General features: G+C 50.6%; 1 protein-coding gene, 3 long non-coding RNA genes and 1 pseudogene across 16 annotated transcripts, besides 1 other annotated feature; 4 read left to right on the top strand and 1 right to left on the bottom strand.

The window, feature by feature from the left end:
• Window positions 13012-16513: an enhancer, noted in NCBI's record as "VISTA enhancer mm751". NCBI's record gives its function as "enhancer in: forebrain[3/5] | limb[4/5] | branchial arch[5/5] | facial mesenchyme[5/5]" and the evidence as "EXISTENCE:transgenic organism evidence [ECO:0001131][PMID:17130149]".
• Window positions 14451-19484, top strand: Gm41591. Of its 3 annotated transcripts, none has more exons than XR_876855.2 (3): window positions 14451-14509; window positions 17171-17403; window positions 17934-18122. It is a non-coding gene; the product is annotated as a predicted gene, 41591 (long non-coding RNA). The 3 variants fall into 3 exon arrangements; XR_876856.1 differs by having other exon boundaries at window positions 17171-17228; window positions 17934-18098; XR_876854.1 differs by lacking the exons at window positions 14451-14509; window positions 17934-18122 and adding exons at window positions 16645-16664; window positions 19366-19484 and having other exon boundaries at window positions 17171-17228.
• Window positions 19485-27934: 8450 nt separating this feature from the next.
• Window positions 27935-54690, top strand: Gm29938. Of its 4 annotated transcripts, none has more exons than XR_385619.2 (4): window positions 48911-49754; window positions 50920-51080; window positions 52596-52689; window positions 53791-54690. It is a non-coding gene; the product is annotated as a predicted gene, 29938 (long non-coding RNA). The 4 variants fall into 4 exon arrangements; XR_385620.3 differs by adding an exon at window positions 51624-51693 and having other exon boundaries at window positions 52596-54690; XR_385618.4 differs by lacking the exon at window positions 48911-49754 and adding an exon at window positions 27935-28367 and having other exon boundaries at window positions 52596-54690.
• Window positions 68245-68723, bottom strand: Gm5228 (predicted gene 5228; annotated as a pseudogene).
• Window positions 77970-79335, top strand: Gm46601. The gene is made up of 3 exons (XR_003952247.1): window positions 77970-78055; window positions 78776-78890; window positions 78995-79335. It is a non-coding gene; the product is annotated as a predicted gene, 46601 (long non-coding RNA).
• An 841-nt stretch (window positions 79336-80176) lies between these two features.
• Foxp4 (forkhead box P4) lies at window positions 80177-137676 on the top strand. 8 transcript variants are annotated; one of them, NM_028767.2, is made up of 17 exons: window positions 80177-80603; window positions 100275-100513; window positions 116589-116684; window positions 123917-124039; window positions 124460-124546; window positions 126055-126202; window positions 126315-126525; window positions 126777-126881; window positions 127581-127668; window positions 128886-128969; window positions 129121-129289; window positions 129378-129454; window positions 130073-130174; window positions 133458-133579; window positions 135018-135084; window positions 135536-135705; window positions 136006-137676. In NM_028767.2, the coding sequence occupies exons 2-17, from the start codon at window positions 100292-100294 to the stop codon at window positions 136151-136153; spliced, it is 2019 nt and encodes a 672-aa protein (NP_083043.2). In that variant the 5' UTR covers window positions 80177-80603; window positions 100275-100291; the 3' UTR covers window positions 136154-137676. The 8 variants fall into 8 exon arrangements, with proteins under 8 accessions (NP_083043.2, NP_001104295.1, NP_001104294.1 ...); NM_001110825.1 differs by having other exon boundaries at window positions 126312-126525; NM_001110824.1 differs by having other exon boundaries at window positions 126312-126525; window positions 129085-129289.
• The last annotated feature ends 3639 nt before the right edge of the window (window positions 137677-141315 follow it).

Below are 141315 nucleotides of genomic sequence, written 5' to 3'. Positions count from 1 at the left end.
ACTCACTATCCAACTTCAACTCCCTCTTCCCAGCCCAGTCACATCCATTCAGAGGTTTCATCCTCGACTCTAGCCCTAAGCCTTTTGGCTCTGGGCCTTGTGGATAGAAGCCGGCATACACAGCCACTGTGATATCTGCGGCCTGCAGTTCCCAACAGCCCTTCCAAAGTCTCTCTTTGCTTGTTCAGAACCCGAAGTGGAAACTTCTAGTGTCTTTGGAAAGTTAGTTATGTCAAATAATGTCTTGATGGGGCACACAGGTGAAAGGATGTCTTGCTAAAGAGGACATGTGAAAGAACTCTGCATGATGGAGTATAAATATGACCCCATAGATAGTGGGAAGGAAGTATTATTTTGGTTTGCTCCACCTCACTACTCTTCGATAACAACCCACATGTATTGGTTTGCCTGACATGGTATTGTTGAGCTCCACTAGTGGCGACACCGCCATTGAGAGAAACTCACCAAAAAACTGCTCATAAGGTTCCTGCGGCTTCTGGTGGCTTCAGGGGCCTTGGGCCAGTTGGCAAGCCTTGCAGTTTTTTCAGGACTGAACTATATCTTCTGGTTCATGCGTGGTGTCTGCCTGCCTGCTGAGAGGATGGGTCTGCAGCTGCTGAGTCGTATTTGGTGTTTGCTACAGGTCTTAACTGTTGAAGGACTGCTAAACAGGTCCACTTCCCCCATGTCCTAATAACTTTTCTCTTCCACTACCTCTGCCGGGTGGTGGGCAAGAGGAGAGGTTGAACACTCATTAAAGTAGACTGAGAAAAACTTATGCCTACAAGGACCAGGCCATCAGAAGAGATAAACCCCTAGTGTGTGTGTGTGTGTGTGTGTGTGTGTGTGTGTGTGTGTCTGCCTGTCTGTGTATGTCTGTGCGTGTCTGTGCATGTGCATGCATGTACCCACACAGAAGGCAGAGGTCAGTTGGGAGTCAGGTCTCTCCCCACTATGTGGGTTCCAGGGATTGAACTCAGGTCCCCAGACCTGGTCAGGAGCTTTAATCTGCTGAATCATCATCTCACTCATCCTCCGACAAGACTTTAAACATTTATCAAGTGCCTACTTGGTGAAAAGCAGTTGACACCCACAATCATGTGAAACCCAGAATGAGTAGGGCACACTCTTGGCCTGGGCTATGTGGTCAATAGCATTCAGTCCTTGTAAGCATACAATGAGCCTCCATTTCTCCAAGACCCGGGGAGGACATCTGTATAGAGGACGTTCACTACCATGAGCTCTGGTTTGTTGTGGAAACCTCAGGTGCCAGGTCTCTGGCCAAGTGTCTGCAAGTTCATGTTGCTTGTGCCTTCATTGTGACCCTAGGAGTTGCAACTTCCTGTAAGTTTGCCATGGCTGGACCAAGAAAGAAGGCATATGCAAATTTCTACAGAAATTATGATTCTGAGAAGGATGAGAGAAGGAAGCTGGTACTGCTTAGAGAGCAACGTGATTCCAGGATGTAAAGGATGCTTCAGGTTGTGCTTCATGGACATTCATCACTGACCTGTGTTCCGATGAACCAGGAACAGGTCGTATAAGATGCAGTTCCTCTCAATAAATGATTAACAATTATATGGACAAAAAAAAAACAATAATGAGATATAGGCAGGGCTGTCACTTCTTTCCTGCCCCACAAGTAGGTTATGTCCTTTGTCCTTTTTCTTTCTTTCTTTCTTTTTTTCTTTTTTTTTTTTTTTTTGGACAAGAGTCTCACGTAATTCAGGTTAGCCTCAAACTCGATGGGTATCTGAAGATGACCTTGGTGAATATTCTGAGCATCCTCCTGCCTCCCAAGTGCTAAGATTACAGGTGTGCACCACCATGCCTGGCAGTCCTCACGTGTCTCTCTCTACTCTCAACTCATGTTGAGAGTCTCATGTGTCTCAAACTCAACTCCAACCCTAGGCTGGGGCTGAAGCTAAGTAAGCCTGAAGAATCCCACTCACTTGCAGGGAAGTTGGATGCCCTCCATAACTGCTCCACCTCCAATCATTCATTCACGGGTGGGGTAGGATTCCCAAAACTGAGACTCCTTGCTCAACAGAAGACTCTTAACCCACACACAGATGAAAGGCATTCAGTCCAGGTGTAAAAATTAACCCAGTCGGACCCTGAGCTTGGTGTCCCATGATGGGAAGAGGGGCAGGGCTGGGACGCTCAGCAGAGGAAGCTCACACTGGCATCCAGCAAGTCTTAACCTGATGAGGGAAGCGGAGCTTGAATTAGCTTTATTTCCTTTTGTTTTAATTATATTTATATACTTAGTCTTTTAGAGAGTGGGAGAGTGTGTGTCCCTACCACAGCACACTTGTAGAGATCAGAGGACAACTTTTGAAAACGGATTCTCTCCTATCGTGTGAATCCCTGGGGATCCAGTTCAGGTAGGCAGGCTTCGGAGCAAGTGCCTTTACCTGCCGGGCCATCTCACCAGCCGGGTGCTTTGTTTCTTTTGTCGCTGCGGAAGCTTGCCTGGCCCTCCTCCTTCCCCAGCTAGGAGAGGTTTGGCTGGCTGGTGTCGACCACGAAGGCAGAACACCTTCGGTATTCAGTAGAAGCCGAAAGGCAGGGGACAAATGCGCAGTTAGACAAGCCAATGAGAGTGAACAGTGACGTCGGGCAAACTGGTTTGACTGGATCCCAGTTACTGCAAATAGAGCTGGAGAGGGAGGTGGACAGAGCCTAGAGATGCCCTGGAGGCTGCATTAGTCAGCGCTTACACAGGCGCTGCTGTCAATCACTCAAGACTCCACCCTTATAACAGACCTCTGCTTCCTCACTTCCGGTCCTTGTATCAGCGGGGGTGGGGGGTAGCTTGGGGGAGTAGCTGGGGGGGGGGGGCAGAGACACAGCTCCACACTGTTACCCTCAGCAGCCCAAGGGGGTTCTCTTAACCCTTTAGGGCTTCAACTCAGACAAGCCCGAGATTCTTGGCTTTGACCCAGGAGTAGCCAGCATAAGGCAGACTTGGAGATTTTATTCAAAATAGAGAGACGGGCTGGAGACGTGGCGGTTAGGAGGAGCACTTGTTACTCTTACAGACGACCCAGGTTGGGTTCCAACACCCACGTGGAGGCTCACAACTCTAACCCCTGTTCCAGGGGGATGTTATGCGGCTCTGTAAACCCTATACATCGCATACATGGCACAAACATACACACATGCAGGGAAAACACCCACAGCACCTAAGATAAACAAGTAATTCTATAAAAAGAAACAGTAGAAAAGCACATGGAGAGGAAAAAAAATCAAAGAAGACTCCAAGAATATGGATGTAGGTTTCTCAAATAAGTCCGTCCCCTCCAACCCTTAGCCCCCAGGCAAGCCCTCCCCCTTTTAAAAACTCTTATCATCGTAGATTAAATTTCCTTGTCTCTATCCTTTTATGAATGGGACCACGAGATTGCGTCTTCCCCGTGCTTGCTTCTCTTTTGCAGCTGTTTTATTTCACTTGGTACAGTGTCTTGGAGAGTCTCCCAGCACGGAGGCCATTGCTTCCATTCCCAATGCAAACTTATTTTTACTGGGGTGAGCATTCCACTGTGTGAGTCGGCCACAGCTGATTCTTCCCCCTCCCCTCCCCTCCTCTCCCCTCTCCTCTCCCCTCCCCTCCCCTCCTCCTCCCTCCTCCCTTTCCTCCTCCTCCTCTTTTTTTTGAAGACCGGGTCTCACTCCATAGCCCTGGCTGCTATGGAGTTCTCTCTATAAAGCAGGCTGCCCTCAGACTCATAGAAATCTGCCTGCCTCTGCCTTCTGAGGGCTGGGCAGGACCCACCAAGCCCCCTATGTACGGGTCTCTCTCTCTCTTTTTTTGTAAAGTTTACTAGATTGGGGAGGAAGCACCATGGATAAAAGCGGGCACTGCTTTTGTGAGCACCTCAGCTTGACCTCCAGGCACCCTTGTTAGGCAGCTCACAGCCACCTGTAACTTCAGCTCCAGGGACACCTGGTGTCTTTGACTACCTAACTCACCTACATTCACACACACACACACACCCAATAAATAAATAAATAAATAAATAAATAAATAAAGACATTTATTAAAATTTAATTTTTTTTCTTTAATGCTGTTTTTTGTGGTGTTTGGTGTTTGGTTCTGGTTGGTTGGTTTGGTTTGGTTTTGATAGTCCTGGAAATTTAACCTAGATCCTCACATATTAATCTAGTAGGTCCTCACATATGAGCCTAGTAGGTCCTCACATATGCTAGATGAGCCCTTTACCACTGAGCTGTGCCCAGCCACATCTAATTTGTTTGCTTTTGTTTTAAGATGGGGGGTCTCATGTGCTCCTGCCTCTACCGCAGAAGCGCCAGGATTTGCAGGTGTGCATCTCTCAGCCTGATTTATGTAATACTAGGAGGAATGAAGCCAAGGGCTCAGTGCACACTAGATCAGTGGAGCCACATCCGCACATCCACAGCTTTGGTTCACGACTTTGAGTGGAGATAGGCTCCACCCATCCTTACCCTTGGGGGAATATCCCTAGTAGTGAAATCACTCGCTCGCAGGTTAGATGCCGTCCACCTGGTTAGAAGCTTACAGGGAGTGTTTGTGTGTTTCGCTGTCTTAAAATCATGTGCATCTGAAATCCTGCAGCCCCTGTTCCTGCCAGGGGTTGGTTGTTCACTTGTATAGCAGCTCTAGTGAGGCTACCTAGCCGGCAATTGTCCAAGCCCAGCCCCACCCCCTCCATTCGCTCCCTTACTGAGTTTCTACCACCACCCACCCATCCCTCACCCCTCTCCTGCCCCCTCCCCAATCATGTATCTCAGGCTGCCCTCAAGTTTACTGTGTAGTAGAGATAACCCTGGACTCTGGCCTCCTGCTTCTACCTCCCACACCCAGATTATGCAGTGAGGGCAGGAGGTGGTGGGGGGGCGGTCCACACCAGGATCCTACAAGCCAGGCAAAGACTCTACCAACTGAGTCACATCTGCAGCCCCTCCAATCCAGTTCTCCTAGATCCTGCTGCTTTCCTGTTTCCTGGACTGCACCTGGGGGGCTGCTGTTCCTAGCTCCCCCAACAGCAGCTTGCCAGTGGGAGACACTGACTGGAGAGTATTTCTAGCCCTTCTGGCCACAGCTGCTCTACACCCTAGTCCTCAGGTGACCGTGGTCCCTGAGTCCCACACAGCCACTTCCACACACACCCTTGTAACCACTTCTGGGATTTTGAATTTGTTCTTTCTTATACTTAGGACACACACCCCACCCCGCCCCCAACCCTGAGCTCTTCAACTTAGCTCAAGTGTCTCCTTCTCCACGAAGCCTCCCTCCCCTGAGGCCTCAATTTGAAATTAACCACCAGGCACGTGGTAACTCCCTTTCCTGCTCGCTCGCTCTCTCCTGTAGCAGTCACCATATTCCTTCATATTTTTCTATATTCATTTTACTTCTTCTCTCTCTCACTCCATCTGTGCCTGTGAGCATGTTTTATGCTTGTGACAGATGCTAAAGTGCAGAGCCCAACTCTCTCTCTATTTTTCTATTTCTCTCTCTCTCTCTCACACACACACACACACACACACACACACACACTGAAACACCCCCCTCCATTCACACACACTTACCTGAGCAGTCACATCTGACTTTTTACATGGGTTCTGGGATTTGAACTCAGATCCTCACAATCACACAATCACTCTCACCAGCTGAGCCACCTCTGCAGCCCTACCTATTGCTGTTCTAATCGCCTTTCTTGCCCCACCTGAATGGGGGTTCTAAATTTTTATTGAGCAAGGAAGAGTTTGTTTGTTTGCTTGCTTGCTTCCAATTTTTTGTGTTTGTCCTACCCCGCCCCCCCCCGCCCCTTTTTGAGACAGGGTCTCTCTGTGTAGCCCTGGCTGTCCTAGAGCTCTCTGTAGACCAGGCTGCCCTCAACTCAGAGATCTGCCTGCCTCTGCCAACTGAGCACTCGGTGTTGGACCAGAGGTTCTGGGACAAAGGCAACATGGCCTGGACCAAGAGGTTCCCGCCCTTCTCTTCTGACCAGGCGCCTTCACTCAGCACACTGGACAAAGCCAGCTCCTAGTTCTGGATTCCAAAGTTACCACTGGACCTAAGACCCCCACCTACAGGGCCCTAAACTCCCCAAATAAGGCTAGGACCCCATCCAGTACCTGACCTGATTCCTCTTTAGGAAGTCCCTACCCCAGGCCAGCCTTGTGAATTCACTGACCTCTTCCTGTGAGAGCTGCCCCAATAACCCTGACCCTTTTTACTCTAATTTCAACTCAATTCAATTTATTATATCACTGGAGAAGCCATTCAAGGGATTAAAGGCACACACCACTACCACCCAGGCTTTTGAGACAAGGTCTTAAGGAGCTCAGGCTGGCCTCCAATTTGCTATGCAGCTTAGGATGACCTTGAACTCCTAACTCACTCACGTTCCAAATTCGAGGATGGCAGGCATGCACCGCCAGGGCTCTGCAGTCTGTTTTGTGCGTTACTGCATCTTCACTGACCAGTGACCAGTGCAGAGCAGACAAACTCAGGTGAGTGGTTGTGGACAGTGTCTAAGCGCAGGCAGCCCCAAGTTCCCCTGAAGGATCCCACAGTTGGGATTCTATGAACCTTCTTGGTTCAGTGGCAGAGTCCTGACTGATCCTTGGGGGAAGCACTTCTGCCCTGGATTCAAACACCCCTCTTCTCAAAATCATGTCCCTGGAAGAGATGAGCCATGCACACATGTTCGGACCTCCCATGTTGAGTGAGCCACCCTGACCCCTACTCGGAGGCCCCAAAGCTGCTCCTGAATTCAGCTGTCAAAGTATACATTTGGACACAAAAGCCCTTCTTGATTAAAGTAGGTCTTTCATCAGGAGTGGGTGGGGTCAGAGGTCAAGATGGTGCTAGCCCGCATTTTAAAAATGAATCTTGACCCCTACCTCACAGGATATACAAACATAGACTCCAGATGGATTGTGTTCAATGGAACAATGAAGCAGTAACTTTTAAGATGAAACAGAGAAGATCTTTGAGGCTGTGGGTTTGGCAACAGCGTGTGTGTGTGTGTGTGTGTGTGTGTGTGTGTGTGTGTGTGTGTGTGTTCTGTTTATAAAGAAAACACGAAGAGTACTTACAGCACAGAACTGCTAAATTGGCCAACAGGAAAATTAAAACGTCTCTCCATCAAAAGATACTTACTATAAGGGAGGGAGAAGACAGTCTAGCAAGTGGAGAACAGAATTAGAATAGCACAAACCCAGCTAAGGACTCACGCCCAGGAGACAGATGATAGAATGACAAAGAGACAGGCAGATCCTATGTACAACAGAGCGTGGTAGGTGCACACCTTTAAGCCCAGCACTTGAGAGACAAAGGTAGGAATATCTCTGTGAGTTGGAGGCTAGCCTGGTCTACATAGTGAGCTCCAGGACAGCCAGGGATACATAGTAAAATGTCGAGAGAGAGAGAGAGAGAGAGAGAGAGAGAGAGAGAGAGAGAGAGAGAGAGAGAGAGAGAGAAAGAGAGAAAACCAACAGAAAAATGGACAGAATATGTAAATGAGCTGGAACATGGCTTAGAGAGAGGTGCAATGTTTGCCTGGTGTTGTTAGGCAAGGTCCTATAACAAGATGTAACTGATAGAATGAATTCACTTATTAAAGCGGATTTATTAGATTGGCTTACAGTGGCTGTCTCACACTGGAGGGACCAAGAGTCCAGTGGTCAAGTATTCGGTCCACAAGGTTGGATGTCTCTGAGGTCCCAATCCAGCACCGAAGCCCTGGAAGATTCCTGGAGCGTTTCTGGTCTTCAGGCTATGTTGGAATCCTTAAAAAGTAGTAGGTTCTAATAGCCATGAAGGCATACCACTGCATCAGAGTAGATGAGCATGTCAGCAAGGGTGAGGGTAAGCAAGTAAAAGGCAAAGCTTCCTTCTTCTATACCTTTTTATCCGGGCTGCCACCAGAAGGTGACATCCACGTTTAAAGTAGGTCTTCCTTCTTCAAATAATCTGATCAAGAAAATCTCTCAGGGCTGGAGAGATGGGGCTCAGCGGTTAAGAGCACTCTCACCTTTACAGAGAACCCCAGTTCAGATCCATAGTCTTCTGATCTCTGCAGGTACGAGGTACATAAGTGTTATACGTACATACAGGCAGGCAAAGCAGTCATACGCGTGAAAATAAAATGATCTAAAAAAAATCAAAAGATCAGACTAAAGCCCATTGTTTTGTACAATTAAAAATAAAACAATTGGGCTGGAGAGATGGCTCAGCAGGTAAGAGCACTAACTGCTCTTTTGAAGGTCCTGTGTTCAAATCCCAGCAGCCATATGGTGGCTCACAACCATCTGTAGTGAGATCTGACGCCCTCTTATGGAGTGTCTGAAGGCAGTTACAATGTAGTTACATATAATAAATAAATCTTAAAAAAATAAAAATAAAACAACTAAGACCAAAAAAATTTCATTTTAATTTTATTAGCTATTCAGAGAAATGTAAAAATTAAAACCATGTTGCAAAACCACCGTGAATACAGCCAGCCATGTGGTTGATGGAGGTGTAAAGTTCTGCTGCCCTTCTAAGGGGAGTATGCATTGGCTCAACAAATTAGTATGACCTGCTTATCATCAACTACCAAAGCCAAGCATATACATAACCCATGACCCAGAAACTCTATTGCTGGCAAATGTTCATGTCATGTGATATAGAAGAGCAAAAATCTTGAAAAAGTCAAGAGTGGGTCGCAGTCATGAACAAAGTGTGTTACACAGTGGGACACCAAGAAGGAATGGAGTGGCAGTTGACAGGGACAAGACAGCTCAGCCCCTAATGATGACAACAGTCAACAGAGCCTGATGACTAGAGTTAATCTCCAGAATCCAGGCCAAAGCCAGATGTGATGCTGCGCCCCTGGAATCCTAGGACTCCTGTGGCAAGACGAGAGGTGCACAGGAGACTTATACAGCGCGGGGCAGGAGCAGGAGAGACCTTGCCTGGTAAGGTGAGAAAACGACCCAGCTTCTGAAAACTTGTCCTCTGACCTCCACGTGTGTCCAATGTATGCACCCCCAACACACACACACATGTACACACACATGTGCACACACAATCACAATCATGTACACACACAATCACACACATATATACACTCACAATCACACATAATCAATGAATCAATACTTAAAGAAATGCTACTTCTTTGTGTAACAATATCAATGAATTTCACAAATGTACTTTTGAGGGATAAAAGCCAGTTTGCCAATTATATATGGATGGGAAGTTCAAAAGCCAGCAAGCCAAACTGATACTATTAGAAGCTAGGATTGTCTTCTGGGTACCTTCCTGGGGCAGTAGATAGTGGCTAACGGAGCAACATTCCAAAATGCTGCTCAGGATTCTGTTTCTTGACCAAGTATGATGGAGTAACCTGTAATCCCAGAATACAGAAGGTGAAGGCAGAAGGGTTGGGAGTTCAAGGCCAGCCTCACCTACTTAGAGAGTTTGAGACCAATCTGGGATACATTAGACCCTGACTCAAACAGACAAACAAAACAACAAAACAAATAAGCCGATTTCTATTTCTTCCTCAGAATGTTGTTTATACAGATGCGCTCAGTAGAGCATTAACTAGTCATATTGTACACTCAGATTGGAGTGTGTGTGTGTGTGTGTGTGTGTGTGTGTGTGTGTGTGTGTGTCTTTGGTAAGCAGGCCTTATCTAAAATGCTTGGAACAAGAGTAATTAAGAATTCAAGACAGACCAAAAAAAAAAAGAAAGCTGGGCGTGGTGGCGCACGCCTTTAATCCCAGCTCTCGGGAGGCAGAGGCAGGCGGATTTCTGAGTTCGAGGCCAGCTTGGTCTACAAAGTGAGTTCCAGGACAGCCAGGGCTACACACAGAGAAACCCTGTCTCGAAAAACCAAAAAAAAAAAAAAAAAAAGAATTCAAGACAGGCTGGAGAGCTGATCCCGTGTTGAGAGGACTGGCTAGAGCCTGGAAATGATGGCTCATGTTTTTAATCCCAGAACTGCAGAGGCAGGTGGATGTCTGTGAGTTTGAGGACAACCAGACTACATAGTAAGTTCCAGGTCAGCCAAGAGCCTGGGGTGGGGGGTGGGGAAGTTAGTTAGTGTTTGTTTGTTTGTTTAAGTTATAAGAACACAGGCTAGCTACTCTTATAGAGGACCTAGGTTCAGTTCCCAGCACCACCTGGCTGCTAACAACTGTCTATAACTCCAGTTCTAGGGGCTCCAAAGCCCTCTCCTGACCTTCATAGGCACCGGGTATGAATACGATGCATAGACATTCATGCAGGTAAGACAGTTATACACATACAATAAAATTTAAAAGTCAAGAAGACATAGGAAGGGGAAAAAAAAAAGAGAGAGAAGCAATGCTTTAGCCAAGTGTGATGGCCATTCGTGGGTGTTATCCAAAAGTGGAAGGCATCCCTGGGAGGAGGTTTGCTTAATTGGGTATATCCACTTCTAATCCGGACTTTGAGGTGGGAAGACACGCCTTTAATCCAGGCCACTCCTCCTCGCCAGTCACCTTGCTATAAAGTCATAGGCAACATCCCTCCACGGGCCGTGGTCCTCAACCTTCCTAATACTGCAACTCTTTAATACAGCGCGTCGTGTTACCGTGACCCTCAACCGTAAAATTATTTTCTTTGCTTCTTCATAACTGTAATTTTGCTAATGTTATGAATCTTAATGAAAATATCTCTGCTTTCCAATGGTTTTAGGCAACCCCTGTGAAAGGGTCATTTCACACACACACACACACACACACACACACACACACACACACACACACACATTCCAAGGTGTCTTTACTCACAGGTTGAGAACTGATGTTCCACGACCTCTGCATCAGCTCCTGCCTCCAGGTTCCTGTCCTGTTTGAGTTCCTGTCCTGTCTTCCTTCAATGAAAAAAAGACATTAGACCCTTGGATCTGGAGTTATAGATGATTGTGAGCTGCCATGTGGATACTGAAAACTAAACCTCAGTTCTCTGCAAAAGCAGCCAACCCTATTAACCACTAACACATACACAGTGCTTTTAAATGGATATGATGGATATGAGAGCAGGGGAGGGTTGGATATCTACTCCAGTTGATTGAGTGCTTGTATTAGCATTCACAAAGCCCTGAGTTTGATCCTCAGCACCTCACAAACTGGGCATGGTGGCATATAAGGTGTGGAGGCTCAGAAGCTCAAAGTAATTCATTTTGAGGTTTCCTAGGAGTTTAAAGTCAGTCTGGAATATATGAGACCCTATTTCATGATGGTCGGATGGATGGATGGATGGATGGATGGATGGATGGATGGATGGATAGATGGATGGACAGACTGATACATGGATGGATGGATGGATGGATGGATGGATGGATGGATGGATGGATAATGGATGGATGGATTGATGGATGGATGGGGATAGATGATGGATGGATAGATAGATAGATAGATAGATAGATAGATAGATAGATGAATGGGTGGGTGGGTGGGTGGGTGAATTGAAAGGGAAGAGAGGTAGGATGTGGGTGGATGGATGGATAGATGGACGGACAGACTGATAGATGGATGAATGGATGATGGATGGATGGATGCATGACAGATGGATGGATGGATGGATGGATGGATGGATGGATGGATGGGGATAGATGATGAATGGGTGGATAGATAGATAGATAGATAGATAGATAGATAGATAGATAGATAGATACATACATACATACATACATACATACATACATACATACATACGTGGGTGGGTAATTGAAAGGAAAGAGAGGTAGGATGTGGGTGGAGTGTTAGCCTGATTAAACTTGAACAATATTAGCAAGTGTCCCAGAATAGGTAAAGGACTAGAGATGTAGGCCTGAATTTGTCTTAGCTCTAAATGCTGTTCCCTACCCCTGTTGTTATACCTTCTCCTTCTGGTCCCTTCCCAGAGCCCTTCCCTCCATCTGTAGGCAGGGCCCCTTCCTGGGCTCCTCCCCTCAGAGCTCTCCTGTCCCCGATGTCACCCCTCTCTCTATAAGCCTCTCTCCAGGATCTTGCACACAGGAAGGGATAAGGAAGCATTTGGGGGGGGGGGAATCATCAGCTAAACACATTCATGTGAAGAAGGTCAGTTATTGAGCTTCAGAGACAGCCAAAGAGCAGACAAATACATTAGCCCCAAGGATTGACCTCAAGCAACCAAGGGACACTTAGGTCCCCCCACAGAGATGCTTGTGTCACCTGTGAGTAGCCATCAGTGCTGGGAACCAGTCCAACACATCAAATCAATGCCTGATGATGACCTTGCAGCCCTCCTTGCTCATCATGGTGACCCTAAGAGGTGACTGTCATCATCACTTCTACAGACAACCAAGCTGAGGCACCAAAAGTTTGTCATTTGTCCAGAGACCCAAAATGTCAAAGCCAAGCGAGGATTTGGACAGGGATTGGTGGCTCCCAAGTCTGTGTGATGACCACCCAGAATCCTGCCTTTCCATGACCCATGGGACCACACTTCCCGAGAGGGCTTTGGTGGTTTCAGAGGTCAGGGACTCCATCTGCTCAGAGGCTCAGAGTTCAAGGGGAACTCACTCCAGTCGCTAGCAAAGCATCTCTGAAGTTAGAGGCAGCAGGGAGGGCCACCTACAGTGTACAAGTGTGTATGTGTGGGTATCGGGGCTCACACTAGTGTGCAAGTAGGTGGATGGGCTGTGGGGCTGGAGCCAGGGGAGACAGTGTGCCTATTAGCAGAAAGTCATCAATCTAAAGGCTCCTCGCATGCTAGACGCACAGCAAATATTTGTCGAATTAAATTGGAATTCTAAAGCCAGTGCTCTATAAATGTGAGGCACTGCTTCGACAGTCACTTCCAAGTCATGGGCCCTTGGAAAAAAAGATGCCTGCCAGGACAGTGTTGGAGGCAGTCTTCCTTAGCTTCCTCTTGCCTCCAGATCAACCTTGGGTAGCAATGACTCCACTGAGTTCTCTCTCTCTCTCTCTCTCTCTCTCTCTCTCTCTCTGGGAAATAGTGCTCTTGAACTGGCTGAAGCCAGGTCTCCCAACCTATGGAGACAAAGTGTCAATCATAGCAGTAACTAAGAGGCAAGGAGCCCTCCAGACTGGCTACCTGTGTGCTAAGTACCTTGAGGTGACTAATCCCCAGCTCTTTCCACACATAGTGACAGGGGAGATGTCACTAAGTATCCAGAGGAGAAAAGACAGGGCCCAGAGGGACTGGCCTTGAAGGCATGCACTATGCACTTCAGTGCTAAGAATAACTAGAAAACCATCTCTCTGTTTCTATCTGTGTCTTTGTGTGTATGGGTGTGTGTGTGTGTGTGTGAAGGAGCATGTGTGTGCATATAGTGAACAAATGTACATGTGTATACATGCATGCAGAGGTCAGAAGTTGATGTTGGGTATCTCCTCTGTCATTCTCCACTTCATTTATTGAAGCAGGGTCCCTCGCAGAACCTAGACCTCAGCAATTTGTTCAGGTTAGATGACACGGGGATTCCCTTGTGTCCACTTCCCCAGCACTGGGATTAAAGATGCATACCACCAAGCCTGACTATTGAAAAAGAAAGAAAGAAAGAAAGAAAGAAAGAAAGAAAGAAAGAAAGAAAGAAAGAAAGAAAGAAAGGAAGGAAGGAAGGAAGGAAGGAAGGAAGGAAGGAAGGAGAAGAGAAGAGAAGAGAAGAGAAGAGAAGAGAAGAGAAGAGAAGAGAAGAGAAGAGAAGAGAAGAGAAGAGAAGAGAAGAGAAGAGAAGAGAAGAGAAAAGAAGGAAGCAAGGAAAGAAAGAAGGGAATCAACCAATCCATCAATTTTGTGGCAGGAGGCAGGGTGGCGGGGGCGGGGAGGTGTGCCCGTAGAGATCAGAGGACAACTTTCCCCAGTCCTCCCCTCCCATGATGGAACACAGGTCATCATGTTTACACAGCAAGCACGTTTACTCTCTGTGCCATCTCAATGGCCCAAATCTGGCTTTATACGGGTGCCAGCAGATCCCCAGGGCCACATCCCTGTCTCAAAGAGCAAAATGAGGAGCCAGTATGAGTATGAGGAGCCAGTCCCAGCTAGGCCTTCACTCCCCCCCCCCAGCCCCCCACATTCATACAAAAAAAGCCAGAGGTTAAGAGAGGCCCTCAGCCCCTTTCCTAGCCCTGTGGCCACTCCAGGGAAGGCCAGTCCGATGGACATGTAATGTTTGAGCCTGATCAGGCTACTGAGCGAGATCTGGGCCCCAAACTTGCCCCAACCCTTTGCCTGGCCCTGGTGGCCTTTGCAGGCAGTCAGTCAGTCCCCCTTCTGACTGCCACACCTATGACACGGTGCCTCCTCCCCGGAGGTCCAAAGCCTTAAAACTTAATAGTCTCTCAAATGCTGTAACACTAGAGGGGGCTTTTATGAACTCAACAGGGCTAATATTATGAGGGGGGCAGCCGCCACCTAAAGTGGGCCGCTCACAGTCAGGGGGCCCCCTCAAACACACTTCAGAGGCCTCAGAGGGTGACTCCACTCCCAGTTCCTCTGTGTCTGATGAGGTTATGATAGAGCAGTTTGTTGCAGACAAGGGCCTGGTGGGAGGCTGAGACCCTTGTACTCTGGCTCAGGGGAAACAGAGGAGCGGGTGGGGGAGGGGCCGGGGGAATCTTGGTGACTAATGAGCAGGCAATTGAAAGCTCTGTCGTGTCAATGGCGAGCAGATGGAGGAGGAGGGGAATTTCTGCTGCCTAGCTTGAGGTGTGGCACAGAAGGAGACAGAAGAGGGAGGGAACCGGCACCAGGTGGCGGGCCAGAGAGGAAGCTGCTGGGGCTTCAGGACAAACGCACTACCTTCCGTTCTGAAGTCCAAGCTACTCTATTGCTGCCTTACTTTTTCTTTCTCCAGCTCCTCCTGCTCCCCCCACCCCCGCTACACACACACCTCTTTTTTTGAGACAGGTTTTCACTACTTAGCCCTGGCTGGCCTGGAACTCACTATTGTAGATCAGGCTGGCCTCAAACTCAGAAGTCTGTCTGTGTCTGCCTGCAGATGTTGGATTGAAAGGTGTGCACCATCCTGCCTGGCATCTCCCTTCCTCCCCTTCTCTTCTTCAACCTCTTTCTCCTTCCTCAAATGCCGCCTGTCCTAGAAGACCAGAAACAGGCCCGGTGCCTGGGCTTCACTTGGTATAGGCAGAACTCCCAAATAAAATACAAGCAACAGGAAATTAAAGGTCATGGTTGGTTTGCCTACACACACACACACACACACACACACACACACACACACACATACACACACACACACTTATCCCAGACACATACATACACTTCCTACACACACAAACACACACATACACACACACACACACACACACACACACTTATCCCAGACACATACATATACTTCCTGCACACACAAACACACACACATACACACACACTTATCCCAGACACATACATACACTTCCTGCACACACAAACACACACATATACACACATACACACACACACACACACACACACAGGTGTACATGCTTACTTGTACTCTACGTAGACACGGAAACAATTCTACTTGCATTCATACTTTTTCAGATACACTGATCTGCAAACACAGGCACACACTCACACCTTCCCCAGACACACACGCACATGCAAGCCCGGGTGCATGAACACACACATATTTTCTTCATTACCTCCTCAAATACTGTCTTTTCTTTCGGTCTTGAGTTCAATGTTGTTTTTTGTCTCTTTTCCACCCTCCCCCCTCCACTTTCCCTCAATTTATTCCAGCTGTGAAAACCTTTTCCACATCTCCTCTGTCACCCCAGTAGATAGGTGAGTGGCAGGCAGAGGCGTCCACTCGGCAGCCACCGTTGGTAATGGATGCCAGATGTGGAGCTGGCCCCCAGCCCAGCTCAGCCCTGAGCTGGGGCTCCCGCCCCTGGCTCCTACAGCTGGGCAAGGGCTCTGGCCTGGGCCAGGATCAGCAGAGAGGACTCGGGGGACACAGGCAGGGAGGACCAGGAAGAGAGCCTATGGCGGGTATGAGGCTAGGTGCAGGCCACCAGGAACCCCTGAGCCAAGACTTAAAAGAATCTGACAGACTGGCTGGGCTGATCCAGTGTGCTAAGAATGTACCTGCCTTTCGATTCTTGTCGGCCATTTTATTTCCTGGGGAAAAAGTGTTTGCCACTGGTATTATTCATAAATACATATGTTTGGTAGAATACAAAAAGCCAATTATAACGTTCTAGAATTCTCCACGTTGTTCTGCCACAGATGATCATGAACCAATTAACACTAAGGGGACGTTCTGAGTGCTTTCTAAGCTTGCACATGATGAATTCCTTCGCTCTGGTAGTCATCACAGTGGTCTTCCGAGGTAGAGAAAGGAAATTCTCCCACTTAATAGATGGAACAAAAGAGACCAAGAGCATCTGCCTGTCTCATCCAGAGAGTGGGCGGTACCAGGAGCTGAGCCCAGGAAGGGTGAAGCCGCCACAAACCGCACTAAGCTATCAGAGGACAAATCTTGTGTGTATCTCTGTGTGGGGTGGGGGTGCGTGCAGGTGGCTCACGTTCAGATAGGAGCCTTGTTTTTGACACTGTGTACTTTTGGACTTTGGACTTTTGCTGTGTCTGTGTGTATACAATGTGGCGATGTGGTGGTGGGGGGGAGCTCACAGGGAGGACCTAGAGCATCTGTGTGAGGTCAGTTCTGCTCTTCCCTCTTTACTTGCCTGCAACTTTACCCACCTCGCCGCACCCCCTCCACCCTGGTTTTTCGAAAGATCATCTTTCCTTAGCATTGAGCACTTACTGGTTTGGTTCATCTGGACTGGCTGGCCCAGGAGGGCCCAAGAATCCTACTGAGTCTGCCTCCCTCCCTAGTCCTGAGGTTACAAGTGTGTAACCTTGTAACCATGCTTGGCTTTTTATTTGGGTGCTAGAGATCAACCTCCAGTCCTGGTGATTGGCAAGACCTTCGCAGACTGAGTCATCTCCCAACCACCAAAAGATGCTAAACTGTTAGAAGGATTCGGATTTCAAATCATGCACTAGTAATGCCAGCACTTGGGAAGCTGAGGCAGAAGGATTGCGAGTTTAAAGCTAGCCTTGGCTACATATAAGGTTCAAGGCCAGCCTGGGCTACATGAGATGCTGATAAATCTTAGAAAGGACCTGATCCAAAACTCTTACTTTCCTTTCTTTCGTAGTCAGTAAACAGATTGCTGTGCAAGCATGAGAACCGGAGTTGGAATGCTCGGCACCCAGGTAAAGAGCTCTGCAGTTCCAATGAAGACAATCGCAATACTGAGCAAGTAGAGACCGGTGAATCCTGGGAGATTTCTGGCTAGCCAGTCTGCCTAATTGAAGCTCTGGATTCAGGGAAAGACCTCTGCTCAAAAACAAACAAGCAAACAAGATGGGAACTGATTGAGACAGACAGGTGATATTGACCACCTGCCTCCACACAAATGTACACATAAGTGCACATACACACCACACACACACAAGTGTGAAACGTGCAGGGGGTGGTTGGGAATGTAGCTCCCCTCAGCCTGCTTAGCTCCAACAGTGGCCAGAACGTACCCTAGTGTATGACCAGTGGCACACAACAGGGCTTGCAGCAGAGGCCTGTGCCCCTCATCTCTGGATCACAAGTGCCTCTTGGAAGCCAAATGACACACACACACCCCACATCCATTGGGACACCTGACTCCCTTCTGGAGCTCACTAAAGACAAAAGCTGCTTCCTGTCTGGGTCTTGGTGACCCCCTTGAAATCCAGGCCTCTGCCTCCCAAATGCTTATTACGCTATTTGCAAATCCAGGGCTGAATCTTGGAGTGAGTTTAATAAAGCAAGAGACAGATGTCATCCATCACGGGCAGGTGGGCAGGACCGATAGGCACACCGTCTCCTGTACTTCTGGTCAACCAGTGACATACCCACACAGGCACCCCTCTGCTTTCCCATAGTTCCTGTCCTGGGTGCTCCCACTGTGTGGTCTCTCTTCAGCTCACGGTTCCCTGTCAGCAATCCCACTCTGTACAGAGAGAACAGCCAGGAGTCACGGACATCAGTGAGAGGCAGGGCTTTGACCCCAGGAAGATACTTGCGGGAGATGGAAGACATAACCTTAGCCACCGAGATAAATAACATTTAAAGCAATCGTTGATGTCACGGTGTTTTGCTTTGCTTTGCTTTGTTGTTTTGGGAGAAGGTTGGAGGTTGGGGGTAGGGTGGGGAGAGATCTCGTGTATCCTAAGCTAACCTCAAACTCACTGTGGAGCTGAGGAGGGCCTTTGGATTCTTCTGCCTCACTTCTTAAGTGCTGAGATCACAGGCATGTGCTGTCATGCCTGGTTTATGCAGTGCTTGGGAATCTAGCCCAGGCGTCTGTACTCACTAAGACACACTGAATGTTCTACCCAGGGAACCACTTTTCTGGTCTTTGCAATCAAAATCACAATCAGGGCCAGCTCACACAGGGTCCACCATACTGATTGCTCCAGTGACCATAGCCCCGAGTGATGCACTGGTAACCAACCACCTGTCACTCCGAGTCTGTCCCCAAGCCTATTCCTTCAACTGACCTCTTACATCCCTGGGGAAGAGAATCCAGCCTTCCACTTACTCAGGCTGAAGTGCTAGAACCATGCGTGAATTCGTTCATTCTCCCACTGCTACACCCAGATCTCAGGAAACCATGACAACGATTCTTTTAAAAATCAAACCTTGAGGGATGCTGAAGAGATGGCTCCGTGGTTCAGAGCACTGACTGCCCTCCCAGAGGTCCTGAGTTCGATTCTCAGCAACCGCATGGTGGCTCACAACCATCTGTCATGGAATCTGATGCCCTCTTCTGGTGTGTCTGAAGACAGCAACAGTGTACCTGAGTGTTATGCCCTGTCCTCTGGAGCAATGCTCTCCCTGCGTTATTTTCCTTATTGCTGAATAACAGTGCATTCCTGGGCTGGTGAGATGGCTCAGTGGGTAAGAGCACCCGACTGCTCTTCTGAAGGTCAGGAGTTCAAATCCCAGCAACCACATGGTGGCTCACAACCATCCGTAACAAGATCTGACTCCCTCTTCTGGAGTGTCTGAGGACAGCTACAGTGTACTTACATATAATAAATAAATAAGTAAATAAATAAAAAAAAAACAGTGCATTCCTTTAATGCCTTTAGAGGCAGATGCAGGAGGATAATCTGTAAATTCAAGGCCAGCCTGGTCGGTGTGGTAACTTCTAGACCAGCTAGAGTTATACAGTGAGACATTGTCAAAAAAAAGAAGAGGAGAAGGATGAAGAAGAGGAGGAGGAAGAGGAGGAAGAGAAAGAGGAGAAGAGAAGGAGGAGGAAGAGAAGAAAGAGGAGGAGGAGGACTAATCTATTACTATTGTTGACAGGTAGGATGGCCATGCTCACTGTGGTTCACATGTGGATGTGACAACAGAGGACAACTCTGTGGATCGATTTGGTCATTCCAGTTTTTATAGGTAAGTTCCAAGGATGGAACAAATCATCAGACGCCACAAGCACCTTTGCCCATGGAGCTTTCTTGTGTCCCCTTCCTCTGCTTTAAGGTAACCTCTTGTTGTCCATGATGGCCTGGAAGTCCCTATGAAGCCCAGACTAGCCTAAAGCTTGTGGGGTTCCTTGCTTCTGTTTTCCAGGAGCTCTCCTATTACTTTTACGCTTCTTTTTGTTGTTGTTGTTGTTGTTGTCATCATCGTTGTCGTTGCCTGAGTTTCTTGGTTTGAGATTTGTTTTGTTTTTTGTTTTTGTTTTTGTTTTGTTTTGTTTTGTTTTTTTGAGACAGGGTTTCTCTGTATAACCCTGGCTGTCCTGGAACTCACTCTGTAGACCAGACTGGCCTCGAACTCAGAAATCCACCTGCCTCTGCCTCCCAAGTACTGGGATTAAAGGCATGTGTCACCATGTCCGGCTGATTTGAGATTTTTGAGATTAGGGTCTCATGTCATCCAGGCTAGCTCTGAGCTCCTACTAATCCTCCTGCCTCTATCTCCTGAGAGCTAGGACTCTAAGACATGAACTACCATGCCTGCTTCCATGTCTTTGCTTCTTAGCATCCATTGGCCTCTGCCACTGGTATATTCATTTCTTATATTCAGCACTTGCCTTGGCGCTAAGATGTCCCCATTTCTCCTGGATCTGGCTGAAAGCTCCAAGGTAAAAAAGGGACTCATAGACAGACCTCACTGAGGGAGACCATTTGTGTGAAGTAAGCTGGCCATGGTAGGCATCGTTTTCTAACTCCCAGACTAGCAAACGCCACGTTGGTAGCTTGAAGTTCATGGTAGAGGACATATTGGCAGAATAGAGATTGACAAATGAGGTTTTCTTCCTAGAGAACCAGCCCACTACCGCTGCCCCAGCTCTCCACCGGCAGTACACACAGCCTCTGAAGGGGTCTAAAAATGACTTCTCCCCTAAAGAGTCTCACCCCTTCCCACTGGTGGAGCTGAGACTGCATGGCCTACAGATAAGGAAGGGACTCCGTGCAAAAAAAAAATGCTGGTGGTGAGCTCCAGCTAGCTGTCCAACCATAGCTGTAGCCCTCGCTGAATGGTCTATGAATGGAAGGGTGCTCAGACATAAAAGTATATGTGAAAAACAGTTCTTTCAGGTCCTCAGACTGTAAACAGCTCTTCTGTAACTCCCAATGGCCCCATGTACCTTTTCCGAATGTAAGGTTTGAAACCACCCTCAAGGGAGATGCTGTGGCTAGTCCCACTTTACAGATAGAAACACAAAGGTGAGATGTATCAAGTCCCCTATCTGAAGTCACGTGGTAGTGAAGTTGGGGTTTGCACCTAACAGCCCAGCTGTGTCACTATGGTGCCATTGACACATATGGGCATAGAGACGAGGGTAAAGACCTCACATGTGGAAATGGGTCTGGTTTCTTCTTCTCTACACTCAGCCATAAACAGTTACGAGTCTTTCACTGTCTCTATACCACAACCCGCCCTCAAATACTGTATTTAGTCAAGGGTGACCTTGAACTTACAATTCTTTGTACTTGTTACTTCTCTCTTGCTGTCATAACACCATGACTACAGTAACTTATAAAAGGAAGTTTGTCTGCCTTATAGTTCCACGGGGACAAGACTCCAAGATGGTGAGAAAGTTGGGCAGCAAGCCCCAGACATGTTGGCTGGGGCAGGAGACTGAGAGCTCACCTTTGACGCAAGCACAAAGCAGAGAGAACAAACTAAAAGTGGAACAGGCTTTTTGACACTCAAAGCCCACATCCAGTAATATACTTTCTCCAGTCAGGCCATACCTCCTGAACCTTCCACCATCAACTGGGGACTCTCTTTAAATCTGTGAGCCTGTGGGGGGCATTCTAACTCAGACACTGGCTCCCCATCACAGGGCTGGAATTATAAACCACGCCCAGATTTCGGCTCACTGGCGATGAGCCTAAGGTCTTCTACATACGGAGCTACGTGCCCACCCCACGAGGTCCTCTTTATATGTAACTCTCCATGGACCATGCATAGAGCCCAGGCCCCTGAGTGTCACCAATACAGCTGCTGTGCCTGTTGGACAGTGTCCTCAATAGAAGCCACTTTGCCAAGTAATATATAATTCCCTAAGGCATTTTCTCTTCTGTCTTCCCACCCCCAAACCCCTTTACACCCTAGTCCTCAAAACCACTCTGTCATTCCAGAGTCTTAGTCTACGGGGACAGGGCCAGAGTCGACAAAGCCAGAACCTGGAAGGTCAAGGCAGGCCCGGGAGCTTCTGTGTAACTTGACTTCAACCTTTCTTTTGTCCCCTGCTTCTTGTTGCAGGTCCCTCCACTGTCTTCTGCTCCCTGCGTCCTTTACTCCTGCCTGTGTGGGTCTCTTGGGTATCCCGCCCTTAAATCTTCTGTTCTCCTTGCTTCTGTCTGTGTCTGCTTTTGTCTCTCTCCTGATCCTTCTCTTCATTGGCAAGGGTGTGTGGGGTTTTGTTTTGTTTTGTCTCTGCTTTGTGGATGTTCCTGTGTCCCTGTATGCATCTTCTCTCACTTCCCAACATCCTGGGATGTGTGCATTGGGTATGTGTGTGTGTGTGTGTGTGTGTGTGTATGTTTGTGTGTTTGTGTATGTGTGTATTTGTATGTATGTGAGTTTGTGTGTATTGTGTTTGAGTGTATTATGTGTTTGGGTATATGCGTGTTTTGTGTATATGTATGTGTATGCGTGTGTTTGTGTGTGTATGTATGTGTTTGTGTATATGTATGTGTATGTGTGTGTGCACTGTGTGTGTATGTGTATATGCACTGTGTGTGTATGTGTATATATGTGTTTGTGTGTGTGTTTGTATGTATGTGTGTGTTTGTGTATATGTATGTGTATGTGTGTGTGCACTGTGTGTGTATGTGTATATATGTGTTTGTGTGTGTATTTGTATGTATGTGTGTGTTTGTGTATGTGTGTGTGTGTGTGTGTATGTGTGTGTGTGTGTGTATATGTATGTGTATGTGTGTGTGCACTGTGTGTGTATGTGTATATATGTGTTTGTGTGTGTATTTGTATGTATGTGTGTGTTTGTGTATGTGTGTTTGTGTGTGTGTGTGTGTGTGTGTGTGTGTGTGTGTGTGTGTGTGTGTGTTTGTGTGTGTGTGTGTCTTGGTCTCAGGTTCCACCTTGAAGTTCTTTCTGCCTCTGCCTCTGTCTGTCTGTCTGTCTGTCTGTCTGTCTACCTGAGGCTTCATGTGTCTGTCTTTAGGGTTCTCTCGGGGGTCTCTTCCTGGCAGCATTTGCTCAGTTCATCATGGCTGTTCTCTGGGGACCCCCACTTACCCCTCCCAAAGTTCACTGCCTTGTCAAACGGAGCTAATCTCCTGCGGGAGGAGAAAGCTTCATTCACACTGGGGCGGGTGGAGGGGTTAAGGGGGGGAGGGCAGAGGAGGAGGGGGAGGACCCAGGGCTGCAGCCTGAAAATACCCCAGCCTATAATACTGCTTTTGTTCTAGGCTGATGGGAGGGGTGGTGGGGGAATGAACGAAGGGGGATATTAAAGGAGCAGGTGAAAGACTTGTCTTCAGCAGCCATAGATAAGCGCTTACCCCTTCTAATCTGACTAAGGCCTATTATCTTCCCGCCACAGTCATTACTATTAATATTAAACACCCCCCCCCAACCCAGCTTAAAAAAACAACTTGAAAGCTCTGGCTCCCGCCTCCTTCCCAGACACCTCCCACAGTACTTGACCACCAACCCAGGCTCCCAGACCCCACAGCCCTTGAACTTCCCCATGACCTTCAGCCCCCAAAGCCTCCTTTTTGCTTTCCCCCAGACACTCTTCAGCTTTGATAATCAACTCCTTCTCCCTCTAGTGGACCCCCATCTTGGCTTTATTTCTGGAGACTTCTCTGTGATCCCAGTCCTCTTCTCTCCCCTAGAATGGGAGACGGAAAGTGGGAGGCTTGTTCTCCCTGATTGACAGCTATCAAAATTGACTGTGTATTTACATGGGTAAGTTTTCTAATCCTGTGAGCCTCAGTTTCTCACCTCTGAAATGGGAGGAAGACGTAGTCGCTACAGCTAAGAGCTGTTTTGAGGGTTATGCGAGTAAATGGATGTTCGGATTCGTTTTATACCCAACGCAGCGGTCTCAATCTGTTCATTGTATTTAATTTAGTTTTTAACTTTTTATTAATGTGTGTATGAGAGGCAGAGAGAGAACGGGGGTGGGAGGGCACTCATGGGCCTTGGCCCGGGTGTAGAAAAATGAGAAGACAGGCACATGGAGACACTCACCTTCCCATGAGTCCCAGGGATCAAGAACTATCAGGTTCTAGCGGCAAACAGCTCTACCCACTGAGCCATCCTGCTTGCCCCCAATTTAGACTTAGCCGGATCTCATTCTTTAGCCCTGGTTGTCCTGGAACTTAAAATTTAGGCCAGACTAGCCTGGAACTCACAGAGATCCACCTGCCTCTGCCTTCTGAGAGCTGAGATTAAAGGCATACGCCATCAGGCCTGACTTAGTTTTAGTTTTGAGACAGGGTCTTTACCCAGGTAGCTGAGTCTGGCTTTAAGGTTAGGATCTTCCTTCCTGAGACTTCTTAGTATCGACATTACAGCCACAGGTTGTCATCCCAGCTAAATCCTAACATCTTACATATCGTGTGTGTGTGTGTGTGTGTGTGTGTGTGTGTGTGTGTGTGTGTGTGTGTGTGCATATATAAATGTGTATGGTTCTGAGGATCAGTCGGAAAATTCCACATGGGCCAGGTAAGCCCTCGACCACTGAGCTATCCCCAACCTTGGTGTCTTATATCTCTGCTTAATGAGTTAACTTTACCTATATCTGCTTGGATGAGTTTATGTGCATCCCATGCATGCAGGATCATTCGGCAAAGAAAGAGGCGCTGTGTCATCTACTCTATATTACCCAGCTCCTGGTACACAGCAGACAAAAGAGGGATCAGGAGATGGAGAGGGTTGGGGTTTAGGAGGTTCACGTTATCTATGGGGTAGATGTCACCTTCTGCCATGACCTCCTGAGGTTCTCTTGCACAGGGCTTCGGGCTGGAAAGGACCTTGGGCACATGGGGAGACTATGCCCTGAGAACCCAGGCTGTGCATACTGTGCCCCATGAGCCCAGGCTGCAGTCAGACTGTCAGCGTGAATCCTGGAACTGTTACTAGCTGTGTGACTTCAGGCAATGTACACACCTTCTCTGAACTTCCATTTCTTCCTCTAAGAAATGGAAAAGGTGTGAAGAATGAATGCACACAAAGTGCTTGAACTCAGGGTTAGAGGAATGGCTCAGTAAAACCCTCCCGCTCCCCCCCCCCCAAGATTGGATTTTTCTGTGTAGCCCTGGTGTTCTGGAGCTCTCTATCTGTAGACCAGGCTGGCCTCGAACTCAGAAGTAAACATCACTTTTGTTCATCTCCGACCCATGGTGAGATCTGCCTGCCTCTACCTCCCAAACGGTGGGATTCAAGGCACGTGTCACCACTGCCTGGTGTGAAAACCTGTCTTAAAGAAAAAAGAAAAAAGAAAAATCAAAAAGGACTGAACAAACGAAGGAAGGAAAGGTGCCTAGCCTGTAAGTCCTGTCCTGGGATCTCTCCATCGTTCCTCACAAGTAAACATCACTTTTGTTCATCTCCGACCCAGGGTGAGAGACCTGTCAGGCAAAGAGGTCTTATAAGTAAAAGAGAGCCAAAGTGGAGTCAGCTGATCTGCCTGTGTCCATCCCCCCATCCCCTGAGTGGCAGGCACACTCTGTCCCCCTTACACACCATGAGCTAGAAAGGGGTCGGGGTCTGGGGGGTCATTCTTGCCTCTCACCGCATTGTGCAGAGATATACACAGAGGGTTAGGACAGACATAGCTGGCTGGCGGCTGGACTGGGGCCAGGATCTTGTCACCTACTTGGTGAGAGCCTCACCAAACACACCCCAGAAGCCGGATGCTCTCTGTTTTGTCCCCTACTGGCTGAACCATTTAGCACCCAACCCAGCAGCACCTCAGTCTCTGGTGGTCTACTTCAGAGCAGAAGGGGATCCAAGTCCAGATGGCAGTCACCTTCCACACAGCCTTTCTTTATGACTGCACCTTCCATATGTCTTGATATTTGTACAGCCCAGCTGGAGATGGGGCTGAGTAGGGAAACTCAGCATCTAGGAGTTCGAAGGTGAGTCCTGGGCACAATAGCCTATTCTGGCCCCAAGTCCCCTCCCCGCCCTCCACCACACACAGCACACAGCATCCTGTTTACCTGCCCCCAGGCCTCCTCTCCAGTGCCACTCCAAGCAGCCCCACGCATGCTGAGACATCGCCAAGCCCAGTCTTCAGGAGCAGGCTTGGTATCTGTGTGTATGTAGGAAGGCATCTTCCTTGAGGACACCCCTGGCCTTTGTTTTGCTGCCAAACTCTCTCTTCCAACGAGGTGCCCCATAGGTTCTCTAGCCGAGGCTGCCTGATTTAAAGGACACACTGGTAACAGTAGCAACCTCTAGGCACCCACGTGGGGCCTCTAGGAAGGGGTTCTGGAAGCTTCTGCAGTACAGATGCCGTTGTGAAGGAGGTGGGTGGCTGAGTATCAGCTGGCTGATAGAGAGGGCTTCCCTTCTTGTCCCCTTGCCTGAGTCTGGAGTGGGGACCGTGAGAATACAGAGCCCACTGCTCTCCTGGGACTGGAAACCCATATAAGGCACTCTCTCGGTCCAGCTGGGATGCCATTCTCTCGCTCTTCCAGAGGTCAGAGGTCAAAGGTCAGGCATCAGGAAGGCCTTTGGAGATAGACCCTCCTCTAAGAAAGCAGATGGAGTGGTCCAGCTTCTCGGGGGTTGGGTGTGTTTATGGACAAGCTGCCGTGGGGAAGTGCAGTGTACTGTCTGTCTGTCTGTCTGTCTACACAAGAAGGGGGGAGATGGAAGAGAAGAAAGAAGTGCCCTCTGAGAGAAAAGCTACAGATAGACGAATTAGGGGAGAACAGAAACCTCAAGGAGACATGAGGGGTTCCAGCAGGGACTGGTGTGGGGGGGACAGAGGCAGGGAGAGGCAGATGCATCTATCCCCCAGAAACTGCAGAGGAGTCTGTCCAACTTATCAGGATCCTATTCAAGGCCCAGAGGGGGAGTCCATCTTGGCCAAGGACACACAGCAAGTCACAGAATGGTGGCTTTGGGCCAGAAGACATTTCTTAGGGTTTTTTTGGTTGAGCTGTAAACATAGACTTTGGGGGAGGAGAGGTCCAGCATTATTTGTCTTCCAGAGATGTAGGAGCTGAAAGGACATCCATCGTGCCTGCTCAAGCCAGAAGCCAGGGGAAGGCCTACTGGTCACATACACAGTACTGTACCTAGTGTCACTTCAAGAAAGGTTTGACGGGCTTTGTAATTTTACCTACTCCCTCATCTCTATCTCTCTCTTTTTAAAAAAGTATTTATTTTATGTATATGAATACACTGTAGCTGTATTCAGAAGCACCAGAAAGAGAGCATCCACCTGGGCAGTGGTGGCGCATGCCTTTAATCCCAGCACTCGGGAGACAGAGGCAGGTGGATTTCTGAGTTCGAGGCCAGCCTGGTCTACAGAGTGAGTTCCAGGACAGCCAGGGCTACAGAGAAACCCTGTCTCGAAAACAAAAACAAAACAAAAACAAAAAAGAAAGAGGGCATCAGATCCTGTGGTTGCTGGGAATTGAACTCAGGATCTGGAAAAGCAGTCGGTGTTCTTAATCTCCAATTCCACCCCCCGCCCCCTCTCTTTTTTCCAAGACAGGATTTCTCTGTGTAGCCCTGGCTGTCCTGGAACTTACTCTGTAGACCAGATTGGCCTCGAACTCAGAAATCCACCTGCCTCTGCCTCCTGAGTGCTGGGATTAAAGGTGGGCGCCACCACTGTCTGGCCCTCTATCTATTTTTTATTTGTTTGTTTGTTTGTTTGTTTGTTTTTTGTTTGTTTTTCGAAACAGGGTTTCTCTGTATAGCCCTGGCTGTCCTGGAACTCACTTTGTAGACCAGGCTGGCCTCGAACTCAGAAATCCACCTGCCTCTGCCTCCCAAGTGCTGGGATTAAAGGTGTGCACCACCACGCCCGGCTTCTATCTCTTTTTTAAAAGCTGTATTTTTAGTTATGTGACTATGTATGTGGCTGTGCATTTGACTGCAGGTGCCCCCAGAGGCCAGAAGAGGGCGTCAGATCCCTTGGTGTTGCAGATAGTTGTGAGCTGCCCTGAGATGAGTACTGGGAACTGAACTGCAGTCTTCGGGAAAGCATCAAGAGCTGCTCGCGTGCCCAGTGTGCAGCACCCTCCCCAACCCCCAATAATTAAATATAAAAATAAATCTTAAAGGCCTGAGCCACCCTGCCCAGAAGGTACTGGTGTTCTGAGCGTGTATGACAGAGTCTGCCAGGACTCCGAGAGAGAGGCTGAGCTGGGCAGCTGGAGCTGGCACATGGTTGGTCTCTGTCTCCTCTCAGCAGGTGCAGGAAAGCAGAACCCAGCGCTCCATGCTCCCTGCAGGGGAGAAAGGTCACACCAAAAGTCTTTGTCTTGAGCTCCAAATCCAGAGTCCTTGTAGAGGCTGAAAGGCAGCGTGGAAGATCAGGAAAGAGCCAGGCGGCCTTAGGAAAGGTTACCGAGAAAGGAAGGAGGTCGGCCCTGCCTCTGGCACCAGCCCCACTGGGCCAGGGTCCCAGGGATTCACTGACTAATCCCCAAATGCTATGCTCACACTGGCTGGCACTCTCACAAGTTCCCATTGTCTCTCCAGCCGGCTGCAGGCCCAGGGCAGCCACGTCAAGATCTCCTGCCTCTCATTCACTTCCAGGGAACAGAGGCTCCCACCTCCAGGCACACGACGCCCCTCTGCCCTCTCCCAGCTGACCTAAGGGTCCAGCTGCCAGGTCAGCAGACACTGCCCAGGTAGGTGGCTGGCAACGCTTGGAAGAGGGACAAGCTAACCAGGCTGGCATTTTAGACAGGCTGCCTTGCCATCGCTCCACGGAGACTGCGCAGGAGAGGGGGCGTGGCCCGCAAGGAAGTGGGTGTCCGGTGCTGAGGGAAGGAACAGATCAAGGTCAGAGGCGAGGATTTCACTGACCTCAGTGGGCGGTAGTGAAGAGAATTCATAAAACGTTGTTCTTTAATGGTCTCTCTCTCTCTTTTTTTTTCCTTTCCCTCTGCGAAGGAGGGAGCTAACTCGGTCGGGGGCAGGGCAGGGCTGGGCTCTCCACAAGTGACACCGAATTCCCAGTCTGGACTGGGCGGGCGCTTGAAAGCAGCTAAATTAGCAAAACAGAAGTCAACCGTCGATTGCTTCTACGGAGGATTAAGTGTGATAAATGGAGGGTTTGTTCGCTCTCCGGTCCAGATGTTGTGTCTAAGTGAAGGGTTTTTATGGTTTTTTTTTTTTTTTCATTCTTGGCTCAGATCCCATATATATTTTGGATACTGCTGGGAGTATATAATATCACTGGAAAATGATGTGGTCTGGTAACCTTTTAAATAACATTTCCGCCCTCCTCTGTTTTCTAATAGTTTGTTTTTCTTTCCATGTTTGCCTTTTATTGGGGGAAATTTTTTTTTTTGGAAATTAATGAGGCTCAAGTTTGGAGACCAAAATATGAGAGGGATGTGGGTGGGGGATGGAAGGGTGTGGGCTGAGTCTGGGATGAAGCACTTTCCTCGTGTGTGTGTGTGTGTGTGTGTGTGTGTGTGTGTGTGTGTGTGTGTAAGCGATCTTGGCTTGCGCCCCCCATCCCCTTCCAATGCTCCCTCTCCTCGGTTGGGGCTGCGTGGTGGCACGCGCGGGCAGGGCGCCCGGGATTCCGCCTGCCCGGGCCGCGGGGCTGTGAGCCTCCTTCCTCCGGGAAGAACCTGCCATTCCCCCGGCGCAGCCCCTGCCCGGCGTGAGGGGGATGGGGGCGCCTCCTTCCTGAGTGAAACCTACGGAATCCGGCAGGAATTCGGGCCTCCCAGATTTAAGAAAACAAACAAAGGAAAGATTGTCAGAGAGGGGCCTCTGAGAGCCGCCCCGGCCGCCGCACTGCCCTCGGCGCTCGCCCCCTGGGCTGCCAGGGCCGCCAGCGGGGGCGGGATGCCGGGTTCCCGGCTCCCACGGGTGGTCTCCATTGGGCTTCCCTGCCTCAGGCCTCTAGCAAATCATCCCCTAGTCTCGGAACTAGTGGAATACCCTCTTCCCCAGCATATAGAAAAGGAGGCGTCCCGACTGTGTGGCTGCCTGCGGGAGGTGAACAAGAAGTCATTTGGGACATCCCTCTGCCTCAGAACAGTCTCACCAGCACGATGTCTAAGGTGTATTGGTGTTTCCAAGCTTGTGTTTGAGGTGAAATGTCCACATTTCAGGTTTGTGTGGGGACAAGGGCATCTCCTTCACCCAGCCAAGATAGGTTCACACTGTGCTGGCGGGCAGACTCAGTCCCAGACTCCGGAAAAATTAGAAAAGGTGAAAATGTGGGAAGAAGAGCCCATGGAATAGAGAGATGGACGTATATTAAGGTCCGCCGCTGGCCACCCGCCACGTTGCTGTCCATCAGTGCTCTTGGTGATGGTGGGTCAATCCGCCGGTTATAGTTGTCTCCAGCTCACAGTCTCTCTCCCTGTCTTCTGCCTCCAGGCAGGGAGGTTCTCCTCGTCTCCGTAGCTAAACCTTACCGAGGCCCGCTCTGACCCTTCCTGAATCTGCCCCTGTCTGTGTTCTTGATCTTCGAAACTCTGAGGTCAAAGTATGTGGGGCGTGTGTGTCTGTGTCTGCCTGCCTGCCTACCTGCCTGCCTGTGTGTCTGTCTGCCTATCTGTGTGTGTATTAGTGTCTCTGTGTCTATTTGTCTGTGTCTGTCTGTCTGCTGCCCGAGTCTCTCTCCCTCTACACTCCCCCCACACCCATTTTGATCAGTCTCCCCACTCCGCCCCCGCCCTAGGTAGCCCAGCGGGCCGGCGTCGTGCCAAGGCCGTCCCGGGCAGGGCCAAGCTGGCGCTGACAGAGCCTCGCGCCCGCGGCCCAATTAGCGCTCGGCGCGGGCGACGCGGCATCTGGAATTGCGCTGCGCTCACGGCCAAGGCCGATTGTTTAGTCTGCGCGGCGGGGCGGGCGGCCCGCGCGGTGGCCCCACATCTGGAGCCGCGGCCAGACGGGCCTGCTGGCGGCTGGCCGGGGTGCGTGTGCATTTTTAACTCTGGGATTTGCTGACAAGTTAAGAAGTCAGAAAGTCAGTGGCGGCGGCGGGAACTGGCGGGGCATGCAGAGAAGGGAGTGGCTGGGGCAGCTGGCCAGCCAGGGTGACTTTTTCTTCCGGGATTGCGTCCCTCCCCTGCCTTTATCTTCCCCTTCTTCTTCATTAATTAAGTGGCTGAATTATCCCCAAATCCCTACACTCCCAGCTGGCAGGAACTCCCTGGAGACCAGCATCTACATTGGGGTGGGGGAGAGCCCTGAGCACGCTGATCTCCCACGGTCTGGGGAAGCACACAGCAAAACAGCGAGGGCTTGGCCATCCGAGAAGTGGCTCTGCAGCTGGACAGCGAAAAGGACCAGAGGCCAACTCTCTCGACCCCTAACAGGACTCTTGGCGCAGCTGCGGGTCCTCCATGTGGAGGATCCAAACTTGAGGAGCGGTTCTCACGATGTCAGCGAGCTTTCCAAGCCTTGCGGACAGGCTTTTGAGTTTTCACTGACTCGTGGAGTAAATATCGGTCACACATTGCGTCAGGCTTAGGGGCCAGAGCTGCATGGCCGGGCATGTGCTTGTCCAGCGAAGTTGACATGTTTAGTAAAGATAAAAGATACTACGTAGAGAGACCGGAAGTCAACAAACTAAACTGTAGATGCCCGTGGAGTCCCAGGAGTGTAGCACAGTTGGTAGAGAGCTTGCCTAGCCTGCTGAAGCTCTCTGGGTTCAATCCTGCACTTGGGAGGTGGAAGGATCTGGGGTTCAAGGTCATCCTTCTTTAGTAAGTGTTAGGCCCTTCAAATACCGAGACCTTGTTACAAAGTGTTGGAAAAAAAAGAAACAAAGGAGCCAATTTCTTCCTTGGTTAGTATGGTGATCCCCGGGACAAGCTTCAGTTTGTACCAACTGGCTGGATCCTCATAATGTCCCAGTGAGGTGCTCCCATGTTCACTGAATTTAACTTTGACTTCAAAATCAGGGATCTTTTTATGTATTTGTGGCACGCATATATATATGCATAGGTGTGAGTGTGTGTGTGTGTGTGTGTGTGTGTGTGTGTGTAGGCCAGAGGGCAGAGCCCATGTCCTCCACTGTTGCTCTCCACTCTTTATGTTTTTACATTCTCAGTACATCTTCCTAGGAGGGCTTGACAGCTTCCAGGGAAAACTTGCCAGCTGGGGAGCCTGGAGATAGATAGATAGATAGATAGATAGATAGATAGATAGATAGATAGATATTTCAGATAGATAATTCACACACACACTCATATATATTATCATGAAAAATGGTCAGATGAGATGGCTCAGGGGGTGAAGATAACCTGAGTTCAATTCCAGGACCCAGAGTTAAGGCAGAAAGAAAGAACCCACTCTACAGAGTTATTCTCTGACCTCTATCTACATAACTGCTCTGGTATGTACGTACACACACACACCAATAATAATACTAATAAATACAAGTTTTTTTGTTTTTTTTTTTTAAAGAAGCAAAGCACTATTGAAATGCCAGTAACAGCGACTTCAGCTGAGACCTGGTGAATACCCATCTGCTGCTGGGAGGAAATTACAAACTCCCTGGATGCCAGTTACCCAAGGTTAGACAACTGGGGTGTTCTTCAAGTCCTTGAAGCTGATCCTCAGATTTCGGACTAGAGAGATGGCTCAGAGGGTAAAGTCCTTGCTGCACAAGTATGAAGATGTGAGTTTAGGTCCCCACACAACCGTTGGCATGGTGTACACACACACACACACACACACACACACACACACACACACACACACACACACCTAGAGCTCCAGAGCTGGGTTTAGGGCAGCCTGGAGGCAGGCAGATAGATCCCAGGGACTTGCTGGTTAGCCAATGTTGTGAAAACAGTGAGTGGTCAGTTCAGTATCAGAAAAAAAGTGAAGGTGGGGCTGCCCTTGCAGAGGACTCTGGCTCAGTTCCCAGCACCCACATGGTAGCTTACAGCCATCTGTAACTCCAGTTCCAGGGGATCTGATGCCCTCTTCTGACCTTCATTGGCACCTGGCATGGATGTGGTGCGCAGACACAGGTGCAAGCTGAACACCCATGCACACAAAATGCATAAATATTAAGAAAGAAAGAATGGAGAGCAATAGAGAAAGACATGGGTGTCTTGTACATATACACATGTAACCGTGCACGTACAAATGCGTGTTACACATTACTTTAAAAAGATCCCTGGTTTTGTAGTCAAAGCTGAATTCAGTGAACATGGGAGCACATCACTGGAAATGAGGGTCCAGCCAGCTACATAGAGATAGATAGATAGATAGATAGATAGATAGATAGATAGATAGATAGATAGATAGATAGATTTCATATAGATAGATAGGTATTTCATATATTTAATAATGGGCCTGTTTTCACTCGGTCATCCTTTAATCTTTACCATATCACAACACGATTGTTTTAAAGACTAAGTCTCGTATAGTGTAGGCTGTCTTCAGACTATGTAGTGAAGGATAACCTTGAACTACTGGTCTTCCTGCCTCTACTTTCCAAGTGCTGGGATGGCAGGTACACCCCACTATGTTGGGTTTATTCAGCACCATGACTTTCTGAATGCTAGGAAGGCACTCTACCAACTGACCTACATCCCAAACCCTGTAAAATATGACTTTTCTTTTCATTTCCACCCCTTAAAACCAAGCTGCTTCAGTACATGCAAGTTCAAGTTTGCTTTATTGTTTTAAGATGCTGTCTCTCAATGTAGCCCAGGCTGTCCTTGAGCTCCTCATCACCTGGCCTCAGCATCTCAAACGCTGGGATGGTGGTTAGATACTGAGAACTGGTACCCTCGAAACTCTTGGTATGAAGGTTTCCACCTTCTTTCTTTTTTTTTTTTTTGTTTTTTTTTGTTTTTGTTTTTTTTTAGATTTATTTATTATTTATTTATGAAAGTACACTGTAGCTGTCCTCAGACACCCCAGAAGAGGGAGTCAGATCTCATTACGGATGGTTGTGAGCCACCATGTGGTTGCTGGGATTTGAACTCCTGACCTTCGGAAGAGCAGTCGGGTGCTCTTACCCATTGAGCTATCTCACCAGCCCCTCCACCTTCTTTCATGTCAGGCTTGGCCTGGATCCTTCTTTCCTTCTTGTCTGTGTCTTTGTTCTTCATGGATATGGACCTCAGTGTCCACTCTTGGTCACTCCCAGGAAATGTGGCTACAGCTTGCCTTTGAGAACAAGGAGCATCTACTGTAGGCTGTGGGGGAGTCTCCTGGTGAGCCAGCCTGCTTTTCTGGTTGTATAGCAAAGCAAACTAACTTATCCACACAGACACACAGGTAGGATAAGGCCTACCTGACATGTTCAGCAGCTACCTCCCTTCTATACTGAAAAACCCTCATTTTTGAGTGTGTGTGTGTGTGTGTGTGTGTGTGTGTGTGTGGTGTTTGGAGCTCTAGATCATGCCTGTGTAGGCAGAGGCCAGAGGAGGAAGACCTGTGTCCCATTCTGTCAATCTTTGCTCTTCTCTCACTGAGCCTGGAGCTAGACTGGCGGGCAACAAGCTCCAGGGATACACCTGTGTCCCCCACAGCATCTGTGGTCACCTGTGTCCCCCACAGCATCTGTAGTCATCTGTCTCCCCCACAGCATCTGTGGTCACCTGTCTCCCCCACAGCATCTGTGGTCACCTGTCTCCCCCACAGCATCTGTGGTCACCTGTGTCCCCCACAGCATCTGTAGTCATCTGTCTCCCCCACAGCATCTGTGGTCACCTGTCTCCCCCACAGCATCTGTGGTCACCTGTTTCCTCCAACATCTGGGGTTACAGATACATAGAGCTACTCCCAGCCTTTTATATGTGTGCTGGAGATTGAACTCAGGGCTTCATGCTTTCAGGCAAATATTCTAACCCTATTAATCCCATCCTCAAGCCCCTGGATTCTAAAAACACTTAAAGCTTACTCATGGAACCCCTATGGACTATAAGACCTTCAGGTTAGAATCCTGTACCTAAGGCCAGGAATAGTGGACAGATCTGCAATCCTACCTACTGGAGATTGTGAAGTAAAAAGGGGTCAGCCTGGGCTACAAAGCAACTTCAAGGACATCCTGATTACAAGAGACCCTGTAACTGAGGTGGAACAGTTATTTTGTTTGGTTTGTTTGTTTGTTTTGAGTGGGGTTGTTTGTTTGTTTGTCTGTCTGTCTTGGGTTGGATAGGTTTGGTTTGTTGTTTGTTTGGCTGGTTTTTTATAATTTGTTTATTTGTTTGCTTGTTTTTGGTGTTTGGCTCTTCATGATGGGTTTTCTCTGTGTAGCCCTAGCTGTCCTGGAACTTGTTCTGTAGATCAGGCTGTCTCCAAACTCCAGGGATCTGTCTGCCTCTGCAGGATTAAAGGCCTGTACCATCACCACCTGGCAAGGGACCCTGATTTAATTAAAAAAAAAAAAAAGAAACAACAAACAAACAAACAAAAGACACAGTCTAAGCCTGCCGTGGTGGCACATGTCTTTAATCTCAGCATTTGGGAGGCAGAGGCAGGCAGATTTCTGAGTTCGAGGCCAGCCTGGTCTACAGAGTGAGTTCCAGGACAGCCAGGGCTATGCAGAGAAACCCTGTCTAGAAAAAAACAACAAACAAACAAACAAAGACATAGCCTAGGGTGGTGACACAGACCTTTAATACCAATACTCAGGAGGCAGAGGTGTGAATTTAAACCCAGCCTGGTCTACATAGTGAGTTCCAGGCCCGCAAGGGCTACATGGTGATACCCTGTCTTCAAAACAAAAACAGAATGTTAAGGGTTCCTGAGTTTTAAAATCCCTGGCTCTCCCCAGCTGCCCCATGTAAACTCTTAAGACTCCCGCTGGGGGAAAGGCCTGGCACTGAGAGGAGGCTACTTGGGCTGAACTGCTCTGGGGCTCAGGGACACACTCCTAAGCCAGCTGTGAGTGAACTGAAGCAGGCCTGAGGTGGCAGCACTGGGCGGGGTGCTGGCAGGCTCTGCCTAGTGCCCCCAGCTCACTGCTGCTCATAAACCAGATACTATATGATTTGTGTGTTAAAGGAGGTTTCGGTCAAGAGCTGAGAAAACCTGAACTCTCTCCCATGGTTCAGGGGGTTGTTTGTTTGTTTGTTTGGGGGTGAAGGTGGTTGAGTTGGGATTTCTCTGTATAGCCCTGACTGTCCAGAAACTCCCTCTGTAGACCAAACTCAGATCTGCCTCCCTCAACCTTCCAAGTGCTGGGGTTAAAGGTGTGCATCACACACTGCTGGGTCTTTGTATGTGTGTGTGTGTGTGTGTGTGTGTGTGTGTGTGTGTGTGAGTGTGTGTGTGTGTGTGTGTGTGTGTGTGTGTGAGAGAGAGAGAGAGAGAGAGAGACAGACAGACAGACAGATGGACAGACAGACAGACAGACAGACAGAGACAGAGAAGACTCACCATGTAGCCTATGCTGGCCTGGAACTAGCTGTGTGCAGACCAGGTTAGCTTCAGACTTATAGTCCTCTACCTTGGCCACATGGATGCTAGGACAACTAGCAGGGGGTTGCCATGCCCAGATGTTGGTGCTCGGCTTTACTTTTGCTGTGTGATCCCAGGCAACACACATAGCTACTCTGGGCCTCATCTTAGGCAGGATTTTTCATCACCTCTGCTTAGGTCACAGTCTTTTTGAGACAAGCTGGAATGAGCATCAAGTGTTGCTCACCTCAGGTGACTGGGGCAGAAAGCAGGCTCTCCTGGTAACTGAGGGTTTCTATTGTAAAACAGCAACTTGGCAAAGAAAGGGTTCATTTACCTTACATTTCCATGTCACAATCCATCATTGAAGGAAGTTGGGTCAGGACTCAAGGCACCTGGAGGCAGGAGCTGATGCAGAGGCCATGGAGGAGTGCTGCTTACTGGCTTGCTTCTTCTGGCTTACTCAGCCTGCTTTTTCTTATACAACCCACCGGGGACCTTCCTGCCTAGGAGTGGCACCGCCCACAGTGGGCTGCTTCCCCCCTCCCCACACACACATACTTCAATCTTTAATTAAGACAATACCCCACAGGCTTGACTATGGGCCAGTCTTCTGAAGGCATTTTTTCAACTGAGAGTCCCTCTTTCCAAATGACTCGAGCTTGGGTCCAATTGACACAAAACAACTGACCCAGACCTTCTCAAGCCTGAGCCAAATAGGAGAAGCCACATATACCATGGTGACACAAAGCTATAATCTGTGCCTCCGGAGGCTGAGGCAGGAAGATTGTTGCAAGTATGAGATTCTATTTAAAAGAAAAAAAATTCTAGGAGTCATGATATCCACATTCACAACACTGGGGAGGTTGGGACAGGTGGGTTTCTGTGAGTTTGTGACCATCCTGGTCTACATAATGAATTCCAGACCAGCCATGTATGCATAGTGAGACTCTTTCAAAAGGAAAAAGAAAAAAAAATCTCCTGCAATAAAATAAACAAATAAGACAACTGTACACATGTGGCTGGATCCGGTGGTAAAGCTTAGAGGTAGAAGGGTCAAAGGTTAAAGCAGACCTAGGCTGTATATATAGCAAGACGCTAGCTCAGAAACAGAACAGAACAAGACAAAATGGTTTGTCCCCCAGCCCTTTTAGGATGTCTTGTGTCCCTTGTGTATCTCATAACAACCACAAAAATAAAGGGTCAATCCAGGCAGTGGTGGCTGACGCCTTTAACCCCAGCACTCAGGATGCAGAAGCTGGAGTGAGTTCCAGGGCAGCCCAGGCTACACAAAGAAACAATGACGACGACGACAAATTACATTATTATTTAATCTATTGGCAGGCTGGAGAGAAGGCTCGGCAGTTAAGAGCACTTGCTGCTCTTCCCCAGTTCCCTGAGTGTTCAGTTCTCCGCACCCACTTTGGGCAGTTTACAACAGCCTGTAGCTCCGGCCTCCATAGGGACCTGCTTGCTCACACGTACACGCATCCACACAGAGACACATAGACTATATATATATATACACACACACACACACACATATATACACACATATATACACACACACATATATATATACATATATATATACATATATATATGCTCATTTCTCATATGTGCACTACACATGCCTTTGCTCACATGCACACACATGATGGCCGTGGAGCACACGTGAAGGTCAGAGGAAACCTGCAAGAGTCAGTTTTCTCCTACCATGCAGGTGCTGGGACACAAATTCAGGGAGTCAGGCTTGGCAACAAATCTTACGCCCCAGGCCTACCTTTTCCTTTCCTACAGATTGAGAATACAACATAGGCTCGCCTGCCCAGGTCTGGGTGGTGATGCCTAGCTGAGCCCAGACCTCTTCCCTGCCCAGTTCTGGTGTCCCAGCACCTGTGGGTCCCAGTGGCTGTTGTTATGGAATGGCACTCAGGGAGATCCATGAAGAGCAGCTGAGAAGGCTTCCTGGAGGAGGTGGGGTCCAGGGATGCTTCTGAGAGATGAAGGAAAAGGATGAGACGTTCCAGGCTGGATGAAGAACTTTGAAAAGAGCAGGAAATAGGTCTACCTGGCCAGAAGTGCATGTTTGGAGCTAAGCTGAGGCCTTACTCTGGAGCCTTGAATATCAGCTAGCTTGGGCACAGGGCTAGCATCTTGTCCCCTACGTCTGCACCCAGTGGACTGTATCAGAGAGAATTTGCCAGATCAGGGACAGAGGAGGCTGGGGACTGGCCAGCAGGGTTGTGCTCAGGTATAGGGGATGGGGGGGTGGGGGTTCCTCACCTAGCATGTTTCCCATTTCCTGGCTAAAAACTCTGGTCTCAGTCCTTCCTGCGTTCCAGCAGTAAACAGATGTATAAAGCAACCATTCCCATTTAAAGCTCTGCACGCTGGAGGGAGGAGTGCCTGCAGGCCAGCTGCGCCCTTGTTTGGCAATGTTTGTGCTTACAACAACCTGATAGACAGAGATTTATCACCGTTTTCATTAGCCGAGGTTGGTTTTGCTTTGCTGCAGGTTTACACCAGATTCCCCTTCTTCCCCTCACCCCCACATCCCTACACACTGTGGAGCTCCAGATTTATGGCAGGCGGGGGGGGGGGGGGGTCGGAGGGAAGGATGCAGGGAGGGGGCAGGGGGCAGGGAGGGAGGCTTGGTGCAAGGTGTGGGGCTTGGAGCAGGGTGGGAGGAAAATCAGGCATCTGAAGGGGGTGTGGCTAGGACTCCACCAGAGAAGGAGAGTCATTCGGTTGTGTGTGTGTGTGTGTGTGTGTGTGTGTGTGTGTGTGTGTGCGCTCGTGCGTGCGTGTGTGTGTGTGTGTGTGTGTGTGTGTGTGTGTGTACATGGGTCCTGGAGAGTGATACTTGAAGCACACACACACACCCCATACACACACAACCCGTACACACACACCCACAAGCACATGCCTCTCAACATCGTCCTTAGGAGCATAGATATTGGCAAGTTGTTGATTTAAAAAAAAAAAATATTTTTGTCTTCATTATCTTGAGGTGAAGTGGAGAAATTTCTTTATGGGATTGCAGATGCCTGAAGAGGCTAGAAGATGTCAGACTCCCCTGGAGCTGGAGTTCCAACCTATGAGCACACATAGCACCAGCCTCACCCCCGATGGAGCTGGGACTCGAACTCATGTCCTCTGCAAGGGCAGTGCAGGCTCTTAACTACTGAGCCGACATTCTAGTTCCCTGCTCCTTTAGTTTTTTGAAACAAGATTTCACTATGTAGCCCTGGCTGTACTGGAACTTGCTACACACACACACACACACACACACACACACACACACACACTGGTCTTGAACTGACTCTGCCTCCAGAAAGGCGGCATTTATTACTTTTTTGTGTGCTAAGGATCCAACCTAGAGTTTAGGACATCCTCAGCAAACATAGTAACGCTAAACTATGTCCCTCTTAGTTTTCTGGTTTGTTTTTGGTTGTTTAAAGGAAGGTCTTATGAAATGAAGGTACCTTAGTTACTGTTCTATTGCTGTGAAGAGACACCATGACCAAGGCAAATTTGGTAAATGAAAGCATTTACTGGTGGGCTGGCTTCCAGTTTCAGAGGGTTGCTCCATTATCAGGACAGGAGGCAGACAGGCACAGCACTAGAGCAGTAGCTGAGAGCTTTACATCCTGCATCCTGATCCCCAGGCAGAGAGAGAGCCACTAGGCCTGGTGTGGGCTTTTGAAACCTTAAACCCCATTCACAAGGCCACACCTCCTCCAACAAAGTCATAACACCTCCCAATCCTTCCCAAACAGTCCACCAACTGATGATTAAGCATTCAAATACATGAGCCTATGAGGGCCAGTCTCATTCAACCCATGACAGCAGGCTAGCCTAAAACTTGCTATGTAGCCAAGGCTGGTCTTGAACTTCTGATTCTTCTGACTTCATCCTCTAAGAGTTAGATGTAGGTATGTGTTGCTGTCTAGTTCTAGTCCTTACATTTTGAGATAAGGGTCTGTGATGTTGCTTGGGCTGGTCTCAAACTCAGAATCTTCCTGCTGCAGTCTCAAGATGCTAGGATTACCAGGCATGCTCGTTAGTTGACATCACCTGTAATCTCAGTATGCAGGAGCCTGGAGCAGGTTTACTACCCACTGCCCAGTGTTTGGACCCAGCCTGAGCAACATAATGGACCCTGTGACAAAGAAACAAAATAGGGTCGAGATGACACATTAGACGGGCCTCCATAGACTCATGTGTATGAATGCTTGGCCTATAGGGACTGGCACTATTAAGAGTTGTGACCTTGTTGGAGGAAGTGTGGCACTGTGGGGGCAGACTTTGAGGTCTTATATATGCTCAAGCTACACCCATGTGACACACAGTCTCCTTCTGCTGCTTGCAGATCAAGATGTAGCACTCTCAGCTCCTTCTCCAGCTCCGCCCCCAACTACACAGTGCTATGTTTCCCTCCATGATGATAATGGACTGAACCTCTGAAACTGTAAGCCAGCCCTAATTAAATGTTGTCCTTTATAAGAGTTGCTGTGGTCATAGTGTCTTTTCCCAGCAATAAAACCCTAAGGCAACTGGCAACATGAGTTTGATCCCCCAAACTCACGTGAGAAACACAAAGAGCTAAGTTTTTGAAGTTGCCCTCTGACTTCCACATGTGGGCCCATGGCATGTTAAGACATGCTCACACACACACACGCACGCACACACGCACACACACACACACACACATACACACACACACACATCCAAATAAATAAATAGGGCTGGTGTAGTGTAGTAGTTAGGTTTTAATCAACTTAACATAGGGACTAGGAATTGAACTCAGATGTGCAGGTTTGTGCCCACAAGTGCCTTCGCCTGCTGAGCCCTCACCTTGGTCCAAGATCCTTTGGTTCTGAGAGAGTCTCATGCAGCCCACCCTTCTGTCTGTCTTTCTGCCTGAGCCACCGAGTGCCAAGATGACAGGCTGCCCCGACCCTTAGCTTGGTTTACGTGCCTGTTCCAGGAGCCTTGGAGATGGCCCAGCTAATAAAGGCATTTTGCAGCCAAATACCCCAACCTGGGCTCCATCTCACAGACCCATATAGGGAAGGAAAGAACCGCATAGATAAACAAAATGTAATTTAAAAATTCAAACATCCCTTCCAAGGGGCCACTTTATGAGCTAGCAATAATCGATGCTTTCTAGAAGTCATGCGTGCCAGACCCTGTATCTCCCCAGCCAATGGAGTTATAAGCATCACGTTAATTGACAAGACACACCAGGAGCTGAACAACAGCAGATCCTCCAGAGCTACACTGGGCTTCCAACCCATACTGCCTTCTCCTGGGTTTGGGATCAGCTGCCTCCCCGATCCCAGGACACATCTTTTAAAGACCTCTGAACAATCCAGCCTTTCCCAGGGCATACAGAGTGCACATGTTACTGCCAGGCTGGGGTCTGTTTCTCCTTCTAGTCTGGTGGAAATTACCAGGGGCCCGGAGTAGGGTGATCAAACCTGAGAAGACATGATCCCAGCCTTCAGAAGTTTTCCATTCATCCCTGGATGGGGCAAAAGTACAAATGAGGGTTCACATTCCATATGTCTAAATATTTAAAAGTGATAAATCATATTAACAAACTTAAATAAAACGAGTTCTGTTCTACTAGGCTGTCGCCTGTTCCTTCTAAAGATCTGAGAGTTCTACCCAGGACTGGACAGGGAGAAGCCTCCTTTGAGCCTCAAGCACCTGTAGCCTTTGTTTTGTTTTGTGGCAAGGTATTGTGTAGCCCAGGCTAGCCTGTAACTTATTATATAGCCCAGGATGACCTTGGATCCTTGATCCTCCTCCCCTGACCTCCTGAGTTCTGGGATTACAAGCACCTTTGCCTGGCTTATGCAGTGTGGTGGATAGGAACAAGGAGGGAGGGCTTTGTATGTTCTAAGCATGTCAGTCTACCATCTGACTATTTGACTATTTTACTATTTTATTTACTATTTTACCAGTTGGTATTTACATCACCAATGTGTAAGCCCTCCTCCTTTAACAAGAGCTTCAGCTTCCACCCCCCTGCCGTTGTCCCTTGCCAACAGCCCACCCACTGATGGATGGATCTGATGGGACACATTAGCTACAACCTGGCCATCTCTCCAGATTTGGGCCACCAACAATTCTCACCTGGCCATCACAATAGCTTTCTAATTGCTTCCCCTCCTGTGCCTACCCCTAGGCTGGTCTATGTGAACATCAACGCCCTTTTTTAAAATGTGTTTTCAGCTGGTGAAATGGTTCAGTGGGTAAAGGCACTTACTGCCAAGGCTGATGGCCTGTGTTGGATCCCTACATGGCAGAAGGAGAGAACTTATTCCCAAACGTTGTCCTCTGACCTCCACACGCACCGTGTTCACCCCATGAGTGGCTACACCTATGCAGGCATGCATACAAGTAAATAATACACATAATACTAATAATGTTTTTAAAAGTGTTTGAGAGATGGCTCACAGTGAACAGCACGTACCGTTCCTGCAGAGTGGCTCACAGCTGCCTATAACTCCAGCTCCAGGGGATCCGACACCCTCTTCTGGCCTCTGAGAACACCTGTCCTCTCTTGCACATACCCTACCCAGACCCAGACACATACACATAATTTAAAAATAAAATAAGATCATTTAAATTAAAATCTGTTTGCTGCTGGGCATAGGACCACGCACCAGTAACCAAAGCACTTAGCAGGAAGAGGCAGGAAGATCCCAAGTTCAAGGCCAGCCTGGACTTCGTAGAGAGATCCTGTCTCAGAAAATCAAAGGCTACAGATCTAACTCAGTGGTAGGGCACTTGGCCTGGAGTGTTCAAAGGTGCCATGAATCCAATCTCCAAAACCATGAAACCTTCCGTAAAGCAGGGCTGTGTGTGTGCCTGGGTTGGTCAGGTGCCTGCCAAGCTTGCACAAAGACCTGGATTTGATCCCCACAACCGAATCAACTAGGTGAGGCGGTGCATAGACACAAACAAAAAGCAAAGCAAACCAAAACTAGGCAAGTTGTTGCACGCCTGTAAATCCCATAGGGCATTTGAGCCAGCCTGGAATATAGAAGCCCTGTCTGAGGCAAAACAAAACAACAAAAAATAATAAAATAAAATAAAAGCATGTCGCTCTATCATCCCTGCTCAGTATTTACCAGTGCCTCCATTCTACGGTCTAAAAAAAAAAAAAAAAAAAATTCCCTCCCACCCCTAACACCAGATGACAGGCTTCACCTTCACCCAGATACTCTGCCTTGGTTACTTTCTGATTCTCACCTCAGCCTTGGTAGTTGGAGACATGTCCGGTCTAACCACCCAAAAGATTCTGGGTTTGCATGGGAAGGGGTCTGAGGAAAGGTTAGAAAGTGGGTTTCCTGACGGGAGAGGTGGGGGAAGGACGGATGGATTATAGTGACTCCATCCACAGTGACCCCAGTGATGGTCATTAAGGAAGGTCTGAGGCATAGTTCCACCATGTGTCCTGGACCACCCTCCTTTCCCTGCCCACACGGGGCTTGACTCTAGGTCAGTTGGAGCCTCGAGTGGCTTTTAAGTCATTAAGCTGAGAGAGAGTTGAGCACTGCAGATGCAATTGTATCAACAGCCCTCGGAGTGTTGGGAGGCTCAGGGGACCAAAGGCTCAGCTCTCAGGTCCCCCAAATGAGAACCCCCTGGGGTGCCAGGCCCAGGCTCCTTCTTCGCTCCCATCTCTGCTGTCTGGCTGCTAGGTGCTGAGACCTGCTAGGGACTGAGACAGCCTTGGTCCCCAGGCTCCGAGGGCTCTGTGGCCCTCCTCTGTCTTTAAGTCACTCTTCTCTAAAGTCAGTATGCAATCTGTCCTTGTCCCCAGCATACCCTCACCACCTGTGTGGCAAAGTGTCTCCCCAACACCCCAGAAAGTAGGTCTTGCAAACAAGCTTGTGCTGACTCAAGGACTGGATGCTTGAGGGTGATGCTGGCCCCAGGTGAGCAGAAATGGAGAAAGTGTGGGGGAGGGGTGCTGAGGGGAGAGAGGAAGGACAACAGAGGGCATCGGACCCCATTACAGATGGTTGTGTCCCATTACAGATGGTTGTGAGCCACCATGTGGTTGCTGGGAATTGAACTCAGGACCTCTGGAAAAGCAGTCAGTGCTCTTAACCACTGAGCCATCTCTCCAGGTCCCTCCACACACATTGTTTTATTGCTACTGTTTTTTTCTTTTTAATTTCTATTATGTGTGTGGTATGCATACATGTATGTATGTATCTTCATGTGTTTATATGTGTGCATTATGTGCATTGTGTGTGCACGTATTTGCATGTGTGTGCATGTACGTGCATGTGTGTGTATGCAAGTGCATATGTGTGTATGTAAGTGCATGTGTGCATTATGTGCATTGTGTGAACGTATATGCATGTGTATGTATGTATGTGCATGTGTGTGCATGTGTGTTGAGGCTCAAGGTTGATGTGCAGAATCACTCCCTCGTCACCCTTCCGCCTTCTCATAGAGACAGGCTCTCTCAATCAAACCCAGAGCTCATCAGTATGGATTGTCTTCCTAACCAGTTTGCTCTGAGAATCCTGTTCCAACCTAAATAAATAAACCCAGCATTTAGCCGGACGGTGGTGGCACACACCTTTAATCCCAGCACTTGGGAGGCAGAGGCAGGCAGATTTCTGAGTTCGAGGCCAGCCTGGTCTACAAAGTGAGTTCCAGGACAGCCAGAGCTACACAGAGAAACCCTGTCTTGAAAAACCAAAAAAATAAAAAAATTAAAAATTAAAAAAAAATAAACCCAGCATTTATTTAGGTTTCTGGAGTGAGTGGGATTTTAACCAGTCCATTATCTCCCCAGCCCTTTGTTTCTTTTTATTTTTGTTTTTCAGAAAGGGTCCCACATAGCTGAGCTGACCTGGAACTTTCTATGCAGCTAGATGTCATCTTGAACTTCTGATCCTCCTGTCTCCACCTCCTAAGTGGTTAGGTCTATATGTGCATTCAGGGAAGGTCTCTCCCCGAACCGGAAGCTTACACATTGGTCTAGACTGGCTGGCCATGAGCTTCAGGAGCCTACCTGTCTGTAAATCCACCTCCCAGCGCTGGGATTACAGCCGTGGGCTATAGCACCAGTTTCTATATGGGTACTGGGGGCCCAAACTCAGGTCTTCATGCTTGTGAACCCTTCCTAGAGAAGCCTTGGCAGAAGCCCCTTTTTGCATCCTGTGATTCGCTCAACAATGTTCTTGGGCATTCCTGGGGGAGACTCCGTTCCCCTCCCCTTGACTTCTTGTACAGTCCCTGAGGAGACTGAGTTCAGACTGACTTTGTGGATAATGATGCTCTGAGTCAGGCCCCTGGCGTGGTGGTTGTGGTGGTTGTTGTTGTTGTTGTTAAGGCAGCAGTCCAGGTTAGACTTGAACTCATTAGGTAGTCCTGGCTCAATAATCTTGAACCCATGATCTTCCTGTTCTCTTAAATGCTGAGGTTACAAGTTCCCCGCTAGACCTGATGAATGCAGTGTTGAGACTTGAACCCCGGACTTCATGCATACAAGGCAAACACTATTAACTGAGCTTTGTCCCCAAGGCTGCACCTTCTCCAAGCCACTAGGCCAGATGATTGCTCGGATCCTTAACATCCCTGAGCCCTGTGTCTTCTGAAAACTCTCAGCGGGCCCCTCCTCTGCTAAGGATACAGAAAAAGCTCCTGTTAGAGACCCTGGTGGACATCCCACCCCAAGGTCTGACGTCCCTGGTGAGCGCCTGCCCAGCGAGTTCGCCTCCATCACCTAACTAACCAGGCAGCATCCACCTGAAGGCCTGTCGAAAGGTAGACCCCCCCTTTCGATGTAGGCAGTGTCCCCCAACATTTCATATGGATGGGGGCAAAATAGAACTCGGGCTGCTAGCAGCATACCTAAAGACAAGTCACATAACCAGGTTACCATTACCAAAAAGTCCAAAGCTGGGACAATGGCTAGTTGAACAGTTTGGAGAGACATCCCAGCATAGGCGGGCAGTGAGGGGTGGGGCAGCAACAGAGTCTCCCCCAGGAACACCCAAGGAAATTGTTGAGCGAATCAAAGAATCCTCAAAGGGGCCAGCTGCCAAGACTCTTCCCTGAAAAGGGTTGCTTTGGAGGCCGTTACGAGTCATGTTTACCTTGGTGTGAGTCATGCATGTATCTTACAGCAAGAGTTGCTAGGTGGAAGGAAACGTCTGGAAGCCGGATGTTTCTCTATAAAGAAAGAGTAATACAAAATGGAAGGAGAGAGGTGGGAAACAGTCACTCATACAACTCTGCCCTAATCTCTCTCTCTCTCTCTCTCTCTCTCTCTCTCTCTCTCTCTCTCTCTTCCTTCCTGGGGGCAGCTCATTCATGTGCTGAAAGGTGCTTTCTGGAAGGCAAAGGTATTTGGCAGGGGGAGGGAATGTCAGCCCATGCTAACTTGAGGGGTGTGGCCTGTCAACAAGAGGAGGGAGTGGCTTCCTGCCTGAGCTCCTGGGCTGCTTGCTGTGGAAATTCCTACCTGGCCCTCTGCTCCAGCCGGACCTGCCACCGGATCGACTTCACAAACAGACAGTGTGGCACCTGCCCCTGCTTGGGCCTCTGTCCTTGAGAGGTTTCCGACAAGCTCAGCACCCAGGAGCCCAGAAGTCTACACCAGTTCTACCTAAGACCCTGGCCTGGGCCACTCTCCAGCCTGTGGAAGGCCATCTTGAAGCAGTCAAGCCACTTGACCTTTCTGGATTCCAGAGTCAAGGGACAAAGATGAAAAGGAGAGGTGTCAGAAAGAAGTACACTGCCACTTAGTGTGGTTCAAACCCCGCCTTCACGTCTTAATGGGTCTTGGAGTTGTAGATGGTCCACTCTGGCCTTTGTCTCAGCACCTTTCTCTCCCACTCCCAGGAGTCTATGGTAGCTACAGGTAACCTTGAACCTCTGATCCTTTCCCAAGGGTTGGGATTATAGGTGTGCACCAGCACAACCAGTTTTATACACTGCTGGGGCTCGAACCTGAGGCTTTGCACACACCAGACAAGTACTCTACAGGCTAAGTCACGCCTCCCACCACAGCTTTTCCCACCTCAGGGGTTCATATGATTGCCTTGAGGGTTTGGAGGTGGATTATGAGATGAGAACAAGAGAGCAAATCACCCACACATGCCCACCCCACTGTTCTAGATGTCACTTATTATTATTTTTTTTTTATGTGTATGTGTGCCCCTGAGTACATGCCTGTGTATCACCTGACTCTAGATGCCCATGGAGACCAAAGGAGAGCATTGAATCCCAGTGCTGGAGTTAGAGATGACTGGAGTTAGAGCCAGTTGTGAGTTATGTGGGTGCTGGGAACTAAGCTGAGGTCCTCTGGAAGAGCAACTCTTAGCCACTGAGCCAGTTCTCCAGCCCCTGTCTGTTACTTCTTTCATAAACCTCAGAATGAACCTGGCCATAGAAGTGCACACCTTTGATCCCATCACAGAGTGGAAGGCAGGTGGATCTCTGAGATGGAAGAGAGCCAGGGCTATAAAGAGATGCAGTCGTTGTCGTCGTCTTCTTCTCCTTCTTCTTCTTCTTCTTCTTCTTCTTCTTCTTCTTCTTCTTCTTCTTCTTCTTCTTCTTCTTCTTCTTCTTCTTCTTCTTCTTCTTCTTTTTGGTTTGGTTTGGTTTTTTCGAGGCAGGGTTTCTCTGTATAGCCCTGGCTGTCCTGGAACTCACTTTGTAGACCAGGCTGGCCCCGAACTCAGAAATTCACCTGCCTCTGCCTCCCGAGTGCTGGGGTTAAAGGCGTGTGCCACCATGGCCCAGCTAAGAGACGCAGTCTTAAAAGCAACAAGAACAACTAGTGATAAACCGCAGATTCTAGTAAGTCGCATTATCTTAACCTCCATGTGCTTAGCAAGGCATGATGGTGCATGCCTAAATTCCTGGCATTTAGAATCTGACACCTCTAGCCTCTTCCTGCACCTGCGAACATGCACAAATACACACACATACACAGAAATAAGACAAAAAGGGCATCTTGCCAGGTGGTGGCGGTGGCGCACACACTTGATCTCTCAGAAGGCAGGTGGATCTTTGAGTTCAAGGTCAGCCTAGTCCACATAATAATGAGTTCCAGGACAGCCTGAGCTACACAGAGAAACCCTACCTTGAAAAAACAAGTCACCAGCCAGTCATGGCGCACGCCTTTAATCCCAGCACTTGGGAGGCAGAGGCAGGCGGATTTCTGAGTTCGAGGCCAGCCTGGTCTACACAGTGAGTTCCAGGACAGCCAAAGCTACACAGAGAAACCCTGTCTCGAAAAACAAAAACAAAAAAACAAAAACCAAAAAAACAACAAAAAACAAACAAACAAACAAACAAACAAAGAAAAAGAAAAAAACAAGTCACCTCAACAACATATGGAGTTTGGGGCCAGCCAAGTGTACATGAGACCCTGTCTCAAAGCACAAATCCTGGTGTGGTGAGTGACACCATGGAACTGAGAACATTCTGGATAAATTGGAGGATCGGGAGAAACAGTTTCATTCCCTACAGCAAAAGTTCCCCACTTGGAAGAGTCATTTTCAAATGTGACAGCTACACACCATACCACGTGAGCCCAAACCTCGGGGTGTGCCCCAGTGATTTTTCTATGCCTTTGTTTCCCCAGCTGCAGAGCGGAGCTCATTACAAAATCTATTCCTGGGGTCTGTTGTATTGTAGGAATTAAATCAGTGGTTCTCCCTAATGCTGTGACCCTTTAATACAGTTCCTCATATTGTGGTGACCCTAAACCATAAAACTATTTTTGTTGCTACTTCCTAACTGTAATTTTGCTACTGTTACGAATCATAATATAAATATCTGTGTTTTCCACTGGTCTTAGGTGACCCCTGTAAAAGGGTCGTTCAACCCCGAAGTGGTCGAGACCTACAGGTTGAGAAACACTGAATTAAGGGAATGATTTTTGAACAAGATCAGCGGGCATGCTGAAGGACATGCTAAAAGGCACGCCATGCTTCCAGAATTCAGGTTGAAGGCAGAGGAGGACAAACAGCAGGACCACGTGATTGCTATCAGGTCCCACCCCCACCGCTAACCCTATTCCCGCCCAATGCTCTTGGAAGAGGCCCTCTCCAGTCTCTGTAGGGGATGGAAGGCCAAGAGGAGGCTCACCTGCCTCTGTACAAAGTCCAGGGGGCCCTGCCCACTCTGGCACTGGGCCCCACCCCCACCGCAGAGTTGGTGGGCACCGCCACAACCCAACCTGCCACAGCCTCTTGGAGATGGTGACAAGAACCAAACCTTCCCCGACTCTCCCCTCCCCTTTCCTGCTTTTATTATTTTTCTTTTCCATAAAGATTAGCCTCTGCTGCTTCTCTATCAAGGCCCAGATAAACATGTGGTCCCGAGGCTGAGAAACGCCAGGCCTGAAGGCCCCGCAACCCCCACCCTGCAGCATAAACCCAGGGCTTTTAAGCAAGGAATGGTTTTCAGCAAATCTCCCACTATCAGCAGAAACCTTTGAAAGAGTTTGTTTAAAGGCCAGAGAGACAAACAGCAAGGAGGAGTGTTTGTTTAAGAGGCATGCTCTGTGTGGCCACTCCGGGGCCAGGATTTACCATCTGTGGGGAGGAGAGCCACTTGGAGGCTAGGGTGGGGGCCTCCCAGGGGCACCCTTGGACTACCGGGTGTGGACTCCCGCCCAGGTAAGCTACCTGAGTCTTGGGGGAGGGAGAAGAGCCAGGCTGTAGCTCTGGGTCCTCCTGGGCTAAATGGCAGCAGAGGGAGGCTGAAAGGAGCCCTTCTTGGTCTGCAGCTATTAGAAAGGAAGGTTCCCAGAAGGACCTGCTGGTGGGATGGAGGCAGAAACCCCACATGAAGGAGCTGAGATACTGCTCCATCAGTAACATGTCTGGCACACAAGCAGGAGAACCCGAATCGAGATGCCCCGAGCCCATGTCAAAAGCCTGACCTAGGTTTGAGGATGGAGACAGGAAGATCACTCAAGTTTACCGGTCAGCTGGTCTTGCCCATCTGATGAACTTCAGGTTCATTGAGAGACCCTGTCTCAAAAAGTAAAGGTGGGAAGGGCCAGCAAGATGGCTCAGGGGGAGAAGGAGCTTGCCACCCAGCCTCACTACCTGAATTCAGTTGCCGGGACTCTGGTGGTGGAAGAAGAGAGTCTGGCAAAATGTCCTCTGACATACATATGCAACCTGTACATACACACACACACACATACACATACAAATAAAGTATAATTAATAATAGTAAAAGTGGTAAACAGCTGAGAAAAGACAGTCAATCATGGGCCACCCCATCTATAATAAGATGTACACATCTCACCCACATAGAATACTACACACACACACACACACTTAAGCTAAAAAACAAAAACAAAAAACCTTACACCTCACAATCCAACATACACCAGAGTGATCTCTCACATAAAATCAGACCTGCTCAGCCTCTGAGACACTGACAGGCCTGCCTCAGTGTCTCTGTATTGCCAAATATGCATCCTTCCATTGTCCAGATGTACTGACTATCTGTTTTCCACCATGTGGGGAACTTGGGGTTCAACTGATAAGGCTCTGTGCACATGATGAGCATGCACCGACTGAGGAGACCCTAACTGAGGGGGGACATAGTCACCAGGGCCGGGAGGGATGGCTGAGGCTCCCTGGAAGGTGACTCTGTATCTGTAAAGGCAGAGGGCAGATGCCTAGAGGACCAGGTCCAATGGGCAGGAAGATCCACGTTGCTGCCCATGGCCTGGCTGAGGTGGGTATGGGCTGGGAAACCTTCATGCAGGAAGCCATGGGCTCATCACCCACATAGAATATTACAAGAACCCTTTCTCCCTTCCAGGCAGCAAGCTCTGAAGACAGGGAGACGGGCAACTCCTTACACACTTCCAATGTGAAGACACCCCATGAGTCTAGATCAGGAGCAGCACAGGCCATGTGACAAGTCCTCAGGTGGGACCAGGAATCTCCTCTGCCATCTTGGCTCTGCCTTTTGCTAACCAGGTAACCTGGACGGGAAGATGGAAGGAAGAGAGGCGGGTGTTTGTGTGTGGGTATATAGTAGATGCTCAGTAAACACTGGGTCTCCCACTTGGGACCCTTGCACTCTGTCTTCTTTGCTACTCCCTCTTGGAAAGATGAGCTAGAAAATGACCACCCCGTTCCAGGACAGGAGGAGGTGAGGAACAGCTAAGTCTGCAGGCACAGGAAAGACCCTCTCCTTGACAAAAGTCCAGTTTGACTTTGCGGGATTCACAAGGAGGCTGGGAATCCAGAACAATGGGTTTAAGGTCACACTCAGCAGGAACTCCAAGAAGTCAGTGTTGTTGACTGGTGGAGGGGACTTCACGGCACAGAGCTCCTGGGCTGGGTGGAGGTGGGGCCGAGAGATGGAAGGGAAGGGGTGCCCCAGGAGGGAGAAGTCTCTTAGAGCTGCTTCTTCAGTAAGATTTCAAAATTTTCCACCACTCCTAGCGGGGGATTCCAAAGTCCACCAAGTGTCTCTCTAATCCTCTCTAAGAAAAGTCATCCGTTGTTTGTCCTTAGCGTCCTGCCAGGTGACAGACAGCCTGAGAGATAAACCCATGTGCCTGTGAGCTTTACCCAGGCAACACAGGTGAGGCTTACAGGCCCTTGAATGTGTTCTCTCTGAGGTACAGGAACATGCCCGCACCATGGGAAGGACTCAGGGACAGATGTGTTTGGGAGACATGCTATAAGTATTTCATTACATAATTTCTAGTGCTCCGAAGCTCAGCCTGGAATCTGATGAACTTCTGCGGGGATCATAGGGCTGCAGACTGTGTGGCTCACACAGGAATAGGGCGGGCGGCTGCCCCAGCCCCTCCTCCCTGGCAGCCAGAGTGCCCGGGGACCTCAGGGTTCCTTCTCTTTGCCCTGTCGATGCCTTGCCAAGGAGAACCCTCGTGCCTGGCAGCTGGAAGCCAGCCCTTCTCCTTTCAAAGCGTCTGCATCTCCTTTGCTTTCTCCTCCTTCCTCCTCCCACCCCTCAAAAAGGGAGGATACCCCTGTGTTGAGTACACAGCCTGTAATTTTGCTGTCAAACCTCAGCTAGGAGGTCAGTGTTGTGACTGGCTGTGTAAGGATCTTTCCCTTAAGGGTAATTACACTAAATTCCCCTCTGAAGGACAGCTCTCTCTGGATAGAATACAAGAAAAGCCCCACATCGTAGAAACACTTGGGTCTCTGTGGCTGTCACAGGCACTCCGGCAGAGAGATACTCTGAGGCACTCTGATTCCTCTGAGCTGAGGCTGCAGGGTGACAAGACTAAAGGCCACAGGGAAGTATGGCCAAACGGCAAAAGGGAGGGTTCCAGAGAGCTCTGTCTGGGGACCTGGGGCTCTAGGTGGCCCAGAATATGCTTGGCTCAATTTGGAGTGTCTCCACTTTAGCTGACAATATCCTGAACCATGAAATCAAGAAGATCCCGTCTCTTGGCATCTCCATCTCCAGACAGGGAGAGGAGACTCATCTGTGCTGACCCATCTCTCTAACAGGTTGGCCTCGATCTTTCTGCACACCAAGGATCAGATCCCCTCCCCCACCATGGACCAGCGGGACTGGAGATGGACTTAAGATGAACCTGGCTGGGTAAGTGAGAAACAGCTGAAGAACTCTTAAGCATACCGACGCCCTCACAGGTGAGATAAAAGTGCAGCACACCTGCCCATCACCCACAGTCCACAAGAGATACCACCTTCCCTCCAGTTCCCTCCACCCAAGGACCCAAGGATGGCAGAAGAAAAAAAAAATGATCGCAACCTCCCAGGTCTAGCACTGGAGTTTCCCTTCTATCCCAGGGAGACCCCGGCGAGAACTGGGGAGTCACTTCACCCACAACAAACAGTTAAAAGGAAGAAAGCGGGTCTGGCGATATCAATGCACTTTGATAACAATAAACCCTGCTTTTAATTTATGCTAATGTGTAGGGCTGTGGTGACAGTAAGAACTAAATTACAGAGTGGCTTTCGAGCCGGTAATTATCCCTCCATTTTTCACCGCTCTGGAAGATGGACACACAATTATGCTCTCTTGCTGTATATTAATACAGATTCTTGACATCTTCAGCAGACCCGGAGCTGTCATCCAGCTTTTTGTCTCCTTTAATTGAAAATTAATGGTTACTGGGTTGCCACGGAAACAGAGGCCACGGACGCCAATGGCGCTCACGTCTCACTGAGGGACTGGCGGCATAGGGAGTCCGGAATGACCTTGAAAGTTAAAAGAAAAAAAAAAAACTTAAAAAAAAAAAAAGAAAGAAAAAGAAAGGGGAGAGGAGGGGAGATGAGGACAGGAGGGTGGGCGGCTGTGGGTCAGAGCGGGGAGAGAAGAGAAGGCAAGAATAGGGAGAGAGAAGAGATGCACGAAAAAAATTACAGAAAAAACACCCCAGAATTGGGAATACGACAAGCACTGGACAGAAAGAAATCAAATTAGCAAGTTTCGTTTCTCCAGTCTGCTTTATTTTGCTGTTTTTGACTCTGGCTCTCTTCTACCCCAGGCCGGAGGCCGGTCTTGAACTTCTGACCTTCTTGCCTCCAGAGCCCTCCCAGTGGATGCTGTTTTTATAGGTGTATGCCATCAAGCCTGGCTTAGGGAGTCCTGGGGATTGAACCCGGGGCTTTGTGCTTGCTAGGAAGCATGCAAGCACTGAGCCACATCCTCAACCGGATTCCCTCCTCTTTACCCCAGGAGACCATTGAAAGGCTGGAGACAGACTGACCTTCTCTTCCAATCCTGGGATCTAATCTGCTAGAGCTTCCTGGAAGAGACAAAGTGTCTTAGGTGTGGTGGACCGCAGGGGGTGGAACAGTGGGTGAGGAGTGCTGGCAGGGGGTGGGGGGTGGGAAGCATTACTCCAGGAGCCAAGTTGGGTGATGCTGTTAAAAACAGGATCAGAGAGAATATTGCTTCTTCAGGAGCCAGGAAGTCACACAACTGGGACCAGTGAAAGGGCCCTGTGGACTGGGGCCTCAGCTTTAAAATTTAACAAAAGAACCAGAGAGAGAGTTAGGGATGGAGGTCTGAGGAGGGAAGAGCCTAGGCTGGGAGGACAAGCCAGGTTTACCTCTGAAGACTAGACATGGGGTGGACTGCTCAGGGAATCTGGAGTCTAGTAGTTTTGAGGCTAGGAATATCTGTAAGAGAGGTTGCAGGCTCGGCACAGGGCCAGTGAAGACCCCTGAGTGTTCTAACAGGAAAGCCAGGCTCATTGCTTGTCAGGCAGGGCATCTGGTCCAGGACACTCAATTCACTAGTTTCTAGTCGCCCACAGGGAACCGGGGCCAAGCTCAGCTGCCCAGTCCTGAGTAGGTCAGAGCTGGCCTGCTCCAGTGGGAAATGGGAGCAGATGGACACACAAGCAAACAACCACTGGACAATCGGCCCCCTCAACAGTCTCTCTCTAAAGATGCCCCTTGCCATGGTGTTTATCATCATTTTAAAAAATCCAGAGACAATCTGTATAACCAACCACTAGATGGATGAGACGATTCCTAGTAAACCAAAAGGTAGGATCACTCTTCTTTTAAAAACATTTTTAAAATGTGTATTTGTTTCTGTATGTATGAGTGTGTGCAGTGTGTACCCACAGAGGTCAGAAGAGGGTATTGGATCTCCTGAAGTCTGTCTGTCTATCTATCCATCCATCCATCCATCCATCCATTTATCCTCTATCTATCTATCCATCCATCCCTCTATTTATCTCTATCTATCTATCTATCTATCTATCTATCTATCTATCTATCTATCTATCTATCTATTTACCTACCTATTTAGGCATGGTCTTCCTCTGTGTAGCCCAGACTGGCCTAGACAGAGCTATGCAGAGAAGGGTAACCTTAATTTTTTTTTAAAGATGTATTATTTTATTTCATGTGTATGAGTGTTTGCCTGCAGTACGCCTGGGACCTGCAGAGGTCCAAAGAGTTGGATTTCCTTGAACCAAAGCTAGGTTGAGTGAACGGTTTCAAGTCACCTTGTGGGTGCTAGAAACGGAGCCCAGGTCCTTTGCAACAGCACCGTTAACCACAGAGCTGCTCCCCGGCTCCCAGCCTTGAACTTTTGGTTCTGTTGCTTCCATCTGCTGGGAAGATAGGCGTGTGCCAGCAGGACCTTGGGCATGCTAGGCAAACACAGCCAAACTGAACTCTATGAGGCTCTGTGTATCAGACGTGCGCGTGTCCTCAAGTCTGTAAGTATACACATATGTCAAAAGGTCTCGTGTATACGGGAAGGGTTACCGTGGCTAGCTCTCTGGGCTTTTGGATTATTAAGAATCTTTGTCTCCTTTTGTGTGTGTGTATCTTTCTGTATTTTCTAAGTTTTCCTCTGTATGTGTATCTGTGTGCTGGTTTTGGTTTTTTGAGAAAGGGTCTCCGGTACCCCAGACTACTGGCCTTCAACTTGGTCTATAGGCAGCGATGACTTTGAATTCCTGATCTTCCTACCTCCTTTTCCTAGTGACAAGATTACAGCTGTTCACCACCATGCCCAGACCTGAAAGTTTATATATATATATACACACACACATACATACTTTGGTTATCATAAAATGGCCTTTTTTAGATTAGCAGTTCTAGGAACCAGCACCCTAGAATTTAAATTCCCAGCAAGGGAGAGGGGGACTCCCCACATAACTTATGCTGAGATTTGGCAACTGACCCAGGGTTTTACCCTCCCCGATCTCTGTATACTCTGAACACCCAGCTGAGCTGAGGATGGGGTTTGAATGAGATGAGGGTTTGAGATGGGAGTCTGGTGGTTAAACCACACGCTTGCACGTGGGTCATCAGCCCAGGGGCCAGGGGAGGGGCTGACTCATGAAGATCCAGTACCTGCCTGGACCTCAATGGTCGACAAGCTGAGAGAGAGAGGCAGACAGAGACAGGAAGAGACAGAGAGACAGAGACAGAAGCCAGCTTTAGATAGTCCTCGGGGAATATTATCTATCTATCTATCTATCTATCTATCATCTATCTATCTATCTATCTATCTATCTACTTTCATTTACTTATTTTTGAGAACAGGTCTCACTATGTAGCTATCAATGGCCTGGAACTGGCTATGTAGGCCAGGCTGGCATTGAACTCAAAGAGATCCTCCTGCCTCTACCTTCTAAATGCTGGGATTTAGAGGTGTTTGCCCCCATACCTGACCCTCTCTTTTAAAACTTTTATTTGGGCCTGGAAGGATGTCTCAGTGGTTAAGAACACTGGCTGTTCTTCCAGAGGATCCAGGTTCAATTCCCAGCACCCACATGGCAGCTCACACCTGTCTATAACTCCAGGTCCAGGGGACCCGACTTCACAGAGACCTGCATGCAGGCAAAACACCATGCACATAAAATAAAATAGTTCAACAAGCCCTTTATTTTATGTAGTGTGTGTCTGAATAAGAGCACACATGTAACACAGTTTATGTGTAGAGATCAGAGAACAGGTCTCGGGGTGATTCTACTGTAGGATCCATGAGCTGATCTAGTTTACCAGATTTGCTCTGACCCCACCAGCTATCTCACCAGCCAGCCAACACACACACTAGTGTGTGTGTGTGTGTGTGTGTGTGTGTGTGTCTGTGTGTGTGTCTGTGTGTGGGTGTGTGTATGTGTATGTGTGTGTGTGTGTGTGTGTGTCTGTGTGTGTGTCTGTGTGTGTGTGTCTGTGTGTGTCTGTGTGTGTGTGTCTGTGTGTGTGTGTGTCTGTATCTGTGTGTGTCTGTGTGTGTGTGTCTGTGTGTGTCTGTGTGTGTGTGTCTGTGTGTGTGTCTGTGTATGTGTCTGTGTGTGTGTGTGTGTGTGTGTGTGTGTGTGTGTGTGTGTGAGGCAGGGTCTCATGTAGCCTAGCTGATCTTGAATTAGCTGTGTAGCTGAAGATGATCTTTGACTCCTGATTTTCCCAAACTCTTCTCCAGTGCCAGGATCAGACTTGACACCAAGATTAGCGGTTCCTCTTTCTGAAGGTGGCTTTTGCTTTATCCTGCTGGAGGGTCTCTCACAAGGGCCCAGCTCTTCCTTTATGTGTCCTGCAACCACGCCTAAACAGGTGACAGGGAGAAGTCTGACTGACATAAAACTGTCTGGGCGTCTGTCCCATGACTGGCTGGTCCCAGAGACATAAGAGGTCTAGCCTCCTCTCTGCCCCCGTCTATCTTTCTCTACCCTTCTCTACCTGTCTCCTGTCCTTTCCCTAACCTCTCCAGTCACCCCTGCCCACTTCCCTCCCTACCCACTTTCCCAGAGCAAGAACAAGAGAACAAACAAGACAAACCCAGAGGCGACGGTAGTGGCAGCAACGAGGGACACAGGGAACCGGCCTTCATTCCCCGGCTTCCCTGATCCCGACCTTAATCCCTGCTCAGCATCCTGTCAGCCGGCTGTTCTGAGCTGACATTGCTGCAGGCACCTTCTCCGCATCCCTTCCTCAGATCTACCTCCTCTGGGGACTTTTAAAGAGGAGCCCGAGGTTTCTCTGTTACAGGCCGATTCGCTGGCTGCCCTCAAGCAAAACCTGGGCTCCCGCGGGGCTGCAGGGAGGAGGGCTGGGGATGTGGGGGTGGGAGGGGCGGGGCCAGTTCTACTGTTCTTGAGGAGGAGTCAGGGTGGAGGAGGCAGGGCCCCAGAGAGGTTTCAGGAGTGAGGGTCAGGCCCAGGGCAGAGGCTCAGCAGGTACTGCCTGTCTATCAAAGCAGGGCAGGGGTCGGGTGCTGAGGTATGCAGGCATGAGAGGCAGAGGAGAAACTGAGGATAGGGCTCGAGGGATTTAAAGTGGTGGATGGGAAGAAACTGGGGCTGTGAGCCAACAGGCAGTCAGAGGTCAGAGTGGGCTCAGTGGGTAAGGGTGATTGTGGCAAAGCCTATCGAGCAGTTTGATGGCTCAAACCCACATGGTGGGAGGAAGGAGAAAACAGACTCCTCTGACCTCTCCATGTGCCTTGCAGTGATGAACACGTGTGAGGGTGAACCCTGTGTGGGGGTGCACATGTGTGAGCATGAGTGTGTGTGTGCACACACACATGCTCATTGAATAAATGAAAAAGAAAAGAAAAAGTTGTTTTGTTGTAAAGAATTTGGAGGTAATTGGATGTAGTGGCTCATGCCTTTCATCCCAACAGAGGCAAAGCAGGTCTCCTCTATGAGTTCAAGGCCAGCCTGCTTTACATAGTGAGTTCTAGACAGCCAGGGCTGCATGGTGAGATTCTGGTGACAGACAGACAGACAGACAGACAGAAAAAAAAAAACAAAAACAAAAACAAAAAACAACCAACCCAGGAACTTGGTGGTGTGGTTTGGAGAAGGGGTCTGAACCAACATTTACACCTGCCAAGTGCTGTAAGCCATCTGGGAAAGGCAAGGAGGGGGAGGCTAATTCCAAACCCACCCCTGCCATATGGTAGCTGAGGCCCAGTGACTCGCCTTACTGGGCCCCTTGCCTCTCTTCTCTAAGGCTGGGAGGGGTGACAGTGATGGCTTCTTTCCAGCAGCTTGATGGAGATAGAGTCCCAAGGGCAGAGCAGTTGGGTTTTACTGACGGTCACCATTCAAGTCACTATCTCCCAGGACACGAGAATCTGCAGCTGTGTCAGGATCTTCAACAATGGTCCTGGAGTGAGACATGGTGGTACATGCCTTAAATCTCAGCACTTGGGTGGCAGAGGCAGGAGGATCTCTGGGAGTTTCAGGCCAATCTGATCTACAGAGTGAGCTCCTGGAGAGCCAAGACTACAGAGAGATGCTGTCTATGAAAGAAAGAATGAATGAATGAATAAATGAATCTGAGATCAGTGCATGAGAGCAAGGATCGTGCAGGAGCCTGAAGAAGCTGCCGTGAGTGGCCATATCAGAATCAAACTCAGTCTGCAGCCTCAACTCTCCAGTGCAGCATGTCTGGCCAGCCCAATATCTCTAAGCAACCAGGTCAAAATATCCTATCATCTCCTGGTCTCTAATAGGTGTTGGTAAAATCTTTCTTCCTCTTTTCCTTCCTTCCAAACCAATTTTTTTTTTTTTTTTTTGTTTTTTTTTTGTTTTTTCAAGACAGGGTTTCTCTGTGTAGCCCTGGCTGTCCTGGAACTCACTTTGTAGACCAGGCTGGCCTCGAACTCAGAAATCTGCCTGCCTCTGCCTCCTGAGTGCTGGGATTAAAGGTGTGCGCCACCACGCCCGGCTCTTCCAAACCAATTTTATCCTTCCTGGTCTCCAGCTGGATTCCACTCTGGGGGAATTCCTCCCTAACTGGACCAGGTACTTCAGTCTCCATCTTTGGGTATGGTGGCGGGGAATGCCTTCAGGGCTCCCCAGGCCATTGTTGCTGCCAACATTTGGGAGGCTGAGGCAAAAGAGTCACAAGTTCAAGGCCGGCCTAAGAAACATGAGACCTTCTTCATGAGGCCATCGATCTGAGTTTGAACCCAGGGACCCAAGCAGTGGGAAAAGAGAACCAATTCCTGACATTTGTACATGAGTGCACGAGCACACACAGAGAATAAATAAAAGAAAACGAAACAGAAGTAAAGAAATCCCAAGCCAGGCATAGTGGCACATGGCTTTAATCCCAGTTCTCTGGAGGCAGAAGGCGATCTCTGTGAGTTAGGGCCAGCTTGTTCTACAGAATGAGTCTAGGACAGCCAGGGCTACAAATAAACAAATAAAACAAACAAACAGCAATAAAACCCAGCCTTTTCTCTCTTGTGCTGGGTCACACTGTGTGTTTATTTGCTTGTTTGTTTGTTTGTTTTTTGAGACAGAGTTTCTCACTATAGCCCTGGCTGTCTTGGAACTCACTCCGTAGACCAGGCTGGCCTTGAATTCACAGATCCTCCTGCCTCTACATCCTGAGTGATGGGATTAAAGGCATGCAGTAGCACTGCCTGGCACACTGTGTGTCCTTTATATAGTCAAGATGTAAGGTCCTTGCTTAGCTGGGAATATGGAAGCTTTTACCCCTAGCCAGGCAAGGACAACCTTCAAATAACTCTGAGACCTTGGACTGGGTCCTGGCCTGGAAGCCTAAACTCTTTCCCCACAACTAGGATAAGTGGGTGCTTCCTGTTCTCGGTTCCATGGTGAACCCCATCTCTCCGAGGTCCTTTGGTGCCTCTGGGTTCCAGCAGCAGTTTCTTTGGAGACTCCTGGGGCTCCATGTTCAACAAAATCCCTGTCACCCCACCCTGGGTAAAGCAAGCTCAGGCCGTAGCCTACACGCTCTGGAGGCTGGTGAGCAGACAGCTGTGTGCTGATTCCTTTTGGTCAGTGTGCCCACCTTTGGGGAGGGCTAAATGGGTGTTTCCCAGATTACCCACAGCTCACATTTCCAAACCTTCTAACCTCGTATAGATTCCCATCAGTCTAGCACAGTGAGGTAGGCCAGTCTTACCAAGTGGATGCCGCAGGGAGAAAGAGGCCGCAGGACAGGCAGGGTCCTGGCAGCCATGGCTAGTTGAGCAGACAGAGCGAGCTCTTCCCCATCTTCACATCTGGGAAATCCGTGCTGAGGAACCTCACTGAGATCCCCAGCACTCAAAGTGAACCAGGCTAGGGATCTATCCTTATTACTTCTTTAAAACAAGATTTCTTTTTCTCTACATTTGTCTGTTTGCTTGCTTGCTTGAGCTGGTTTTTCGAGACAGGGTTTCTCTGGTGTAGCCTTGGCAATCCTGGAACTCACTCTGTAGACCAGGCTGGCCTTGAACTCACAGAGATCCTCCTTCCTCTGTCTCTGCCTCTGCCTCTGAGTGCTGGGATTAAAAGGCAGGAGCCATCATGGTGTGTGTGCATCATCTGCCTATGGGCATGTGCACATGAATGCAAGTGCCCACAGAGGCCAGTGGTGCTCAGTTCCATGGAGCTAGCTATAGGCAGTTGTAAACCACCCTACTTGGGTGCTGGGAACCAAACTCAGACCCTCTGGAAGCACAGAAAGTGCTCTTCCCGCTAAGCTGTTTCTCTTGAGATTGAATTCTTCCTGCATCCTTCCCTGTGACAGGTGCAGGCTGCCTACAAAGCTCCATTTCCAACTGGCTCTTTTCTCGGAGCCCCAGGTTTTAGCTGTCTGGCTCTTAAAGCAAGCCCATCTGTTTGGGAAGTTTCAGGGGTGGCTGGGAGGGGCCCTAACCAGGCAGATTCCTTCCCCCAAAAAATTGCAGTAGAAGATCCCCTGTTATCAGGCAGTCCCAAGCCCGGGTGTGAATCCAGGGTGGGAGGCAGTACAGTGAGATCTTGTCAAGAGACAAGGCATCATAAGAGGATTCTGAAAGCCAGATTCTGAAACTCCCATGGGTGTGAGACCAGAAACCCAAACCCTGGCCTTCTACCCCACCCCTTAAGCCACTGTCCGGAAAAAATAAACTATTTCCTGCGATCACCTCCGAACCAGAGCCTGTGAGTCCGCTGTGACACATGTTACATAAATAGAAGCCACAGAGGGGAAAAGCCTGTTTTCTCTTTCATTATTTATCACTCTCTAACCATCTCCAGCTGGGTGAGTAAACAGGCCCATTGGCCCATAATGAGGAACAGACTGCTGCCGTGGGGCTGCTGGAGGGGATAGGTGCGTGAGTGTGTGTGTGTGTGTGTGTGTGTGTGTGTGTGTGTGTGTGTGTGTGTGTGTGTGTGTTAGAGAGGCTAGGTCTCCTGTGGGTGCACATGTGTTGTATGTGTATGTTAATGTTTGTGTGTGTTGGAGAGTCTAGATCTTGTGTGTGTGTGTGTATGTGTGCATGTGTGTATGTGCATGTGTACATGTGTAAGTATGTGTATGTTAGAGAAGCTATATTGTGTGTGTTAATGGTTGTGTGTGTGTGATAGAGAGGCTTGGTCTCGTGTGTGTGTGTGTGTGTGTGTGTGTGTGTGTGTGTGTGTGTGTGTTGTTAGAAAGAGAATATGTCTGCTACTTATGAAGTCAGAGGATGGAGAGGTGAAGAAGGATCTCTGAGAGAGGAAAGCCGTTGTATAAGGGAGTACCTGATTCTAGAAGGCAAAGGGGCATCCTCTGGTGGCCCTTCTAGGACAGGACAGAGCTGCCAGGTTCAGGTCTGGTGGGAGGCAGGGGATGCTGGAGCAGAAGGGAGGAGTGAGAAGGAGAAGGAATGGGAAGGGATGTGAGACCAGAAGCCTAGTCTAAGGCTGCAAGCCTCTAGGGCTCCAAGCGTGACCTCCACCAGGGTGGCCTCTGAGTGTGGCCACCGCTGAGTGCATGGTGTGGAGCACAGAGCAAGAAGGCCTGTGCTGAACTATATGAGACCATGGAGATGTGAGGTCCTGGTCGAGTATTGCAGTATTTGTGACCTGGGAATATGGGTGTGTATAGATAGATAGCTGTCACTGTGGGAGAATATGTCTGCGTCTGCATACAGACTTTATGGCCAGGGGTAATGTTAGAAACTGAATATTATTCCTCTCTCAGACCATCGTATGTGTGTGTATGTGTGTGTGTGTGTGTGTGTGTGTGTGTGGCATGCAAACAGCCAGCACCTTGGAATATGACCTTCTCTGATGACCGGATGTTAGTAAATGTAAACAGAAAAGAGGAATTGGAACTAGAACTGGAGTTGGGTGGCCCTAAGGTGTTAGGAGTTGTGTTCAAAATTGTTCCTATGAAGGCAGCATGTGGAAGAGAGTGTTCTGCAACTGAAGGGGAAATTGGAGGGATGGATCTGCTAGGCAAGAAGCATCCAGAGGCCCCTGACGCTTGAAGAGAAGATCCTCTCCCTCAAACCTTAGGAGAAACCTGTTTGTTTTTTGAGATAGGGCCTCTTACAGACCAGGCAGGCCTTGTTGAAGGTCCTAGGCCTGACTGCAGCTGGCGTCACCCACTGAAACGTCTCGTTACCCAAAGACTTCAGAGCCTCCCTGTGGTCTAGCACATAGGCTTGCCCCCGTTCACCTTCAGCCACCTCAGCCATCCAATCCGGGGACAGCATAATAGTCCCACCGCAAAGCCCGGGTCATGTCAGAAAGCCCGTGTCTCTGAGTCCTCGGTAGTATCCCAGACAGATCTTGTGGGGCTCCTCTCCTCTGAGAAAGACTCAGCCACCCTTGCCTTGCCAACTTCACAGTGATGTGTCACCATGAAGGGGCCCAGTGGCCCCGGACTTACAGGATGTCTCAGCAGGTAAAGGTGCTTGCCTCTATGTCTTGAGTCTGGTGCCCAGGATCTATGTAGTGACAGGAGAGAACGGGCCCCTGAAAGTTCCAGGAATGAAGTAACAGACTCTGACAGCCACACTCACACCGGGGCACACACACACACCCCACACACACATACACAACCACACACAAAATAAATAAAACTTAAAATAGACTCCAACACCAATGCTAACCAAGACAGCCCCTTGCACTAAGCCCCAGAGTGGCTGGGCCATCTGCATTTGCTTCACCCGTCCCCTGCTTCCACTGGGTCCTGCCTCATCCAGGAGGCCGCAGCCCCACAAACTGACTGCTTTCATATTTTATAGTTTGCTAGCCAAGTGTGCAAATATACATATTTTAAGATTTATTTTTATTTTAGGTATATAGGTGCACATACACATGTGTACCACATATGGTGGTGCCTTTAGAGGCTGAAAGAAAGTGTCAGATACCCTGAAACTGGAGTCCCAGACAGTTTTGAGCTACCATGTGGGTGCTGGTAACGAAACTTGAGTCCTCCGCAAAAGCAGCAAGTTCTTTATACTCCTTTCTCCCCAAGACCCTAAGCGTATTCTTTGCTTGCCTGTGTAATGGCTCTGGGGACAAACCGGAGGCAGCCTCGTGCATTCTAAGCAGGCAGGGCTAAGAGGACAGTCCCAAACCAGTTCTGCCGTTTGGGGACAGGATCTTACTTAGCCCAGGTTAGCTTTGACTTCACTATGTAACCGCACATGACATTGAATTCCTGAGGCTCCTGCATCTACTATCCCCAAAGCTAGGATGGTACAAATGAGCCACCAGAGTGTGTGTGTGTGTGTGTGTGTGTGTGTGTGTGTGTGTGCTCGAGTGTATGAGTATATTGCATGCATGTGTATATATGTATGTGTGTGTTAGCGCTTAAGTGCAGGTGTGTTTCGAAACAGTCTCCTATAGCCCAGGCTCACCACCGACTTGTGTAGCCTGAGCTTCTGCTGCTCCTTCCTCCACCTGTGGGATACTGGGATTATAGAAGCACAGAATTCCACCTGGGTTTCCGTGCTGAGCTCAAACTTATCACCATACGCTTGCTAGGCAAGAGCTCTGTCTATTCAGCTCCATCCCCAGCCCCAGAGTGGCTTTAATTGTAATAGGTAATTATTTACTATCATTCGAATAATAGGAAGTTTTAAGTTTGGATCCAACTCTATGTTCCTTTTCCTCCCGTTCTCCTCCCTCCCTCTCTTTCTTTCCTGTTTTTTTTTTGTTTGTTTGTTTGTTTGTTTGTTTAGACTGGTTCTCTCTATGTAGCCCTGGTTGGCCTTAGAACTCCTCAAGTGTAGATCAGACTGGCCTTGAAGTCACACAGATCCGCCTTAGCGTGGGTATTAGTGTGTGTCACTGTGTCTAGCTATACTTGTTCCTTTCGCAATTCCCAGACCACAGTTCTGGTAAAGCACAGAGCAGGAACAGGGAGCTAAGATGGGGTGGGGGGGGGTGAGGGGGGGCAGGGGGGGGAGGGACAAACTCAGAGGTTAGTGTGGGAGGGGCAGGGGTGGCTCACAGTCTCAGAGAGTCTATCACAGAAAAACAGACATGGAGGAACAGCTTAGACAATGGTGTCAAGGGCATGTGGCAAATATCCTTTATATCATGGCCAACTAGGGAGCAGAGAACAAGACAGGAGGCAGGCACAACCATCAAAGGTCCACCTACCCTTAGAGGTCTTCTTCCTCAAGCCAGGCCCCACCTCTCCAAGGTTTCCAGAACCTCCCAAAATAGTGACCACCAGCTAGGGACCAAGCATTGGACTCAGGAGCCAAGGGGGTTAGTTCGGGTTCAAACCATATTATCAATTAAGGGAAATGTTGGGACCGGCAAGTTAGCGGAGCAAACAGAGGACCTTCTCACCGAGCCTGGTGACCTTAGTCTGAAACCTGGGACTGACATTGTGGAAAGAGAACAGAAGCCAGGCAATATTGGTGTGTGCCTTTGATCCGGGATTCAGGAGACAGAAGCAGGAGGATCTCTGTGAATGTCAAGGCCAGCCTCTAGTGAGATTTTTGGCTCTTTTAAAAACCCACTTATGCTATGTGGATACTTTTGTTTTAATCCCAGGTATTGAATATGGGGCCACTTCGGATTGTCCACAGCCACTAATTATGATTTATCTCGTGTGCTAGGAGAGGTGTGATTTTTACCAGCTGCAGATAGTTTACGTTTAGAATTCTTTTTTTTTTTTTTTTTTTGGTTTTGTTTTTGTTTTTTCAAGACAGGGTTTCTCTGTATACCCCTGGCTGTCCTGGAACTCACTCTGTAGACCAGGTTGGCCTCGAACTCAGAAATCTGCCTATTTCTGCCTCCCAAGTACTGGGATTAAAGGTGTGCGCCACCACTGCCCGGCACGTTTGGAATTCTAAGGACTCTGGAGAAGGTATAAACTCGAGAGTCCTGAGAGGGGCTGCAGCGGCTGCAGCTCCCAGCCCCTGCTGCTGCTTTTGCTATTGCTGGATTGCTGGTTGGAGATATTCTGCTGACGAAAATTGGACTTGCCCCAAGGAACTTGATGCCCCTAATCAGCAGGAAATAGTCTAAAGAGGTCTACACCTCCTTCCCTCTTTAACCAACCTTCTTTCTCTCCTACCTAGTGTTGTGGGGGTTGGAAGGCATTGGGGTAGAGAAGGGTGGTATATACAAAAACCCAATAAAGTAGCCCAAAAACAAAAACAAAAACAACAAAAACCAAACCCAACTACACCAGCCTGGTTTTTCTAAGTCAACAAAGACTGCATATTAAGGTGTCAAAAACCAAAAACCAAGACAAAAAAAAACAAGGAGCATCCTTTTCCTGAGTTCTGCGTCTCTTTGATAGACCTCCTCTATGAAAGAAACGGCTAATTATTATCTTAATCTTTCATCAATAACACGTCTTATGAATCCCTACATAACATCCTTAGTTTGGCCTCTCAGGCTGCAAAGCCTAAGTATTTTCTCTCTATCACTGCAAAAACAGTGTTCTGGTCTCTGCTTCTCCTACTTGCCACTAAACAGCCCTGGTCGTGCATAAACAGATGGGTGTGGCCAAGCCCCAGTGCAACTTCACTTACAGAGAAGATAGTGGGCAGGATTCAGTCTTTCCAGCAGGACTCTGGGAACCCTTGGCCATCTTGATGATGTGATGGGCCAAGGAAAGCCTCTGTAAGGTTCAGACGTGCCAGTGCTTGCTTGAACACTTCTCTGGACGGAACCGGGCAGGGTGAGAGCCTGAAGCCTACTGGCAGTCAAGACCTCTGCGAACAAAGCTTGCTCAGAGAAAGGCAGAAGTAGCAATAGGAGGCCCTGCTGTGTTATTTTTAAGTCCCAGAGCACACAGCAACAGCAGCAAACCTCAGCACTGGGTCTGGCAGTTCCAGGAACGCATCTGATCCAGTTCTATTGTTATTTAAGCCCCCTTTGAAGTGGCTTTTCTGATACTTGGACTGATACAAGCTCACAAAAGAAGAGTGTGTAATCCAGCCTGGGGCATTCAGGGAAGACTTCCAAGAGGAGGTGCGTCAGGATGGGTCTTGGAGTCGGCAGTGAAAGCAAATGGGAGAAACGATACTCCGGATGGAGGACAGAGGTTAGAGGAAGCCTGGTTGCACAGCACAAGTGCCAGGTGACAGAGCTGGTGGTGGACAGGATGGGATAGGAGGTTTTGAGAAAGCACACCCTGCATCCTGTGTGTCTGGCCAGGGTGCTGAATGAAAAATATATGAATGAAATTGCTATTAGTGTGTGTGGCTCTGTGTGTGTGTGTGCATGTGTTTGCCTCTCTGTGTGTGCACGCGCACGTGTGTGTGTGTGTGCTGGGTATGACTGTAACACAGATGCTATGGCGTGCGCGTGGAATGTGTAGAGGTCAGGGGTCAGCTTTCAGGAGTCCATTCTCTCTTTCTGCTATGGGTTCTAGGGATGTAGCTCAGATCATCAGGGTTACGTGAGAAGGTCTTTTACTCCCTGGAATGGGTCTTGGGCAGTACATGAGAAGTTTAGCCTGGCACTCTGAATTGAACCCATGGCTTCATGAATGCAGGATAGTTAAAAGTGAACTTGCTTTTAAAAAGGTTTTTTTTTTTTTTTTTTTTTTTTTTTTTTTGCCATGGGCTGTAGAGAAGGCTCAATGGTTAAGAGCATGTGCTATTTTTTTATTATTATTATTATATGTAAGTACACTGTAGCTGTCTTCAGACACTCCAGAAAAGGGCGTCAGATCTCATTATGGATGGTTGTGAGCCATCATACGGTTGCTGGGATTTGAACTCCGGACCTTTGGAAGGGCAGTCAGTGCTCTTACCTGCTGAGCCATCTCACCAGCCCAGCATGTGCTATTCTTGCAGAGAAGTGGAGTTCAAGTGCAGCAGCCACATCAGACAGCACACAACTGCTAGTAAACCCAGCATCTGTGTGTGTGTGTGTGTGTGTGTTATCATTTACGTATATATGTAAATAATAATAAATATTTCTTAAAGTTTCTTGACCATATAACTCTTTGTTTTTGTTTGTTTTTTGAGGCAGGTATAACCCTGGCTGCTCTGGAACTCCCTCTGTAGACCAGGCTGGCCTCAAACCCAGAGAGATCTACCTGCCTCTTACTCTCAAACCGTGGGATTAAAGGTGTGCGCCACCACCACCAGGCATGACTTTTCTTTTCCTTTCTTCTACAGGATCAAATATATAGGCCAGGTTGGTCTCAAAGTCACTAAGGATAACCTTGAACTCCTGGCTTCTAGCCTACATTGAATACTAGGCTTATGGACGTGTGCCATAATGCCTGTTTATTTAGTACCGGGGATTAAACCCAGAGCTTCACAAGTCTTAGGCAAGCATTCTTTCAACTGTGCTATAGTCTCACCTGCTCAGTACTCACTGCCCTTTATGACAGGTTCTTGCTGTGTAGTCCAGGCTGTCCTTCCATTTGTGGCTCACCTGACTCAACCTCCAGCTTGCCAGGGTTAGAGGTGTGGACCACTATGTCTGATCTAGAGCTTTTTTCTTTTTTGTTCCTCTTAAACCATTTATTTCTCCGGGCTGGAAGGTGGGCATCGCTAAGGGTGGATAAACACAGAACACTGCATGCAGCGAGGCTCAAAGAACAGCGGTGCGGGTAAGTGAGGCCAGGACTCAAGCGAAGGTGGAACCGTTCCAGCCCACGTTGGTAGCGTTCATGTCGTAATAGTTGATGTAGACCCGGTCCAGGCTGATATGCAGGCGATCGGACAGCAGGCCGCACAGCAGCTTGCTCTAGTTGCCGTTCTGAGCGCCACTGATCTTGCTGATGCTGTGCAGGCTGCAGAGGGCGCAGGGGTCGCAGGGGTCGTTCGTGCCGCTAAAAGTCATGAGCTGGTCCGGGACCACGTGCACTGCGATGTACTGTGCGGGCTTACTGGTGGCCTGTGCCAACTGATGGGTGAGCTCCAACAGAAACCCCTCTGGCACAGAAGCGTGGGGAACATTGGTGTTCCCGATGAAAATAAGCATGGTGCGAGTGTGGCTAGACCTTTTTAAATATATATATATATATATATATATTCACTGTTGTGTACATTGGTGTTCTGCCTACACGTATGTCTGTGCAAGGGTGTCAGATCACCTGGAACAGGAGTTACAGACAGCCGAGATCTACCATGTGTGTGCTAGGAATTGAACCCAGGTCCTCTGGAAGAGCAGCCAGTGCTCTCAACTGCTGAGCCATCTCTCCAGCCCCTAGCCTAGAGCTTTTTGATTATTACAGATGATGGATGCATTGGAGGGGAGGTTTTTTGAGAGAATCAGACTGGAAATAAGGGTCCAGTACAGAAACCAGAATGTTCCAGGTCGTCAGTAACGAGGGTCCCAGTGGCGAACAGCGTGTGGGTGGAGAGACGGAAATGAATGGCTCTGGAAGGCGCTTGGGAGCTGCTTGGCAGGACAGGTGCTGACTGGATGTGTAGAGGAAGAGATGGGAGAACCCGGTGGCTCTGAGCGGACCCATGGGAAAAGCATGCTTTAAGTGAAATCAATGAATGTGAGGCTGGGAGTGTGCCTCAAATGGTGACGTGGCTACCCAGTATGCACAATGTCCAGGGCTTGGTCCCCAGAACCACATAAGCGAGCCTTGATGGTCCACACCTGTAATCCAAGCATTCAGGAGGTGGAAGCAGGAGGATCGGAGATTCAGTGATGATGACTAGGGTTGGAGACATTTTGTGTGTGTTATTCCGTGAGGCCCACAGGAATAGGTGTGGGCTAAAAATCTAAGGTAGGATGATACCAGAAGCCACCAACATACGGGAGGTAGTTAAATCCAAGAGAGTATGGGGATAGAGAGATGGCTCAGTAGTTAAAAGCACTTGCTGCTCTTCCAAGGGACCAGATCTCAGTTCCCAGCACCCACATCACAACCATCTGTAACTCCAGTTCCAGGAAATCTGATGTCCTTGTCTGACCTCTGCAGGTGCTAGGTAAGCATACATATGTACATACATGCAGGCAGGCAACATACCCACACACATTAAAAAAAAAAAAAAAAAAAAAAAAAAAACCCTAGAGGCCGGGCACAGGGCTTAAAGGGTCTTGCTACTCAGTGATGCAAACTCCATCAGCTGAGTTCAGTGCCCAGAGCTCACATAAAGGTGTTAGGAGAGGAACAACTCCACAGAGTTCTCTTCTGACCCGACATGTGCCATAGCATGCGTGACCACGAATACACATACAATATTGACAAGCAACATAAATAACTTCAAACTAAAGCAAACTATGAGAGTCAATGGGATTGCCCAAGAAGGTAGTGTGCGCACAGCTCTGGGTCCATCTCAGAAGCGAGAAAGCCCCCAGTGCAGAGGAGAGGAGGGGACAATGGGCTAGGGACGAAGCCCCCCGGAAACCCACACAAACGGAAAGCTAAGGAGGGCAGAGTGTGGCAGGCGCCAGGACCCTTCCCTTGTCTCCCAGATTTTGGTAATGAACTTAGAATGCCACACCTGCTGTTTGCTGGGGTGGGAAGGGCGTGTCTGGTCAAGGAAATACTCATTTCTACATCCCGGGCTAACATGGATGTATTACCATAAGACATCTGCAAGCCTGTCTGCCGCAGTACCCAAAGATCTGGGGGAGAAAGATGTAGGCTCCATCTCCCTGGCCCTCTGTGCAAGGACTTGGGGTGCATTCCACAAGGTTCCTTGAGTATATACATTCCGTATATTAATACTGCGATCTCTCCCTCCTCTCTATCCCACTTCCGACCAATAGTTTCTGACACTACCTGAACAAACCACTGGAATCCTTATGGCTGCCCTGCCTCTGAGCGAATGTAAGGCAAGAAGATGCTATTCCATTCTCTCCAGCTTAGAAGGCATTGGTCATCCTGCTTGTGGTGCTGGCCTCTACACCCATATTAATAAAAGGCTGACTGTGGGGGCTGGAGAGATGGCTCGTGGTTAAGAGTACACATTGGACCTGGGCTTGGTTCCCAGACCCACGTGGCACCTCACAATTTTCTATTACTCCAGGTTCCGGGATACTATACCATCTTCTGACCCCCATGGGCTGTTGTATGTGGTACATGTGGTATACACACACACACACACACACACACACACACACAGAGGCATTCACACACCTTAAATACATATTTCTTGAAAGAAGCAGACTAATATCCCCTCTGGTCCTAAGGTTCTCAGCAGGGGGACATCCTACATTCAGAGGATGAACATGCTTCAGTGAGAAATTCCTTCCTGGACTGGGCATGTAGCACAGTGGTGGAACACTCGCCTAGCATCTAAAAGGCTCTCAGTTCAGTCCCCAGCACCACAAAGCAGCAAACCCTCCTTCTCACGCCTCGGTTGCCTTTTGTAGAGAATGCTGTTTAAGGAAAGGCTTGGAAAGATTCTTCAGCTATCATCCCTGAGTCCCAAGAACAGCCATCTTCTGTCCCGCCTTCTTAGTGGCTTTCTTCTCCTCATTTGCCCTGTCTCTGGCCCTAAGACTTAACTGTCTCAGCTTTCAGTCTACAATCCCAGGCTCTGACTAGAACTGTCAGCCAGCAGCCCTGAGAGGAGGCACAGGAGACTGAATAGCCCAGAAATACTTTCTATGTCCTGTGTCCACTGGATCTACCTACCCACCCCTCACCTTCTACCTTCAAGATGTTAATACCGAGGAAGACTGAGCAATGGTTCAGAAGTTAAGAGAACCTACTAATCTCCCAGAGGACGTCCCGAGCATCCACATCAGGTGCTTCATAGCCATGGGTAACTTCAGTGCCAGAGGACCCAGCACCCCCTTCTGGCTTCTTTGGCCACCTGTACATATGTGGCATACACTCACACATTTAAAACATCTTTAAAGGGCTAGAGAGATGGCTCAGCGGATAAGAGCACACTGACTGCTCTTCCAGAGGTCCTGAGTTCAATTCCCAGCAACCACATGGTGGCTCACAACCATCTGTAATGGGATCTGATCTTCTGATGTGTCCGAAGACAGCTACAGTGTGCTCACATACATGAAATAAATAAATAAATAAATAATCTCTAAAACTAGTTTGTATTTACTTATATGTGTGTGTTTACTTGTATGTATGTGCGCATGTCTGTGCACATTTATACAGGTGCCTTCGGAGATCAGAAAGAGCATAGCATCCCCTGGAACTGGAGTTACAGGAGGTTGTAAACCATCCGAAACACGTGCTGGGAACTAAACTCTGATCCTCTTCCAAAACTGCAAGTGTTCCTAACCACTGAGCCACATTTTTATCTCCTCCAGCCCAACATACGTTTTTTTACATTGTATTTTATTGTGTGTATGAGTATTTGAATGTATGTGTACCATATGTGTGCCTGGTGCCCTCAAAGACCAGAAGAGGGCATCAGATACCCCCACCCTCACCCCCATCTCCCGGAACTGGAATTACAAATAGGAGCCATAATGTGGGTACTGAGATCCAAATGTGAGTCATTTGCAAGAGCTGCCAGTGCTCTTCCCTGCTAAGCCACCCATAACTCCAGCCCCCCCAATAAACTCTAACAAAACCAGGAAATGGCCTTGAACCCTAACTCTTTGAGGGAAACAGGGGAGACAGATGAGATCCCTGTTGTGTCAGAAGCCACAGACTGAACCCGGGCCATGCTCTTTATAATCCTGAGACTGAGGTCAAGGTCCACTGACCTTCTTGTCCTGTCCCAAAATATCATAGCAACATCCACAGAAGCAGCCGGAGAGGACCCATCCCCCCACAAAAGCAGCTGGGAGAGGACCCATTCCATTGCAAGCAATGTGACTCACAGGAACCTCAGCAGAGGAATGGGGAAATAAGACGTGAACGGGGAGGAACACAATGAATGTGTTTTCAAGTCAGCGACTAAGTGTGGTCCCAGTGCCGCCAGCAACCCTTGGGTACAAGGAGTGGGCATGCCTGAGAGTTAGTTACCTTTGTGGTGATGTTCGTTTCCCTGAGACAGGGTCTCACTCTAGCCCAGGCTGGCCTGCTATTCACTCTGTAGCCCATGCTGGCCTCTGATTCATAGTGATTCTCCTGCCTCAGCCTCCCTAGAGCTTCAATTACAAGTGTGAACTGCTACATACCACGTTTCTGTTCTTCCTCCCTTCCTTCTCGTTCTCTTTGGCAGTGCTGGGAATTCCACCCAAGGCTGTATATATACTAAGCAAGTGGTCGACTACCACGGATCCATGCATGGGCGGATTTGTTTTTTAAATGAGATATTTATACATCGGATCCTACCTGTTATGCTAGAGAGGATTAACTCCCCAAATTTATGGACTCCTCCCTATGGAGTAGTTGGCTCTGATACTTGGAAGGAACCCTCAGAGAAAGAAAAAGCAGGCATTGGTTTGTGGGAAGCTAAAGGGTGCAGTGGTCAGGGTGAGACATAACAAGACAGCAACCCCATCATGCCCTAGGTGATGATGAGGTGGTGTGCAGAACACCTAGCACTCAGCCTAGGGTACCAGTCTGCTCCACTAGCATCCACCTCACCCAAGCCTTCAGCTGCTCACTCTGTGAATCTCCAGCTACCTGGCAACAGAGAGAATCTTGGGGTGAGAAGGCCAGCGGTCAAACGTAGATGAACCTGGAGAAGAACGGATCCTAAGTGATAAGGGAGAGACCAGAAAGAAGAGGGAATCAATGAACCGGGAAGGGAATCCTGGGGTTCCGGCCTGGCCTAGAATATGGCTCAGTGGAGTGTACAGAAACCTAAGAAGCAGGTCAGCTCATATACCACATCCAATAGGGACGGAGAAAGGCCACCTTACATCCACTGTCTGTTTGGGTGGGTGGATTGTGCTGGCGATGCAGCTCAATGATATGGATTCATACTGCACACACGAAGCCTTGCTTTGTATCCTCAGTGCTAGATGGGATAGGATGTGAGAGTCAGGGTGGCCAGTGATGTCACAGTGGGTAGAGAGCATGGCGGCACTCACCTGCAGCCCAACACTGAGGCTGAGGAAGGAGGACTGTCATAGTCCTGGCCTTGAGACCAGCCTGAGCTATTCTCCCTGTCTCTGTCTCTCTCTTGAGACAGGGTCTCACTACGTAGTCCTGTGTACTGGAACTCACTACATAGACCAGGCTGGCTTCAAACTCACAGAGATCTGCCTGCCCCTGCCCCTGCCCCTGTCCCTGCTGCCTGAGTGCTGGGACTAAAGGCATGCACTGAGATTGCCTCTCAACTTCACCTACCTCAAAGAACCATAGAGGGAAAGGGAAGGCACCAGGGCTGCTCTCCTGGGTCCTGCTCTGCCCGGCTCACTTTCCCCATACGGAAACCTCTCTGTGCAGAGCTCTCATGTGACCCGTTGCTGGCATTCTCTAATTAATGGAAAACTGCTCACGGCTTGTCGTAGCATTGTTCATTTCCTGATCTTTAATGAGAGATTCTCTACCAATCAGCCCAAAGTCCCTGTGTCCACCACCATGACAGACACAAATCTTAGTGTCTGTATTCTTTGAAGTAATTTTAAAGCTGCTGCAAGCATCTCCCAGGGCTCTGGCACATAGGCCGATGGGTCTCAACTCCACCATGCCAGGGACCTAGTCCCACAGTTATGGTCTTCTATTCAGGCCAATATGGTAAACTGATAAGCTTCCCGCAGGGGCTGGAGCCCCCTCTTAGTGTAAGGGGGAGTCTACAGAGTGCCTGGAAGGATCCTGGCACAGCTCATTAAGATATCAACCCTTAATGAAATATTTCTTTGTTTAAATTGTCATTTATCTTGGGGAACAGAGGCCTTTGTGGGAAGCTAAAAACTGCCCTTGCATCCCTCACTGCCTCCCCCCACCCCAACAGCACAGATCTTTCTGAAAGACGGCAAATGATAGATGGGGAGGGGAGAAAATTCCAGAGAAAGGGGGACCTGGAGGTGAGAAAGGACAGGAGTGACAACTCTGCAGAAGGGAAATGGGGGTCACAAAAGGAAGGGAACTGCAGTGAGGCCACGCTGGGCAAACACCCAGAGTCTAACTGTCCATCAGTGACAGGGAAGCGGGAAAGACACAGACATAAATACAGCGGAATGGTATCGGAGACTCTGACATGTCGGAGAGATTCAGATGTATCGCAGGCTAGTCTTGAATTTGCTGTCAGGACTTTAAATCCTTCAGCCTCTGCTTCCAGTGTGCTGGGGATAAAGATGGGCCAGAGAGGAGGCAGTTGTGAGCACATGATGTTCTTTCAGAGAGTAAGATTTGGGTTCCAAGCAACCAAACCAGGTGGCTCACAACAACCTGTAACTCTAGCTTCTGGGACTCACCCTCTTCTGGACTCCTCAGGCACCCAACACACTTGTGTGTGTAACACACACACACATATATACATTTTTAAAAAAATCTTTCAGAAACTAGTAGAGACTGGCTCAGCCTTTAGGAGCACCTCTTGCAGAGAACCTGGGTTCAGTTCCCAGCACCCACAGCGAGTCTCACAACCATCTGTAACTCCAGTTTTAGGGACCGGATCTGACGCCCTCTTCTGGCCTCCTTGGGCACTGCACTTATGTGGTACACATATATAGATGCAGGCAAAACGCTCCTACACACACACACACACACACACACACACACACACACACAATCTAGAAAGATAAAATGATTGAAAACTTTTAAGGAGAAAAAAAAAAGATAAGTTCCCTTGCAGCCTGATGAATTGAAACAAAGTATCTGGGTGTGTTCGGAGTGTGGGATTAGATACACTGTTTCTAAATGCATACTCACCATTGTGGCCTCTAAAGTGATCTCAGACCTCCTGCCAGAAGCAATTCCCTCTATTGGCCAGCTCAGGCTCTGGAAAGTCTGTTTCCCAGCTCAAAAGAGACTTGATAGCAAGCACCTCCTCGCTTTGTGATCCTAAGCAAGTTACCCCACCTCTGAGAGCCATCTTTGCTTGTAGAATGGAACAAGAGCCCTGCAGATGGCCTAGTACACTCTAGAATGTCCTAACTGACAGCTCTTATAATTTGGCCCTTCTGAGGTTACCTTAAGAAAACTGGGGCGGGGCTGGCGAGATGGCTCAATGGGTAAGAGCACCCGACTGCTCTTCCGAAGGTTCGGAGTTCAAATCCCAGCAACCACATGGTGGCTCACAACCATCCATAATGAGATCTGATGCCCTCTTCTGGAGTGTCTGAAGACAGCTACAGTGTACTTACATATAACCAATAAATAAATCTAAAAAAAAATTAAAAAAAAAAAAAAAGAAAAAAGAAAACTGGGGCTCGGCCAGGCAGTGGTGGCATACACCTTTAATCCCAGCACTTGGGAGACAGAGGAAGGCAGATTTCTGAGTTCGAGGCCAGCCTGGTCTACAGAGTGAGTTCCAGGACAGCCAGGGCTACTCAGAGAAACCCTGTCTCAAAAAGGAGAGAGAGACAGAGAGACAGAGACAGAGACAGAGAGAGAGAGACAGAGAGAGAGAGAGAGAGAGAAAAGAGGGAGGGAGGGAGGGAGGGAGGGAGGGAGGGAGGGAGGGAGGAAGAAAGAAAGAAATTAAGAAAGAAAGAAAGAAAGAAAGAAAGAAAAAGAAAGAGAGAGAGAGAGAGAGAGAGAGAAAGAAAGAAAGAAAGAAAGAAAGTAAGTAAACTGGACTTCGAACCAAACAGGCGTGCTGGTGAGCCAGGTGTATTGGTGCATGCCTTTAATCCCAGCACTCTCGAAGCACAGGCAGGTGGATCTCTGTGAGTCTGAGGTTAGCCTTGTCTACAAAGCAAGTCCAGGACAGCCAGGGCTATTGTAGGAGAAATCCAGCCTTGAAAAACAAACAAACAAACAAACAAAAGAGAGGGAGGGAGGGAGGGAGGGAGGGAGGGAGGGAGGGAGGGAGGGAGGGAGGGAGGGAAAAAGATAAGGAAACCAGGTCTCACAAAAGAAAAACTAAGTGTTTAAGGAAAACACTTTGGGCACAAGTCAGTAAGCTTTGCACAAGTGTTCTTCACGCTCTCTGCCTTAGGAAGGCATCCTTTCAATCTTGTGACTGAAGGGAGGGAGGCTGAAAACTATCATCTGTCCAGGGCAAATGTCTGTAGGTGCCTAGGATGTCATTCAACCTAAGACTGCCTGACTCCACCCTCATGGTCCTGACTTTGGCCTCTGTCTTCCAGTCGGGCCTGCAGGTATGGGACTTGTGGGGAGGGGACCGCCTGGGCTTCTGCTCTTGCCTTGCATGCTGGGATAGGAGGAGTCACAGTGAGGCCCTTGGGGAACTTAGGATTTGTACTGGCTAGTTTTGTGTCAACTTGACACAGCTGGAGTTATCACAGAGAAAGGAGCTTCAGTTGAGGAAATGCCTCCATGAGATCCAACTGTAAGGCATTTTCTCAATTAGTGATCAAGGGGGAAAGGCCCCTTGTGGGTGGGACCATCTCTGGGCTGGTAGTCTTGGGTTCTATAAGAGAGCAGGCTGAGCAAGCCAGGGGAAGCAAGCCAGTAAAGAATATCCCTCCATGGCCTCTGCATCAGCTCCTGCTTCCTGACCTGCTTGAGTTCCAGTCCTGACTTCCTTTGGTGATGAACAGCAATGTGGAAAGTGTAAGCTGAATAAACCCTTTCCTCCCCAACTTGCTTCTTGGTCATGATATTTGTGCAGGAATAGAAACCCTGTCTAAGACAGGATTCCTGTGGGGGAACCCCTCCAAACTGACACAAACTGAGAGAAAGGACTCTGAACTGGCTACTGTGACCAAGACATTGTCTGTTCTGTTACCTTCTTTCAAGAGGTCTGTTTTCTCCCCTGAATTGCCTCAATTAGGACAAGATGGGGTCTTCTGACTCCCTTGGGCTTCCCACTCTGACTCGCAAATTCCACAGTCCCGCAGGGGACTGAGTAGGCCTGAGTAGAGGGGTAAACTGAAACGAAAGAAAAAAAAAAGCAAAAGTTATTTTCCCAGCATGCCCTGTGGGAGCAAGGAAGGAACTGTTGTGGCAAAGTAAGGGGGCAGAGTTCTGTGACGGCGCACACCTGCCTTCTCTGTCCTAGTCAGTCTCTCATTGCTACTTTCCCCTTAGCCCCTGTTGTAGACAAGATGGGAAGAAAACTTTGGAGCAGGGTCACTAGCCCAAGGGTCCCTGGTTGTCTGTACACCATGATGCCACTCAGCTGCCTCTCCACACAAGGCAATACAAAGACCCTCCGGTTCAAGAGCTCCAGAATAAAACCCTGTCCGAGACAAACTGCTCCGGTTGGAACTGCTCCATCCAGCTAGGGTGTAAACTTCGACATGGCAAGTGTCCTTTTGGCCTCAGTTTCCTCCTAGATAAAGCAGAGCTAACAAAAGATCTTCCCTGTGGAATAATCATGAAGATTCAAGAGCCAGCATACCTGCCAGGAGGTAAGATTGACATGGTAGCTACTATCTAGTCCTTGACTTTGGTTGTTTGTTTTGGATTAAAAGATGTTTTAAAAACAAAAAAAAAATAACAATTTATTTTATGTGTGTGCATGCATGCGCAGAAGTCAGATAATACTTTCTTTTTTTATTAAGAATTATTTATTTATTCTATGAGTCCACTGTTGCTGTCTTCAGACACACCAGAAGAGGGCATCGGATCCCATTACAGATGGTTGTGAGCCATGTGGTTGCTGGGAATTGAACTCAGGACCTCTGGAAGAGCAGCCAGTGCTCTTAACCGCCCAAGAGAATACTTTCAAGATGTGGGTCCCAGGGTCCAACTTTAGGGAATTGATAGGTGTCTCTATCCATTGAGCAATCTGACCAGCACTGGTTTGGATTTTTGAAACCGGGCCTCTTGTAGCCCAAGCTGGCCTGGAACCCCATCTGTCGTTAAAGATGACCTTGAACTGCTGAACCTTCTGCCCTTACCACCCAAGAGCTGGCCACTACACCTACTGTCATTTGAGTTTCATTTCTACTGGACCGGTCACCATGCAGTCCAAATAAAAGAGCTGGGCTGTGGGCGTGGCTAGGTGGGAGAGCTTGTGTTTAGCACTTCCGGAGGCGATTTGCTCAACGCATCCCGCAACGCAAATACCTAAACAAGCTGCACAGCAGCCCTATCCAGCTTGACATCTGTGTGTCTCCAAATTTCAGCAGGGTCTATGTTTGCCCTCTTTGTGTCTGTCCACTTGCGCAAACAGAGATGCTTCAGAGCTGGGTTGTAACTACCACCTTTCAGCTCCTGGCCCACGGAAAAGGGGCAGAATAGGTGAGCAGAAATTGCTTAAGCTGTTATCTCAGAAACCCGTTTTTGTTGTTGTTGTTGTGTTTTTTTTTTTTTTAAGAGTTTTCTCCAAAATATGTTATCCCCAGGAAACCAGGCCCAGTCCTTACCCAGTTCATCCTCCATGGGGTCTGCCTGCCCTTGGTCACCTGCCTCAAGGTAACCCGAAGCCAACAGGGTCTCCCAGAGTCACTGCCTTCCTGTGCTCAACCCATAACTTCTCTGGGCAGGGTGGGCCAAACACGGAGGGTCCCTGAGGCGTGCCCCTCACCTCTTCACACACCCGAAAGGGAAGATGTTTGGGTAGAGAGTGGGAGGATTTTTTTTCTCTCTCTCTCAGTTCTCCACCAGTCTGAGCCTGGCTCCTGCTACCCAATTTAGTCCTCCCCCTCGGAACCTGGGCCTTTCCGTGCCCGGACTTCCCCCTCCCAACCCAAACACACACCAGCGTCCCCAACCCCACCCCCACCCCCATCCTCACGGTCCCCCTGGGCACAAGCGGTATTCAGGGACGCCAAGTTTTGTTTACAATCTAATTTGTTCAGATAATTGCCTCGACTTTGCTCTGTGCTTGGCCCGCGTGGATCCAGCCTGAAGCCCTTTCTCCATCGGTTCTCACAGCACTTTATAGGAAATTCCCCTTTGCAGACCGAGGCGGCAGCGCGTGCGCGCCGGGATGGGAGAAAAGACTGTTCACAAAGCCCAGAAAGAGCCTCCCCAGCCCCAGCCCCCACACAGTGGGGAGTCAGAGGGAGGCGCGGCAGGGCCCGCGCTGGACGTCGGCTTCGGACTGGGGGGGGGGGGGTCCTGACCACTCCCCGCGCCAGGCGCAGCCCGCCCGAAACCAGTGAACCGTGTGCCAGCAGGACTTGGCCGTACCTCCAGGTTCCAGGAAAAGGCCAGAGTTAATAAAGCCTCCCATCGGATGGGTCCCCAGTCCACTGTGAAACTCTACGGCCTATCGACTTTGGCAGATCGGTAGCCCCACGTCCCCATTTTTTCCTTCCCCAAAGTTTGGTCCACGTGGTCCTCTTCGGCTTGCCGCTGGCCGCCTCTCAGGGGGAAAAGTGGCTGCACCTGCTTTAGGCGAATTATGGTAGCACTAGAAGTTAGTCTCCCCTCCCTCCGCCGCTCGCTCGTTCGCTCCCTCCTCCCTGTCGCTCGGCGCGCTCCCTCCTTCCCTCCACCCCTCCGGTCCCCCCGCCCGGTGTGCCCCGCCCGCGCGCCGATCGCTCGCAGCCACTCGCAGCCGGGGCTCAGTCGCAGCCCCTCGGAGTCCGGAGCCGGTCGCCCCTACGGACCGGACAGTGCCACCAGCTGCCGGGACGGAGCCCCCCAACACGCGATCAGGGCGCGGCGCAGGCGGCCGCGGCGCGGCGGGGAGGAGCCCGGGCCGGAACCAGGGCTGGGCCGGGGGCGGGGACGCCGGGGTCCCGGAGCCCCGGAGCCGGAGCGAGCTCAGGAGCGTCGCCGGAGCCCGGGGAAGGACGATCGGAAGCTGGAGAGAGCCAAGCCATCCTCCAAAGTGCGATGCCCCCAAGGGGCTAAGGCGCGCGGCGATCGGCGCTAGAAAGATCGCTTCGGAGCGCAGGGGCAGCCCCGGCGAGTGGCGGCGGGCCCGGGCTGCGACCCGAGCGAGCCCCATGCCCCGTGCGGGCTGACGGGCCGGAGCCCGCACTGAGCGGCCGGGCCGGACAGGTAGGTGGCCGATTCAGGGACCCCAGGGATCCGGGTGGGGGCTGGGCCGGGGACTCGTCCAACTCCCTAGCTCGCTCACTCTCTCGCCTGCTCCCCGGCTCACTTTGTGTTTGCAAACTGCCCGCCCGAGGCGCGTCGGCCGCCGGAGGAGCCCGGCCCCGGGCCGGAGCACTTTGTTCCAGCTGGGCCGGCCGCGGAGCACTGACCCTGGTGAGTTGAGAGACCCTGCCCCCGGCCCGGGCCCCCAGCCGATCGGAGCTGTCTGGGGAACAGGTGGGGGCTGAGGCGCGGGGCTGGGGGGCAGCGGGAAGCTGGCCGGGGCGGAGGGGGGGCGGCTTGGAGAAGCCACTGAGGCCCGCCCTGCCCCAAGAATCTGGGCTCCGCCCCCTCCTGGCCTCGCTGCTGGGAATGGGGTGTTAGGGGGCGCGACCCCCCCTCCCGGAGTGAGACAAAGAATACTTCCCGGCCCGGACTTTCCTGAGCCGGGAAGGGAAGTGGTGAACTGGGATCCCCCCAAGTCCAGTCTGCACGGGACTCCCCAGGACAAACAGAAAGACTTGAGTCTGTGTGTGTGTGTTGGTGTGTGTGTTGGGGGGGGCAACAATCTCAAACACCTCATCGCCTTGGTTTGTGGAGGTCACACTTCGAAAGTGCTGAGACTAGTCAACCTCCCCCCCCACTCCCGCATCTCTTAATCAGATCTGAGATAAAGCGGAAAACTTCTTGGGGACTTGAGAGAGACTGGTAATGGCCCCTGTGATTTATTTATTTATTTATTTATTTATTTATTTACGTGCGCCGGAGCTGATCGGTGGGGAACTAATCTAGTGGATACCCTCCTCATTCGGACAGAGCTCCTGCGGGGTAGTGTGAGGTTTGAGAGTGAGGGAATAAGGTAACGGAGAGTGGGCCCAAGGCCACCAGAGATGAAGCTGCCGGAGTGAGCAGTGGAGTCCATTCCCCCAGACTGAAGACTCTGGTGACTCGTGAGACAGTCTCCCCAGCGTCCCTCTGGCCCGCGGCCATCCTCCGCGGCGCTCAAATCTTGCACTTTGCTTCTCCGTAAAACTTGTACTTCTTGAGCTTCACTGGAGGAGAACCTGGTGGCACCCGGTGGTGAGGTGTCCTGGGAGACCCGGGGCCGTGGCCACCTGTGTGAAGGAACGTGTGATTTCGTGGGACGCGGATTCTGAGGCAAAGGCTCTAACCATCACAGATTGACCTCCTCCCACCCCCCACCCCCCACCACCCCACCCCGAAACTGAAGCGACCTCGTGAACACTCTGCTATTGCATCCGGCGACTCTGTAGGTTGGGAGGTCGGGGATATCAGCGGGGTTTCTTTCTCTCAGACAGTGCCCCTCTTCTTTGCACCCTGGGCCTCTTGCGCCAACACTGCCCTGTGGGTTTCCAGGTTCCCTTCCTTGGCACCTGGGATTTCAGATATCTGGAGATCAGCGCTTGTGGCGTGCACCCCTGCACCGGTCCGGACCCGGCGGACCGCGGCGCTCTGATCCGAGCTGGGTAGTGGACTTGGGGGCCGGGAGGAACAAACCTGATTCCGAGCCATCGTTTGGCGGTTCCGGAGCAATCCCAGAAGAATTTTGACTAATGCGGGATTTTTTTTAACCTCGAATTTAAAGCGTCTTTGCCCGGGTTGCAGAGCACCCGCCTAGATTGGCAACCGACGGTGTTGGGTCTGTAATTCAGGGTCGGGAGAGAGAATGCAGTTTCAGCGACAGTCGCTGTGGTTTGCCCGAGTGTCCCATGAAAAAAGGAACGGGTGGTCCACGCTGTTCCGCCGCTTCCTGGCGAAGCTTAATCTTCCATCACCCCCTTCCCATCCCCACCCACGTGAATCTCAGTGGGTTGGCCCCATGGCCTAGGTACCCGCCGCACCGGCATTTTAAGCCCCTGGTTGATCTCAACCGGGGAGCCAGGAGGAGGCTCCTGAAGGGGAGCGGTCGGCCTCAGACGACCTCTACCCGCCCCCGCGGAAAACCGCTGTAGGAAGTCTGCAAGCTTTTCTTCTTTCTTTCCTTTTTTCTTTTCTTTTTTCTTTCTTAATTTTTTTTCCCCTCTCCTTAAACTTGAGAAACTTCTTCCTTGCTAGGGTGATTCAGGGACTGTTCTCTGGAGCTTGGAGAGACAGTTCAGTGGCTTGCTGACTCTGAGGTGCTCTGAGATCAGTGTAGACTGCAGTGGACCACCAGTCTAGGCTGTTGGGCAAGGTGGCCTGGGTATCGGGGACTGTTGTGCTCCACCCCACACACACACTCGCTGCAGATCCTGTGCTATCCGAATCTCAGCTTGTGGGGATCACTAAGTGCCTGATTGTTTTGTTATTGGTGTGTTGTGTTGTTTTCTGGGCAAGGAGGGGGAGACTTGAGACATTGTCTCTTCATGTTGCCTAGGCTGGCCCCACCACACTCAGTATGCTTCTTTTGCAGTAGCCTCTGGGATGCTGGGATTACAGGTGTACCACACACACTCCACCACGGCCCCTACCCTACTTCCAGCCTTGGCGGTAAGATGGAGGAGACCGTAGCTAGAGTCTCTTCTGGCACCAAGGCTGGGCCCCTGGGAGGGGGTTGGAATTGAGGAACCTCTGTACGTGGGGGAGCAGGGCTGGTCAGGCCAAACTTGTTGGGGGACTTGCTCCCTTTCCTTCCTAGAGCACCCGCCCCTTTCTTCTACCTTTGGACAGAAACTTCCTTTCTGACTGTCTGTCTGGTCAGTCCCATTTTGCTAGGAATGTGCATATCCTGCTGGCCCCTGACTCCAAACACACCTTTGCTTAGCAGGGGAGGGCCCCCAGAGGATTGGAAGAGAGTGGCTTTCTTTGATCTGGTAATTTCCTCAGTGTTTGCTGAGTTCCTACCCTGTCTAGGCAGATCCCAGGCTGGGTACTAGGGTACCCTTGTGCTGTCATGGGGTGGGGTGGGGGTTCTGGTCTGTGGACCTCGGATTCCTGGAAGAGACAGATATGGGGTGGGGGTGGGTGGGTGGCATGGGAGGGGTTTGGTTTCAGAGGACTGCTTGAGGGAAGGGAAGGGCATCTCCCCCTGAAGCCGTCCTTTCTTCTCTACATTTTAACCCTTCGCTACCCATAGTACTTTTTGGAAGGTTTCCCTTCCAGACACAATCTGCTTCAGCCTGAGCCTTTATTCTTATTCCCTAAGCAGCAGGAGATACTTCCCTCCTTTCATGGGGCTTCCGAGGTTCTCTGCCCCCATTCTCTTTCTTATCCTCTCTCAGCTTCCCCAGGCCCAAGGCAGCCATGGGCCCATCTTGTTTTGGTCCGGATCCTGTGCCTCTATTGGCTGAAATCGCTTCCTCTGAGGTGGTTCCGGAGCCCTAGAACCTGAGGCACAGAACTCATTCACCTCTAGGGCCATGCGTGTGTCATAGTGAAAAGGGCTTTGGAACTTAGCACTAGAGATAGGGCTCTGGGGAACTTAATTAAGCTGCTGGAACCTCCATTTTCTTAGGTTATAAAGTAGGTCAACAATGCCCAGAGTCGAAGAGCGGCTTGGGAGTTGAATCAGAGGTAAAGTTCCGCAGCCCAGCAAGTGTCTGGCCAGCCAAGGGCCGTCCACTGACGGCCTTTGCTTCATTTTCTTTCTTTTCAAAATTAGTCTACCAGCACTGCCAGGCCACTTATTGGGCCGAATACTGGAAATATTGGAAGTATAAACCTTCATTTTACAGGCTGGGAAATGAAGCCAGAGAGAGGTGGCAACTTGTGTGAGGTTTTCGCTCCTGCTCGGGTGCAGAGCTAGGACTAAAGTGCTCCGGAATGACCAGGGTCTGGAGCCTCTGCTGTGGGTAAAGGAGAAGGGCAGGAATAGAGGGGCTGACCACTCCTTTCAGCAGCCCGGCCCGGCCCTCTCTCTCCCTGATGTGACTGGACTGTATTTCCTGCTTGCCTTTAGTAAGGGTGGGCTTTCCCTGCAACCACCTCCCCTGCCTTGTCCCTTAGGCCTTCTTCAGGTGCTAATAGAGGCAAATGCACATGAGATAGACTCCTCCAGAAGGCTGAAGAGAAAACATTACCGGAAGCCTGGTGTCTCTTCTTTACAAAAGGGAGATTCCTGCTGTTTGAGAATGAATGCTTCTGTTCTCATAGAAAACTGTCAGGCAGAGTCACAGATTTAGGGACGATTACTGAACTGTCATCTCAAAGAGGCAAGCACCTTTCTTGCCAGGAGCCTGAACGTGTTGGCTGTGGCTGTCCTTCCCATCCCCGGCTGGAGTTCTCTGTGGAAATGAATACCTTTGCTTACTCCCGGTTGGACCAAGCCCAGGCTCCCAGGAGGAGCCCTGCTTCCTTTGACCTCTGACTTTGTGCATATTCTGGGCTCTCTCTGAGGGACTGGGGGACTCTTATAGGCTGGAAAACAAGAGCACCCCACACAAAAGGTCTACTGCATTGGAATCACAGGGTCCCAGGACAGATGGACATACACAAAGGGGAGGGGGGCTGCAGGGGAGAAGATTCATGGCTTTGCTATAGGTAAGTGGATCTCTCTCTCTCTCTCTCTCTCTCTCTCACACACACACACACACACACACACACATTCAGTTACCTGCAGCAAAGCCATGAATCTTAACTCCAGCCCTATTAGGCTCGTGCCTTCAGCCCCAGATGTCGCCTCATCGCCTGAGTTCCTTCTTCTTTTCCGATGCCTCCGGATGGCTGGATTGCATGTGTGATGCCAGATAGCAGTGAAGGGTAATTTGCTTTCCCGCTGGGGTTGGTTCTGATGCATCTGACCCCAGTCACTACTGTGTAAATGTGCTGGGGACCCATGGTAGATTTCCTCATAGTAGGACAGCATGCAGAAAAATTGTTTGAAGTAGGGAATGGGGCAGAAGCAACCCAAATCTATCTTATCTATCTATCTATCTATCTGGGTATGGGGCATGGCATGTCTCAAAATTCTGACTGGCAGGCAGGCAGGCTGAGAGGGAAAAGTGATGGCTGCCAGGATTGAGGCTAGGACTTGGGAAATAGAGACAGGCTTCCCAGCATGTCCAGTCTCTAAACCCTATCCTTCCTGGGTGCTGCAGACACATTGGAAAGACCCAGAGAAGAGAGGAAATGAGAGGAGCTCTCTTGCAACTCAGAAAACCCAAAATTGAGCAAGTAGGGGGAATGTGGATCATGGAGCTGGTTGCCAGGACGAGAGGCCAGCTGGGGTTCTGACAGGACTTGTATGTGGGGCCGGAGTTCTTGCCTTGCCGCCATCCCATCCCAGCGTGAGGGGAGAGTGGAGGGGTGGGCAGGTAAGGAGGGCTGAGTTCTGCTTTTCTCAACCCTGCTGAACCAGAACTGGCTTCTGAGATATAGTTCATTCTGTCCTACATTTCTAGGAGTCTGAATTTCTAGTAGACATTAGCCTGAAGAAGTCAGTCCCAAAGAGAGGGACTTCTTCCTTTTCTGCAGGGATTCCCTGTGTGAAGGAAGGAAAAGGCCCAGTCCAGGAGAATTTGAGGGGAATAATGACACGTTAAGATGCACCCAGGGGGCCGGGCGTGGTGGTACACGCCTTTAATCCCAGCACTCAGGAGGCAGAGGCAGGTGGATTTCTGAGTTCGAGGCCAGCCTGGTCTACAAAGTGAGTTCCAGGACAGCCAGGGCTACACAGAGAAACCCTGTCTCGAAAAACCAAAAAAAAAAAATGCACCCGGGGTCCAATGAGGGGTAGCTGCAGGAAATGCTAAGTTGGTGGCAAGGCAGGGTGGGCAGCCAGGGGCCAATGGCACTTGTGGCAGTAGGCTGTGCTCAGGGTCTTACCTCTGGTCCCCTGGGACAGTCTCCCCTGGGTTTACCCCCAGAGACCACAAGCTGCCTGCCCTTCCTGATTGGAGCACACTAGCGTTGGAAGCACTGAACGCTTCCTCCACCCTCCTCCCGCCCCAAGAACATTGAGCATCCTTGTCCCTTGATGGAAGGTCACATATGACGAAGGCATGGGCCTAGGGATGCCACTGTGCATTTTGGGTGCTCAGACTTCATCGTCTTGTAGTGCTCAGCTCAGCTCTTTGCTCCCAGTGCTGAGGGGTGACTTTATGGGTCCTTCAGATATTCTGTGGAGGGTCCCTGAAAGGCACCGCTAAGGATGGGCAGCTCACTGCCTGGACTTTGGCCTGCTGTTCTCTGCTGTTATCAGGTTTCCTGCTGTGCAGTTGATGATTGGGCAGAGCCTCCTCTCTCTGGCCTAAACTTCTTGAGGGTGCGCACAATCTTTGTCCCAACTGTGTGTCCCTGGCCCACTGCCCCTGAAGGGACTTTCTGAAGGGGCGCTGTGGAACTCAGGGCAAGAAACCCTGTGACTCTTCGCCAGCCTCCTCTCTGCCAATTAGACAGGCAGAGGCTGATTAAAGGAGTGCGCTGCCTCCTCCTGCCTGATCCCCATCGACGAGACTTCCCTTCATCAGAATCTCACATCCTCCAGAAATTAATTTGATGCCTCTTGTTATCAATTAATTGAATCTCGTTGGGAGAGAGAGAGAGCTCCGAGAGGCGGCTGCAGCTTGGCCCTTATGTGTTTCTGTCCCCCACCCCACCCCCACTTACCAGAACAGCCTAACCCCCCCCCCCACACACACACACACTCTTTCTTCCTGCTTTTAATTTCACATATATTTTAAAATTGAGGCGCTGCTGTGCCTCTTGGCCAGGTTTGGCTTGAATGGCTCCCTCCGCCTGGGTCCTGGCTGGACTCACCTTTACAGACAGTCTTCCTCTCTGTTTGGTTTCTCCTTAAACAAACAAAATCTCACCCTTCTGGGTTTGTCTCTGACCCCGATCCTGAGTGCTCCACAGACTAGAACCTGGGAGGGGGTGGGGCAGCTACATCCTAGTTAGGGAAAGAGACACACAGAATAGGGAATCTCTCATCAACTTTTCTTTTTTAAACATCTTGTTTGTGTGTGCACACATGAACATGTGCCATGGCATGTAACATGTCCAAGTCCAAGTCCAGCTTTTGGGAGTCAGTTCTCTCCTGCCGCATGGGTTCTGGGAATCAAACTCAGGCTGTCAGGCTTGGTGACACGAACCTTTACCTGCAGAGCCCTCCCACTAATCCATCCTCCCGCCATCTTGTTCCGCCATGTTTAGGAGTTATTTAGAAGTTGTTGCCCTTGGCAACACTAGTCCGGACCTCCTATTCCAGCGTCCTAACAGCTAGGTTAACTATCTGCAGGTTAACCAACTCTCAGCGTCATTCAGAAACATGTGGAATTCCCTGGTCATCCCTTGAACCAAAGATGATAGTGGGAAGGTTTTATAAGATACCCCTGTTCTAGGATTTACAAGGAAAGACTCGCTTCGCATGAGTTCCCAGTCAGACATCCTGTGTGTCAGATATTTACATTAGTGTTCACAACAGGAGTGCAATTATAGTTATGAAGTAGCAAGGCAATAATGTTATGGTTGGGGTCACCACACACGAGGAACTGTGTGGTGGGTTGCGGCATCCGAAAGGTTGATACGCATTGCTCTACAGCCTCCTACTGATCTGCCCCACATCCTGCAGTGGCTTCCAAGGCGTGATTATTATTGTCATGACAGCTCAAGGACCCAGGTCCCCGGAGGTGATCTGACTTAGCTGGAGTCACCTGTCCACTGGAATGTGTCTCTTGAAATGCTTCATTATTCCAGGGGGAGTGGAATATTGCTACCTATTGACTAACTTCACCCCTGGTGACTTTTGTTGGTTCCCACACAGTCCAACCCATGGTAAGTGTCACATAAATGCTCCCCGCTTGGGCTTCCTCTGGACAGTCAGACACAGCCTGCCTTCCTGTGCAGTGAGATCATATGGAGACTGACAGCTGCTTCTCCCCTGGCCCCTTCAGTGGCTATCATAGCTACTGAGGGTGTCTTACTTAGCATCTCTCTTTTCTTTTATACGTATGGGTGTTTTGCCTGCGTGTATGTCTGTGTACCATATGTGTGCCTGACTCCAGCAGTATCCCTTGGAAAAGAGGCCAGTGCTCTTAACCACTAAGCCATCTCTCCAACCCTGGATATTCCCCACTCCCCTTTCTCTCTCTGTCTCTTTCTCTCCTTCCTTCCTTCCTTTCATTTTTCCTTCCTTCCTTTTTGTTTTCTTGAAACAGGCTCTTACTGTGTACCTGGGGCTGGCCTTAAGTTCATATATTTCTGTCTCTGCCTCCCAATTCCTGGGACTCTAGAAACTCAAGCTGGTTAGCATATTTCACATGGGCGTATTTAGCTGATCTCAATACTCTTTAAGGAGACTTGGGGTCAGGGCTGGGTAGAGAGAAGCTGCCTCAAAGACTCTAGAAAGTCTTTAGGGCAATGTCTCAGAGACGATGTATAAGGACTCTTGATCAGCTCAGATTCCCTGTGCTGTTGCCCAGGAATTGACAGTGGAGCACGGCTCTTGTTGGATTTTGGTGGTGCTGGGACTTGAACCAGAAGCCATTAAACTCCATTCCAAGTAAGTCTTCCTGCCTTTCTCCTATGAAGTGCATTTTAAGGCCCATGCCTCCAGAGGCTGTGCAAGTCCAAAAGGAGCCACCCATCCCCATCCAGGTAACGCTCTCCGTGGTAGAAATCCTTAGCATTTACTTCTTCCCACCCAAAATATATCCTCCTTGTGTGGGCAGGAGCCCATCATCTCCTACCCATTCCTCCTGGGATGAGATTCCCTCTCGCTAGGATCTCACATCCTCATGAAAATAATTTGATGTCTCTTGTTATCTGTAAATGGATAGGGAGGAATGGTCCTCTAAGACTGGGATCACAAGTGGGTTCTGGCCTACGGAGACCTAGAGAGAACAAGGCACTTCTGAAACCAGTCTTGGTGCGGGGTCAGAGAGGTGCAGAGGTGTTCAGCGTTTTGTATCTACATGTTGCTGTGTTTTAGATGTCCTTGAATTCGTGCCTAAGATCCTTCTGAATGCTGTGCCTAGAAATCTGGGGAGACCGAGGGGCCAGGGCTGGGTCAAGGGCCACGGAGTACCAGACCAGGTGGTCTGCTGCAGGCCTACAGGAGCCCTCGGTGCCAAGGGCACCACCAGAACCAGGCTCCAGACAGGCTCCAGATGGTCACTCGGGCCCTGAATGGGTTGCCCCTACCCCTGAACCAGCAGGCCCCCCACGTAAGACGTCACTATTTAATTAGCTGTGTCTGATTAACCAAACTTGGCATTAGGCTCCTCTTGCCCTCATCTTTCCCAGCTCCGAATCAATGGCTTTGATATGCTAATTAGGGAGTAATTTAATTTCAAAAGGCCGCAATTAACAAGGGTGTTGTGGACATGCTGTAGTTAAGCGGAGTAATCTAATTTGCATTAGTAACAAGCAGGGACTAATTAGAAGCTTAATTAGACACTTAGATGGCTCTTATGTTTACTTTCTTAATGAGATGGAGTGGGCTCTTTGGTTCTCTCTCCCTTCTCTCTGTCTCCGCCTCTCTGTTAATCCTTCCTTTTGGTCATGGTAATAGGAAGGAGCTTTGAATGAGGCTTCCTTGCCAGGGTCTGGTGGGAGCATTGTGATGTCCCCATTCTCCTGGTAAAAGGTGAAATGGAGAAAAAGTGTCCTGTAAAATGTCTCAGGTCTGTGGATTTGTCACCACTCGGGGTGTGGTGGGGTGCTGGGAAAGATCTGGGGCTAGATGGCCTTGTTAAGTTTGTTGTCTTTGAAGACTGGTTCCTCTTTCAGAGTGAGCCCCCGGACTGTGGGGAAGAGAAGAGGGTCTGGGTATGGTGGAGGCAGTCAGGGATCGGGAGTAGAAGGGCTGTGACTAAGAAGGGTGAGATGCACTTGGAGGTCTGGACCCAGCATTAAGGCCTCTCAAGAGGCTGGGGCAGGACAGGCACACATTTAAGGCCTGTGTAGGTTACAGAGTCAGTTCAAGGCTAGCCTTGGCTTCCTTAGAGAAATCCTGTGTCCTGCTTTAGAGGGGAAATGTTTTTTTGTTTTTTGGTTTTGTTTTTTTTTTTTTTTTTTTTGAAGGGTTGATGTCATAGCTCAGTGGCAATAATACCCTTGCCTGGACTACCTAAGAACCGAGCCTCTGTCTCCAGTACCATAAGGAAAGAAAGACAGAGAGACACATAGAATGACAGACACACAGAGAAAATAAAATACACTGTGCTTTGGAGGCCTTACTGCTTAGCTCAGAAGTCACCTGCAGGAGGCCTTTCCAGAGTGCCACACCCTGTTGGGGCACCCATCCTTCCTTTCCATGCCTAACATAATAGTGGCAGAATGGAGGGTGTGTGTGAGTGTGTGTGTGTGTGTGTGTGTGAGTGTGAGTGTGTGTGTGTGTGTGTGTGTGTGTGTGAGAGAGAGAGAGAGAGAGAGAGAGAGAGGTGTGTGTGTGTGTGTGAGAGAGAGAGAGAGAGAGAGAGAGAGGGGTGTGTGTGTGTGAGAGAGAGAGAGAGAGGGGTGTGTGTGTGTGTGTGTGTGTGTGAGAGAGAGAGAGAGAGAGAGGTGTGTGTGTGTGTGAGAGAGAGAGAGAGAGAGAGGTGTGTGTGTGTGCGAGAGAGAGAGAGAGAGAGAGAGAGAGAGAGAGACAGTTTCTTCACCCTGGCTGCATTTGTAGAATTCTGCAAAGCTGTTTGAGGTACCCGTGCCTGCACTACACTCTGCAGGGTCTGATTTAACTGACCATGGGTGAGGTGAGGAAGAGACATGGATTGTTTTTAAGGCTCTTCCATCCCTCGGCAGAGCTTTAAGCACCTTTGTTTGCTTAGGATTCGTTTCACTCCGCCGAAAGCCAAGGCTGTGTTTTCTTCACCTCTGTTTGCCAAGATTCCCACTGCATATACCCAGCATCAGCTGCAGAACAAGGCCCACTCCCACCTCTGTTCCAGGGGCTTGTGCACACTGCACAGGCTTAGGGTTGGGTGGGTCCTTGTGTAGAGCCGAGACTGTCTCGAAGAATGAGCTGTGAAGATTGGAGGGAAGCGGCCCCCAGAGGTTTTTGAGCCTTCAGGAGGAAAGGCCAAACTGTGCCAGTCAGTGGACACATGGAATCAAGAGCTTTAAAGGCACACTGTTAAAGAGCCGGGCAGAGATGGCGCACACCTTTGATCTGAGCACCTGGGCAGTGGAAGCAGGAGAATCAAGAGTTGAAGGTCATCCTCAGCAGAATTGCCAGTCAGTAGGGATTATACAAGACCCTGTCTCAAAACCTCGGTGTCTTTGTAATCCCAGCACTGGGACAGTCAGGAGGATGGTGGGAGTTCCAGGCCATCCTGGTCTACCTAGTAAGATCAGGTCACCGAAAACAAAACCAAACTGAAGAGCAGAGAAGATGAAGGCAAAGAAGAAATGATTGTAGCTTCTTCTAAGCAAGCTGTAGAGAATCCTGTTCTCATAAGTGAAGGGAGGTAACACCCAGGTCTCAGACTCTGGGGTTAACGAAATTAATTCTGTGGATTTGAGAGAGAGAGAGAGAACTTGTTATGTAGACCAGGCTGACCCTAAGTTTCCAGTGACCCTCTTGCCTCTGCCTTCTAAGTGCTTGCATTACAGGCTTGTGAAGCCAAACCTGAGTGGTTTTTGTTTTTTTTTTTTTTTTTTGTTTGTTTGTTTGTTTGGTTGGTTGGTTGGTTTTTTTTTTTTGTTTTGTTTTTTTGTTTTTTTAAGACTGGATCAAACTGTGCAGCTCAGGCTAGCCTAAAACTTCAGCCTCCTGCCTCAGCCTCCCCAGTGCTGTGATTTTAGGCATGTAGTACCACACCAAGATGCATCCCTCCCAGGATATTTTACCTAGATGTCTGATGCTTTTAGAATTAGAAAAAAAAAATTTTTTTTTTTTTCAAAACAGGGTTTCTCTGTGTAGCCCTGGCTGTCCTGGAACTCACTCTGTAGACCAGGCTGGCCTTGAGCTCAGAAATCCACCTGCCTCTGCCTCCCAAGTGCTGAGATTAAAGATGTGCACCACCACTGCCAGGCTGAAAATAAAATATTTAAAACTTAGGAGAGGACCATCCACCACAGTGCTTCCTGGCTCAGTCAAGGGCTGTATGGGTGAGGTGACCTTTTTTTTTTTTTTTAAAGATTTATTTATTTATTATATGTAAGTACACTGTAGCTGTCTTCAGACACTCCAGAAGAGGGAGTCAGATCTCGTTATGGATGGTTGTGAGCCACCATGTGGTTGCTGGGATTTGAACTCCGGACTTTCTGAAGAGCAGTCGGGTGCTCTTACCCACTGAGCCATCTCACCAGCCCCGAGGTGACCTTTTTAATGCGCTATCCTTGCCTTGCCCCTGAGAGGCCTTGAATGGTCCCTAGAGTTGGGGGGTGGGGGGCAGGTAGCTCTTAAAGTGCCACATGTCATTTATGGAGGACCTTTGGCTTGGTGCTCAGGCATAGGTGGGTGGAGAAGCTGAGATGCGGGCTTCTGATCCACAGATGAGACGTTCCCGTGCTCTAGGAGGAGAGGGACTTGGGGACAGGGTGCTATTTGTTGCAGGGGTGAAACCCAGGGTGTTGTTCATTGTGAACAACTGCGATATCACTGAGCTGGACCCTTGGCACTGAGTGGCATTCTACTTATGGGTCCTCCCTTAATTTTTCTCAAAAGCTTAACAGAGGACGAAAGGGGCTGGGTGAACTTTTAAGCTACCACAGCATTTTGGGAGTCCTAGGAACTGCCTTCCTCTGATGGGCTCCTTCTTGTATGATGTCTTATTTGAGGCTGAAGATCCTTGGAGAGAAAAGTTTATCAGTCCCATATTAGAGATCTGGACACCAAGGTTCGGACTGGTAACCTCCCTGTTCCATGTCATGAATCCTGCCAGGAAAGGGTTAGCAGCTGTAGGATGGCAAAGGACTGGCTGCTGGTTGATGAGGCTGCTGTGCTGAGCCCTCCCTACCCCCAGTAGCCTGCAGCCAGCGAAGGTCAGAGATGCATTGAGAGAGGCCGTGCCTGGGTCCTTGACTTGAGACGTACACTCCACTGTCTGTAGGACCAAGGTCGATGACTCTGAAAAGCTATTTGCCATCTCTTTCCTATTAAAGGTCCGTTAGTAGGGTAATCAGAAAGAAAGGACCTAGACCCTTAGGCAGGTCCCATACTGTAACCCTTGTCATACACTTGCGTGTCTTTGTATGTGCCTAGGAAATGTCACCATGTCAGACCTGTAGCCCTAGAAAGGTCTGAACCCAGTAGGCTCTCTTTTGGGAAATGAAGGCCTTTGCGTGTGCTTTTGGAGCCTACACACCAGAGTCTGCCTGGCCAGGCCTGCTCATCCTTCCTGTTACGCCTACACGCACTTCAGCAAAAGAGGCCTTCCCTTAAATGGAGTCTACCTTTAAGGTAGAGAGAGCCCCCCGAAAGGGCTTTCATATGCTCTAAAGACACTTGTGTATGTATGAAAGTCTCGAGGATTAAAAGCATTATATATATTTAAATCAGAGCACTGTTTATTCTACATACCCATGTCAGATAGGATCCATCGCAGCTGAGAGTGGCCGTTTCTGTGTCTTTATCATTTGTCTCCTCTCCTGGGAACATGAGCTCCGAACTGCAGGCTGATGCCTACCCTCTATGTGCCCAGCCTGGTACACGATTGCTGCCCAAATGCTTTTTGAGATTATGGGTGAAGTATCGTTACTAGTGCAAAATCCTTACTCCTGGCTGGCTAGCCACACCTAGGGGGAGAGAACCCCCACAAGTGGCCATGCTTTCAGAGATAGACAGGAAAATGGGATGGGGGGCGGGAGACCTTTACTGCTGCCAGATGCCTTGGCTGAGCTGAGTCCTTTCTTTCCGGTTTCAAGCTCGTGTGGCTAGATCTAAGGTTTTTGTTTAATTGGACCCTAAGTGCTTGTTGAGTGAATACATGACCTTAATGGTCCATCAGATTATTTGGACCATGGGCAAGCCTTTCACTGACGTTTGTGCAGGTCCTCAGAGCCCTACTGCCTCAGAGAAGCAGGTCAGAAGCACTGGGGACATTTAAGCAATACAAATTACCATCCTAGAATTAGCCTCTCCGATGGTGCTCACTACAAGCACACTGAGGGTTTGTTTCATTCCTGGGTTCCTTCCCCTCTATGGTATGAGGTTTTATCTGTCCCCTACTGCAATCAGCCTCCTGGGCTCCTTTTGGAGTTTTAAGTAGACGACATTACTCGCCCCAAGTGCGTTCAGCAAGTTTGTGTGAGCGACAGGGCCGCAGCGAGACTTAGTGTCAGGTTCTCCATAGGGCCACGTTCTGCTTGGGGGCCACCAGGACTCTGGGTACAGGTGACCTGTGGCCACGCCCCCATCAGCCCCCCCCCCCCCCCAGCTGCCGTTGTGCGTGCTGCTCCCCCGCGGACGAGCGCCCTGAGATCCGTGCTGAAGCCGCTCTGTCCCCTCCCTCCTTCCCTCCCCCGCGGGTAAACTCCGGGCATCCATCAGTCTGTTAATTGCACTAATTAGAGATCGCGGAGGTGTTAATTGGAAAACCCTGGTATTGTGCCTGTTTGGGGGACGAAAACGTCAATAAAAATTAATTGATGAGTTGGCAGGGCGGGCTGCGCGGGTTCGCGGCGAGGCGCAGGGTGTCGTGGCAAATGTTACGGCTCAGATTAAGCGACTGTTAATTAAAACGCAATGGTAATTAATACTCCCCACGCCATATGGGCCCGCGAAAAGGCACAAAAGGTTTGTCCACGTGTGGGGCTCTGGTGTCTTTTCCTCTCCGCCTCCCTAAAGCACCCCAGGCTCGGAGTGCCCTTTTGGCCCCTAGCTAGGTGCAACTCGTCACTTCCGGCAGGGAGGGGACAGGGCGGACCCTGGCTGGTTCAGAGAAGGCGTTACTGCCTTCGTTCCCGCTGGGGTGCGTCATAGAGGCAAAAGCCTCAGGGAAAGTGGGAGCCCCCAGATGGCCGCAGAATTCCCCAAAGCGGAAGAAGCGGCTGTAGCTTTGACCTAGCATCTTCCCGACGATGCCTGCTGGAGCCCCGGCCTGGCCATGGTGTCTTAAGTGGCTGGACTTTACCAAGGGAATCTGAAGAATGGGAGACTAGGGGGCCTCCAAATCCTGGATCATGCCTCATCCAGCTCCACACACCGTCTAAATTGCCCTCCACTGCCCATAACGCGTGGCGGGAGAGTGGTCTGGGAATGCTGGGGTGGGAGAAGCTTAGTCTTAGCAAACTTTAAGGAATTTGAAAAGGATTGGTGTCCATTTCATATTGACTTTTTGAGGGAGGGATACACAGGGCCTGCTGGCTGCTAACTTATGGTTCAGCTCAGGTTGGACTTGAACTCCTGATCCTCCTTTCTGACCCTTCTTGAGTGCTGAGATTTCAGAAGCACACACCAAGCTTAGGGGGTGGGGAGATTATTGTATGAGGAGTAGCCGAGTGGCTTACCCAGGGCCACACAACTGGGACTAAATGGTTTAGTCTCAGCTTGTACTCTTCTGTGCAGCTGCAGACGCTGAGTTACACACATTGTTGCGGGAAGGGGTGACTCTGTATTTACAGGGAGCAGGAGTATGTGAAGTCAGTAAAGTGGGAGTGTAGGAATGAAGGGGTGCCCAGAGCAGCCATGTTGGGTGGAGCCTTTAGGATAAGCGACTACAACTGTGCATCTAGTAGCCTCCTGGTGCCTCCCAGGGGCACCCAAATATCATGGTAGCTTCACATTCACCAATTGCCCTGGGGACTTTTGCCGCCCCTCCCTCAAATCTTAGGAGCTCCTGAAACTACTTTCTCATGGGGAGAAGGAAACTGAGGTCCAGAGATGTAGGGAGGCAAAGGGCTCTTGACTGATTTGTGATGGAGTTTAGGCTGCCATCTCTCCTAGTGATTTGCCCCCACGCGCCTCCTTGTTCCTAGGCACTGGAACAAAGCATATCCCAGCACCCCATCCCACTGAACCCTCAAGCTGGCTGGGCCCCAGACACCAGTGCCTGTTCCCCCACAGAACAGCAAACTCCCTGTCTTACTTACAGCATCCTGCAGAGAGGTGGGTGGGAGTCCTGAGGCTGTCTGCTGTTGGCATGCTCAGCCTTAGAGGGCAGGTGTCCCAGGGCACAGGTGAGGATTCCTAGAGGGCCTGGAAGTTCCTGCCATGCAGGTTTGAGGGGCTGCTGCTTGTGGGTGGGTGGAAGCCTAGAAGGAGTTACATTAGGGGTGTGTCAGCGGGCAAAGGCCCCGGGAGAGGGCAGAGCACTCCATAAGGGAATGGCTGCTATTCATCCATTCACCCTGCAGAAATGACTTTTCAAATGCGTATAATCTCAAGCATGCAAATGAGAGGTTTGCTTCACCCTGTTCAATTCGAGTGATCAGCCCTTGCCTAGCTATTATTACATGGCACATGGCCACAATTATGTTGTTCACTTGGTTTTGCTAGACCCCTCCCCGCTCCCCAGAACTACAGGATAGAGGGGACGGAGGGGACGGTCTGTTGGCATCCTCCTCTCTCTCATCCTCCCTTTGCAAAACTTGCTGTCAGAGCTACAACTTCATGTTCCCATGAAGGTTAGAAGGGGACCACTTTCCCTTCCCTGGGAGAAGTAGCTGCCAGATTCTCTTTGCTTTCTCCTCTGTGTGCTTACACCCCTGAGGCTCTAGTCTTTGTCCCCTGGGGCCCAGGAGTTCTCAGATCTCAGAGCAGCTAGTCTGGGATTCTGAGCTGGCAGCTGCTCTCTACCCCAGCAGGGCTGGAATCGGAGGAGCCGGAGAGCTGAGTGGGCAGTGCACTCCCCGCTGTCTTCCTATTTCTTCGCACCCCATCTGAGGCACAGGCCTGGGGGGGTGTTGCTCCTGTAGTTTTCGGGGTAGGTGGTTTCAGGAGAGGGGGGCTGAAGCCCTGTGCTGTGGCGGGTGGAGGCCAGAGCCCACCCCATCCATCATTTGGCAGCTACTAGCCCTGGGGCTGACACCGCCATTAAAGGCTTGGAACTGAGTGCTTAATCTCTTCCAAACCATCGCCCCCACACCCTAACCCTGCTCTAGCTCCTCTCAGAACTCAGGAGTGGGAGCTGCCGAGGAGAGAACACAGTGAGGCTGAGGCCACCTCAGCAGTATGTGGACCCCTCTCCCAACCCTACAAGAGACAATCCAGAGTCAAAACCTGAGAGGGTCTCCAAAGCCATAGTGTAGACTCTCTGCACCCCCAATGCCCCATCCCACCCCACCCCCACACACTCTGCTTCCGGCAGGGATAGAGACTGAGCGAGTGGCCGGGGAGGGAGAGGAAGGCTTAAATGTAGGGATGAGAGGAGGGGGCTTCTGAGAGCCTCCACCCTGGAAAGAGGAGTAAGTCAGCTCCTTCCTATTGGCTGAGAGAGTCAGCGGGACCTGGTGGGCTTCTCCAGTCATTGCCTGGATGCACACGTGTGATGGATCGCTGTCTGACATCCCGCAAATCTTTAACTTCTCTGACCTCATCATCTCTGCCCTCACAGCTATGTAGTTGGAGAATGGCTGACTTGGGGTGGGGGAGCTTCTTTAGGCAGGTGCTTTGATTGTCTGGAAAGGACTCCAAGAGATGAGGACTAAATACTTTGGGCAGACGAGGAAACTGAGATCTAGGGAGTTTGAGACATACGTTAAGCATCAATCCATAGTGGGTACCGACTGTTCCCTTTAGGGTGGTTTTTCGTGGGGTAATAGAATCTAGAGTTTGAGAAGAAGTTTGCGTCTGTGTGCCTGTGTGTGTGTGTGTGTGTGTGTGTGTGTGTGTGTGTGTGTGCGTGCCCGTGAGTGTGGTGTGGTGTGTGTAGCGAGGCAGGTCTTACTGTAGAACTCAGGCTCGTCATGAACTTGTAATGCTTCGGCTGCAGGAATGCACCTGAGGTTAAAGGCATCCACTCGCTCCTCTAGCTTCAGAGTGGCTTTTATACTAAATGTCTCCCTTCTGAGGACTTCTGCAACCAAAGGAAGGGAACTCAGCCATCCCTGCCCCTCCCTGCTGTTCCCTCCTCCAAACACATCTCCCTGGAGAATTTACATTCTCCATCTTACCCCTGTCTAAGGAAGGGGGGAGTTAGGCCTTGACCCTTATGCTTTGGGTAAAGGCATGGCTTTTAATTAATTTGCTCATTTGGGCTTTTTAGTTTTAACATTGTGTGTGTGTGTGTGTGTGTGTGTGTGTGTGTGTGTGTGTGTGTGTGTGTTTCGAGATAGGGTTTCTCTGTGTAGCCCGAGGCTGTCCTGGAACTTGCTCTGTAGACCAGGTTGGCCTCAAACTCAGAAATCTGCCTGCCTTTGCCTACCACGTGCTGGGACTAAAGGCATGTTTTTGTTTTTGAGGCAGGGTCTCCTGTAGCCCAGGCCAGCCTGGAGCTCCTCCTACCACACCTCCCAAACTGAAACTGAGATTTTTAACATGTGACAGGTTTTTCCTTCCTTCCTTCCTTCCTTCTTCCTTCCTGCCTGCCTGTCTGCCTGCCTGCCTTCCTTCCTTCCTTCCTTTCTTCTTCCTTCCTTCCTTCCTTCCTTTCTTCCTCCTTCCTTCCTTCCTTCCTTCCTTTCTTCCTCCTTCCTTTCTTCTTCCTTCCTTTCTTCCTCCTTCCTTCCTTTTTTCTTCCTTCCTTCCTCCTTCTTTCCTGCCTTTCTCCCACCTTCCTTCCTGCCTTTCTTCTTCCTTCCTTCCTCTCCCCTACCCTCCATTTACATAGTGCTGGAAATGGAAACCAAACCCACACTCTATCCTTGAATTACATGGGGTGAGGCTTGCTAGGAAATCCAACTTGCCAAGCCTTTATCTAAGCCGATACCCCCCAGCCTCTGTTTTCCCATCAGTGAAATGGGTGTTAAGTACAGACCTCACTGGGCTGGTGAGGAGGACTCAGTGGGCTGGTGAGGAGGACTCCTGGGCTGTGGGTAGTAAGAATAAGATATGGGCTGGAGAGATGCCTCAGCAGTTAAGAGCGCTGACTGCTCTCCCAAAGGTCCTGAGTTCAAATCCCAGCAACTACATAGTGGCTCACAACCACTTGTAATGAGATCTGACGCCCTCTTCTGGGGTGTCCGAAGACAGCTACAGTGTACTTACATATAATAAATAAAATAATTTTTTTTTAAAGAGAAAGAGAGAGAGGAAGGAAGGAAGAGAGAGAGAGATTGAGAGAGAGAGAGAGACAACAGCTACTCTGGTGGCTGGGCTAAGGACTTAAGATTTGAAAGTGGGTAGTGGGCCCAGGATCCCTTCCGTAGATGAGACCTGAGGCTTAGGACAGCTGGAGTCCTGTGTTGTTTAGGGCCTTCTGTTGACCTGGGGAAAGCAGCCCCTGCCCCCAGGGAACTCCGTATCTATGTAAGAACAAAGGCAAGGGCCGTTTACTGGTGGAAAAGGAAGAGATTTGTTAGGTCCCAGCTATAAGGAGAGACAGAAACAGGTTTAGGACCCTGAGGGAAGAGGCATGGGCTCACCTCCTACCCTCCCCCCATCTAGTCTTACTGGAAGGAGGAAATGGGAGTTTACAGGGAAGGAGCCTCAGCTTCAATATGATGCTGTCTGCCCCTTAACCAGGCCCCTAAGGAGGGGGTGTCACTAAGAGGATCTCAGAAGGAGCTTCTGGGAAGTTGAGGAAAAGACACCCCAGAACCGGAGTGGGTGAGGTGGGTGATGGGTGGGGCCAGCTTTCAGTTGCAATCCCAGGTAGAACCTGCCCTGCCCACGTATTCTTGAGCCTCAGCCCCTCCCCCATGTCTCTTCTCCAGGTCCCGATTGAGCGGCAATGATGGTGGAGTCTGCATCGGAGACAATCAGGTCGGCTCCGTCTGGTCAGAACGGCGTGGGCAGCCTCTCTGCGCAGGCTGATGGCGGCGGTGGGGCCGGGACCGCGGGCACGGCCCCGGCTGCCGGTAGGGATGCCTCAGGCAGGGAAGCAGCCAGCGGAGGAGCCGACAGCAATGGCGAGATGAGCCCCGCGGAGCTTCTGCACTTCCAACAGCAACAGGTAGGAGGAGGCTGACCTCCGCAGGCCTTTATCCCACATCCTCTGGGTCACTCGGACATCACTGCTCTGTTCCCCCAGAGCAGCCTGGCTTTTCGATCCGTGAGAAGGGCCAGCCTCCAGGGACTTCCCCGTGTGTCTCCTATTCTGATGGCTAGCCCGAGCCTGAGGAGCTCTAAGTGGTACTGCGAGCCCAAGTTTATGGAGTTTGAAATAGTCCCAGCAAAGCCATAAGGACCGACAGGCGCCTGGGCAGCAGGCTTTGAAAGTCTGTTTTGAGTGCGTGGGTGTCTTGGCTCTTGTAGGCACGTGGCTGGGAAACTGGCTGTATTAAGAAGGGTTGGGAGAGGTGCTGCGCACACTGGAATGTCTTTATTTCTACTTTGAGCTATCTGCCATTCCAAGTCTGCCTAGGTCCCTGAACCATGCTGTGAAGAGGTTGAACTTACAGGCACCAGTGGCCAAAGTATCTGCAAGAGGTACTAGGAAAGGAAGGGAAAGGCAGTTCCATACATACATACATGCATGCATACATACATATATACTTATTAAGATTTATTTTTATATTTTTAATTATGTGTATGTCTACATTTTGCACACGGTATGCACTGTGAGTTCAGGTGCCTGTAAAGGCCGTAAGTGTCAGGTACCAAGGAGCTGGAATTTGGAATTATCAATGGTTATGAGCCACCTGATATGGGTGCTGGGAATCGAACTCAAGCCTTGTGGTTGAACAGCAAATATTCTTAACTGCTGAGCCACCTCTCCAGCACTGGCTCGTATGTAAAGGCTCACAGTAGGAACCCAGTCTGTTCCCTTTCCTCTTCTATCCTATAATCTCCACCCTGAAGGGCAGGGCTCCAAGAGTTCAAGCCAGGCCTCTCTGAAGATGCAGAGGCATTAGATGGAGAACATAGTTATAAATGAATGGAGCCACTAGGTCCCAGCTCCGCCCAGGGGTTAGGATAGAGGGGATCATGCTTACAGAGTTCAGAAGAATCAGCCAGCCAGCCCTAGTCTTGGAGCCTTGTCTAATTTTGCCTCTTGAACTATTGCTGGTGGCCTGGCCCTTAGGGAAAAGCAGGGACAGGAGAACCCCACATGTGCCCTATACCATCCTCCTCTGCTGTGCAGCCAGGGCCTTCATGCCTCCTCCAGCCTTCTCTCTAACCCAGGCTCCTCAACCACACCACACCACATCCCCATTATACCCAAGACTTGCACTAGAAGCAGCTTACTGGTGCTTCAACTAATCAGAGGGCTTCAAAGCAGGGACAGAAGGAACCTGTCCTCAGTCTCAGCCGGCACCTTCATCAGCCGTATGACCTCGGCCACTAAAATACTGAGTTCTTAGGACCAGAAGCCGACAGATATGACACTTGTTCCAGTAGGTAGGAACTTAAAGGGTTCTGTGAGTGCTGCTTGCATATGTGTGCTCCTTGTGGGGGGAGGGGGTCAGAGATGGATTTAGGGTGCCTGCCTTAATCACTCTCCATCTTTGTGCGTGTTTTTTTTTGTTGTTGTTGTTTTTGTTTGTTTGTTTGTTTCTGTTTGGTTTGGTTTAAGACAAGGTCTTACTATGTAGCCATGGCTGGCCTGGAACTCAGAGATCCTGCCTCTGCCGACATTAAAAGAGTAAGCCACCACACCTGGCATCTTTTGGGGGGGGGGTGAGACAGGGTTTCTTTGTGTAGCCCTGACTGTCCTGGAACTCACTCTGTAGACCAGGCTGGCCTCGAACTCAGAAATCCACCTGCCTCTGCCTCTGCCTCCCAAGTGCTGGGATTTAAAGACGTGCACCACCACTGCCCAGCGGCATCTTATTTTTTATGTAACATTTGTGAAAGTGTGTGTGTGTGTGCGTGCATGGGTGCACGTGTATATGCAATGTTCATATGCCACTGTGCATTCATTTATGAAGCTTCAGAGAGTTCTTTTCTTCCACCATGTGTGACTGAGGATCAAAGAGTCCTCAGGGATATATGGTCCTTGGGAGTGGGTGGGCAATCTCCTCTCCCTTCTTAAGCAGTCACTGTGGGAAGCAACCCACCGAGTCTGTGCTTTCTGATGGATGGAGCAGAATCACACACACACACACATATATACACACACATATATACACACACAGTATATGTATATGTATATGTATATGTATATGTATATGTATATGTATATGTATATGTATATGTATATGATCACCAAATGTGGGCTGGAGAGGTGACCCAGCAGTTAACATTTGTTGCTCTTGCAGACTTAGGCTTCATTCACAGTACCGGTATGCAACTCAATTATCTCCAACTCCAGTCTCAGGGGATTTGGTGCCCTCTTCTGGCCTCTGTAGGCACCTGCACTCAATATAAAATACACATAATTAAAAATAAATATTAAAAAGATGTACCCCTAGAAGTTTCCGGAGGCCACATGATTCATAGCGCTATTTTTGGACCTCACCACATCTCTTTGCAAAGAGATCTAGGCACAATTTCAATTGTGCCCTGCAGGTTAGAACAGCCACCTAAACTGGAAACTTTCATTAAAAATAAATAAATAAATAAAACCCTTGGGGACAGCAAAATGACTAAGGCTTGCCACCTAGCCTGACAGCTTGAGTTCAATTCCTAGGACCCACAAGGTAGAAGGAACAAATTGACTCTAAAAAGCTGTCTCCTGTGCTCCACACGTGCACTGTGGCTCCTGTACACACATACATACTCACAAAATAAGTAAATACATAAAATGTAATTTCCAAAAGCAAAATAGAAAGCTTGCCACGAGGCATAAACACAACCCTCTGGGTAACTGGGGAGATGTTTGGGTGAGAGAGACAGAATTGTCCGTACTGATCAAGTTTCTGGGCTCTGCCCTGGACAGAGGCCACGACTTCCCATCACAATTCCACGGTCCAATTGTTCCTGTTTGTCTTAAGTACCAAAGTCCTGGAAAATCCTGTATTGGCTTCTTCACAAATAAACCAGGATGGGGATTTGGAGGCCGGCAGCAGAGGTCCGTTTTATCCATTTGGGCTCACCGTGGGCGAAGAGCCCAGGCCCAAGGAAAATATGTGAGATTTTTAAAAAAAAAAAAAAAAAAAAAAAGGAAGAAAGAAAGAAAGAAAGTTTCATTGGCTCTAAAACTATGAAATTTTCAAGTAAAGTGAAACCATAGTCTGAGGGTTGTTCTCCCACTTCTAACAGACAAATGGAGGCTGTGCCCCCCCCCCCCCCGCCCCCAATACAGATGTTATTATTGGTGGGGTAAGCAAACTGGAGAAAAGGAAGTTGCTCTGTTGGGTCTTACCCGCCTTTCAGCCACAAGCAGGAAGTCTCGGAAGACAGCTTTTGGATTCACCCTGTCGTTAAATGTCATTAAGTTACCTTGCCCTCCCTGGGGAGGGGGCCATGTCATTCCCACATCATGGAAGGCAGCACTGACAAGCTTCCGGGTGCCTCCTTCAGGGCTGAGCCCTCCCTCCTCGTGGCTCCCACTACAGGCACCCAGTCACCTACCTGCCTGTGGAAGGAAGAACTCACACACAGTAGCTGCTAAACACATGTGTGAATGCTTGGTGAGCAAGAATACTTCTTGCTTGGCTGTAAGGGTCTCTCTCTCTCTCTTTCTCTCTCTCAAGATTTATTTATTTTATGTATACGAGTGTACTGTAGCTGTCTTAAGAAGGCATCTGATTCCATTACAGATGGTTGTGAGCCACCATGTGGTTGCTGGGAATTGAACTCAGGACCTCTGGAAGAGCAGTTAGTGCTCTTAACCGTTGATCCATCTCTCCAGCCCTGTAAGGGTCTCTTAAACAAGAAAAAGATGCAAGATCCGTGACACGATGAGTCGTTTGCTGAGTAAGCCCAAGCCCCAGAGGCCATAGTGGGAGAAGAAAGTTATCCACGCGCTTACAGCGTGGCACCTGCGCACCGGCTGCACGTACATACACACTAACAGTAAAAATTAAAGAATGCAGAAAACAAAAGTAACTGTAAAGCCAAGTGTAGTCACACATGCTAATAATCCCAGCACCCAGGAGGCTGAGGCCAGAGCATCTCAGGTTTAAGAACAGTCTGGGCTACTTGGCGAGACCCTGGTCAAACCTCAGTGGTCCTGGGGCTCTGGAGATGGCTGAGTGGAGACAGTACATGCATGAGAACCTGAGCTTGGATCCCTGGCACCCACGTACATGTTGGGTGTCATGGGACAAACCTGTAATCCCAGCATAGTGTGTTTTTGGGTGACAGAGAGAGGAGTCCCCGGATACCACTGGCCATTTAGTCTAGGTGAAACTGTAAGTCCCAGGTTCAGTGAGAGACACTGTCTCAAGAAGGGGAGGATCCATAGGGGCCTGGGGGTTGATACAATGTGAATACATTGTATACAGGTCCATCACCCTTGAAGAATAGCTGGATGACATTTAAAACACTAATGTGGTAAAGCAGTTGAGGTAGATATCCCACTGTCAGCCGCTGACCTCAACACAGAAACCTGCACAGGTGAGCAGGCAGGCACACCCATGTAAACACACACACACACACACACACACACACACACACACACACACACAGAGGTGCACAAGCATCTCTGCAGAGCACAGTGGTACATGATGAAGTAGAGACTGGACACTGAATCCCTGTGTCAGAAAAAGGAGCACAGGGAGGGAGGCTCTGCCCACTGCCCTAGGAGGCCACTCTTAGTGCCTGCTTAGAGGCAGAGGCTTGACAGAATAAGTCTGCAGGCCACATTTTGTCATCTTGCCTTCCAGGGTGTCCCATCCCTGATCCCTTTTTTGTGGGTCCCTGTCTGTCTGCTGTGAGTAAACAAATCTAGTCCTGGCCTTTAAGAGTAATGAGTTGAGAGACAGCCAGACAGGGCTGTCAGACATCAGGCGGTGGCAGGACAGAGCAAACAGTGCTGAAGAGGGCAGCCACGTCACTTCAGAGCAAGAGCTGGTGCTCCATCTCCATGCAACCACAGGCTGCGACCTTGTTTAAACAGAGGTGAAGGGGTGACCCGGCTTAGCTGCCAGGCCAGTTCTGGCTGCACAGAGTCCCTTGCTACCTCATTTCAGTATTTCCCAGAGCCTTTATTAGTAACAGAGCCACTGGCATGCCAAGCTCTGTTGTCACTCTGGGGCTCTCCTCACATCAACTGCTGTGCTCTGTGGAGACTCCATCCTGTGAAGGTGGTGTGGGAGGACCACAGACCTTTGGGATCCATTAGCAGAAACACTAGCACAGTTGGTAGAGCGCTTGCCCTGCATACCTAGTGCCATGGGTTCAATCCTCAGCGTAAACTGCGCACAATGTCACAGGCCTATAGCACCTGGACTTGAAAGGTGGAAACAAAAACCTAAGAAGTTCAAGGCCATCTGCCACCATATTGAGTTGCAGGTCACCCTGAACAAGTAATGGTGGAGCCTTATTTTGCCTCTGCTACTGAAAAGGCTGTGTGGAGCCACAGGTGCCCTTTGGGTTTGGGCTGTGAGAGGTGTGCCCCTGGTTTTGGAAGATTTTAGGGTCTGGTCCTGGTGTGCTGGCAGCCAGCTGGACTTGGAGCCAGGCAGGCTGAACTGGCAGGGTGGGGGATTCGGAGCCTCCGGCCACACCGAGCTGAAAGGGCTGGGCCCCCAGCCCCAGCGTTCCCATTGTCCTTGGGTTGCAGGGGTGACAGGTCAGGGAGGGTCACCAGAGGGTTGCCTAGCGTCTGGGAACTCCCCCTTCAGTTGCCACAGCAACCGGGCCAAATCCCACCCTGGTCACATCCTGTGAGGGAGATTCAAAAGGGTTGGGGGGCTCAGCACAGTAATGGGCTTTTAACTCACCCCCTCCAAAGAGAAAGAGATGGGGGGGTTAGGGAGTCAGGGGGTTGGGGGAGGGGAGAAGAAGAATAGAAAGTCTTTTCCTCCATCTGGCCCGCTTCTGCCCAAGCTACTTAGAAGGGCTGGGTGGAAAGAGAGCTTCCAGTGGGGATCAGCCCCGCCCCAGTGCACACTGGCTGCCAACAGTTGTCTGAAGGCTTCCTGCTGGTCAGGGGCCCGTGTCTTCAGGACTCCCTGCCTCATGCACTGAATTCCTCTGCTTCAGCTCTGGTCCCTGCAGCTAACTTCTCTTTGTCCAACTGGAGATGGAGCCCCTCCCCAGAGGAGCTGGGGTGTCCAAAGAGATACTACCCAGGGTACAGTACCCAAGGCACTCACTCACTGTCCCTCAGCTCCAAAAAGGCAGAAAAGGTAGAATTAGTAAGCCAAAGGTCACCCTTCTGCCAAGAGGTAGCCTGCCTCCCTTTAGGAGAAAGGAAAGGACCCAAGGCTTGGGGGAGGGACTCCCCTTTCCATGGCAGAGGATTCATCCCCACTGAGGAGGATTGAGGGGCTGGAGGAAGATTTGGGGGATCTTTTTCACCTGAAGGCAATGGGCTTATGGTAGGGTTGTGGGGGGGGGAGAATTGTATTCTAGCCACCCATAGGGCTCCCCTAAAACCTTCAGTGGGAGCTGGTGTTGCTTTGAGATGCTCTAATAGGAGCCCTGGGGGAAAGAAGGGATCTGGCAGTTTGTAGTCTAATCCCAGTCCCCTATAGAATTAGCTGGGGCCAGGCAGGGCGGAATAGACCCACTTCCAGAGAATTCTACAGCTAAGACAGAGGACCTGACTATGAACCGCCCTCTCCACCTCTGCACTTTCGGCCCTTGTTGGTGTCTAGATACCATCCCTTCAACCATTGGGACTGACATCCTGTCTCTTGCAACACTGTGACACTATGCCAAGCTGGCTCTGACTGTCACTGGGAGCTGAGCTCACCTGTGCTGAAGGATGGGGAACCTCCCAAAGACCAAGTCCTTTCTGTACTGCAGACTCCTGGCTGCTCTGCCCCTGCAGAGGCCGACCTCTGCGCGAAGAGGGAGCCCTCTGTGGAGTAGGCAGGGAGACTCGGCGACTGTACCATGACATGATGTCTCCCACCCTCGAGGGCTCTGCCTGTGTGAGCTTCGCTGGGTTTCATTTTAATGGTTCTAATTTGAGAATGTGCCGATGTCATTTTTACGAGGTTGGTGTAAAACAACAAAAAAAAAAATTTACAGCCTTTTCCAAAAAGCTTGAGAGAGAGAGAGAGAGAGAGAGAGAGAGAGAGAGAGAGAAAGGTCTCCAAGGGAAGAAAAATAGTATTACTTTGGGGGTTTTATAGTCTTTCCCACCACACGATTTTTGCCCCCCACACACACACACACACACCATTCCCCACCACCCCCCGTATAATTTCATCTTTACGTCTCTTCATTGGTGGACAAAGCCTGACTGGTCAAGAACCTGTGTCAGTTCCTGAGGTTAGTTCCCTCTGTGGTGCCCGACCCCCTTTCCCTGCACCCCCTCTCATCTGTCTGAAAAGAGTTTTGAGGAATGGGTGAGCATGTAGGAACACTTATTAGATGCCTGCTGTTTACTAGCGGGGGAGGGGGGGTGCCAGGTATCACTTTCTGCTCAAAGTCTTCCAGAGGATTCCCCCATCTCCAGTGTCGAATGAGGTGACCTTCATCCGACCGGCCTGGCATGCAGGTGCGCAAGAGGCTGAGGGAGGAAAGTCATACGCTTAAGGTTAGTCCACAAATAGCAGGATTTTGTCTTAAAAACAGAAATAGATGGGGCTAGAGAGATGGCTGAGTGTTTTAACAGCACTGACTTTCTCCTTGAGGGTTGGGGTTTGATTCTTAGCACCTACATGTTGACTCACAACTGTCTGTAATCCGATGCCCTCTTCTGACCTCTGTGGGCACCAGGCACATATGTGGTACATAGACACACATGCAGGCAAAGACAAACAAAAAAGACCATGCACACTAAGAGAAAAGACTATTAAAGATGGGCTGGAAAGATAGAAGGGGGCTGGAGAGATGGCTCAGTGGTTAAGAGCAATGACTGCTCTTCTAGAGGTTCTGAGTTCAATTCCCAGCAACTACATGGTGGCTCACAACCATCTGTAATGGGATCTGATGTCCTCTTCTGGTGTGTCTGAACATAGCAACAATGTACTCATATACATAAAATAAATTTTAAAAAAGAAAGGAAGGAAGGAAGAGAGGAAAGAAAGAAAGAAAGAAAGAAAGAAAGAAAGAAAGAAAGAAAGAAAGAAAGAAAGAAAGCAAGCAGGCAGGCTCAGTGGTTAAGGACACTGACTGCTCTTCCAGAGGTCCTGAGTTCAATTCCCAGCATCCACATGGTGACTTGTAATGGAATCTGATACCCTCTTCTTGTGTCTGAAAATATTAACAGTATAAATAAATAAATAAATAAATAAATAAATCTTTTAAAAAAATATTAAAAACAAAAACCAACAGATCAGGGACGTGACCCAGGCAAGTGAAGTGCTTGGTAAACAAGCGTGAAAACCTGAGTTCTAGTCCCTGTGCCCATTAAAAAGGTCTAGAACGTACTGTAAAGGCAGAGACCGGCAGTCCGTTGGCCAGCTAGCTCAGCCAAATGGGCAAACTCGAGATACGCTGTCTCAAAAACCAAAGGGGCGGCTATTGAGGAAGCTACCCGGTGCTGACTGTTGGCCTCCATGTGCCAGCTCACACATGTGCGATAGGCCTCCTGCTTTGCTTTTTCTACCCCGGGGCCTTTGTACCACCTGTCTCTCAGCCTTGAACACTCTCCCTGGGAAGGATTGGGGGCCTCTGTGGCAAGGAGTCTCCCTCAGAAGCCTCCGTGCAATGCTTTATGTAGCTGGCCTTCTCAGTATAGGGCTTAGCTGCCTCAGGATTGGTTTGTCTGGTAGTTGTTCGCCCTCTAAACCAGGCAGTTAAGAGTTGTTCCTTGCCGGGCAGTGGTGGTGCACGCCTTTAATCCCAGCACTCAGGTGGCAGAGGCAGGCAGATTTCTGAGTTCAAGGCCAGCCTGGTCTACAGAGTGAGTTCCAGGACAGCCAGGGCTACACAGAGAAACCCTGCCTCTAAAAAACAGAAAGAAAGAAAGAAAGAAAGAAAGAAAGAAAGAAAGAAAGAAAGAAAGAAAGAGAGAGAGAGAGAGAGAGAAAGAGAGAGAGAGAGAGAGAAGGGGGGAGGGAGGGAAGGAAGGAAGGGAGGAAGGAAGGAAAGAAGGAAGGAAGGAAGGAAGGAAGGAAGGAAGGAAGGAAGGAAGGAAGGAAGGAAGGAAAAAGAATTGTTTCTTGAACTTGACAGTGGCTCCTTCGATTCTCGGATGTGACACTCTGGAAGGGGGCCGGTGTATGTAGCATCCCTAGAGGCCTTCTGGGCTCTCCTTCACCTAAATCCAGCCTGCCCTAGACACATTCATGATCAGTGCAGGACCAGTAACGTGGCTCGGGGGCTGAAGATGCTTGCCCCGAATGCTTAGTGATCTGAATTTAATCCCTGAAGCTCACAGAACGATAGTATGGATGAGACTGAATTCCAGTTTTGTGACCCTTTTCCAGAGGCACACGAGAAAGTGTGGTGTTACTGGTTAGGGCCGCCCTCACCACCACCCGTGAACGTAATTTGCTAGTGTGGAGTCCCCCATCACCCGAGGCAGGCTCTTGTTCCTTTTCCCTGCAGAGCCCAGCTTTAGGTCTGGTGGATGCTGGCCCTGCTTATACCACTGTGTCTCTGGGTTAGGCCGGAGCCCCTTTCTGGGCTCTCCATGTTCTTTGTTGACCTATCTGACATTCCTTTACTGATAGGACATTCAGACCAATCATGGGGTCATAACCAATCATTTGGACCCCACTTGGCTCGATGCCCTCCAACACTCAAGGCTGCCAGGCAGAGGATAAACAAGGTACTCTTCCAGCATTGCCCTGAGTCCACACACACATGGAGGGGTGGGGAGGGGCCAACACAAACTGGGGTCCTCAGCCTGGCAAAAGGCTCTGAGCATCCCTGTGCCCATCTTCATCTGCATAGCCTCAGCCCAGAGGTAGGAGAGCCCTCTTCCGTGAGACTCCTTCTTTTTTTAAAATTTATTTACTTTTGTTTTATGTAAGTTGGTGTTTTGCCTGCATGTGTGAGGACGTTGGATCTACTGGAACAGGAGTTACAGACAGTTGTGAGCCACCATAGGGGTGCTGGGAATTGAACCCTGGTCCTCTGGAAGAGCAGCTAGTGCTCTTAACCTCTGAGCCATCTCTCTGGGCCCCAAGACTTTTTCTTTCTAATGCAGCCAACCCTGTTCTCAGCTCGCAGCTTCAGCCTCTGTTCGGGACGCTTGCTGGATGCTCTCTGATTCCATCCTGCTGATGACTTGCGGGTGCAAGAGGGGAGCTCAGCTCCCTTCGGGAGTTCTCAAGCTTGAGGAGGGACAGGAGAAGGGTGTGAACCAAACCTTCATTCAGATGATACCGTGCAGTAACCACAAGTACTCAGTGGAAGCTTGGTGATAATGACAATACTTTGGTTCTGCGTGCCAGGTGCTGAACTAAGTCCTTCATGTATGTTGTCCCATGTGTTTCTACACAGGACCCATGTGAAGGGCAGTTAGAGCTCACTCCGGCTTTTCAGAGGAACAGACTGAGGGTCAGGCTTTGCTAAGATCGCTCAGCATAAAGGGGGAGGGGAGAGGTCTCTGTCTCATCCCTTTTGCCAGAGTCTGTGTGCTAAGTGAACAATACAGCTCTCCCCTAGAGAAGGATAGCCTTGACCCACAAAACATAGCATAGTATGTGTTGGCTTTTTGTTTAGTTTTGTTTTGTTTGTTTTGTTTTGTTTTGTTTTGAGATGAGGTCTCTTGTAGCTCAGGCTAGCCTCAAGTGGCACATGCCTTCAATCCCAGCATTCAGGAGGCAGAGGCAGGCGGATTTCTGAGTTTGAGGCCAGCCTGGTCTACAGAGTGAGTTCCAGGACAGCCAGGGCTATACAGAGAAACCCTGTCTTGAAAAATAAAAACAAAAACAAATACAAAACCAAAAACTATATATTTAAGAATGGCCCTGAACTAACTTACTCTTTCTTTCTTCCTTTCTTCCTTTCTTCCTTTCTTCCTTTCTTCCTTCCTTTCTTCCTTCCTTTCTTTCTTTCTTTCTTTCTTTCTTTCTTCTCCTCCTCGCACCTCTTTTTTGGTTTTGGTTTTGGCTGGAATTCTCTCTGTAGACCAGGCTAGCCTCTGAACTCGAGATCCACCTGCCTCTGCCTCCCGAGTGCTGGTATTAGATGTGTGCGCCATTGCCACCGCCACCTGCATAGCCCCAAACTTTTAATCCTTGTGCCTCTACCTCCCGAGCTGAGCTTACAGGCACTTGTCACCTAGATTGGTTTTGTGTGAAGCTGGAGCTGAAACAGGTTTCATCCTGTCTCATGACAACAGCGACAACAGCTTTGTGCATGCAAGTCAAACAGTCTAGTACTTTAAGTGTGGACGGTATACAGTATTTATGGTAAGCTGCGTCCCCAGCCCACGTTTGCTTTTCAGTTCGAAGACTGAGAAGAGAAAAAGGAGACGGGGGGGGGGGGGGATTGCTCCCTAATTTTCAGCCTCATCAACCCTCCTTTATTATCCCTCAAGATTTCCCTGATGACGAACACCTTTAACCCCAGAGCTCAGGAGTCAGAGGCAGCCAGGTCTCTGAGTTTGAGGCCAGCCTCGTCTACACAAGGTGCTCCAGGGCAGCCAAGACTTCATAGTGAGACCCTGTCACAAATAAACAGAAACACAACCAAAAAGATTTCCCTGGTGGCTTGTCCTGTGTTGGGCATCTGAACAGCTTTCCTTCTCGGGGGCCATGCTTAGGAAACTCTGGGACAGCCCTGGTCCCCTTCCCCACCTCAGCCTGCTTCACCCACCGGTCCCCTTGCCTGTTCAGAGTACTAGAAGCCTAGACCTCATAGTTTTGCTTACAGCCTTGGGACCCCTTCATGAGGCCCTGTTACCTTGGGCCTTTCTTCTTGTCTTTAAAGTGAACATGGATGGTTTGTTTGTTTGTTGTTTGTTTGAGTGAGTGAGTGATCTATCTTCATACACATCCAGAAGAGGGGATCAGATCCCATTACAGATGGTTGTGAGCCACCATGTGGTTGCTGGGAATTGAACTCAGGACCTCTGGAAGAGCACTCAGTGCTCTTAACTGCTGAGCCATCTCTCTGTCCCCTAAAGTGAACATGGTTACACCTGCCTGTTCTAGCTTACTGCGAGGGGTGGAGGGTGCTCCGACCAAGTTCTTTTAGTGTCCACAAATGTATTTTGGCACTGGCCCTGTGGGCCTCTTAGCTACCCTGACATTCTCCAGAACTTGGAGACCACAAGGCTTACTGTTGAACTGGGATCAGCCTGGGCCAGCCTTCCACACTTAGCCTGGATCCCATGGATTGTGTGTGCAGGGATAATGACTTCTGTGCTGGGATGGGAAGCTCACAGCTGCTGACAATATCAGTGCACTTAAGGAGCTCGTGGCCCATGAGGTGACTTAGTCGGTAAAGGGCTTGCTGTGTAAACCCGACCGTCTGAGATCAGACCGTAGAATCCATGTAAAGGAGAAAGAGGAAAACAGACTTCACGAAGTTATTCTCTGATCCCTACATGCATACATGTATGCACATGTGCACACACATGTGGGCACACATGCACATATACATGCACATACACACACACACAATGGGTGGCTCCAGTCTGGTCAGCATCATTAAAATAGGTGAGCCTGGCTGTGAAGTCACGGCCCGTTGCTTCCATATCTCAGACTGCAGGTCCAGTGGTTCATTCCGCCCTCAGTGGCGGGGCAGGAAAGACTTTGACACTTGGCGCTTCACACTGATGGGTAAATGAAACCCAAATGAAGCTCCAGTGTCTTAGACCTGCCTTAGTTCCATTAGGCAAGCTGTGTACAAAAAGGCAGCTCGGGTCGGGGGATGCCCAAGGCTCCCAGAGCACTGTCTTCAATCAGGGCCTAGGTGTGTGGACAGCAAAGCCCATGGCATAAATAGAGCCCAGAACAGCAGTCATTGTCCACTGTGTGACAGGCCATGGCCATCCAAGAAGGGGAGCTTAGGCCACAGCCCTGGGATCTGCCACACACACCATTGGCACCTACAGTGTATTCTTTAGGTGGTAATAGGTTCCTCTTGGGTCAAGGCTGACTCTAGGCAAGCATGAGAAAGGAACTTAGTTTGTCCACCATCAGCTCCCCATCACCAGGGCAAGGCTTGCGTGTGGTGGGAAGAGGAGGGTGAGTTAGTGAATGAATGAATGAATGAGTGAGTGGGTGGGTGGCTGGGGTGCCTGGAGACACGGCACCCAGCTTCTGGTGCCTCTGCATCCTTCTCCAGTCTTTCCTCTTGCCAACCCAGCACAGTTCAGCTTTCTGCCTGCCATGGTACTTACTTCCAGTCCCCTCTGCCTCTGCCACATGCCACTTCCTGTGTGCTGTCACGCCATCGGAACACCTCTCTTTCCCCTCCTTGACCCCTGAGGAGCTGGACTCCTCCAGGACTCCAAGACTTCTCTGGGTGGCCTGCTCAGAGCTCCACAGCACATGAGGTCCTTATATGTGGGGACAGTAGCCCCTACCACCTAACCTGACCTAGCACACAGTAGGTACTTCATGCTAATGAAGGTGGGGAAGAGAAGAGAGGCAAGGAGCAGACCAGCCTGTCAGGTAGAGTGGGAAGAATCCGACCCAAGTGGGAGATGCCGAGGGCAGGGTGGGGGGAGGGAAAGGGAGCTTACAAGCAGGGAGCGGGGGGGGGGGGCTGCTGCCTACATTGCCCCCACCCTGTAAATCTTGTAATTTCATGCTCCAGGGAACCACAGAGTAAGAGAGTGGGTAAGGAATGAATTCAACTCCCAGGCTACTCTGCAGCCCCAGAGACTGGGCAGGATCTCCCCTCTCACTGCCCCCCCCCCCAATCCTCAGAAATGCCTCTGTTGCTATCCCCCCCTCATCGGGGATTTGTCCCCTTCCACTGACCACTGTCTCTTTTGAATTACCTGTGATGGTCAGCTCTGGGGTCAACCCCCACTCCCACAACCTCGTCTCTCACCCTAGCTGTTCTTTTTGTGCTCTCTCCAGCTTTAGAGAGCAAGAAGCATTATGTAAGGTTAGCCCTGGAGGCCAGTGAAAGCTAGGCAACAGAGGCCAGAAGACCTTCCTGAGGGGTCCTAGGCCACCTCCTCGCCTCTCCCCGACAGATTTTCTTCCTATCATCTCAGAGTCTCTGGACCCAGGAAGGTCAGATCTCTGCTTTCTAAAGAAAACCTTTTGGGAGAGGCAGCGTTCTGTTTTGACTCCACCTGGAAGTCTGGAACATTTGGGGCGGGGAAGAGCTGGGGTGGTCAGGGTCCAGGGCTGGCAAGGAGCACATGTTCCCATAGATACACCAGTGAGTATTTAGATAGTGTCCGAAGGTAAACTAGGCTGAAACCCCAGGAAGCCATGCCAGTCAACACTGGGAAGGGCCACGCAGGTGGATTGTATATAAATAGTTACCCTGGGTACACAGTGGGTGCTCAGAGGGTGTTTGCCGAGCTGTGAGTGTCTACCACACACATCCCTGGTACTGCAGGAGCTGGAGGTGTGGCTCACTGGGAGAGCGCTTGCCTAAGGATGTGTCCGGAGGCCCTGAACCTGATCAAATGGGGGAAGCATTGGAAAGAGGATGGATGCAGGGGAAAGGAAAGAGGAGTTTTATCCTAAAAGATTCTGGGGTAGAAGAGTGGGGCCCACGTGCGAATGAAGCAGGTGTGAGTGGCAGTGAGAGAGACAGCCACAAGTTGGGCACCTTCGGCTAACAAGTGTGGGCTGATGGGAGCGACTAAGTAGGGAGCCACCTGGGAATTACCGAGAAGAAAAGGGTACAGATGTCCCGAATGCCAACGAGGCGGCGGCGGCAGGCATTGGTCTTTTAATCCCTCCGAGTGATCCTGAAGTGGGTAGTGTCCCAGTTTTGCGGATAAAGAGAGGGATAAAGAGACGTAACCGCTGAGACATGGGATGACTTACCCAAGGTCACAGCCAGAGAACTACATTACATACAGAGCTGGGACTGCTTCCCATATCCGCCTGGTGCCAGAGCTCTGCCTCCAGGGCCTGGATACGTGCGTGCGTGTGTGCGTGCTTCAGCTCTCTAGAAGGGCTTTAAGGAACCTGGAGCTGACTAAACAGGTCTCCACTGTCACCACCTCCACCTCCGGGTCTTAGGGACAAGGTCTTGGCTAGACCCATATTCCTGGGTCTCCTTGACCCTTCAGTCTCAGACCAGACTTACCACTCCCCACCTATCCCTAGCTGCACCCCCCCACACACACACTCCACATCCGATTCCTGTCATTCCCTTGGCCCTGTCCTTTTGTCACTGTGGCCACCAAGCCCAGGCACCCATGTGACTAATCATCTAGACACAACCTTCAAATATGATTTCCTTGGGGCCAATGACCCTTCCCCTCCACCCACCTGTGCGCCCTAGCCCTCCCGAGCTGCACCACCAGTCCCGCTCTGCTTACTCCCATAGCTCCTTGATTGACACCCGGCCCCCTCCCCTCCTTAAATCAGACTTCCTGGACTGATCAGCCCATCTTGGGACCAGCTACTTACTTAACCTCCTAGGGATTTAGCTGCCTCCTCTGGATGAGGAAGCTGATAAGCTACCTCCCAGCTTTATAAAGGAAGATCAAGCGCTTGCCCAAAGGCCTGAGTGATGGCAGCGGATTTCTGAGTTCAAGGCCAGCCTGGTCTCGAACATAGTGAGTTCCAGAGAGCAGCCACGGCCTCTCTAAAAAATAAATAAATAAATAGCTAAATAGCTAGAGAGAGAGATCTGTAGCCACTCAACAAGAAGCAGCTGCTATTCAACCCTTTTACCTGGAGTCCTTTTGACCCTTGACCCTTTCATCTGTTGTCTTAATGGAAAAACCAATGGACTCTCTGAGCCTTGGGTGAGCCCTGTGATCCTGTTCTCAGTGACTCCTACCTCCATCCTCACCCAGAGGTCATGTGGACCTGTGATCCTCACTACCCTCCGCCTTCTCCCCCTTACTGCTCGACCCCCTCCACCCCCATCCCTATCCCTACCCCCACCCCCACTTCCGTGTACTCATCCCGGATCCCAGCCCCTTCTGAAGGCACTGCTGGGGCCTCTCACTGACTCAGCCCCTTGTCTTACAGGCTCTCCAGGTGGCCCGGCAGTTCCTGTTGCAGCAAGCCTCCAGCCTGAACTCCCCGGGGAACAATGACAGTAAACAGTCGGCCTCTGCGGTGCAGGTGAGCAGGGGGGACCCACCCATACTAGGCAGGAGTGGGAAGGGGGACCAGGGCTGGAGGGGGTATTCTTGGTGGGGTGGGGGCTGTCAGAGACTACTCAGAGAGCGCCAGACTTTCCGAGCTCCATGCTTCTGAAAGAAGTATAGTCATGGCAGGGTGGGGCGGAGACACTAACACCTCTCTTGTCTCCACCTGATCGGCCAGGGCTACGTCTGCCTAGTTTCTTTGTCTGTATCTTTCTGGACCTGACTCACTGGGGTTCCTCCCATTGGCTCTCAGGCAGTCCTCCTTTCTCCCCACGTGTTACCCTGTCCCTAAACTGAGTCTAGGTCCCTCCCAGGTTTCTCAGTTGAAGAATCACTAAGTCTCCCCTCCCCCCATCTCTCCCAGTCTCTCCCCATTTCCTGTCTCTTGACATCTCTCTGTCTCTTCTGTTTTCCTTTGCACAATCTGCCCTTTTTTTCCCCTCCCCCCTCCCCCCCCCAGCCTGTCGGCCCATCTGGCTGACTGGAGGGGGAGAGCGAGCGGGAGGGGGTGGGGAAGTCTGGCCTTCTGTTTACCTTTTGTGTCACAAAGAACTTGGGAGAATCGCAGACTGGGTCCCACTGGGTCACTATCTGGCCAACCGCCTTCCTCCCACCACCACCCCTCCAGCCCCCTCCCTGCTGTGGTGATGGGGGGAGGGGGGCAGAGAGGGCTGGGGCCTGAGGGAAAGATTAAGCCAGGCTCTGAAAGGAAGTTTATGTAAGGGGAAAATGGGGTGGGCACTGTGCAAAGTTGATCCTGAGACCTCTGGGGCCCTAGGGGACCTGGAGGATGTAGAACAGTGACATGAGGTAGGTGCAGGGTGCTCTCAGGACGCAGGCCCAGTGCCCAGAGACAAGTTATCTATGCTTGGGTTTTCTTTTTAAAGCTTATGTTTGGAAAGGGCTTTGAAAACATTCAAGGTGCCAGACAGCTGTGCAGCCATGGCGGTCAGTGGTCTCTGAGCAATCTAAGCACTCCTAAGATCTTCCAAGTTGGACGCTGGCAAAGGGGTATGGCGGGGGGCGGGGGGGTTGACCACAAAGTCTGGTCTGGAAAGGCAACCGAAGGAGGGACTAGGGGCAGATCTCCTTGGGCTGTCAGACTAGGTCTCATAGGATAAGGGGTCTCCCCATGGATGTTCTCTGGGTCTACAGCAGCCCTCCCCATGCTGGCCTGGCTTAGGACCTCTTTGTGAAACAGGGAGGTGTGAGCTCTAAGTGCCCCAGAGCCCCAGCAGGACAGGAGGAGTTGGGTGGCCCTGGAGGAGAACCGGCATCAGGGGGGACTTTCCAGCTGGGGGCTGGGATGATGATGGTCGCATCCCTAGCCTGCCTTCCCTGCCAAGGTGAGCGGCTGCGTTGGGCTCTGAGAGAGAAGGTGCTTCTTTCTCTCCTTTCTCACCTCCTGGGAATCAGCTTCCCCATACCCTCCACAGGAACCGAGTATCTCTTTCTTCTCTTTCATGTGTGTGCACGGGTGTGCATATTTGTGTGCGCATATGAGCGTGTGTGTGTGTGTGTGTGTGTGTGTGTGTGTGTGTGTGTGAAGGCCAGGATACCCTCACGGGTCACCCCCAGGACAGCCTCAGAATCCTCAGCACCTCCTCAGAGACAGTCTCTCAGTAGCATACTGGCTAGCCAGCAGGTCCCGGGGTGGGTGTCGAAGTTCAAACTCCAGGACTTCTCATGCATTTACCAAATGAGCCACCCTACTCACCCCACCCTGCCAGCCTGAATGCAGAGTCCTTATCCAAGGGTGGCCCCTCATACCCACGGGACAGCTGCTATTATTAATCCATTTGCAAATGAGAAAAAAAAGAAAAAAAAAAAAAAAACAAGGCTCTGAGAGGGTGTCTAACTAGTCCAAAGTCACTCCATGCCCTAATTTCTGTTTCTGTGATAAAGTATCTTGGAACAAAACAGCTTAGGAAAGAGAGGTTTTCTTAGGCTCACGAGTTTAGTCTACATTCATAACAGGGGAATCAAGGTGGCTTGGTACATCACATCCAAGAGCAGAGAGAATGAATGCATGCATGAGCCCAAGGGTGTTTGCCTTCTCTCCTCTTAACACAGTGCTAAGTCCCACCCCCACACACCTGTCAATTAATGTGATCACAAAGACAGTCCCTTACAGGCACTCCCACTGGCCAATACGATCTAGACAGTCCCTCATGGGGACTCTATTCTAAGTGATTCTAGGTTGTGTGAAGTTGACTATTAAAACCAGCACACCCTGCAAACAAGGGCAGAGAGCACACTGAGCCCAAAGAACTGGCTTCGGAGCTCAGTTTTATGAGGTTCCTCTGAGAAGTCCAAAGCCATTAAAACTCCTGGGGTCCCAGGGTCATGGGGTACTTGGGTCTGAATGAAGCTGAGCCCCCCCCCCTCCTGTTTATCCTGCAGCCAGCTTTGCTCTCCGTGTCTCCCACCCACATGCCATCTTCACTGTCCCTAAGGAGGACAGTGGAAACGCTATCCTCAAGTGGGACCCAGGGCCTAAGAGCCTAGAAATTGCTTTCCTGTGGGCTCTGGGCTGGTGGGGAAATGGGAGTCTAAGGCTGGCCCTTTAGCAGAAATCGTGTGCTGTGGATTTGGGACTTGAGTGACATGAGTCACAGAGGGAGGTTCTTGGGGCCCCGTGGGCACATTCTGCTCCGGGATGGGCCATTTGTCCCTTACCTCATTGATGATCTTCCTGCAGCGAGCATCAGTGAGTCTCCAAACACCACAGAGGCTGAGGGGGATCCATCGCTGTAAACAGGTAGCAGCCAATCCTAGGAGGCTCAGCAGGCACCAGGAATTCCGAGGAGGTAGCCAGGGTCGGGGTCATTGGCTTGTCAGCTCCACTGTTCCAAAAGTTGTGCCTTTTCTTTGACTGTGTTTTATAGAGTTTTCTTTTTTGTTTGTTTGTTTGTTTGTTTGTTTGTTTGAGATAGGGTCCCAGCCAGGCCAAGGTGGAATACACTTTCAATCCCAGCACTCAGGAGGCAGGGGCAGGGGCAGGGGCAGGCAGATATCTGAGTTCAGGGTCATCTTGGTCTACAGAGCATGTTCTAGGAAAGACTGGGCTACACAGAGAAAAACCATCTCAAAACGAAACAAAACAAAAAAGATAGGGCCTCAGTTAGCCCAGGCTAGCCTCCAGTTCTATAAATAGATATAGAGGAAGGGATGTTGAACTTTTTGTTGTTGTTTTTTTTTTTGTTTTGTTTTTGTTTTTTTGAGACAGGGTTTCTCTGTGTTGCCCTGCTGTCCTGGAACTCACTCTGTAGACCAGGCTGGCCTTGAACTCAGAAATCTGCCTGCTTCTGCCTCCCAAGTGCCGGGATTAAAGGCGTGCACCTGGCCTATGCTGAACTTCTGATCCTTCTGTCTCCACCTAGGATTATAGGTGTGCATCCCCACCCCTGGTTTGTGTAGTGCTAGGAGTTAAGCCCAGAGCTCTGTGGGCATTTGGATAAGTGCTGCCACTAAGCTACATTCCACCCTCCCTCCCATCCCAGTTTTATTTACTTCTTTGAAACAAGGTCTCATGGCTGTAGTCCTGATTGGTCTGGAATTCACTATATTGCCCAGGCTGGCCTCAAACTTGAGGTAATCCTCCTGCCTCAGACTTCGTGTGCTGGGATCATAGACACTCCACCCTATTCCTGGCCACCACTGTCTTTCCTGCATTCGAAGTGGGTGGAGGGCTAGGGCCTGAGCAGAGTTGGCTGAAAATTCAACCAGTGTTTTCCCTGCCGTGGCACTATGGGCTATTTCATGGCCTAGGCTGGTCTCTAGATGGGCTCACAGCTGTCGAGCCTCCTAGCTGGCCAGTGTCCATCCTGACCCGATCCAGCCCAACCCAGCCCAGTGAGTCTGCAGGGACCCTGTGAGAGGGATGCCTCCACTCACTTCAGAGCCCCACTGAGCCAGCCACCTGCAGACAGAACACAGGGCGAAGGCTGTCTAGGCATCCACAGCTTCTGCAGCCAACTGGGGAGAGGCACGGGGGCCAGAAATGCCTTTTCTCTTCCGTTCCTCTGCCTCCAAGTGAAAAACCCCAAGGAAGAATAGGTCACAGCATTGTCAGCCATTCACACCTTGGTGCCCAGGAGGATCCTCTGGGTCTCCCTACTGGGCAGGCAGGCCTCAGCGGTTGCTCTGGATGTTCAGGGAGAAATGGCTCAGCCACCTGCCTGGTACCTGCTTATCACTTAAGCATCTTCATTTTCTCCTTCCTGAGGCCGAGAAGGGAAGGTGTTCAAATCCCAGGGGCCAGGTACGGACAGTGATGCTTAGTGATTTTAAAGAACAAGCAAGGTAGCTTGGTGGGTGCCTGCCACCCAAGCCTGGCCACCAGAATTAGAACCCATGGTGGGAAAAGATCTCTCTCTCTCTCTCTCTCTCTCCTCCCTCCTTCCCTCCCCCTCTCTCTCTTCCTCCCTCCCTCCCCCTCTCTCTCACATACATACAACAATAATAATAAAATTATAATTTTAAAAGGAAAATAATAAACTAGGCCACAGTGGGACACACTTTTAACCCCTGCACTAACAAGGCAGAGGTAGGTGGGCCTCTGAGTTAAGTTCAAAACCAGCCTGGTTTACAAAGCTAGTTCCAGGACAGCCAGGGCTATACAGAGAAAACCTGCCTCACAAAACCGGAAGAGGAGGAGGAGGAGGAGGAAGAGGAGGAGGCGGCTGCTTTACCCTAGACAGGATCTCTCTAGGGCTAGGTTGCTGAGGTGTCTGCAGACAATGGAGCTAGATCCTGTGCCTGCTTATAGGGTGGCAGCTCAGTGACTCGGGTAGGAAGCACCCCAACACTGAACATATACTGTGGCTGTCCTCCGCTTCCTCTTCTCATGGGGAGCCCCAGCTGAGTTCCTCAGTCAGGTGACCTAGGACCTAGGCTCCTTGACCTGGTGGTAACCGCCCTTTGGCTTTTCATTTATGTATGTCATTACTTATTTATTTTTTGGATTCTCAAGTCAGGGTTCCTCTGTGTAGCCATGCCTGGCCTGGAAACTTGCTTTTAGACTAGGCTGGCCTCAAACTCAGAGATCCACTTCCTGCACGCTGAGATAAAAGGCATGTGCCACCCCCACTGCCTGGCAAAGTTGATTATCATTATTATCATTATCATCATCATCATTATTCTATTACATTCTGGATCAGTGTCACATGCATCCCAAGCTGTCCTCAAACTCAATATATAGTGGAAGCTAAGACTGAATTCTCCTGCCTCTGCTCTCTAATTAATGCTTAGCATTACAGTGTGCGCCACCACGCCTGACTTTATACAGTGCTGGGGTTCCACCCTAGGGCTTTCTGCATGCTAGGCAAGTGCTCTGCCAAGAGTCACATCCCTAGCCTTGGAGTTGAATGCTTCAAAGAGGGCAGTCACCCTGAGAGCTGAGCCACATGGCCACTTCAAGTTAGACTAGCCCAGTCCCTGCCTGCCATCCTCAAGGTGGGACATCCTACCTGTGGTGGGACCCCTGTCCTTTGTAGACAAGAGCTGAAATCCCAGGTTGCCATAGCTATCTGACCTGTCCAATTCATTTCTGGGTAGGCGTGGGACATAAAAACAAAAGCCCACAAGTGTGTGCGTGTGTCTGAGACTAACAGCTGGATTGTCACCCTTTCTGGGGACTTCAGTACAGATCTGGGCTCGGCGTATTGTGGAAAGGTCAGGAGTTAGCTCAGAGCTGAGGCCTGAAGTGGGGCATGGAAAGGAGAGGGGCAACTCCTCCCCTGCCTCACAGGCTTGGCTGGGGTGGAGGGAAGGGTCCTCTAGACACTTAGTCCTACAAAGAAACTTCTGGTCAGTTGGGAAAGGTCTTTCAGTTGTTCCGTGAGCAAGTGCTTAGCTGAGCACCTTTTGTGTCCCAGATCCTACATTAGGGTACGGGAGTAAAAAGTTAGTCCTGTGTGTGCTGGGCTCACAGAGTGGTAAGACACAGACAGTCCCTTGGGAGCATCTGGCTGCCACTATAGGACTGTATGATGGCTCAAACTGCATTGCTGTGTCTGAGGGAACTCAGAGAAGGTAGACCAACGGGAAAATATGATGTCATTGTTTTTTCTCGAAGCCTTTTTACTGCAGGTGAATCCTGTGCCTCCTAGAGAGTACACTAGTGTCTCCTAGGAGACAGACAGACCCTCTGTTTGGGCTTCAGGAATCCTGAGTTCATTTCTTGAAGCCCAACTCCTGTGTTTGAGGACAGTGACTCTAAGCCTGCTGGCCTACTGTGCTGTCCACTCCATTCACATGCACAGTCACCAGAATGGTCCTAGGAGTATGTGCTCTCTGGGCCTCTGCTCTGGACCACCATGTGTGGAACGAGGCCGGCTCATGCCAGAGTGTGAGCATGTCAAGTGTGTTGCTTGGAGGAAGACGGGATCTCACGGTATAGCTCTAGCTGGCCTGGAATTTGCTGTGTCCGCCAGACCGACGTTAAACTCACAAGATCTGGCTGCTTGCTGGGATTCCAGGCAGTCATCCCTATGTCCAGTGGGTGGGCGGCTTTTGATTCTGTCTCAGCTGCCTTCCTACGCGGGCTCGCCTTGGCTAGTAGTCTCAAACATGCTAAATAAGAGCTGGAAGTGGCCCAGTGGCCTGTTCCAGTGCCATCTAATCTCCCACATCTGGAACCAGGCATCCCGAGACCACAGTCATTGTAGTCAGCTGCTGCTACGCGCTAGCCTCTGACTGCTGTTCTTGTTCATTCTCTAGTAGCCTGAATCAGTTGACGCTGTTGCTGGTTCCCTTTTATCAGAGAACAGGGTAAATCAATATGTCCAGAGCCAAAGCTCTGCCGAGTGTATGGCTCATTCTTTAATCGCATCACTTGGAAGGCTGAGGCAAGAGGAGTTCGAGACCAGCCTGGGCTACAGTAGAATGAGAATGTCTTCAAATACAATAAATGAAGTATAGAGGCATAGACCTGTGATCCCAGCACTTGGGAAATAGGAAGATTAGGAGTTCAAGGCCAACCTGAGACATACGATGACACCCCGTCTCATCATCCTCTGGGAAAAAATAGCAACAACAACAATAATAATAAACATGTAAAGCAAAAGGGTCAAAAGAGACACTGCCCCATAGGTGACAGAGCCAGAACATGAAGCCAGGTAGGTACACTGGGAGCTAGCCACTCTGCCACGCTGTGGGTGAGGCCCTGGGTCCTGCCTCTGACTCATGGGGTGAATCCCACAGGTGCCTGTGTCTGTGGCCATGATGTCCCAGCAGATGCTTACCCCCCAGCAGATGCAGCAGATCCTGTCGCCACCTCAGCTGCAGGCCTTGCTGCAGCAGCAACAGGCTCTCATGCTCCAGCAGGTGAGTCTAGCCCCAGGGCAGACACCGCCCCCCCCATCCTCCCACCCACCTCCATTCCTCCCACCCCACTCCTGCTACTGCCTCACTGAGGACCTAGGCTGTGGCAGAAACCAGAGAGAATGCCCGTGCCATGCCTGGTGGATCCGCATTCATTCCTCTGGGATTCCTGGGGCAGCCCGCAGGATTTTCCACCCTTCTTTCTCATGTGCTGACCTCACTTTAGAACTCCGAGGGAGCAGGCTGAAGTGCGCCAGAACACCCTACCTCCCCATCCCCAACACACACACACTGACATGCGAGATTCGGTCTCTGCCCCTGCCTGTCTGGCCCTGTTCACTGAACCCTCCTGTCCTGCCTGCAAAGCGGGGCTGGGTTTGCTTCTAGCAGCCCTGGAGACTGCCCCCTCTTGTTCCCCCCCAGCTGCAGGAGTATTACAAGAAGCAGCAAGAGCAGCTCCACCTGCAGCTCCTCACCCAGCAGCAGGCTGGAAAACAGCAGCCCAAAGAGGTAAGTGACTGCAGGGGGTCCAGCCTCCCCTTGGGACCTCCCCTGAGGACTCCAACACCCACAGCCCAGCTTTCTCCTCTAGCCTGACAAAAGAATGGCCTTCTGGGAATAATAGAAGACCAGAAAAGAAAAAAAAAAAGTTGTAAGGAAAAGGTTTGAGAGAGAAGTCAGGGGTGAATACTCACATGCCTCCAACCATTTATCCCTACCCATCTTTTCTCCCCTTGCCTCAAGCTGTATTGTCTCTGCACATGTGTGTGGGGGTGTGTGCAAGCCGTCAGATGGGTCTGACAGTCTTTACATATATGCAGCAGATTCCTGTCATCCCATCTCCTTGCTAACGTTGTCCCCTGGAGAGCCAGCTGTCCCATCCTGAGAACTCTCAGCAGTATATACCTCCCTACCTCAGCCTGCCCTAGCCTCTGTCCTGTCCCATGATGCCTGTGAGGCCCTCACCAGTTTATCCTTGTAACTCCCCAGCCCAGCCTTCTGCTCCACCTTCTGCCACAGTTCCTCCTGAGAGGCTACATCAGGTCCCTTGTGTCCTGATAATATTGTCGTCCCACTTCCTGGTTGCCCCTTCCCAGAAAGCTACTGTTGCTCTGCCGGTAGCCAGGTATTCCCCACCCCCTCCTCCCTTCCCGTGTGCTCTCAACTGCTACGTATCTGGTTTTGATTCTCTAAGCTCTTGCCTCAATGAATTGCCACCCCAAATATATACCAGCCCACCCTCCAGGGCAGGCAGGCAGGCAGGCAGAGAGATCCTTGCCTCCTCAAACATCCAGGATCTGCTTGGCTCTCTGGGCTCAGGAAACTTGCTGACAGCCTGACTTGTCAGTGCCTGTGTGGAGAACTGAACGGGGAGAGGTGGGGGAACACATATGCAGGGGCTTGTGTTTGGGCAGCAGTGACATCACTCTTCCGGGACTCAGCTGAGGCTGGTCATGTCCCATCCACTCCTTTAGCACTGTAACTAAACTAGGATGGGATTGGGGGGTGGGGGTGAAGTCTCCCCCACTCCAGAAGAAGGGGGTTCCTGAGCATGTGGGAAGGGTCTCCTCCAGGTGGGAGTGGTCCCCAGATCTGACAGGCTCATTCATCACTGTGATGAGAGAGAGAGAGAGAGAGAGAGAGAGAGAGAGAGAGAGAGAGAAAGAGACACCCCACCACCACCACCCCCTACCCTCCCCAGCACACAGCTGCAGCGTGCATAGCAGAAGCTGCTGCCAGGGAGAAGGGAGGAGGGAGGGCGTCGTGCTGCGTGTCTGGGTCTGGCTGTGTGTGTTTGCGCGTGTGCGTGCGTGCGTGCATGCGTGTGTTTACTGCGAGGAGGCATGCAGCCCTATGGAAGCTGGGCCGGGAGCAGAGAAGCTGCGGCTGCAGACGCTACCACGACAGCTCCAGGGGCTGACAGGCCCTGGGAGGGGGTGGCGGCAGCGTGGGGGCCAGATGGCACGGCCGAGGCCAACGGCACTCCTCTCTGCCCACCCCCTCGGGCTCCCTCCCAGGCCCTGGGGAACAAGCAGCTGGCCTTCCAGCAGCAGCTCCTGCAGATGCAACAGTTGCAGCAACAGCACTTGCTCAACCTCCAGAGGCAGGGGCTGGTCAGCCTGCAGCCAAGCCAAGCCTCAGGGCCCCTCCAGGCCCTCCCGCAAGGTGAGCGATGCCCCACCCCGCCCCCAACCCCACAGCGTTCTCTAAGCCCTGGATAAGGCACGGGCTCTTCCCGTTGTGCTCCCAGCCAGCCAGCCTCTGTCTCCCGCAGCAGCCGTGTGCCCGACAGACCTGCCCCAGCTGTGGAAAGGCGAGGGTGCCCCGGGGCAGCCCGCTGAGGACAGCGGCAGGCAGGAGGGGCTGGACCTCGCCAGCACAGCTGTTACTGCTACCTCGTTTGCCAGCCCTCCCAAGGTCTCCCCGCCCCTCTCCCACCACCCCTTACCCAACGGACAACCCACTGTGCTCACATCTCGGAGAGACAGGTATGGATGGCCCTGGGGGTAGCACGTGACAAGGCTCTGCTCTGGGTAGTACTTGGAACCTCGAGGGTGGCACTGTAGTGGGGACCTAGAGGAAGGGAGGGGCAGAAGGGAGGGAGGGAACCCAGGGGTTGGCCTCTTCTCCCAGGGCGAACAGAATGCTGGACCAGTAGTAGAGACAAAAGCTGGGCCCAGGGCTTGCCGAGCAGAGGGCCTCCGCAGCTCTGACCACTACCTTTTCCCTCTCCTTCCAGCTCCTCCCATGAGGAGACCCCCAGTTCCCACCCTCTTTATGGACATGGGGAGTGCAAGTGGCCAGGCTGTGAGACCCTGTGTGAAGACCTGGGCCAGTTTATCAAGTAGGTGGCATCCAGTCCTCTCCCTGCAGGAACCCTCTGTCCAGCCTGCTCTTATCACCTGGGGTCCTAATGTCCTAGCAGAGCTGAGCCAAGCTAAGCCAAACAGTGGGGTGGCCTAGCTCTTCCTTCCTCTCTGCTTTCCCTGCCCCTCCCCTCCAGATCCCCGCTGGCAGCTTCTCCCCACAACTCTCTCCCACTCCAGAGCAGGGGTGTCAGAGGAGGAAGCCTATCTCTCCACATCCCGGAGAGTGATGGCCTAGGACGCCTAGGACGGCCAGCCGAGGACAGGCAGGGTGGGAGGCAGACAAGGCGGCTGGCAGCAGGCGGCCAGCTGCCACCACGGTGCCAAGCTCTGTCACTGACTGATTAACTCCGCTGTCTCCCGGACCCTTGCAGCATCAGGGTCAAACAAATTGTTTTCACGCTTCGTCAGAGGTTTACTTAATTAGTTCATTTGCAATTAGATCTCTCTGTAGCCCGGTTTTAGCTAAGACATCAAAAGGAGGCTGAGGAGAAAGCTTCCTCAACTGCCGCACCCCCCCCCCTTTGTTCCACCCATCTCTTCTTTGTATCTCTTCTTCTGTCTGCTTGTCTGGCTAAGGGCTGGCTGACAGACTCGGGGCTTGGAGGATGGGTTCTAGGGGTAAAGTAGAGAAACCAGAGCTCACTCTCTTTCTTCCCTGCCTCCTCCTCCCTAAGACACCTCAACACAGAACACGCTTTGGATGACCGGAGCACGGCCCAATGCCGCGTGCAGATGCAGGTGGTCCAACAGCTGGAGATCCAGGTGTGACCCGAGGGTGTGAGGGAGGGTCCCGGGAGGGTCCTATGGTCAGAGTCCATCTTGTGCTCTCTAGGGCTTATTCACCATCGTGTGAGGTGAGGACAGCTGAGGCTGAGTAGCCAAGGCTGAGGCCCTGTATGCAGGGAGCTGTTTTTATATGCTAAGTAAAAACAAGACTCATGTGAATGGCTAATGTGCAGGCCTGCTGTGCAGCGTGCTTCAGGACATCCTCAGAGTGGTCTGCCTGCCCTGCCTGCCGGATACCATCATCTCCATATAACACAGGCCTAGGGAGCCACTCAGGGAATGGAGGGACTGGGATTAGAACCCTTACTCCGGCATCACATCGAGTCCTTAAGAGAGCCACCGAATCAGCCGTCCCTGCTTAACCATCTCTGGCTGCTCACAGGGTGGAGAGAGGGCAGTTGTAAGAGATGCTTTGAGGTTTATGAATGGGGGAAGTGAATCATTTGCCGTCCCCACTCACCTCTTCAGTAGTGAGCCAGGCAGGCACTGGGGTGTTGTTCAGCCTCCCGTGGGGAGAAGGGGCGCATGGCTGGTTGGAAGAAGATTGCCATGTGTAAGGTGGTGTGAGCCCAAGACTGCTGTAGAGAAAGGGAGAGAGCGTCAGTTCCTGGTCCTGAGGAGGTGGGAGTCCAGAAGGGCAAAGAATGGCCAAGGCCTTTAGCAAGTTTTCAGAAGTGAGGCTCAGAGGGAACAGGTGCCTTGGTTGGGGGGGGGGGTGCTGGTGTGTGTGTGTGTGTGTGTGTGTGTGTGTGTGTGTGTGTGTGATGTGTGTGTGTGTGAGAGAGAGTGAAGGAGGGGTGAGGGGCAGGGTGTGTGTTTGTGAGCGTGTGTGTGTGTGTGTGTGTGTGTGTGCATGTGTTTATGTGTATGTGACGGGAGGGGGGAGGGGGTGTCTGTGTGAAAGAGAGTGGAGAAAGGCAGGGAGGTATGTGCGTGCATATGCACAAGTGTGTATGTGTGTGTGAGAGAGAGAGGTGGGGAGTGGGAGGTGTGTGTATGTGTGACAGAGTTGGGGGAGGGGTGTGTGTGAGAGAGGTGAGGAAAGGGTGGTGTGTGTGTGTGTGTGTGTGTGTGTGTGTGTGTGTGTGTGTTGAGACTTTCTGAGGGCCTCCAGGTCTCCAGTGACAGTGACAGTGACAGGTAACCTGTAGGGGAATAAGAACCCATCCCCCCCTCACTGTGCCTTTTCACAGCTGGCCAAGGAGAGTGAGCGGCTGCAGGCCATGATGGCACATCTGCACATGCGGCCTTCAGAGCCCAAGCCCTTCAGCCAGCCAGTGAGTGCCCTGCCCCCACTTCCCAGCATCCCCCGACCCCTCCTCAGCACAGCCCTGACCTTCAGGGAACAACCTCTTGGGGTGCTTTTCTCAGCACCTACCCCATTGCTCACAGCTGAACCCAGTCCCTGGCTCCTCCTCATTCTCCAAGGTGACCGTCTCCGCAGACCCGTTCCCGGATGGCCTCGTGCACCCCCCAACTTCAGCCGCTGCCCCCGTCACACCCCTGCGTCCCCCTGGCCTGGGCTCTGCCTCTTTGCACAGTGGGGGCCCTGCCCGCAGGAGAAGTAATGACAAATTCTGCTCCCCCATCTCCTCAGGTGAGGCTGCTGTAGGAGGGGTACCCCCCAACCCCAACTGATGGGGGTTCCCGATCTGGCTGCCTCACCTTCTGCCTGTCTCCCCCAGAGCTTGCCCAGAATCATGAGTTCTACAAGAACGCTGACGTCAGGCCCCCCTTCACCTACGCTTCCCTTATCCGCCAGGTAAGCATGGAAGGCCGGAAGGATGGAGAAGGCAAGTTTACTGGAGCCAGGCCTCCTGATGCCCGACCATAAGGTCCCTCACTCCTGAGCCCCTCTCCTCCGGTCTGCCTCCTGCGGGCTGTAGCATATCCTGCCTGAGCTCACTGGGTCCATTCCCATTCATCTTTATTGTCCATATGCACAGGGTGACGCTCACTTCTGCATACGTACACTAGCTCGCACTTGCTATTCATAAACACAAGCACATGCCCTTACACACGTGGCTATTCTGTGGTACTTCCTACAGACGTGCGTTCTCTCAGGGCGCACTTTGCCCAAATAAAGAAAATCCCCAACCGCCTCAACAATAGTGCTACCTCAGGCTAGGGCGCATGAAGCCCTTTCTCACCCCCAACCGTGAAGGGCTCCCATGTCTTTTTTGCACATGCGCAGTCTCTGGAGGCCCGGCTCCCAATACCCTCAGCTCTCTTAGCTCATTAGCCTAGCGGGGAATCCCAACCCGCCTCTGGGTCTCCTGTCCTCAAGGATGAGTCAGGGGCTACATAAAAGGGTGGAACACAGGGCCGTGAGGCCCCCAGATCTAGTCTGAGGGTCTCTTTGCCCTTTCCTTGCCTGCAGGCCATTCTGGAAACTCCAGATCGGCAGCTGACGCTAAATGAGATTTATAACTGGTTCACCAGGATGTTCGCCTACTTCCGAAGAAACACGGCCACCTGGAAGGTAAGACCTGCCCTATCTCCCTCATCCTGACTTTCTTCTCTAAACCGCCACAGTCTACTGAGACCAAGGCTACCTACTACTTTGTCCCCTCAACAGTTCTGCAGAAATAGCCCACCAGGTCCACCAATAGCCCTCACCCCGGTCCCCTCAGCAGCAACTCCAGTGTTCCTAACTTGCTATTTTGTACATCGGGGACTTGCGTATTGTCGCAGATGGTCTTAAAACCCTGGGTTTAATGATCGCCCTGCCTCCACCTCCCTGAGTGCCAGGATTTCAAGTGAACATCACCACACCCTGTTAGACAGTTGCTAGGTGTGGAATCCAGCCCTGTGTGTGCGCTAGGCATGCACAGTGTCTTCCTTTTAATGACCTTGGCCAGCCTCGCACTGTCTCTTTAACGGGAAGAAATTATTTCTCTTTAGTATGGTACAAAGAATTCCAACTCCCTGAGACAGGGCCTCTGGAGGGTTGACGGTCAGCTCAGTGGCAGGTCCTGGGGTAAATCCATGGCTCCAGATTTCATAACTAATCCAGTCTAGGAGGAGGTTCAAAGGTGTATACTGGCCCCAATACATGGGTAGACTGAAGTCTATAGACCACTCCCAGGGACACAAATGGATACATACAGCACCCAGCTCACCAGTGGCAGGGAGGTAATTGTCTCTATTCAATTAGTCACTTAACACTTTCAGCTATAAGCATTTTCCTTGGAGACCAGAGGAATGCAAGGACCTAGGAAAATGGGCCAGAGATGTAGGCTGGGACACTGTTCTATGGTCGATATAGGGTGTGCATGCGCACCATGTGTGTCTTGCACTATGAAGCAAGATGAGAAGGTGGTATCTAAATTAAGGCGGAGTTGGACGAGGAGGAGGAAGTGGGGGGTGGAGTATTGGCCCTTTCAGGAAGTCAAGATACATGAGAGGGCGTCTCTCTCTCACTCTCTCAGAACTCTAATTGTATCCCTGGCTCTCGGGTCCTCCTGCTGGCCTGTGAGAAAACTGCAGCCAAACAGACCTCCTGCAGTGTGACGGGTTTCTCCACAGTGGAACGGAGGAGGCCCTCCGGGCCAGGGCACCGCCAAGCACTGGGTGGGATCTGCAGCTGTCCAGCCTTTTCTACCTTAGTAATGTGCAAAGGACTACTAGAAGGGCCTATCATGGCATCTTCCCTTTCCTGTGCCAACCTCCCAAAGCTTAGACTATGCAGCAGGGGCAGCCACTCTGATTGGCTATGAGTGATGTCACTTCCTGGCAACCACAGCCCTGCCCTCTTTTTGAGCTAGCGTTGTGTTTTAGGAGCCACCTGGTCCAGCCTCCAACGTCTAGGCCAGGTCAGATGGCAGACTTTACAGATGATACAATCCCATCACCTAGAGTTGAATATAGCGTAGAGCTGGTTCAGGCAGCTTTCATAGCTTCTCAGTGGCCATGCCGAGAGCCTCACCTTGATCTGTTTCATCCCTCACACACAACCCTAATCTGGTCCTGATATAGTGTGGCTTGTTGCTACGTGGCACCCTGGGGGGTGCCACACTGCCCTGTCCGGTCAGACTGTACTGGCTTGAGATCCACACTGACTTTGAGAGTTCTTTTCAGCCAGCCAACTTCATTCATGCTACTGGGGAAAGAGTAGCCTGTGGTTTCTTCCCATCTATTTTGCACCTTCTCCGGGTCATCTTTCTCTACATCACTTGGGTTTCTTGATCCCCACCCCCACCCCTTCTGGTCCCCATCCATAGACCATGCCGGCTGCTTTAGACCTAGGGTATCCAGGCTTGGGGGTGGGCGTGTGCCAAGCCAGCTGCCATTTCTTAGGGACAGAGCTACCATCTGCCAAGTGGATGGTCCTCAGCAGCCTTCCTGTGTCCATCCCCTCCTAGGGCCTGTGTTGTGGGCCCATCCTTTTGTTTACGCAGCCCCCGCCAGACCCCTTAAATTGCCGTTAATGTTTCAGCGTAACGAATTAGTCTCTCGTCACGAATCAGGCTTCGAAACGAGGGAAAAAAAGCCCCGGCGAGGCCACCCTCGGAAATTGGGGTCATTCTCATTTGCAAAGCGGAGGATCGGAGCCCCGTAATGCGGGCAAATTTATTCCGAGGCAGGAGCCCCGGCGTGATTAGGCCCTTTGTAATTATCGCTCCGTGAGATTCCACTCCAGCCGCCCGCCTCCCTCGTGGGTTAGCAAGCGAGTCGGAAAAATACACAGGATTTAATTAGAGGCAAATTAAAATTGGTAATGAAATCGGGCCAGTTGCAAGAGGCAAGAGTTGGATGGGAGAGAGGGAGAGCAGATCTCCAGGGGCACCCGCTGCCTGCCCTGCCCGCTTTCTTCCCCGTTTAGAAATGTAAAGAAGAGCCGGGATAGGCGGGTTGGAGGAGACTGGTGGGGGACATGTAATGGGGACAGGGCTGGGGCTGCTGGTGAGAGACAGAAAAACTGAGAGCAGAGATAGGGAGGTGGGACCAAGGGACCTGGGGACAGGAGATGGGTGGATCAGTGCCCTCACCCAGGCTTCCAGAGGGAATTGGGCCCTGCAATCCCCGCCCATGTGTCCTACCAACCAGGTGACCTCAATTTCTGAAGTTCTCTTTCCAGGACGAGGTAGTGACAAGATGTCTTACTCTCTCTCTTGTCTTGTTGTCTTGCCGCTGTGCATTTGGGCCGTCTTTTCAAGTCAGCAGTAGGTTTCCAGGTGTATCTATTAGGCTCCACTGGATACCTGTGCTCCCAGAAAGCTATCTGTCTGGAGCTCACAGCCTCAGCCCCCACCCCCACCCCCAGACTCCTAGGGGTTCAGTAAAGGTAGTGAGGACCGTAAGCTAGTTGCCAAAGTTATCTGCAGTGCTCAGTGTGTGCCTGAGGTACAGTGTCTCAGCCTTTCTAAGCCACCAGGGTCCCTGTGCAATCTTAAAATCAGAAGTCAGGAGTGATTTCTGCCAGTGTGTTTGGCCAGTGAAGATGTAGAAAGGAATTATTTAATTTCATTGGCAACAACATTTTCTTGAGACCGGGCCTCTATGTAGTCCAGGCTGGCCTGAACCCCCCTGTATAGACCAGGTTGGCCTCTGCCTCCCAAGTCCTCGGATTGAAGGCATGTACCAGCACACCCTATCCGAGACAACCCTTTCTGAGATGAGACAGACATTGAGGACTTTCCCTCTCAGTGTCCCTGTGCCGGGACTGAGGTTATTGTTCCCTGGGATATGAGATGTGGGACCATGGGAAGATTTTCTACGTACGTTCACTGGAATGGAGGTGAACCCATTCACTGCATCCCCAGAATGCCGTGCGCCACAACCTCAGCCTGCACAAGTGTTTCGTCCGTGTGGAGAACGTCAAGGGGGCCGTGTGGACTGTGGATGAGCGGGAATATCAGAAACGGAGACCGCCAAAGATGACAGGGTATGTGGGCCCTAGCTGAGTAAGCTGTCCCAGCCCGGCCTGAGCCAGCCCAGCTTCTGCTTCTCAGGGACACCCCGGATGCCCTCCTGAGAAAGGAATGTGGGTGTCAAGGATGAAGGAGACCAGTGTGCATGGCCGGCTACCTGGACATAACTGGCAACCCCAAGATGGGCACTGCCATCCTCCATTCTCACTTCTGACTAAGAGAAGGAATCTCAGGGAGCAGGGTACCAGAGAGGTGAAGCCCACAGTAATCATGGCTAGAGCTGGCATGTGAGCTGAGGTGACAGCTGCCATCCTAAACTCTTCCTGCTATAGGATAAGAATCCTGGACCCACCGTCTTTATTTCACAGTGGAATTGTTGAGTGGAGAGGGCCAGGGTCTGACGGGAAGCCAGCAGGAAAGCAGGTTGGGTCCAGGACCAGGCCTCACATCCAGTTTATGCTCTGTTTCAGCACACAGTAGGTCAGAACCTTTCCCTATCTCACCAGCACCTATTTTCTTGCCTACATACATTGGCGCCGGGCTCCTGGCTCAGGGGAGACCTGAAGTAGGCTAAGATACCTATAGTACCCACTGTTCCTTCACCCGAGCAACGGGCTTGCTGTGCAACCGCAGAGTAACAGGGGTAGGGTGAGATTGTGAAACGCCCCACCATGTGCCCACATTCCAGCCTCCGTCCTTGGTAGTGTTCTCTCATTACCAGCTTGGACCCTTCTGCTCCTCTGCTTCTTCCCTACTGTGTGACTGAGACGCTCTATGGGGGGGAGTATGTGGGGGGGAAGGTGAGCCCCCAATCCTTGCCTTCCTCAGTACTGCTGGCTTCTGGAGCCTGCTTGGTATAGGGCTCATCTGCCCTAAGTTCAGGAGTTCCAGAAAGTGGACTGTTTGTTATGAAACTGTTTTTCTGAAACAGTTTCATAACAGAGAGGACAGGCATGGCGGTGCATGTCCGTAACCCAGTGCTCGGGAGATAGAAGCTGGAGGATCGAAAGTCCTCCGTTTTGTTTCGTTTTACGATACCGGACTTTTCTCTATGTAGATCTGGCTGTCATGAAACTCATGCTGTAGACCAGGCTGGCTGTGAACTCAAGAGATCAGCCTGTCTCTGCTTCCTGAGTGCTGGGATTAAAGGCATGCATGCCCCTGGTGGTGGGGAGAGAATGGTCTGAGAGAGAAAGTGCTGGCCACACCCTGTGAAAGGGGAATTCTGGGAGTTCTGCACCGGCTTCCCGGCTCTCGGTCCCAGATCACTCTAAGGTTGGAAGTCCCTGCTCCCTGTGGGCTTGTGGGCTTTTAAAACAGCAGAGAGGATCACAAGGATCCAGCTACAGGTTCCCAGCAGTGCGAGAGTGAGGCGCATATTTTCATCCCGGCTCTGAGTCAGAGGGAGGTTGTCTGTGGATGTGTGAGTTGAGATTGCCTTCTCTCCCGTAGGAGTCCCACTCTGGTGAAGAACATGATCTCGGGCCTCAGTTACGGGGCACTTAACGCCAGCTACCAGGTGACTGAGCCCACTGCTCCCCTTTGGCCTGCCCCAGGCTTTGCCCTAGAGGAGGGCCATAGGTGGGAAGGAGGGTAAAGACCACACCCCACTCTTAGCCTAAGCCCTGCTTCCAGACCAGTGTGTGCCTCTGATTTCAAGCCTGAGTTCGGAGAAAGGGTGGACGTAGACTGAACCAGACGATGGGACCTGAGTCCCATCCCTCAGGCCCTCAGACTAGGGTCCTCTGTCTCCAGGTGGGAGTGGGGGGGGCAGGCGGGCATTGCTAGGCCAGACCAATTTTCCAGAAAAGCTGGGTAATGGGGTGAAGAATTCTTACTGGTGTGTGGTGGGAATGGGGCAGGGGGTGGGGGGGAAGTGTTACTAGTTAGATCAGTCTGCCCCCTGCATGAGGGCTCTGACGACCGGGAAGGGTCTCCAGCCACTGATAACACCACCCCATGTGCTCCAGGCTGCCCTGGCAGAGAGCAGCTTCCCTCTTCTCAGCAACCCCGGCATGCTGAACCCTGGCTCAGCCAGCAGCCTTCTGCCCCTCAGCCAGGAGGACCTGGGTGTCCCTGGGGAACCACTACCCAGCAATGGGAGCAGCAGCCCGCCTCGTCTTTCCCCTCCTCAGTACAGGTGAGCACATGCCATCTCTCCCATCTTCATAGGACAGCCTTCCCACAATTCTCTCTATCCTTCCTCCATCTTTCCAGACTCTCTCTTCCTTTTCACTTTCCACTTCTGCCTGTCTCTCTCTCTCTCTCTCTCTCTCTCTCTCTCTCTCTCTCTCTCTCTCTCTCTCTCTTTCTCTCTCTCTCCCCACACAGAGCCTGGAGAGAGATGGTGGGATCGTAGCAGGGCCCTGGCCTTCTAGATCAGTTTGTGGGAGGAAGGGAGGCCTGGCAGCCCCACACCCGCATCACCCTTTCCATCCAGCCACCAGATACAAGTCAAAGAGGAGCCTGCAGAGGCAGAGGAAGACCGACGGCCGGGGCCTCCCTTGGGCGCCCCCAACCCCAGCACTGTGGGGCCTCCAGAAGACAGGGACCTGGAGGAGGACCTGGGAGGAGAGGACATGTCCTAAGGGCAGGGTGGGCGGGCAGGGCAGGCCAAGACCCTGCCGCCCAGTGGACCCCGGCCTACCCACCCCACTCTACAGCCCCTCCAACCTCAAGGCACTTCGGGGACTCAGACGGGGGAGATCCGGGCCAGTAGCTCCCATGCCACCTGACTGACAGACGCCTGGGGACAGGCATATCCCTGCTCCCCGCAGAGAACACAGAACCCTTGGACTGGGACCCGTAGAGGACATGGAGGGCCCAGACCCTCTCAGCCCCTCCCTGTATTCCCAACCACCACCAGCAGCAGCAGCAGGGCTCTCCTTCCCCACCAGTGCTCCCCTCCAAGACCCCTTAGCACAAGGGGAGACCCGCAGGCGGGGCTGAGCCACCCCCACAACCCTACCTTCTTCATCCCCTCTGTCCCGTCTGTGGCAGAGGTTTCTGGCCAGAGGACCCTTCCCGGTTCATCTCCCCTCATCTTCTTTTCCCAACTGTGAAAATTAGTTCTCCGGTCCCAGCTTCCTGCTCAAAGGGGCAAGCAGGCTGGGGGCGGGGCACCTGCAGACCAGCCCCCTCAGCTGCGGGAGCGGAGCAAGTTGTGCCCTGCCCTTCCCTCCCTGACCTGAGGCAGAACCCAGATTAAGCAGGTCTCCACCCCACCCTGTTTGCTGGGCACTCCTGCGGCACCCCGAGAGGGACCCCCATGCTGGACACCTTCAGAGCGTGTGCATAGGTGGTCTCTGACCTGAACATCACAGTGCGGAGAAAGCCCGGCTGGAAACACCCTCGCCCCCAGCCTACGGGTCCCCGAAATGGGGTCCTCTCACCCCGCCCCCTCACCTCCTCCTGTCCTTCCCTCTCCCAGTTAAAACGGATGACCAAAGACCTTTCTTATGCCGGAAGCAAAAACCAAAACTTTTTGTTGGCTTTTTCTTTTGCCGCCTCCCGAGCACCCTGCCCTCCCAACCCTGCCCCCTGATCCCGGGCTGGAAGCCTTCCCTCCTTCACTTAAGTTATTGTGTTAAACCAAAGTTTACAGTGTCTGTTGGTAGCAAGACCCCCTCCTCCCCTCTACCACCCCCCCCAAGGGTCCAGGGGTCCTACTCGCTTCCCCCCTGCTCATACCTTGCCTATGGAGACATGAGAGGGCAGAATCCTGCCCCCAGCCCTGGGCTGCTTTCGGGGGTCGGGGGAGGGCTCTTCAGATGCCTCCATAGGACCAAGTCCCCATCATTGCCGGGAGTGTGGATTCTAGCAGCAGAGCTGGAAACGATGAGATTCCACAGACCCCCTATGGGGGACCCACAACCCAAGACCGCAGACTGGGTGTAAGGGATGCCCGGAACACCCTGACCAGGCCCCTCCCCTAAGACTTCTTGGATATTTCCCAGGAGAATCCCACATTCACCGCCAAACCCCTATCCCTACCCAACACAAGCTGCCCTCCTGAAAGGCAAGGGCGCCCCGCCCCCGGCCTTCCCCCATGTACCCCCACCTGTGTTCCGTTTGACCAGCACAGAAATATTAAAGTCCTCTATTTACCGGGCCCTGTGTGTGTCACCAAGGTGAGAAAGGAGAGGGCCCTTGGAGCCAGATGACTTGCTGAAGGCAGGAACGACAGGCAAGCCAGGCACAGGTGACACTGGGTTCCTCCTCTCCCGGCTGGCACAGTGAATGGCAGGCCCTGGGTTTGCAGCTCAGATTGGTGATGGGGGTTCTCTGCCAGGGCGCTCTGTTCCAGCTGGGAGAGTATTACAGCTCATTGCCTTGGGCTTTGTCATTGTGGCTGTGTGCTGCTCTATGCATGGTGCCCAGCTAAGCCATCATGTCACCTGGATGGGCATATGTGCATCCTGACACTCCAGAGTGGGTTACCTGTTTGTACCAAGGTGCATTGTCTGCAGTGGCATAGTGCATGCAGGTGGCTCTGGGGTAAGACAAAATAGTCTAATCCATTCAGGGGATCCTGGGTAGTGAGGAGAAGGAAGAAGTGGCCCAACTATTAGTCCCAAGGTGAGTTCTACCCGTGGGTGACATCACCTTTGAATACTGCTCCCCAGGGCACCCACCGGGACCTCATCTCCCATGCCAGTTGGTGCTTGGGCAGCTGATGGACTGGCGGGAGTGGGGGGTGTGGCACAGGAAGAGATGTAGCAAACCTAAGTGCTATCACCCCTCAAGCTCCTGGGACTTTCCAGTGACTGCGGCTATGGCTCAGAAATGCCTGCTGACCTCCTCTGCTCTTTCTCCTTGGCTTCTAACCTTGGCTCCCTGAGCCCTCTCCGCAAACTTAGCTCCCCCACTCTGCCACCTGGTCCTCTGTACACTTGGCAAGAGTCAGATGAGCTCCTTGTGTCTGGCTATTCACCCCTACACACACACACACACACACACACACACACACAAACACCGGATCTGGAGAGGACCGGGCTTCACTTGGAGTCTGGCAGACCGACACGGATGCGCATGCGCACTTGCACACCCCACCTCACCCTAAGAGGCAGCGTTGCTGATGCCCTGATCTGCCTGCCTTCCCCACCCTCCAAAGAGCAATGTGGTGTCTGCTTACTCCGGACAGCACCTGCCATGCGCTCTAACCTGACATGGCCTCTTAACACCTTTGCTCTCCTTTTCCCTCTCTCAGCCCCACAGGAGAACCCAGGAATGTTAGCTACCAAGTACCAAACTTCTGTACCCTACCCCTGCAAAGAGAGGATCTGTTCTGATAGCAATTCCCAAGGCCAGCCTGCTTACTCAGACCCTAGAAGGGACAAGAAGCCATCCTTTCCCCTAACTCCCAGCTTTGTACTCAGGATAGTTCTCCTGGCAGTCTAACTTCAGTTTCTCCTGTTTCAATTAGAATCCTAATGGGTTTTGTTTTTTGTCTTTCCATTCCTCCATAGAGTGATGGAAATGTTTATCAGAAATACTAAGCTGCGTCGAGAAGAAAGCTGAATATCTACATGGATGTTGATGAAAACTGTCCCTGTAGTATATGACACAGGAAGCTGCTAGGATCGTTGAGTTTAACGTCTTCCATTTTTGTTTCTGAGTCAGGATCTTCTATACAGCCCTGGCCGTCCTGGGACTTAGTATGGAGACTGACTGGGCTAGACCCAGACTCAGGCAAACAGCCTGCCTCTGCCTCCCCAGTGCTAAGATTACAGATGTCTGCCGCCATGCACCAGCTATCTTCTCTTTAGGTCAGGCTCCCACCAGGAAGTCCTCCATCTAGTCTAGCTTCTAGACTTCCTTTTGTTTTGTTACAGGGTCTGGTTATTTTTATTTATTTATTTTTTTAAATAGCCCCTTTTGGCTCTGAGTTTCTCTCTCTCTCTCTCTCTCTCTCTCTCTCTCTCTCTCTCTCTCCCTCTCCCTCTCTCTCTCTCTCTCTCTCTCTCTCTCTTTTTTTTTTTTTTTTTTTTTTTTTGGTTTTTCGAGACAGGGTCTTTCTCTGTATAGCCCTGGCTGTCCTGGAACTCTTTGTAGCCAGGCTGGCCTCGAACTCAGAAATCCGCCTGCCTCTGCCTCCCGAGTGCTGGGATTAAAGGCGTGCGCCACCACGCCTGGCTATTTATTTATTTTTAAAGGTTATTTTACCTGTATGAATTTCTTGCCTGCCTGTTTATAAAATGCATTATGTAAGTGCCTGGTGATGCACAGTCCAGAGAAAGGTATCACATCCCCTGGAACTGGAGTTAGAGATGGTTTGGGGACCACCATGTGGGTGCTGGGAACCAAACTCCAGCCTTCAGCAAGTGCTCCTAACTGCTGAGCCTCTCCCTCAGCCCGTGTTCCCGTGTCGCGCCCCACCCCCATCCTCACCCCGGTTGCCTGGGGGTTGGCTGCTGCCAGCACCTGATCCTGGTCTTAGCATTTCTGCCCTGGTGGAGAACCTGGAACCTGACTCCCAGCACTCCTGGACCATTCTTCCCCACCAGAGCTCACCACTCTGTCCCAGGGCCTGTTGCCCGTGGCCGGCAGAGGGCGCTTCAAACAAAGCGGACCTGCGGCGCTGCGTGCTCAAGGAGGGTGGAGCTAAGCTCTCCGAGAACTCCTCGCCTAACCCAGGGTTCGTTCCTTTGGCTGTTTGTTGGGGCTTCCGAGATTTTTCCAACGTGGGGCTTATGAGACATTCTACAGACAATCTGAAGGAAGGAGGAAGAGTGTGGGGACCCAAAGCAGAGACCGCCCCACCTGCTCACTCCGGTCACAAGGAACCTGATGTGGTAGCCCCCATACCTGAGATCTCAGCACGCGAGGGGCAGGAGGATCAGGAGTCGAAGGCCATTCTGGTTCATACAGACCTAGGCCAGACTGGGCTACAGGAGACCCTGTCTTAAAAATATCCCTCAAAAAAGTATTAACAAGCCGGGCGTGGTGGCGCACGCCTTTAATCCCAGCACTCGGGAGGCAGAGGCAGGCGGATGTCTTGAGTTCGAGGCCAGCCTGGTCTACACAGTGAGTTCCAGGACAGCCAGGGCTATACAGAGAAACCCTGTCTCGAAAAAACAAAAAACAAAACAACAACAACAACAAAATTAATATTTAATGAGACTTTACTGTGTGCTAGATGCTTCTAGAAGCTTTGTATTATATTTCTCACAGCTCTGGGTTAGATACTGTATCCCCAATTCTCAAATAGAAAAACTGAGGCATAGTCTAATTAGCTAACAGGTTGTTCAGATGACACGGTGGCTTGTACCCGTGTAGTCCCAGCATTCAGGAGGCTAAGCAGGAAGACCAACACCGAGTTCAAGACCAGCTTGGGCTACAGAGTGGGTAGGGGGCTAAATTTGCCTTGGAGATATTCATTATGGAAACTGAAGTTCAGAGAGCCTCAGAGGTGAGGTTTAAACAGTGGCTTTCTGAGCCCCCTGCCGATCGTCTTCCCTAAGCTGACTGAGGTAAAGCCCAGTTTGCAGCGGAGCAAGGCTGAACCGCCCGCCCTGAGGAGACAGATACACACGGGGGCCTAATGCAGCCTTCTGCAGCACCTCTGGATAAGGCAGACAAAGAGAGCCTTGTCCTGAGAGGCAGCTGACGGCCCCACACATGCATGCACACACGTCATTGGTTGGTTTACACCCAGGGGCCCCTTCCCACAGGTCGCAAAGAAGTCCCACCACTCGGGCCTGGCCCCCTCCCTGGGCCTCAGGATCCAACATTTAGAAAACAGGGCTGA

The sequence above is a fragment of the Mus musculus genome, chromosome 17, assembly GCF_000001635.26.
Source record: "Mus musculus strain C57BL/6J chromosome 17, GRCm38.p6 C57BL/6J".
NCBI classification, from domain to species: domain Eukaryota; kingdom Metazoa; phylum Chordata; class Mammalia; order Rodentia; family Muridae; genus Mus; species Mus musculus.
This window is presented reverse-complemented; position numbering and strand designations above follow the sequence as displayed.

Excerpts from the sequence above, each read along its gene's own strand:
- Foxp4 (XM_017317686.2), top strand. The coding sequence starts at position 100,292 with ATGATGGTGGAGTCTGCATCGGAGACAATCAGGTCGGCTCCGTCTGGT. Across the intron at positions 127,669-128,885 it reads TCCAACAGCTGGAGATCCAG|CTGGCCAAGGAGAGTGAGCG; the intron begins GTGTGACCCGAG and ends GCCTTTTCACAG. Across the intron at positions 130,175-133,457 it reads GAAACACGGCCACCTGGAAG|AATGCCGTGCGCCACAACCT; the intron begins GTAAGACCTGCC and ends CTGCATCCCCAG.